At 36.2% G+C, this 142048-nt stretch overlaps 15 protein-coding genes, 1 non-coding gene and 1 pseudogene across 20 annotated transcripts; 5 read left to right on the forward strand and 12 right to left on the reverse strand.

Annotated features, from left to right (window-relative positions):
- The first annotated feature begins 11389 nt into the window (after positions 1–11389).
- LOC115994821 (serine/threonine-protein kinase STY17-like) lies at positions 11390–18277 on the forward strand. Of its 2 annotated transcripts, XM_031119098.1 has the most exons (16): positions 11390–11780; positions 12199–12313; positions 12498–12598; positions 12809–12928; positions 13616–13670; positions 13791–13901; positions 15116–15166; positions 15286–15461; positions 15547–15654; positions 16083–16156; positions 16390–16565; positions 16840–16935; positions 17270–17350; positions 17506–17559; positions 17650–17784; positions 17892–18277. In XM_031119098.1, exons 1-16 carry the CDS (start codon positions 11584–11586, stop codon positions 17961–17963), a joined length of 1722 nt encoding a protein of 573 aa, XP_030974958.1. In that variant the 5' UTR covers positions 11390–11583; the 3' UTR covers positions 17964–18277. The 2 variants fall into 2 exon arrangements, with proteins under 2 accessions (XP_030974958.1, XP_030974959.1); XM_031119099.1 differs by lacking the exons at positions 17506–17559; positions 17650–17784; positions 17892–18277 and having other exon boundaries at positions 11408–11780; positions 17248–17339.
- A 644-nt stretch (positions 18278–18921) lies between these two features.
- Positions 18922–22697, reverse strand: LOC115950478 (abnormal spindle-like microcephaly-associated protein homolog). Its single transcript, XM_031067671.1, has 9 exons — positions 22461–22697; positions 22058–22348; positions 21636–21944; positions 21249–21557; positions 20852–21160; positions 20343–20756; positions 19747–20247; positions 19337–19660; positions 18922–19209 (listed from the first exon to the last, which is right to left on the reverse strand). The coding sequence occupies exons 1-9, from the start codon at positions 22695–22697 to the stop codon at positions 19039–19041; spliced, it is 2865 nt and encodes a 954-aa protein (XP_030923531.1). The 3' UTR covers positions 18922–19038.
- A 2329-nt stretch (positions 22698–25026) lies between these two features.
- LOC115993841 (thiosulfate sulfurtransferase 16, chloroplastic) lies at positions 25027–27776 on the reverse strand. Its single transcript, XM_031117815.1, has 7 exons — positions 27479–27776; positions 27290–27367; positions 27049–27159; positions 26724–26797; positions 26430–26500; positions 26243–26296; positions 25027–25269 (listed from the first exon to the last, which is right to left on the reverse strand). The coding sequence occupies exons 1-7, from the start codon at positions 27562–27564 to the stop codon at positions 25195–25197; spliced, it is 549 nt and encodes a 182-aa protein (XP_030973675.1). The 5' UTR covers positions 27565–27776; the 3' UTR covers positions 25027–25194.
- Positions 27777–30195: 2419 nt separating this feature from the next.
- Positions 30196–35191, forward strand: LOC115993553 (thiol-disulfide oxidoreductase LTO1). The gene is made up of 6 exons (XM_031117494.1): positions 30196–30648; positions 31644–31900; positions 31996–32108; positions 33252–33399; positions 34501–34638; positions 34890–35191. Exons 1-6 carry the CDS (start codon positions 30267–30269, stop codon positions 34950–34952), a joined length of 1101 nt encoding a protein of 366 aa, XP_030973354.1. The 5' UTR covers positions 30196–30266; the 3' UTR covers positions 34953–35191.
- Positions 35192–41718: 6527 nt separating this feature from the next.
- Positions 41719–41869, reverse strand: LOC115951102. Its single transcript, XR_004083229.1, has one exon. It is a non-coding gene; the product is annotated as a U4 spliceosomal RNA (small nuclear RNA).
- Positions 41870–46101: 4232 nt separating this feature from the next.
- On the forward strand, positions 46102–47668 carry LOC115995038 (ganglioside-induced differentiation-associated protein 2). The gene is made up of 3 exons (XM_031119447.1): positions 46102–46554; positions 46683–46947; positions 47216–47668. Exons 1-3 carry the CDS (start codon positions 46407–46409, stop codon positions 47442–47444), a joined length of 642 nt encoding a protein of 213 aa, XP_030975307.1. The 5' UTR covers positions 46102–46406; the 3' UTR covers positions 47445–47668.
- Positions 47669–54088: 6420 nt separating this feature from the next.
- On the forward strand, positions 54089–58336 carry LOC115994639 (UPF0548 protein At2g17695-like). 2 transcript variants are annotated; one of them, XM_031118849.1, is made up of 6 exons: positions 54089–54201; positions 55566–55626; positions 55725–55901; positions 55985–56183; positions 57117–57166; positions 58116–58336. In XM_031118849.1, exons 2-6 carry the CDS (start codon positions 55568–55570, stop codon positions 58252–58254), a joined length of 624 nt encoding a protein of 207 aa, XP_030974709.1. In that variant the 5' UTR covers positions 54089–54201; positions 55566–55567; the 3' UTR covers positions 58255–58336. The 2 variants fall into 2 exon arrangements, with proteins under 2 accessions (XP_030974709.1, XP_030974710.1); XM_031118850.1 differs by having other exon boundaries at positions 57117–57169; positions 58114–58230.
- A 2157-nt stretch (positions 58337–60493) lies between these two features.
- Positions 60494–61851, reverse strand: LOC115994636 (putative F-box protein At1g65770). The gene has a single exon (XM_031118845.1). The coding sequence runs from the start codon at positions 61825–61827 to the stop codon at positions 60703–60705; it is 1125 nt and encodes a 374-aa protein (XP_030974705.1). The 5' UTR covers positions 61828–61851; the 3' UTR covers positions 60494–60702.
- Positions 61852–63198: 1347 nt separating this feature from the next.
- Positions 63199–66581, forward strand: LOC115994637 (UPF0548 protein At2g17695-like). Of its 3 annotated transcripts, XM_031118848.1 has the most exons (6): positions 63199–63317; positions 64749–64809; positions 64909–65085; positions 65169–65367; positions 65557–65573; positions 66289–66362. In XM_031118848.1, the coding sequence occupies exons 2-6, from the start codon at positions 64751–64753 to the stop codon at positions 66317–66319; spliced, it is 483 nt and encodes a 160-aa protein (XP_030974708.1). In that variant the 5' UTR covers positions 63199–63317; positions 64749–64750; the 3' UTR covers positions 66320–66362. The 3 variants fall into 3 exon arrangements, with proteins under 3 accessions (XP_030974708.1, XP_030974706.1, XP_030974707.1); XM_031118846.1 differs by lacking the exon at positions 65557–65573 and having other exon boundaries at positions 66289–66581; XM_031118847.1 differs by lacking the exon at positions 65557–65573 and having other exon boundaries at positions 63199–63314; positions 64747–64809; positions 66289–66581.
- Positions 66582–68391: 1810 nt separating this feature from the next.
- On the reverse strand, positions 68392–69923 carry LOC115994635 (putative F-box protein At1g65770). The gene has a single exon (XM_031118844.1). It carries the CDS (start codon positions 69841–69843, stop codon positions 68710–68712), a length of 1134 nt encoding a protein of 377 aa, XP_030974704.1. The 5' UTR covers positions 69844–69923; the 3' UTR covers positions 68392–68709.
- An 8574-nt stretch (positions 69924–78497) lies between these two features.
- LOC115993584 (putative F-box protein At1g65770) lies at positions 78498–79862 on the reverse strand. Its single transcript, XM_031117522.1, has one exon. It carries the CDS (start codon positions 79860–79862, stop codon positions 78738–78740), a length of 1125 nt encoding a protein of 374 aa, XP_030973382.1. The 3' UTR covers positions 78498–78737.
- A 17726-nt stretch (positions 79863–97588) lies between these two features.
- On the reverse strand, positions 97589–99077 carry LOC115993995 (putative F-box protein At1g65770). The gene has a single exon (XM_031117998.1). It carries the CDS (start codon positions 99012–99014, stop codon positions 97818–97820), a length of 1197 nt encoding a protein of 398 aa, XP_030973858.1. The 5' UTR covers positions 99015–99077; the 3' UTR covers positions 97589–97817.
- A 2087-nt stretch (positions 99078–101164) lies between these two features.
- Positions 101165–102529, reverse strand: LOC115949630 (annotated as a pseudogene).
- A 1484-nt stretch (positions 102530–104013) lies between these two features.
- Positions 104014–105517, reverse strand: LOC115995237 (putative F-box protein At1g65770). The gene has a single exon (XM_031119723.1). It carries the CDS (start codon positions 105462–105464, stop codon positions 104235–104237), a length of 1230 nt encoding a protein of 409 aa, XP_030975583.1. The 5' UTR covers positions 105465–105517; the 3' UTR covers positions 104014–104234.
- Positions 105518–116542: 11025 nt separating this feature from the next.
- LOC115993759 (F-box protein At4g35733-like) lies at positions 116543–119347 on the reverse strand. Its single transcript, XM_031117734.1, has 2 exons — positions 118162–119347; positions 116543–116777 (listed from the first exon to the last, which is right to left on the reverse strand). Exons 1-2 carry the CDS (start codon positions 119235–119237, stop codon positions 116543–116545), a joined length of 1311 nt encoding a protein of 436 aa, XP_030973594.1. The 5' UTR covers positions 119238–119347.
- Positions 119348–123686: 4339 nt separating this feature from the next.
- Positions 123687–124942, reverse strand: LOC115995252 (F-box protein At4g35733-like). Its single transcript, XM_031119755.1, has one exon. The coding sequence runs from the start codon at positions 124877–124879 to the stop codon at positions 123779–123781; it is 1101 nt and encodes a 366-aa protein (XP_030975615.1). The 5' UTR covers positions 124880–124942; the 3' UTR covers positions 123687–123778.
- A 1789-nt stretch (positions 124943–126731) lies between these two features.
- On the reverse strand, positions 126732–128064 carry LOC115995224 (F-box protein At4g35733-like). The gene has a single exon (XM_031119708.1). It carries the CDS (start codon positions 128025–128027, stop codon positions 126921–126923), a length of 1107 nt encoding a protein of 368 aa, XP_030975568.1. The 5' UTR covers positions 128028–128064; the 3' UTR covers positions 126732–126920.
- Positions 128065–142048: the final 13984 nt, after the last annotated feature.

The raw sequence follows: 142048 nt of genomic DNA on the forward strand, positions 1-142048 counted from the left end.
AGTTTTTGGTCAAACTGATTGACTGATTTTTAAATTTTTTTTTTTTTTTTTTTTTTTTTTTGGAAGTGAATTTTGGAAGTGATGGGGCAATGCTATGAAATTTTATAAGAGTGTATCTAATTGTGAACAACTATGGATATAAATATACACACATTGCATTATAAGAACTAAATGAAATAGATTTAGCTTACAATTAGAACTTTTAAGCATTACTTTGAAGAGGAAAGCCTTTTTTTAAAATAAAAAATATAAGTGGCATTCTTCATGTAATGATTTTTAAGTTTATGCACAACTCATGTGCCCACGTGGGATTGAATCATCCACTGATTTGTATTGGGCTTTATGTACTTCAAATTTATTTGGAGGAATTCATAGTGAAATCAACGGTTAGCAATTATCTAATTTCTATTTATAAAATCAAAATTGTATTTTTATATTTGCTAGTTACAATTTGATGAAGTTTATTCCATTTTTTTAATTTATTGTTGTTGTAGGTTCTTCAACTATGTCTGGAGATTGTACACTTCAATCAATTCTTGATGATGGGGAGCCTAATGAAGAGGATGGGAGTTGTGTCACAATTGTGGGGATTAGACATTTTGTATTAATTTAGTAGCCTTTTTAATTTCTTAGACTTGTTGGATTAATTTGTTGGTTTGTAATTATTCTAAGCCTTTTGTAATTTCTTAGCCTTTTTAATTTCTTAGCCTTTTTAATTTCTTAGACATTTTGTAGAGGATAAGACATTTTGTCATTTCTAAGCCTTTTAGACATTTTGTGATTTGACTGCCATGTAACGTGGCCTAAATGCCAAATTTTGGCATTTGGATGGGAGTTGTGTCACAATTGTGGGGATTAGACATTTTGTATTAATTTAGTAGCCTTTTTAATTTCTTAGACTTGTTGGATTTTTTTTTGTTGGTTTGTAATTATTCTAAGCCTTTTTAGCCTTTTGTAATCTCTTAGCCTTTTTAATTTGTTGGTTTATGGAGGATAAGACATTTTGTAGAGGATAAGACATTTTGTAATTTCTAAGCCTTTTAGACATTTTGTGATTAGGCTGCCATGTAACATGGCCTAAATGCCAAATTTTGGCATTTGGGCCATGTTATATGGCTTGAATGGGCTTGAATCTAGGCAAAAAATCTTAATGGGCTTCGAAAAAAAAAAATATTTTTGGTTGGGCCAAATTTGGGCCCAAGCGGTTAAACGGGCCCGCAGGGCTCGAGAAAAAAATCCGTTTAATAATCGGGCCGGATCCGGGTCACGGAACCTGGCCCGTTGCCATTCCTAAATCAGAGAATTGAGTGATGGAAATAAAAACTAAAAACAAATCCAAACAAACCCTTCTGATGTGGGACCTACCAATTTTGAGTGATAGGTGATGAAAACATAGTGATAAGTGATAGAAAACAACAAATCCAAACAACCCCTTATTGTTATTTAAATATTAAAAATTGTAATTTAAATAGTAGTGCCAAACAACCCCTAAGAAGTTGATTTATATATTTGCATAGATAGTACTGTTTCGTTAGTTGGAAAGACTATTTTAGCAGTCTCCCAGTGGAACTTAGCCGAAACGAGGGGATGCCCTCATTGGGAACTGGACACCAAGTCCCTGTAAAAACTGATGTATGTCCCCAGTCCCCACAACTCAAGGAAGAGAGGTCTGTTCATTACAAAAATTCTATATTTGTTCGCACAAAAATCTTAGGAACTTACTTTTGGAGTGTCTTCTTGTTGATTTGAAGCTGATAATGCAGGTTGTTACAATCTTGCAAGTTTGGATCCACATAGTTGGAATCTCGTTAATAAAATTAGTAATTTGGACAAAAGTATAGTGTTATTTATTGGTTTGGTATAGCTAATATTAATTTTCATTCAAAAATAGTAATTTGGACAAAAGTGCAGTGTAATTTATATATATATTTTTCATATAATTATGAAGTGTTATTTTTTTGGTTTAACCATTTCATTCTGTCCATGAGATACCTCATAAATCTCATGCAGTGTGATAGATGAAATTTATGATTTCCAAGTTTACAGCACATCCTTAAAATTTATTAAACTCAACATTCTGATATCACGGCAAAAATATAAAGTGATTGATTGAATATATTCATGAGTTACATCAGAAATCCCTGGTATTGATGGATGAAACTTAAAATCGATCTCTGAGTTTATGACATCTTCCTTCAACTTCAAGTTTATTAAACTCAACACTAAGATGTCACCAAAAACATATAAGTGATTGATTGAACATATAATAGAACACTAAATGAGACATGTATCTATTAACTTTTATTTCATTCAATGATTCAAGTCCTGACTTGTAAGTTCCAACTTCCAACCACGTATATACATCACCATTGGATGAGGCTCAGGACCACGTTCTTTTTGTTACTCATAATCAAAAAGCATTTGATAATTTTGGATAAGGTTTCTCAAAATAAAAAGATAATTTTGGATAAGATCGTATTACTCATCATTTTCAAGAGTTTATTAATGAACTGAAGGAACAGCCAAAAAAAAAAAGGTACTCCTACGTAGCAAATTGACAGTGACTACTTGTAAGTGGTTTCATATACAAAGATGAACTAGCTGAATTCTAAACAACTCAGATAAGCAGCTTTGCTTATTTATTAGTATGACTTATTTTTTAGTTTTTTAAAAATTAAATAATTTAATAAACTTTTACATTTAACTGAACTAATAAAGTCTCTGATAGTTAAATAAGAGATATGGGGTTTAATTCCCGTCTACACTAAAAATCTATTGGTGTCTTGGTCTGATTATAAAGAGTCATCATCAGGAGTGGACCCCATAAATTAAAACCCTCTAAAAAAAATATTCAGTTTGAAATTGTTATACATCCAGCCCTTCAATTGTTAAAGTTTACTGTCATCAAATAAGAGATATGAGATTTTGTTCTTATCTATACAAAAAACTAATTGATATCTTGGTTTTATAATAATGGAAAATCATTAGGAGCAGATGTTATAGATTAAAACTTTTTCTCAAAAAAAAATTATTTCGTAAATGTGAAAAAAGTAATCAATTTTTTTTTACAGTTTTTTATATTTCATATGAAAATAGTGTCAAAAATTTCTTAAAATAATTTATTAACAATTGCTCTAAAGGCACATGTTAGCACGACCCTTCTTTTTTTATGATTAGTAAGAAGCCAAGGAATGTTTGTCTACTATAACTAAAACTAGAACAAGAAGAAAAAAAGATATATATATATATATATATATATGTATGTATTCCTAAGAATGTAGGTTCTCATGTAAGATGTAAGTAACATTGACATGAAAGATAAAGAGAATTATTGAGCAAACTAGTGCCTGGAATCTAAATTATTAAATACTAGTACATCAATACATCACAAGGAGACAATTTTAGGGTTTCAATTCAGCTAGGGTGTTGTATAACGATTAACGAGACAAAAAGACAACAAAATGTTGTACAATGATTGCTTACGATTGTAACCAAGTGATGACAATTGTACACTTCAAAGTTTTCAACCCACTTGCATGGTGGTAATGGCACTACCTATATTGATAAATTGATAATGGCTACATTGACTAGTGTGTGAACTATGAAATCAATTATTGTGATGGCTTGTCTCTAATTGATGGCTTTTTAGAAATTCCACATTTCTCATTCTTTTTTTTTTCCCTCTCTATTCACTAATAGTAATAAGGAAAAATTACACTTTATTACCCTAAACTATGCCTTAGATTATACTTTGCTCTCTAAACTATTCGAATGCATAGTTTACACCCTAAACTATGACCATTGTTACACTTTACACCCCGACGTTAGTTTTACAGTTAAGTTTGACAAAAATATGAAGCATTTGACTTGCATGTGTGTGTTGCTTAAGTGACACAAATTTAAATGACCAAAAAACCCCTTTCCCAATCAATTAAAAACAAAAAATTCCTTCTTCTCTTATGAAACCTCCTTCGAAAGAGAACAAATCTGTAGGTACATGCAGTGGGCTCAAGCAATTATAGCAAGCTATGATAGGGGCTCCATGTGCTATGGGTCAAAATTGTCACTTAGCCAAATGTTGTTTCTCTCTTAAATACTTCTTCACCTTATGACCTTTATGCCTCTGTTCTACAAACTTTGTTTCACGACTACATATGGGGAACTTAAGAGTCCACATACCATTGGGGACTAAAAGGACAATAGCAATGGACCCTACATGACCCTTTATTATGGTGAAGCATTACCACTCTTGGGGACAGACGTTGTGTCGCAGTGGTGAAGTAGTGGAGGTGCTGAAGATGATTTTGATTTGGGAATTTAGGGTTACACACTTTTGATTTGGGGAGAGGGATGATACCCACGAGAGTAAAAGCTGAAAAAAAAATGAAGTTTTTGTTTTTAATTAATTGGAAAAATGGAGATTTTTGTCTTTTAAGTTTGTGCCACTTAAGCAATACACACATGCAAGTCATATGTTTCATATTACCGTTAAACTTAACTGTAAAACTAATGTCGGGATACAAAATGTAACAAGAGTCATAGTTTAGGGTGTAAACTGTGCATTCGAATAGTTTAGGGTACAAAGTGTAATCTGAGGCATAGTTTAGAGTAGTAAAGTGTAATTTCCCCTAGTAATAAATCAATTTTTCTACCATTCTCTTTGTACTTTGTAGATTTTAAAAAATTACATACAATACAAAAAGAAGCTTATTTAAAACAGAGAGTGCAAAGTTATTGTAAAACTATTGAACTTTATATCCCTAACAAAACTTTTGGTATGAATATATTATGCTAATTATACTTTTGTTATAAAAGGAATTCTTAACTTGAAAGCATTTGGTTTGTTACTTAATTGCATAATATTTATTAGGAGAATCATGATTTGTTGTACATGTAACAATCAAATTATTTATATATATATAAAAATAGAAGCATTTTGTTACCTAATGAATTCTTATCGTGGAATCATTTGACAATTTAATTATATTTAAAAATAATTATTTATTGTGTAGTGTTCATTGACATTTTGAAAGATATTTTGTGAAATATTATTTTACTTCAAATTTTTAATTGGATATTTAATATGTTAAAATTTTCTTGCTTTGGTTTAAAAGAGATTTTTTCAAAAATTTCAAAGAATTATGTTTTTTATTTTGTTTTTCTATTCACTAATAAATCAATATTTCTATTTTCTATTTGTAATTTGAGATTAGAGAAAATGCCAGTTGATCACCAATAGGCGCTGTGATAAAGCCCGTCGCTCTTCTGCGTTTGTGCATACAATAAAAAATAAAAATCATTTCAAACGAATAGTGAAGTTATGGGTAACTATTATATTCTAAAGGGAACAAGACTTTTGGAATGAATACAAATCCTTTTGTTATAAATTTAAAAGGAATTCTTTACGTGGAAACATTTTTACCATGGGATTTATTAGCATGGAAACATTTGACATTACAAGTCTACAAGACTACAACTACAAGACTACAACTACTTAATTTTTCTATTAATTATTATGTTTTGTTTGAAATTTTGAATGGGAGATTTTGAAATTATATTTTACTTAAAATTTTAGTTGGATTTTTTTTTTTTTTTTTTTTGAGGAAAAGTAGTTGGATATTATAAAAGGATAATTACAGTAAACCCACCTGTAGTTAGGCCCGTTTTCACTTTGCCTACCCGTGGTTTAAAACTTTATACTTTGCCCACCTGAACTTCAATCTGTTACCCATTTGTTACCCACCTCTCCCTTTGCTGTTAGAAAAATATATTTTTAAGGAAAAACAAACATAACAAAGATCAAAAAGTTAGGGTTTTTTATTGCTTAGGAACTTCTATGAGAACAAATTTTCTTAATGCAAAATGAATTTTTAACCAAGCCCCATGTTAAACAAAAGATATATCGAAGCAAATAACAACAAAAACAACAAGGGCAAAGACAATGTTGTCAAAACTAGCCTTCCCTGGTTTCTCAATCCCATAATCTTCACCATCACTCCCAGACCCGGAAGTCAAACTTGAATTCAAATTCAAATCTGCACCACTTTCCCCAAACCCCACTTCCTTCCAATCCTATCCAACAACCCACACCCTCAACGATGCAATCGGCCTCTCCTCCACCAACGACGCAATAGCCCCAACACCACCAACCCGACCCCAATAAACGCAAAGTTCCAAAGCATATCCAAAACCAAAACCGACTTTGAGTACGCCCAGTCGCTTTGCCTCTCCTCCAACTACTTCGCTGCGTTCTCCCTTACTCGAACCGATGGCTCCTGGAGTGGCGCCGCGCAGAGGCGACGGCGTGCGCATGATGCTCGACCCACAAGCGAATTTACCCAATTTCTTTGAAGATTTTTCTGGGTATTTTTTGCTTTTGGGTTCTAAGGTTATTCTTTTATGGGATTTACTCATGGGCTGCTGTGGTTTTGGTGTGTTCTTATTGTTAAGAACTCACCAAAGATAGTGCTTGTGATAAAGACTAAATTGAATCTGCTCTTGAACACTTCAATACTTTCTCCCTTTGGGAGCTCTGTGCACGTGTTGGTCATTAGCTTGTGGGTTTTGAGTATATGGGTGCTGTTTTGATAAAAAGGAGGTTGTTTTTTAGGCAAAGAAACAAGTAAGAGTACAGATCCAAACCAATACATGTTTGAATAACCCATTCGACAAATCCAAACAACTAAGAGTACCTCCACTTTGTTCTTCTTTTTTTTTTTTTAGAAGGAACACAAACAGACAACACACACACACAGAGAATGGGGACAAAGGCATAATATCACACAACTTACCCACTACAAAAGTCGGTAACTCTTGTAATGTATATGAAGGCTTTATACCTGTTTTTGAACTCACTCTTAGGCGATGTGGGACTACCCACGTTTTTTTTAGAAGTTCTTAAGAAATAAAAAACCCTAACTTTTTGATCTTTGTTATGTTTGTTTTTCCCTAAAAATATGTTTTTCTAATGGCAAAGGGAAAGGTGGGTAATGGATGGGTAACGGATTGAAGTTCAGGTGGGCAAAGTGTAAAGTTTTAAATCACGGGTAGGCAAAGTGAAAACGGGCCTAACCACGGGTGGGTTTACTGTAATTATCCCTATTATAAATGTTCATTTTCCTTACTTTAATTAACAATAGAGTTATTCAAGAAGTAGGCAAAATTTTGAATTCAATCCCAAGTTACAAACATGGATAAATATGTCCTTATTGGACTTTTTTTTGGTTGATACATTATTTTTGTACATTTTGATTTTTCATACAATTTTCTATTATGTTTTACTATCACTAGTATCATCGTTGTCATCATTGTCATTGCGTTACTTTTCACACTATCACTAGAATCATTGATATCATTCTTGTCACTGCGTTACTGTTATCCTTGTTAGTAAACTACTTTTCACATTATCATTAGTGAAGGAGCTAGAAATTTTCTTCAAGAGGGGTCATGCTAACTATATATAAAAAAATTAAATCCAAAGAATAACATGATTTAACACATATTATTTTCTTACATTTAACAAAGTATTTTGTTTCTAAAAAAAAGTATTTACATTGTTTCTCAAAAAAAAAAAAAAATTATTTACATTAAGTATTGTGGGGACCAGTTAATTAGAAAGTATTATTAAAGCAGTATTAATTGGGCCTATGGCCCAATCCGAGGATGTTAGACCATCCGAGGAGGCCCAAATAAAGGTCATAAGGGGAATGAAATGGAGAGAGGAGTAGAAATAATTTGAGATAGGGCCCAATAACCGTCCGAGGACAAAAACCTTCTCGATAACATGTGTCTGAGGTGAATCTGAGTGCCTTATCATTGCGGACTTGCTTCGGGGTTACGTCACAACTAAGGGTAGGACATTGGACCAGGGATAAGAATAAAAAGGTAGACAAATATCTCCAAAGGCTGCTACCTCCGCATTAATTGCCTCTCAACTAACTCTCTGACCATATTAATGTAGAAGTGATGCCTGAACAGTGATCAAGCAGCCTTACAGCTACTAGTTGATGGTTCTAGGAAGTGTTGGATGGGACAGGAAAGAATCCACCGAATCTAACCTACACGTGTGTAGTAAGGATGACACCAAGATTGTAGTATATAACATGGAAGAATGCACTGAGAGAAGGGATTGGAACTCTTGTACAATTTTTGTTTTGAAGAAAACCATATGAAACAAATAACTTAGTTTGTTCCGAGGATAAATTTGCTAATCTTATATGTGTTAAACTGTCTTGAATCATTAAGTCTAATCGTTTTTCTTCTAGAATAAATCTAGTTCTTCTATCCACGCTCTACAAATTTATTGTTTGGGCTGTTAGCGTTTGAGCCCAATCTGGTTTTGGGACCAATCCAATTTCAATCCTTACAAATATATATATAACATTAATAAAAATTAAAGGATTCTTATGCGGACATTCATTGCATAGTCTCAGGTCTACATTCTGTGCTTATTACTTGTGTACACCGTGATGCAAATAGTGTTGCACACTCTCTAGCCCGACATGCTAGAAACATAGATGATGAAATTGTTTGGATGGAGGACTCCCCTCCACCTGCACTAGAAGCATTGTACTTGGATTCTTGTTAATTCAATCAATATATTAGTGTTTCGGTTTCAAAAAAAAAAAAAAAAAAACCATAAAGTCCACATTTATGGTTTCTTCTAAAAAGAAAAAAAAAATTTGTATGTGTCTCTAATTTTCTAAAGACATTAAAAATAAGGTTTTTATTAAAAAAATATTTACTTTTATATTTCTAGGATATCTCCTAAATATTATTTGCTTCAATGAGCTAATATGGTATAAGAGTAATTAAAGGAAAAATAAAGTGAATTAATAATTAAAATCCTTTTATTTTTATGATATACATTAAATACATTTTGAATCGATGAGTTATGTATATAGTATAAGACTAAATTTAGATAACAAAGATGATTTACTAGTCAAATTAGGGAGCATTTTTGTCATTACATTACTTTTCATACTGTCACTAATATCATTGTTGTCATCCTTATCATTGCGTTATTTCATCCTTGTTACTATTTTACTTTTTAAACTGTCTCCGATATTATTGTTGTCATCCTTGTCACTACATTACTTTTCACACTGTCTCCAACACCACCACCTGTTTGTTATTATCACCACCATTCTTCACCATTGTAACTTCTATCCATTATTGTAACATGATACCATACCATGGCTGTATCATATCAACATCATCACCAAATCATTTTTCATCCTAGTAAGATTATAACTTTATAATGATATATATTACATTATTTCATACCATCTTGTATTTCTTTTCACACCATCACTATTATCATTGTCTAGCCACAAAGATTGGGACACACACCACTTTATATATAAGTGTGAAAGAGTCAATTTCATGGATAAATATGTCATTATTGAATAGCTTCTTCTTTTTTTTTTTTGATACATCATTATTCGACATTTTTGTTTCATAAATCTCCCGTTATTTTTCTCATTTATTGTCATCCTTATTACTGCATTACTTTTCACACTATTATCAGTATCATTATTATCATCACTGACTTTGTAGCCACTTCCAATAATGTCCCTTGTTGTGGATACTGTCATTTCCAAAAGTTCACATAAAAATTCAAGGATGATATTTATAAAAAGAGATTATTTTAGGAGTTATTTTTAGAAATATTTTATTGGGAGAATGATAAAATAATAAATGTTGTTGACAGCTTTTTATATTTATCATGAAAGTGATGTCAAAATTTTCTTATTATGGTCTATTAACAATTGCCCTAAAAACATCCTTTAACATGACCTTTATAAAAATCCCGATATAATTTCTTAAATTTAGGGTCTGTTTGGGATCCACTTATTTTGCTGAAATTGAAAAAAAATTTACTGAAAATATTATAGATAAAGGTAAAAGTTAGCTGAAATAGTATAGTGGAACTTATAAATAGTACAAAAAAATGTAATGGGCCTATGAATAGTAGCAAAAATAAGCTAAATAGTGTAGTTGGCAAAATTAATCATGCCAAACGGACACTTAGTAATAAAATTACGGGGGAATGATAGATTACCCACTTGTGGTTTACCTCAAATTTAACTTACCCACTCATAGTTTCATTTTTGACACTTTACCCATCTGTACTTCACTTCGTTACTACTCCGTAACCCACCTCCATTTTAGACGTTACTCTAAAACATTTTTTTATCAAAAACAAAACTCAAAACAGATCAAACACTCCTCTCTCTCACCATATCAAAAATAAAAACCCAGTCTTACTTTGGAGTACAACGCAATCAAAAACCCAGAAAAAAATATTTAAAAAAAAAAAAAAAACAACAAAATTAATAAACCCGACCTCGAACCAACAACCAATATTCAAACAAGTTAAGTTTCAAACCCATCACTAGAATCTGCATAAGAACCTAGCAATCAATCCCCATACAACCTGATTTTACATAGACACCAACACTAACACACACACACACACACACCATCAAAGTACAAACCATAAATCTATCAAAATACAACCCCAAAACCCAAGTCAAAATACAAACATCAACACACCCACACACATCCAAACCCACGGATCCATTAGTAACCATGCCTCAAATCCCATTTTTCAAACCCCAACAACCAAAAGATACCCAATCCCTAAATCAAATAAACAAAGAAGGAGAAAAATATAGCAGAAAATAGAAAAAGAAAACAGTAAGAGAAACAAAAAGAGAAACGACAACCACCTTCAGTGGTGGCACCGTCGATGGTGGATGTCCTACTCGGTCATGGCACATCTCAGACTAAACCTCAAACACATTGTCCTCCTCCTCAATAATATAAGTACAAAACTAAATGAAATTTATATGAAATAGACAAATATATAAGTTCCGATGGTGGTTGTGATGGCCCCAGATGGTTCTTAGTCTATTATCTGAAACTCTCTGCCTTGTAGCATCTAGGATCTTAATTTGGTGAGCACGCATGGATGGGAGTGTGTTTTGGGAGAGAGGAGTGTTTGATTTGTTTTGGGTTTTGTTTTTGATAAAAAAATGTGTTAGAATAACGTCTAAAAGAGAGGTGGGTTACGAAGGAATAATGGAGTGAAGCACAGGTGGGTAAAGTGTCAAAAATAAAACTACGGATAAGTAAATTAAATTCGGACAAAACCACGTATGTGGGTAATCCGTAATTCCCCTAAAATTACAAGCTGAAACAGTCCTTGGGAAAATTTGGAAAGACAAAGAAAAACAACAGGCGGGTGTCTTGGGTTTTGGCTGTTTATCCAATGAGAAAGCAGTAATATTCTTTGATGAGTCACCATCCAGTTGGACCCCGGTGATGACGTGGCAAGCTGTGAGAAATCGATCAAGCTCAAAAGAATCTCTCTGAAAAAAAAAAAAAGCAGCAGCAGCGCTAGTTTAGTGAGAGAGAGTCTGATCCTTCATTATTCATTTTGTCTTCTTCTTTTCTATAGTCTATAGTACACACTATAGCTATATTAGCTAGTGACTCACCTACTCTAATCTAAATTCTACTGACAATAATTATGCTTTATCCAATACTATTCTCTCAATTCTGTGAATTCTCTCTCTAATGGCGATGGAGGAAGACAACGAGAGCTGTGGTAGTCGACCTGTGCAGTCACCGCAACGACAGTCTTGGCAGCAGAAGCAGAAGTTGGAGGTGTACAACGAGGTGCTTAGTCGAATCCAGGATTTGAATTGCGAGGAGGCTAATCTTCTCGGCTTCGATGATCAGCTATGGCTTCACTTCAATCGTTTTCCTTCTCGGTCTCTTCCTCTCTTGCCCTAGCTTTTTGTTTTTTTGACTTTTGTTTTTGTTTTTGTTTCGCTAATTGATTCGTTATGTAACTGTGAATTAAGATTCTAGCCATTCATTTATTTAGCTATGGATTTCGTGTGTCTGTTTGTTTGTTTATCATTAATTGGAGAAAGAGAGAAAAAGAATAGGAAATCAGATAGCCAAACAGTGTTTTTTTTAATTAATTTTTTTTTTTTTTTTTTCATTTGATATATATATAAAATTCAGTGAAACCTTTTTGGTTACTACAGTAATTGTTGGTGTTTGGACATGTGAATTTACGTTGCTTAGTTTTATGTGTTTTAGTTTGTAAATTGAAAAGGTTGCAAATGTATTGTGTCTCTGTGTCTAACGTGTTCGAGGTATATCTGATTGTTGCGGGTGTAGATATGCGTTGGATGTGAATGTGGAGAGGGCAGAGGATGTGCTGACTCATAAGAGATTACTGCAATTGGCAGAAGATCCTGCTAATCGACCCGCATTTGATGTTCGCCTAGTTCAGGTAAACATGTTTGCATTTACTAGACTGTCTTTTTTCGGCTTTATTTTTTTTAATGAATAAACCGGAATGTGACTGGAAACATGACATTCATGATTCATAGGTGGTCTATCCTTAAAAACTTGATTGGTTTGGAGCAGATGATATATGCCCGATTGCTATTTTATGAATCTTTACTTTGATGCAGGTTCACCCTATTGCAAATGGCAATCTTGTTGATTCTGTTAATTTGGATTCTTCATTGAAAGAAGATGCTCAAAGTTCTTTTCATAATGGAAACAGACTGACGTATGACTCATTACATATTTTTAGCTGTATAATCGTGTTCCCCAGTCTTGTTCTCCGCTCAATAATGCATACATGATTTATTTTTGGGTTGTTCTTCCTCATCTTTAAGTACTTGTTATCTAATTTGTGATGTTTATTAAATTATGTTTTCATATCTCTCTCACTATGTGCGCGTGTGCGTGCGCGTGTGTGGGTGTGTAAATCCCCCAGGAGCCATCCGCCACCTACCTTTGGTTCATCTCCCAACCTTGAAGCACCTGCCATTCAAGGCAATAAAGATAATGTTGAGGATGCGGACAGTGCCATGAATGTGACACCATACTTGTCTCGGTAAGAAATGGATGATTTTGATACTATGTAGAGCAGTTAGTAATACAGTGTAGATGATGCAAAGTTGCTTCCACATCCCCCTTCTCCCCCCTCTTTCATCACGTTGTTAAGGAATTTAGTTAGTTAAATTATTACTATTATTATTTCTTAACTTCTTAAACAAAATAACATTGTGATCTATTCAATTAAGCTCAAAATCTTACATGTACATGAAACATGACTTCTGCTAATGCATGTGTGTGTGTGTGTGCGCGTGTGCATGTAAGAGAGAGAAAGAGAATCAGTGGCAACGAGATATACTCAAAATTCCATAGGATCACCGATCATGAAAAGAATTTTCTTTGTGAATTCCTTTGTTGAGAAGCATCAAAGTACAACTTTTTGTAGCTTACTGGTGTCTCTTTTACTATGTTATGAATGCAAAGGTGGTAACGCTCTCTCTTGTGGCCAGTTGTTATTTGTAATATATTGTTCTCCATCATAAAAATTGGCTGTTAGAATTTTCTACTATTTTGTTGGATTTATTTTTATTTCACTTCTTTTGGAGTACTTCTTGTATTCATAAGGCAATCTATTCTAGCTAAACAGTTTGATGCTACATACCACTTTTTACGAATCAATTAATTTTAGTTTGTGCCTTTGTGTTCATTTCTACACAGTTTTAATCCACAGTTGTTAACCTCGTAGGCCTACGCATGAGATCACATTTTCAACAACTGACAAGCCCAAAACCCTAAACCAGGTACTTAATCCATGTGCATGGAATTTACCATCACGCGTTTTGATATTATTGCTAGATGAAATGATTGCATGGAATTCTCTCTCTCCACCAATTTATCGATAATGTTGATTACTATGCCAGTTAACATCATTACTCTCTGAGATTGGACTGAACATTATAGAAGCTCATGCTTTTTCTACCGGGGATGGATTCTCTCTGGATGTCTTTGTTGTTGATGGTTGGCCTTGTGAGGTATGATCTTGTATTTGTGAGCATAACTAATCTGATTTACATGTGTCTTGGTGATCTGGTAAACATGATTAGTACCATATATCAGAAATATTGATATCTTGATTTACTTTAATGATAATTTCTCCCTTTCATTGTTGAAATTTTTGCTTGTGGAAATCTCATGTCTACATAGCTTGTTCCTCTGTTTTGCTGAGTAACATGTAATTGCTAATCTTTGGAACTTCATCTGTTAACTAAAGCTTTTTACATGGCATCTAATGAGGTTTTTTTTTTTTTTTTTTTTCTTTACTTTATTATTTTAGTTGACAAATGTAAGAAATCTAAGTATTTGTTGAATCATTATCTTTAGATTTTCTTTTTGGCTTTAGGGTCAAGATAATTGGACTCTGAAAACTATTTTTGGGCTGATAATTGCTGTGAAAGATAGATTTAATTAGGGCTTAGATAAGGGTGCACAAAAATCTGTAAAATTCCCTTTTAAGTTGATCTCAATAGCTTCTTCATTTGTTCCCATTATTCAATCTTTATCCATCATACTTTTCTTCTTTTCTTTCTTTTTTTTTCTTTTTTTCTTGCTAATATTTGTATATATTTATAATTGATTCTTGCATTTCTTAGGATTTCATGACTTTCAAAAAATTTCCATATGTTTCTTATATAGTTGTACTTTATTTATTGCTGCATCAAGCATTTTGCTTTCTTACTCAAACTTTATAATTTTCTTATTTGGTGCCAAACAAAAAGACATGTAAGTTTAACATAATACTTTTAGGGGAACTTGGAAAAGGCACTATTCAAAGAATTGGAATATAAGATCACAGTGGTACTAATAGATGGCTTCAGATCTGCTGACCTTGAGGGATTTTCTTTCTAAGATTTTTTTTTTTTTGGGGGGGGGGGAGTGGATTTGGTTAGTATTTTACATAATTTCATTGGGAATCAAAATCATCTTCTGCTTGTTCTCTTGTACATGATTGTTGAAATGTTTTTCATATTACATATCTTATTCCTTTGTTTCCAATTTTTTGGACTTATGTAATGTATTACATTGACAAAGATACTTCTTCTTTTGATTGAATTTGATTCGTTCTATTTCTAAGACATCCAGGTTGGAATACATTTTTAACGCTTTGAAAGATGATGGACAAATTAACTTTCTTTTTATCTTGCTCCATCACTATAATGCTTGATATATTGCAATGTGTAACATTTAGGAAACCGAGGAGCTTAAAAGTGCATTGAAAAAAGAAATTTTAAAGTCTAAGGTAATTCCCATCTTCACTACTTTTTTTAGTTTCCCATTTTGGAATAGATACCAGTCAATGTGTGGAACCATTCTACATAATTTAGTTCATGTGCTAACCCTTCACACAATACTCTGCAGGAGCAATATTGGTCCAAAGAGCATTCGGGTTATGCTATAGGTGGGCATAACGAGAGAACGCTTGAAAAGTTGTCTAATTGCGTAGAAATACCGACTGATGGAACTGATGTCTGGGAAATTGATGCCAGGCAATTGAAAATGGGAAACAAAGTTGGATCCGGGTCATTTGGAGATCTGTAAGTTGTCTTTCTGAAAACTATTTTTGATTTTATATAGGTTTCAGCTGATTGTTTTTTTCCCTCTCTTTAAACAATTCTTCAGGTATAAAGGCACATATTTTAGTCAGGAAGTGGCTATCAAAATCCTCAAACCTGAGCATGTCAATGCAGAGATGCTGAGAGAGTTTTCCCAGGAAGTTTATATAATGAGGTTGGTTTGAATACCTTCTCATAATTTTTAGTGGCACCTCATGCCCTTTTCAAATACTGACCTCTAAGCTTTATGCTGTTGTCAATGCATCCTTTAAGACCTGTATGTGTGTGTGTGTGTGTGCGCGCGTGCGCGCGTGACCAACACTTTGATACTGAAAGAATTGCACTTTCCCTTATGGAGATTACCCTTTTTAGTCTTATAATGTGGAGAAAACAAAAATGCCATTTCCAAATGAGATGGTCTGATATTTAAATGCCACATTGGGGCCTCACCTTTGGATCTTGCTATATTCTATCAGTGTGGTTCCATCTCAGTGGATGGTATTTGACTTGTCTTTCTATTTTTGAGGTAGTTTCTGGTCTCTGCTTGCATCTTTCTTTTGGAAGTTTCCTCCTTTTCTTGTAATGACTTATCTTAGTTTGCAGGAAAGTCCGTCACAAGAATGTCGTGCAATTCATAGGTGCATGTACACAGCCTCCAAACCTATGCATTGTGACTGGTAAATCCACGAGAATCTTTAAGATCTATGAATGTATAATCAAGGCTCTCATTTTTTATCTTCTAGAGCTCATGATTGACAGTGTTAATAGGCGCTCTCTTTCTCTTGATGAAATTGACACACAAAACCTCCTCTTCTTCTATAAAATGTATCAAGTATTTCTTATTAATATTTGTAAGATGACTTGGCTTACTGATTTCAATTTTTTATTCTTAATGTTTGTGTTTTATCAGAATTCATGTCTAGAGGGAGTGTATACGACTTTCTGCATAAACATAGGGGTGTATTTAAGCTTCCATCTCTGCTCAAAGTAGCAATTGATGTTTCCAAGGGAATGAATTATTTGCACCAAAACAATATAATCCACAGGGACCTCAAGACTGCCAATCTTCTGATGGATGAAAACGAAGTAAGAGTATTTTATAAATCTGCACATGGTTGATTTTGTCTGTCAATTAACATTTTTTATTCTTTTGTGTTTATAGAATCTACTTTTGAAGCATATCTTATTTGGTTGTGATACTCCATTATTGCCCCCCCACCTCTCCCTTTATCCTTTGTGATATTTTGTCATTCTAGTAAATGCCATCTGTATTCCTGGGTTTTCTTTCAAATCGTAGAATGATAAATTGTAGCAATATGCTCGGTTTATTTGTCCTAAAATCCTAGACCTTTCTGAACAGATCGTTAAGGTTGCTGATTTTGGGGTTGCCAGAGTGCAGACTCAATCTGGAGTGATGACAGCTGAAACTGGAACATACCGTTGGATGGCTCCTGAGGTATGGATCTTTTCAGATTCAGGCATCAACTTACTTTCTTCTTCTTATTCTTGACATTACCACAAAATGCAACATAAATCTGGATACTCTGCTGCTTTTTGTTTTTTTGGAAAGGGTTCTTTTTTGCTTATTTCTCAACCTACTGAAATTATATTGCAATTGCAACCAACAATAGTTTCCATGTGCTAGAATATGTTCACAGCCATATCATTTTTGCTTAACCCCTATGATGAGATCATTCTGTCTTTGATAATCTAGTTCTATCTGTAGCTTACATTATTCATAAGTGCATTTCCTAGCATTTTCTTACAGTGATATTTATGAGTGAGTGAAGGTTATTGAACATAAAGCATATGATCACAAGGCAGATGTTTTCAGTTTTGGAATAGTACTTTGGGAGCTTCTAACTGGAGAAGTAAGTCTTCCTTGCCTTTTGAATGAAAAAGGACGCCCCTTTTTTTATTAACCAAAGGAACTTTTTATAATAATGACTTCCTTTCTCGATTCTTTACATTAACTTATGATGGCATAAATGCTCTCACTATAACCATATTTATGTTGTATTGCCAGCTCCCGTATTCCCTCTTAACCCCATTACAAGCAGCAGTCGGTGTGGTGCAAAAGGTATTTGTTGTTTACATTTCCAACATGAGGTATACCATAAACAATTTTGTTATGTAGGTGATAAGTCTCTTTAACTGACATGGCTATCAGGGTATACGGCCTACAATCCCGAAAAACACTTACCCTAGACTTGCTGAACTGCTTGAGAAGTGCTGGCAGCAAGACGCAGCTCAAAGACCTAACTTCTCTGAAATCATAGAAATCCTTCAGCAGATAGCTGATGAGGTAACATAAAGCGTTATATGTCTTTAAAATTGATGATACCAACAACAACAAAATAAAAACAAAAACTGGTCTTATGAAACCATTCTAAGTATGATGTGTTGAAGCAGGTTCGGAATGAAGGATGCGAGGATAAATCATCTGGTGGCCTTTTTTCAGCATTCAGAAAGGGCCATCATTGAAAGAGCAAGATGAGTAAAGATCTTTAATGCGCTACACATGATCTTACTGTATCGGTCTTTTTCAATCATATGTACAATTTGCAATGTATAGTATTTTGACCGAGAATTCAACCTTGTTTTTTGTCCCGTAAATTAGCAGTTTATTGTTCCTTGTATTCCCTTTTGTTCTTCTTCGATCTTCTCCCTCTTCATTCACCCAGCTGTTCTGTTGTACATGCCTTTGAATGTTTGCAGGCAAAATGCATTATTTGGTCCTTGACTTTTAGGATCAATCCATTTTGATCCTCAAAAAATAATGGGTGGGATCGTGCGAATTATTTTTGAATAAATTAATAAACCATATTTAAGAATCAATTGTCAATTCAAGTTTTTAACATGATGAATTAATCTTAGCAATTTTATAGTCAAACAAGGACTAAACTGACAAGAATAATTTGTTGAAGGACCAAAAAGTTGATGAGCAAAAGGTGCTTTATGCCATGTCCGCAGGGGGAAAAAAAAAGTTGGAAAATTGGCCAACCTGTTTGTATCAACCTTGTGGCAGCACCTTTGTCAAGCTAATTTTTGATTTTTTTTTACTGTAAATACCTATAAATGATTTCAACTTGCTGTTGAATGGTTACTACAAGATGGTGACATCTTAACGTATTTAAAAACCACTTACGGCACAAGCAATTTTTAATCGTTTGCATTGTTCAACTAACATTCTACTGGGAAATGTCAAGAGTCTTGTAGGTTAGTAGAGGATAAGCTCTGTTTGAATCAAGAGTCTTGTAGTTAAGTGGAGGATAAGCTCTGTTTTAACCGCTCCCTCTTGTAAGCAAAAAATAAAATAAAATAAATAAACACTGACCAGCTAGTAGATGAAAAGCTATGTAGAAATTATTATTAATTGAATACTTGGGAAAAAAATAACAAGAGACCCAAGGTGTAAAACATCGTTTGCGACAGTGGACTTTACAAAATATCAAGCACATATAGGGATTCTATGCGTTAAACTAATAAAGCTTCGGTGCCTCAATAATAGTTATGATCATGAGTAAGGTTTGGGTCCAGTGTTCCAATGTATTAGCCATCACAACACCTCATCACTGTTAAGGAGCTGCCGTGCCCGAACTCTAACCTGCAATTGAGCAAGTGCGTGCATGCAATGCAGGGCTATACGTGCCTGTTTCCTCACACATACCCCACGAACCACTGCTTGCAGCTTCACCAGGCTCTTGAGTGCTCGAAATGCCTGTCGTGCCTATAAAATTTTGAAATCAACAAAAACCCTTAAGAGTCGGATCATTACAAATTTTCATGCTAAACCGTTTATTAACAATGCATTACTGTTATTAGCAAATGTTTTTGTTACGGGTTGGATGAAGTACAAGATGGCCCCTGAAAGATGTTTGGATCTTGATGGCTGCAATATCTTCTTTGGTTAAATCTTTCTTCTTGGATAACTGTATTGAGCAAGCTGCACCATTGGCGTTTTCAAAATTGATTGTTTCTTCTGGTACAATAGCTTCGTCGGTGGAGCTTCTTGCACAAGTGTTGGTATGCGATAAAATGATATCCCTATGTGGTGTTTTGCGAAACTTTCTCCGAACTATGTTGAACAAATTTTGGGACGTCTGTGCTGTTCTACGCGAGTTTTCCTTCTTTCTAGAGCTTGGTACCAAGCTCTTAAGTGACAAAAATCCTCGTCTTGCCTGCCAAATATCATTTTTGGTTTACATGCCAAGTCATTATTAATAAATAAAATGTCTAAAGGAAAAGTAGAGGTTGGATAATGTACCCGATGGCCTCGAAAAATTGCTTGGATCTTGACGGCTGCAACATTTTCTTTGGTTAAATCTTTCCTTTGGGATGATGGTGCTGACGAAACTGCACCATTGAGATCTTTAAAATTGGTGATTTCTTGGGATAATGGTGTTGATGAAGCTACATCTTTGGGATCTTCAAAATGGGTGCTTTCTTTTTTAACAATTGTTGCACCACTAGAATTTTCAAAATTGGTGCTTTCTTGGGATGGTGGTGCTGATGAAGCTGCACTCGTGCTTTCATTTTTAACAATTGGTGCACCACTGGTATCTTCAAAGTTAGAACTCTCTTTCTTAACAATTGCTTCTTCTGTGAAATTGCTTGGACTAGTGGTAGCATGGGGAGAAATTGTCTCTCTATGAGATCTCTTGCGAACCCTTCTTTGGACTATGTTGAAGCAATTTTGGGGTTTTCCTATTCTCTTCTTTTTTGAGCTTGTTACAACCCTCTCACGTGCTCCAAATATTTGTCTTACCTGTTCAAAAAAAAAAAACATTGTTGGTTTATATGCCAAATCATTATCAATAAATAAAATGTCTAGAAGAAAATGCAATGGGTTGGATAATGTACACGATGGCCTCGAAAATTTGCTTGGATCTTGATGGCTGCAATATCTTCTTTGTTAAAATCTTTCCTTTGGGATGATGGTACTAATGAAGCTACACCACTGTGATCTTCAAAATTGGTGATTTCTTGGGATGTTGGTGTTGATGAAGTTGCACCATTGGTATATTCAGAGTTAGTGCATTCTTTTTTAACAATGGCTACGCTGCTAGGATCTTCAAAATTGGTGGTTGCTTTTTCAACAATTGCTTCTTCAGTGGAATTGTTCTGACCAGTATTGGTACGGAGAGAAATGGTATCTCTATGAGATCTTTTGTGTAACCTTCTTTGAACTATCTTTAAGAATTTTTCGGGTTTTCCCATTCTCTTCTCTTTGGAGCTTGTTACATTGCTCTCACGTGCTTGAAATCTCTGCCTTGCCTATTCAAACAACACCCTTGGTTTATAATAAACACCAAGCTATTATCAATAAACAAAATGTCTAAAGAGAAAATGAAATGGATTGAATAACATACATGATGGCCTCGAAAAATTGCTTGGATCTTGATAGCTGCAACATCTTCTTTGGTTAAGTCTTTCCTTTGGGATGGTTGTGCTGATGAAGCTGCACCACTAGGATCTTCAAAAGTGACGGATTCTGTTTTAACAATCGCTTTTTCAATGGAATTTGTTGGACTAGTGTTGACATGGGAAGAAATTGCATCTCTTTGAGATCTTTTGCGAAACCTTCTTTGCACTATGTTGAAGTAATTTTGAGGTTTTCTTACTCTTTCCTTTTCTGAGCTCGTTACAATGCTCTCACTTGCTTGTAATATTTGTCTTGCCTGTTCAAAGAAAATCATTGTTTTATGTGGCAAGTTATCATCAAGAAATAAAATGTCTAAAAAATATACCAGGGGTTGAACAACATACACGATGACGTCGAAAAATTGCTTGGATCTTGATGGCTGCAATATCTTCTTTAGTTAAATCGTTCCTTTGGAATGATGGTATTGATGAAGTTGCACCATTGAGATCTTCAAAATTAGTTGCTTCTTTTTCAACAATTGCTTCTTCCATAGAACCACTTGGACTGGTGTTGGCATGAGGAGAAATTTTATCTTTATGAGATCTTTTGTGCAACCTTATTTGGACTATGTTGAAGCAATTTTGGTGTTTTCCCATTTCTTTCTTTTTGGAACTTGTTGCAATGTTCTCAAGTGCTCGAAATGTTTGTCTTACCTGTTCAAAAATCATTGTCAGTCCTAATCATTATCACCAAATAAAATGTTAAAAAATGCAATGAGTTGGATAACATACACGATGGCCTTGAAAAGTTGCTTGGATCTTGATGGCTGCAACATCTTCTTTGGTTGAATCTTTCATTTGGGGTGATGATGAAGATGAAGCTGCACTATTGGGGTCTTCAAACTTGATAGTTTCTTCCTGATCATTTGATTTTTCAGTGGAATTGTTTGGACTAGTATGGGTTTGGGGAGAAGTAATATCTCTTTGTGATCTTTTACGAAACTTTCTTTGGACTCTGCTGAAATACTTTTGTGACATTCCGGTTTCCTTCTTTTTTGAGCTCTTTACAATGTTCTCACGTGCTCTAAGTGATTTTCTTGCCTGTTTAAGTTTAAAATCATACAAATCCAAATAAATATCACCATTAGTTTATATTCAAAATAATTTCAAGAAAAAAATTTTTGGAACGAAATATAATGGAATAGATTAAGTACAAGATGGCCCCTGGAAAATGATTGGATCTTGATTGCAGCAATGTCTTCTTTGGTTAAATCTTTCTTTTGGAATAATTGTGTTGATGAAGCTGAACTATTGGGCTCTTCAGAAATATAGGTGGTTTCTTCTATAACATTTATTCCTTCAATGGATCCACTTGGACTAGTGTTGGTTTGAGATGATTTGCCAAACTTTAATTGGACCATTTTGAAGCAATTTTTGGGCATTCCCATTCTATTTTTTCCTAACCTTTTTACCTTGGTCTTAGGTGCTCGAAATGCCTTTCTTGCCTGTTGAAATTTGAGATCATCAAAACCCAAATAACACAGTTAGTTCACAAGCCAATTCATCTATTAAAAAAATTATAAATAAATAAAAAACATGTAATGTTGAAAAAAGTACAAGATAGCCTCGAAAAAAAGATTGAATTTTGATGGCTTTAACATCTTCTTTGGTTAAATCCTTCTTTTGTGATGATGAAGGTGTTGGTGAAGCTATAATATCTTCTTCAAAGTTGGCTGTTTCTTCTCTAACAATGGCTTCTTCACTAGAACTTGTATTGGAAAGATTGGTATCTGTGTGAGATGATTTGTGGAACTTTTTTTGGACCATGTTGAAGAGGTTTTTGGATATGGCCATTGTTGTTGTATCTGTCTTCTTATTCTTTGTTGGTTGAGCTTGTTTGGTTTAATATCTTCTTCATTCTAAACGTTAAGAAGAGGTCACTTGGAGGTAGGCAAAGTGCGCAGCATGTTTGCTTTGTGAGTGAGAGTGAGAAAGTGGCTTTTGTTGCATAATATCTGTCACACACCTGAGAACGTGGCAGGATGAATTTCTTTGCAACACGTTGATGTTGTATGCTGAGTTTGTACTTTGAAGCTTTCAACTTCAAGGCCTAGCCAGCTGATGTTTGCAACTGGGACAACAGCAGAAGATTCTTAGAAGGAATTAAAAAAAAAAAGGTTTAATAAGCTGAAATGTTGTTCCATGAAGATTGTGGAAGATTCTTGGTGCTTTGAAATAAAAAAAAGTGAGACAAAAAATTTGTATTCAAACTTATAACTAGGGTGGTAATGAGAAGTAGCAAAGCTGTCTTTTCCTTCCCTATTCCCAGCTAAGCTTCTTGTAACTTTCAAGAAAAATTACAATTTATCTCATAAATTGTCTCTACCATAATTTAGTCCACAAACTTTCAATTTGACTTTACCAAATTTGTTTACAAACATTCAATTGTTATACTTGACTTCCTAAGATTTCAATTGAAATAAAATTTGTAGGGTTCTTTACTAAAAATAAAACCCTTAACAATTCATTTTAACCAAACACAAGTTAAAATGTAAGAATTGCAACGATTTGTGGGACTAAATTCTAATTATAGACCAAACTTTAAGGGTCAAAGAGAAATAGTCATAGCCTAAAGGCTTTATTAAGTTATTATTATTATAGTACTGGGATTTACAAACCTTATATTGCATTTGGCCAACTTGTATATAGTATTTGCAATCGTTAAAACTAAAACAAAACAAACTTATATATGACAGCGTAGGCATATATTGTATTTAGAACGGGACGGGGGAGAAGAATAATATTAAAGAAACTAATTTTTGTTTACAACTTATTAAGGTGATAAGTTGTAATTGGAATAACAAAAATATATCATTGGCACCATTTTTATTACACACTCATCATACCAAATCATGTCAATGAAAAGAATTGACTTTTAGAATGATTAGGGACAAAGTAGCCTAAATCGCAACTACTTACCACAATATTAAAATTGCCAATTTTGTTTAGTAATGCCAGTTTGTTCATCTATTTATATAATATCTAAAAGTTGAAGTTTAGTATTTATTATTGCTACGTTTTTATTTAGCCATATCACTAAAGCATTTTGATCTACTTTGGTCCATTTAATCCACTTTTGGGTCCAATTCAATCTATTTCTGTCCATTTGGCCTATTTCAGTTCATTTTGGTACATTGTGCTCCATTTCGGTCTAATTGGTCCAGTTTGGTTCAATTTGAACCATTTTTGTAAGGAGCACTAGAAACAAATTCTAACCACACATTACATTATTTACAAAATATCATGTCATATATAATAATTGAATATAAAATGTGTTAAGTTTTCTTGGGAAAAAAATCTTGCAACATTTAAAATATTTCAAATACAAAATATAAATAGCTAAATTTAGAAAATCTAATATATTGTATTATACTTTATTTAAAAGGAATCACATCATTTTAAAAAGAGTATGAAACTAACACTTATAAATCTCATTTACTATTTTTTTTTTACTTAAAAAAAAAAAAACAAATTATCAATTTTTTTCATGCATCGAGCGGGTCTACCATTAGTTCTCTATAAAACTCGACCTCTCACTTTAACAAGTTTGTTTAGTAATGCCTCCGCTGGAAGACATTATGGAAAAAGTCTTCTTATTAATGCGACATTTATCCCCGTAACGACTCTTCATTTCGACTTTACAAGTTCCTTTTCTTAATTGGAAGTTTTTATATGCCGAGTAGAGAAGCTATTGATCCTAGAGCATGGTAAATTGAAAAGCAAAATTTATCTCAACCGGACAAGGGACAACTAATTGTAAAGCTATGAACTTTAAAGATTTACTTGAAAGGGTTTTGTAGTTCAACTAGCAGCTTTTGGTATTTCAACCGAAACGTTTAGAGTTCAAAATTTCAAGCGAAATGGAGAGTCCATTTGTCACCTAAACAATTGTTGGAATACGTCGATGTCACTTTTTAAGTGTCCTTAAAGCATAAGAAAAAGAGGTTGAGGATTGGTAGTCATAACCTAGTTATAAGCATAAAGCAATGAGCTAGTTGTTCATAACTGCAAATGTAAATTAAAAATTGGTTTGGCTTGAGGATCATCTTCAATGAAAGATCTAACGGTTTAATCAAAGTGCAAGCAGGGATCAAATTCATTTGGCATATTTTGTGTTGCTATAGATCATACATGGACTTTCTTTTTCATTATAATTTTTTTTTAATACTGTACACACATTGTTTTTGCCAGGGTCTCCTTTTAAATGACACTGGTAATTATTTTATTGTACATCACCATTAATCTTCCTAAGATTTATTATATCAGTAGGTGAGGATTCTATGAGCAAGCTTCACAATTCTGTTGGAAGTCCATTCTGTGTCCAGGCAGCATATCCACCAGCAATGTCAGTGATGCCAGTAAAACCCTGCAGTATAGGGTAAAGTTCTTATCAGCTTTGTTTAATTCTTTGAGCACAAGGATTTGTGGAATGAAAGCCATTCAGATGCATTTTTCAAAGACAATGCATCATTTTGAACTATCAATATGGTCAAAACTAACATATAAATTTTATGCTTGTTCATGTGAGAGACTCTTAGCACAAGCCAAAAGCAATAAATGGTGCATCTGCTAAATTCTTGCATCAAAGCTCACCTTGAATCCTTGACACTTGAAGACCTCATTCACAAAACCAATTTACTAATACAAGAAACAATACAAAATCAATGCCTTGGGCAGTAGTTGTGATCTAGGAATTCCCTTCAGAGTTGTGCAAGACAGACTACCCGCAACAGGTCCTCAAGTTTTCATATCCTTATAGTATGATTCCTAGATCACAACTACTGCCCAAGTGGGATTTCTTCACAATAAAGAAATGCAAGAACCCCAATCTTTTAAGCCCAAAATTGATACCAGTTTAATAATTAGGAAATCAATATGGAAATTTTTCAAGATAATCCTCAAATGGTCAGCAACCAAAACTGAACAGCCAGTTCCAATAAACTTTTACATATTTTATTTATGGAAGATAATATACAATAGAACTAGTTACAAAATGACAAACTGTTTTTCATGCTCTGTATACTCCATTAGCTGGTCGAGTTGACAGACTCTTTTAAGAATTCATTCTGCAACTTTAGAAGATAATAAGACAAATATTTGCCACTTTATGTTAAAAGAGAAGGAGATATTAAACAAACCAATAGTTCAATAAGTTATTCACAAACAACTTAGTTTTTATCTACAAGAAATGCCTTTGGCCGAAAGCTTCTAAAATTACTAGGTAAGATATAACCAACTTGCTAGTTAACAATGATGCTCAACCATAATATTTTCCTTATTTTAAAATCAAATAACCATAAATAATTGCTTAAGAATCAATTCAAGCTTGATGTGCTTACTGCAGCTAATAGTTCAGTGGCAGCCATAAGCGACCTTTTCCCAAGCTGGCAACCCTGTAAAGCAAGGACATTTCTTAAGCACATGAGAAGGGCTGCAATAAACAAATTAATGAAAACAATGGATAATTATTAATTTTGGACTTGTAGCTAGGCAAATAAAGGAAGTTCTAGGACAAGGGAAACTAACCACAATAATTTCATCATATTTCCCAAAGTGTGATAATACTTCTGCCTGAAAGTTGGGGTTCTTTACCATCCCTACATTGACAAACAAAATTACCTAAGAACCATTTGGAAGAAGAAGAAAATGCACAATAGGTGTAAAAGAAAGGAAAGTAAATGTTAGAAAAATATAATAATGGTTAAATGATTAAATTCATCGGTTCGTAACACAACATACTTAATCGATTACACAAGAAGGACATGAAAATTTGTTCAAGTCCATAAATAAATTGGCAAAGTCAATGAACGATAAAAGAACCTGATCCAACTCTGTACATGTAAGGGACGTTAATAGCCCCAGAGGCATGCCCTGCACTGAACTCTTCAGGAGTCCTACATACACAATAAAACCACCAAGGCACAGATTAATTAACATTCACCAAGTTCCTTTCTTGTCCTATTAAGGCTCTCTCTCATTTCCATTTGAAATTGATCAATTTCAAATCTAAAAATGTATCTGGTGTCGTGTTATTTAAAATTTTAAATGACGTGACATTATGTATACTTTGAAATTAAGAGCATCCTATTCCTTAACCAAGACAAATTTGCTTCTGAAAATGAAAACACTTGGAAAAAAACACTACCTGACATCCAAATACCGGTGTCCAGCTTGAAGTAACTCGTGGGCCACACGGACTGGCACTGAAGTTGGAACTCCGGTGGCCTCTAAATTTCCTCTCTGAGCAGCCTTTGGACTTTTGAGTTCCACATGACCAACAAAGACAAATTAATTTTGATCATCATGAAATGAAATCATCAAAACTTAGAAGTTCTAAAAGAAAAAACATGGGCTTGTGTAATTGCCTATAATATTCATATACGTACCTGAAGTTGGAAATCAAATTTTGCTTGTTGTAGCAAATGCTACGTCTCTTTGTATTTGTTTTTGGTGACAATATACACCTACAAGTAATGGATATATAATCGTATCAAATTATTGAAACAGAGAGAGAGAGAGAGAGAGACAAACAAATAGCAGGGACCAACAACAATGGAATGTAAAATAAAAGTAACCTTTGATTGAGGTTCAAGGGGCAATGAACTGGTGGAAGTAAGGATCCAGTGAAGCAAGCAGAGGAAACAAACGACTTCACCGCCATTTTCTTAATAATTCTTCGTATATTTTTGGGTTTTCTTTATCCTTTGCTATCTGGGATTTGCGCGTGACTGTGTGTAAGGTAGGTATCTAAGGATGGTTATGGTGGTTAAGGTGTTATTTTATAGTTGATAGTATTGACAGGGATGGGCATGCATGGCTGCCACGCCATCATTTGCAGTAGTTTGTGATCCACTGATCCCTTTTCTGATTTCTGATAATCCAAACAAAATGGGCAAAAAGAAATACCAGCTCCAATTTGTTCGAGAATAATTTATTTAGCATTTTGCTTAAAAAAAAAATTTGTTAAAATATATTTATAATTTGAAAAAAATTAAAAATATAGAAAATATGGAAAAAAGAAAAGTAAAATTTTAAAAAATAGTATATAAAAATTAAAAGCTAAAATTTATGCCAAATAGACTCTCAGAGCCTTCCCAAAAAAAAATGTGTCACCAATTATTTATTTTAAAAAAATAAATTTATATTTATTAATTATTAAACCCATCAATTATATATATATATATATATATATATATTAATTTGATAAATATAGATTTATTAATTTTTTTTTAATTTCCAACCCAATTTCATTACTGGTTATATTAAATTGTAAGCTTTATATTACCATATATGTTATTATAAAAAACTTACATATTGGTGTAATAAAAATAAAATTTGTATTACATAAACATCATAATAAATAAATATATACTTGATTTTTTTTTTTTTTTTGAAGTAGGTGACACTTTAGATCTAAAGGTTTTTAAGGAGAAGTTCCAAAAAAAAAAAAAAGTTTTTAAGGAGAAAAAATTGAAATATCCTACCATCACGCAATCCGAAAAAGGAATCAAAATTTGTGGTGTCCATGTCACATTGTCATGTTGATGGTGGCATTTGGCACACAAACATTTGCTTGGATAAGTTTGAACCGTGAAAGACACTTAGACGCCAGGGTTTTTATCTTCTTAGTATTATCCAGTCTCTACTACACGTTTCTCTATGTACGGTTGACTCCATTACACGTGGCATCCACAAAGCCGACCCCCCTTCTCTGTCAAGGCATCAATGGATCAATGATTAACACTATGAGGTTAGGAGATGAGGGACCTGATATGGGATCTTGTCAACATTAAGGGAAATTTATTCGTGTTTTGGTAGGATAGTAAAAGTCTAAAAGAGCAATAATAATTGAATGACCATCACAAACTCTAATAAGAATAATAAGATAGTAAATTTCATATTTTTTTCAATAGTGAACCTTGCCAATTAGGTTCGGTGGATAATAAAAATGATATTAATAGGAATGTTCATGTAAAAGTAATAATATGTTAATTATAGTGATTTTTTTTTTTTTTTTCTGTTTTCTTGTCGATGAATAGAAAATTTTATTGACAAAACACAAATATACAGAGACTAAGCAGCAAATACAACATGGAGTTGCTCTAAATTAATTACATCCATAAAAGGGCTAGAAGCATAATTTGAACAAAATAACTAGACAAATTTTTCCTAAGGCACTAGGAAGCTAGAACATGGGCTACTTTGTTTGATTCTCTTGGACTCGACCTAAAAGGGTCTGGTTTATATCCAGTGGCCAGTACCACTAGACACGTTGGATACGCGACACGTGTCCTCTGGACTCGACCTAAAAGGGTCTGGTTTATATCCAGTGATCAGTACCACTAGACACATTGGATACGCGACACGTGTCCAAGAGGACACGTGTCGCGTATCCAACGCGTCCAATGGCCACTGGCCACTGGACAGAAGCTGAGTCTGACCTAAAAACAAATTGTTAGCCATAGGATGCCCAAAAAAGAGTATTGGCATATATGTTTGAGATTCTCCAAAGCACAACATAAGTAGGGCCTTTAAGAGTTTCAATGCAAGTTTTGGCATCACTCTCAACCACTACATTCTCAAAACCAAGTTCAACTACTAAATGAATCGTCAAATTTATGGCCTCAGCCTCTGCTTGGAGAAGGAGAAAATCAAAACCCCTCTCCAATCTCTAGCCACAATAGCAATAAAAGAATGGTCTAGCCCCACTGCTACATCACAATTTATCTTTACAGCTCTTTGCTCTAGCCTATTTCAGAAAGAAACAATTGGTCTAGGAGGTACTAGGGAGACATTAGTGAGAACAAAAAAGGTGTTCATTAAATTTTTTCAGGATTATTTGAAGATTTTTGTCTGAGAAAAAAAATCTTCAAATTTGCTACTCTAAACAGTGATCGGTTTTAGAGTAGCAAATTTGATATAAAGTTTGTTCAAGTATTCAAAATCACAGTGTGTACAAGCAGTACAACAAGACATTTGGGAGTATAAAGCTTGGGAGTCCACAGCCTAGTGAAGTTCATTGCAGTATCAATATGCCCCAATAAACTTTGTTATCCAAGTATCAGTAAGAAAATACTTTACGTATTGATGGATACAGTACAGGACGAAATTGACAATCTTCATTGGTAGGAAATACTTGGCCATTTTGATCCAAAAGAGAGCGCAATTTGTAAATTTGGATCAATCTCCCTGAAACAGTCGAGCCCAAGTAAGCTTGGGCCAACAATGGGCTTTTACTTACATTGTAATTTTAGACTTGGGCCTATCCCTTCCAAAAAAAAAAAATGAGAAATTAAGCTAGCGATTACTGAGCGAGCTAAGCTAGCGACTTCTCGTGAACTCAAAGAAGTGTGGAGCTTGATAATGGCGAGCTTGGTGAGCTTCTCGTCTCCTTCTTCGTTCGTGTCTCGCTCTCGTTACGATTATTTCTCGCAAAGCCAAGGCAGAATTGATTTTCTCAAGAATGGTTGGTGTCACGGTCCGAGTCCGAGTCCGAGACCACTGTTCGTTTCCGTGAATTGCTTATCTCCGGGACCGGGTCAAGATTCTGAATCTGAACCGGAAACGACGGCGTCTGTGATTGCTACCAATTGGACTGACAAATTGTGTGCGGGGCTCGGAGGGTTAGGGTTTGTAGAGACGACGTACTTGACGTACCTCAAGCTCACCAATTCCGATGCCTTTTGCCCTATCGGAGGTGGCAGTTGCGGCGACATTCTCAACAGTGAATACGCCGTCGTTTTTGGTATTCATTCTAAACCGTTTCAGTTAATTATTAGTGTGCAATAAAATACTTTGTTTTTTTATTTCTAAATTAAGAAGTACTTTGTAATAGAAATTTGTTAAACATGAGCTTCTTTATTATTATTATAATTTAAAGCAAGTTTTAATGCTTTCTTGCCAATAGGGAAAGGAATTTAGTGTAATTGATTATAGCATATTGACTTTGTTTACCTTTTTCTGTTCTCTGATCATTACTCTAGAGCTTGTGAATTATCTCTATTTAGAGCTGAATTGAGCTGAGTATTTAATTTTATTTTGAACACGAGCCAAGCTCGTCTTCATCGCTAAACTAGATTATATATATTCAAGCTTGGTTCATTTTATTGTCGTACAAGCTTGAGTTTGTTCACGAGCTAGTTAATTAACTCATTCCTTTCCCATGTAATAGTGAACAACAGGACTTAAAAAATTTATCTTTTCACAAATTTATGCTAACAATTAATAACCAAATTATAATATTTGAGTTAATAAGATAGAATTGATTTCTTTTATGAACTTATAAAAATTAGATTCATCATTCTTGTACACAAGCTTACACCATCTAATCTCAGGTCTATTGAAGTACCTTTTATACATGTATAAAAATTAACTTATAATGTTATATGTATTAAAATCGTTCCTTATATTTATGAGCTTGTTCATGAAAGCTTGGCTTGTTTGCTAGATATACTAAAACATAAACAAGTTTTTCTACAAGTTGCGTTTGAGCTGTTTATGAACAGATCAATTCATTTATAGAACTATCTCGATTATTAAATATATTCTAGTTCTTTGCTTCTTCTTTTTCTGTTTTTCCTTTTTTTCTTGTGTGTGTGTGTGTGTGTACTTCCAGTCATAGCAATTTCATTTTGTACAATGCAGAAATGTTTTATTTGACTGGAATATTGCTATACGAAATACATTGCAGGTTATGTGTTTGACAGAGGGTTTCAATTTCAATGCTTTTGCATTTGCCAGGTGTTCCTCTTCCACTTATAGGGATGGTTGCATACGGGTTAGTTGCATCACTGGGTCTACAGTTGAGTAGAAAGAACTTGCCCTTTGGAATGGATGAACCTACGGGTCGTTTGATTATACTTGGAAGTACTACCTCCATGGCGGCTGCCAGTGCATATTTTTTGTACATTCTTGGAACAAAATTTTCAGGAGCATCATGCTCATACTGTCTAATGTCAGCTTTGTTGTCGTTCAGCTTATTTTTCATCAGTTTAAGGGTGAGCTTTTTGTTTTCTTTTCTATCCCTCGGTTGCTGAAATTGCTGTAATTGGTTCTTAAGTATAATAAGATGTTTCTGGGGGTTGTTTTGTAGGATTTTGGGTTGGAAGAGATACAAAAAGTGGTTGGTTTACAGCTATGTATAGCTAGCTTGGTATTTGTTACCCTAAACACGTCATACAGTACTTCTCAACCTATTTCTTCAAGGTAATGGTTTCTATTTACAGATTATTACCGCATCTTTGTTTCTTACATGAGCATGTTCTGTTGGCTTCATTTTCTTTTCTGTTTCCGTCTTTTCTTTTTCCTTTTTTCTCTTAATAAAACACCATTGCAACCAAGTGCTATTGGAGCTATAATGGAGTTTTTTTTTTTGTACTTATTTGGAAATGCTATGTGAAGATTTAGCGAAGTGGCAGCTTCTATTTGTTTATCTCCTCTTTTTTCCCTTGTCGCTGCACGAGATGTCAAGAAGCCTAGTTTTGATTTAAGACACATGGCAAGTACATTCACTTAGATAGACTTCTATTTCCAAAATGGAAAGATCCCCCCCCCCCCTCCTCCTTCCTTTAATTTCAACAGAGATTGCGCTGCAAAAATCGTGTTCTATTACTATACTAATTACAATCAAAGCTTTTCTTCGGTACAGATATAGAAGTTCTATTTTTGTTGTCGAAAATTTAAAAATTTCCTCATTCTGTCCTTCCATCCACCTCCGTTGAGTTTTTTTGTCAGTGTCTCTAATGAAATTCATATTTTAGGGACAAAAATAGAACCTCAGCCTAGATTATATTTCAAGGGAAAAAAAAACAGTTTCCTAAAATTTCGTCAAGGTTCTATTTTTGCCCTTTTATCTGACATGCTGGCAAAAATCTTAAGGAGAGTAAATAGAAGGAAAAAATGTAAAACATTTTTAATTTTCAAGGATGGAAACAATTTTTTTTATATATATATATTTAAAGGATAAAAAGAGAACTTGGCCTGTATTTGAAGGATGAAAAGAATATTTTAACCTTTATTTTATGAGGCACATGTGTAATTCTAGTTAAAGCAATGATTTTATTTTTTTAAAGGTCTCATCATTGGAAATCTAGAGTGAATACTTTTTTTTGGTAATTGATATTTGATAAGATACATGGGCAACTGGTGGATCTTGAACCTATGGCCTCAATCTCCACATTGATCTTACAAGAAATCTAACTCACTTGGTTAGATAATTGACTATTATCAATTTCAATGAATTAATATGCTTTGTCCATCTTTTCTTTTTCTTTTCTCTTTTTTTTTTCCACAAGGAATTACGTATCTTAATCTTTTTTCTCTTTTCCTGTTTCATGTCTATCTCAACAGCTTGGCTGAAATTGACCTCCCATACTTTACAACAGAGATCACAACAACTTCAAGTCCTTTTGCTGTTTCTCTTGCAAAGCATCTGAACTCCATAGGAGCTAAAATGTATGGGGCTTTCTGGTGTTCACATTGTTTAGAACAAAAACAGGTACATTTACCTTTACAGGTTTTTTATTTTTTATTCTTGGAGGCAGGAAGGGGCTTTGTTCAAGTTGAAACATAGAACTTGGTGTAGGATAATGTTTATAAATAGGAAGGTTTCCTCTTCAGCCTCTCTATTAAGTATTCCAAAATTTTGAAAGGATTTCTCAAGAGATGCAATGTAGATGATTAGTGTTGGTTTTAAGAGTCCAAAAAGGACTGCTGATATTTTTGACAAGTCCTCATAGTGGCTACATGAACCTTTGCAGTCCGCACATGCAACATTAACTGCTATTGAGAAAATATTACTTAAAATATTTGTTGAAATTTTCATTTGGATATATGTAATCCACTGGGCATCTTTGAAATCCTTGCTTGATTATGATCTCTTCAAATTTCATATTGTAACATTGTAAAATTGTTTATTCAAGCAGAGAGAACCAAAAAAAGTAGAGGAAGACAAAAAATATCATTAATATAAGTTAAAAAATAAAAAATGACATGCTAATTAAGGAAGTAAACAGCAAGTATGACTTTGGATGGCATAAAATAATGAAAAATAGTACATGTGGTAGACCTTGACTAGTTTGTTGAGGATCATAGCCAACCCCAAATTTTGGAACTAATGCTTGCTTGGTGGTTGGTGGTGTTGTAACGTTGTAAAATTAAGAACCAAGCAGCTAATTTTCTGGAGTCTGTAAATTTGCATTGGTTGAGTACCTAGATTTACACAGCATCAGCGTGATTGATGCATGTTTATTCCATCATGACATTCATTTTCCCTCTCCTACCAACCATCCTTGGTGCTGGATACTGTTCCATCAAGATGGCTTTCCTTGCTTGAGTGAACTACATTGAGCTCAAGTACCACCATTTGAGTAAGGGTAGCTGATTGGAGTTCAGTTTAGATTAATGACAGATTAGCAGATTTAGGGTTTTATGATTATTTTAAGGAAGAACTTGGAATAAAACGTTTACAGAAAAGGTATCCAAATTGTCTTCCCCCAGTCAGTTCAACATGCCTTTTCATTTCATAGAAATAGTTTATCATCCTGACCTCCTACTTTAATTATGATATGCCACTTATATTTCTGTGTCTTTTGTACAGATGTTTGGGCTTGAGGCGGCGAAGCTGTTGGACTATGTGGAGTGCTTCCCTGATGGATATAGGAAAGGAACAAAAATGGCCAAGGCATGTACAGATGCTAAAATTGAAGGTTTCCCAATGTGGGTGATTAATGGTCAGGTAAGGAAGCCTTTTTTTCCCCTCTGGTAATTAATTCATATGGCCTTAGCAAGAGAATTGATATTAATAATGAAGAAAGCAGGCAGTAATTCCCTTTAGTTGTCATTTTTCAATTACAAATGATGCTATAGGTTCTCAGCATTCCAAAGCTCTTTCTCTTGAATAGGCGCAAGAATACAAGGATTCATGTGCCATAAAATTACCTCTCTCTTAAATTTCATTTTCTCAGCAAAACAGATACTTCTTTGTAGGTTTTGAGTGGCGAACAAGAATTGTCAGAGCTGGCGCGGGTTTCCGAGTTCAAGTATAATTAATTTAGTCAGCTCACTTAGATCAACGTATTTTTGTAGTATTGTAGCACATGTACAGCTTATAGATGACATCCCCGTCACTCATTGATTACAACCTTTGGGTCTCTTGTAACTGTTGTTTCTTGCAAATTCTGTACAAAAAGAAGCAACGAGAGGTATAGATGTCTGAGAACACATCCTTAATTCACAACATTTTGGGGACTTTTGTTAATGAAAATGGCCTAAAAAAGGTGATTAATTTATGTGTATATTTCCTTTTGGTTTCTCTACTGCTTTTGAAATCCTAGAACATCTTCAATCAATAGGCTCTCTCTGATGGAACAAATTTAATTTCCGGCCAAAATTCTTGGCCAGTAAGACCTAGGGGCATTATGGAACAAATTTTAATCGAGTTTATTTTTTCCCGCAAAAGATTTTTTCAGTTGCTTCGAGGACCTCTAAATATGGTATCTACAAGTATTCGTGCAAAAACGCCAAAATTGTACCCTGTTCAAAATTCCTAGCTAGTAGGACCTAGGAGCATTTTAGAAAAAAATTTAATAGATATTTTTTATCTTCTTTCAGAAGATATTACCAACAGTTTCTTGGACCTCTAAATATTCTACCTACAAGTTTTCGTACAAAAACGACAAAATTGAAATCCGGTCAATATTTGTGGCCAGTAGGACCTCAGGGCATTCTGGAACAAATTTTAATCATGTTTTTTTTTTTTTTTTTTCTTGCCAAAGATTTTTCCAATTGTGTCTTGGACCATTAAATAAGGTATCTACAAGTTTTCGTGCAAAATCGCCAAAATCGTATTTTGGTCAAAAATTTTGGCCAATAGGACCTAGGGGCATTTTCGAATGAAATTTAAAAAAGTTTTTTTTTAACAAAAGATATTACCAACTGTTTCTTGGACCTCTTCTATGTACAAGTTTTCATGCAAAAACGACAAAATTATATTCCGGTCAAAATTCATGGCCAGTAAGATCTAGGGGTATTATGGAATAAATTTTAATTGAGTTTATTTTTTGTTGCAAATAATTTTTCCAGTTTTTTCTTGGACCTCTAAATATGGTATTTAAAGTTTTCGGGCAAAAAAGCCGAAATTGTACTCTGTTCAAAATTATTCGCCTGTAGGACCTAGGGGCATTTTTGAAAAAAATTTAACAGAGTTTTATTATTTTCTTTCAGAAGATTTTACCAAATGTTTCTTGGACCTCTAAATATGTTACCTAAAAGTTTTCATGCAAAGATGCCGAAATTTAAAATCGTACAAATTTTGTGGCCCGTAGGACCTAGGGACATTTTCAAACAAATTTTACTCGAGTTTATTTTTCTTGCAATAATTTTTTTCAATTGTGTCTCGGATCTCTAAATATCGTATCTACAAGTTTTCGTGCAAAATCACCAAAATTGTATTCTAGTCAAAATTCTTGGCCAGAAGAACCTAGGGGCATTTTCGAATGAAATTTAATAGAGGTTCTTTTTTTTTCTTACAAAAGATATTACCAACTGTTTCTTGGACCTATAAATATTCTACCAATAAGTTTTCGTGCAAAAACAACGAAATTATATTCCAGTCAAAATTCATGGCCAGTAGGACCTAGGGGCATTATGGAACAAATTTTAATCGAGTTTATTTTTTCTTGCAAATAATTTTTCCAATTATTTCACGGACCTCTAAATATGGTATTTATAAGTTTTCGTGCAAAAACACCAAAATTGTACTCTGTTCAAAATTATTAGCCAGTAGAACTTAGGGGCATTTTCGAAAAAATTTTAATAGAGTTTTATTATTTTCTTTCAAAAGATTTTACCAAATGTTTCTTGGACCTCTAAGTATGTTACCTAAAAGTTTTTGTACAAAGATGCCGAAATTTTATTTCGTACAAATTTTGTGGCCCATAGGACCTAGGGACGTTTTCGAACAAATTTTACTCGTGTTTTTTTTTTTTCTTGCAAAATTTTTTTTCAATTGTGTCTTGGACCTCTAAATATCGTATGTACAAGTTTTCGTGCAAAATCGCCAAAATTGTATTCTGGTCAAAATTCTTGCCCAGTAGAACCTATCGGCATTTTCGAATGAAATTTAACAGAGGTTTTTTTTTTTTTTTTTTTTTTTCTTACAAAAGATATTACCAACTGGTTCTTGGACCTCTAAATATTCTATCTACAAGTTTTCGTGCAAAAATGACGAAATTATATTCTGGTCAAAATTCATGGCCAATAGGACCTCGGGGTATTATGGAACAAATTTTAATCGAGTTTATTTTTTCTTGCAAAATATTTTTCCAGTTGCTTCTCGGACCTCTAAATATGGTATCTACAAGTTTTCATGCAAAAACGCCTAAATTGTACTTTGTTCAAAATTCTTAGCTAGTAGGACCTGGGGGCATTTTAGAAAAAAATTTTACAGATTTTTTTTTTTCTTTCAGAAGATTTTACCAAATATTCCTTGGACCTCTAAATATGTTACTTACAAGTTTTCATGCAAAGATGCTTAAATTTTATTTCGTACAAATTTTGTGGCCAGTAGGACCTATGGACATTTTTGATCAAATTTCAACCAGTTTTTTTTTTTTTTTTCTTGCAAAAGATTTTTCCAATTGTGTCTTGGACCTCTAAATATGGTATCTGCAAGTTTTCATGCAAAATCGCCAAAATTGTATTCTAGTCAAAATTTCATTTTCGAATGAAATTTAACAGATTTTTTTTTCTTACAAAAGATATTACCAACTGTTTCTTGGACCTATAAATATTCTACCTACAAGTTTTCGTGCAAAAACAACGAAATTATATTCCAATCAAAATTCATGGCTAGTAGGACCTAGGGGCATTATGGAACAAATTTTAATCAAGTTTATTTTTTCTTGCAAATAATTTTTCCAGTTGTTTCTTGGATCTCTAAATATGGTATCTACAAGTTTTCGTGCAAAAATTCCAAAATTGTACTTTGTTCAAAATTATTAGCCAGTAGGACCTTGGGGCATTTTCAAAAAAAAAATAACAAAGTTTTATTATTTTCTTTCAGAAGATTTTACCAAATGTTTCTTAGACGTCTAAATATGTTACCTACAAGTTTTCATGCAAAGATGCCAAAATTTTATTTCGTACAAATTTTTAGGCCCGTAGGACCTAGGGACATCTTTGAACAAATTTTACTCGTGTGTTTTTTTTTCTTGCAAAATTTTTTTCCAATTGTGTCTTGGACCTCTAAATATCGTATCTACAAGTTTTCGTGCAAAATTGCCAAAATCGTATTCTGGTCAAAATTCTTGACCAGAAGGACCTAGGGGCATTTTCGAATGAAATTTAACAAAGGTTTTTTTTTTTTTTTCTTAGAAAAGATATTACCAACTATTTCTTGGACCTCTAAATATTCTACCTATAAGCTTTCATGCAAAAACGACAAAATTATATTTCGGTCAAAATTCATGACCAGTAGGACCTAGGGGCAATATGAAACAAATTTTAATAGAGTTTTTTTTTTGCAAAAGATTTTTCCCTTTGCTCATTTAACCCTTAGGGCCATCAAACCATGCTTTTTAACTTGCTCTTATAACTTCGGTCCATTTCCAAAATCAGAAGCAAGAGAGCAATGGTGGCTCTAGGATATATTTTTAAGGGGGTCAATAAGAAGATGCATTTTGGGTAAAAAATGAATTTTTCAGTCTACATGATTTCTTTATTACAAAGTGCTATATTTACAAAATTTTCATAACTATTTTCTAACAATTTTAGGTGATAATTTGTTATTAGTTTTAATTTAAACTCAATATTGAAATTACTTTTTTTCCATCAATAACAACTAGTAACACCTGTTACTTAAGATTTGTTGTGAAAGAATTATGAATATAGCATTTCTCATATAAGATAAACTATAAGTTTAATTTATATTGTTTATTAATACGATTTTTTTTTATAATAGTTTATGTGAGCGTTTGTTTTGGGCTGAAAGTGTTTCATGTTTTCCACTTTTTTTTTCCCCTGCGTGTGAACAATAACCTCACATGAGTTCACTGTGCAGGGGACAAAAATTACTGTTTATTCACTGTTCTTTACTGTTCACAATACTGTTCACGTACTAAAAATTATTAAAAATGGATCACATGGTACTATTCACACATTTAAAAATTATTTTGCTACAGTGTTTTCAATTTTCAATTTCAGCAACAATAAGTTCAATCCAAATGGACCCTATTAATATAATAAAGATACTAATTATTGTTACTAAATTTAAATCTTGAAAATCATTTATTATTTTTAAATACTATAAACATATGAATTGTTGTTGTTACGTAAACTCCAAGAGAGATCTAAATACAATAAACTTTTATGTATTAGTTTATTTCAAAATTTTAAGATCTAAATGATTTAAAAAAAAAATTAAAATAAATAAATTTATACTTTTGTTGTTAGACTTACTGTTTCTCTCATATTTTAGGAAAAATTGGTTTGATATTGAGTTTTTTAAGGCCAAAATATTGTCTAGATAATCATAATCAAGTTCATTTCAACTAGGCTTTAAAAAAATTTAGCTCTAGGGGGTTCAAAATTTTATTTTAAGAGGGTTGAAAAATAAATTAAAAAATTATATATAAATTTTTTCTTTTTCTGGCCAGCTCAGGGGGTTCAAATTTTAGCTCTAGGGGGTTCAAAATTTTATTTTAAGAGGGCTGAAAAATAAATTAAAAAATTATATATAAATTTTTTCTTTTTCTGGCCAGCTCAGGGGGTTCATTTGAACCCCCTGAACTGTTCCTAGAGCCGCCCATGAGAGAGAGAGAGAACGCATCGTTACAAACAGCAAGATATTTTGAAGATAAAAAATATATGTGTATATATTTTTATATAACAGTAAGATAAAGTCTGTCTTCTGGATTTGGGAAAAATTTAATAAATAAAAAATCGAAGTTCCCTATCAAAGATCAGATGGCAGAAGAGGAAGATGGAAAAGTAGATATATAGAGAAAACAATCAAGCTGAACAAAAACAAAACTCACCCACCTGTCAGAATATTAGGAAACAAACAAATATAATCCAAAAAACGATAATAATAAGTGAGATAATTCCTTAATTTCTTGAAATATAAAACAACACCTGAGATAAAATAAATTCCCAAAATTATTGACTACCCAGATATCTCATGCACAAAAATTCTAAATGGGCTTTTTTTTTTTTTTTTTTTTTTGGTCTCTCATAATTATTATTAGTGTTATTGTTTTTAACTACAAAACAATCGTAGCAAGAAAGTAATTAGGAAATGGCAGCATAATATTAGAAGATTAACTCTATGATCAAAAACAGTTGAGAAATAAAAAATTTCTAACTTTCCAGACACTGATACACAGATATAACATATATACCAAAAAATAAATCAAAGCAAATAGGTTAGTGGAAAAACTGACCTGAGAGTAGTAACAGGTGGATCACGAGAATTAGTGTTGGAAGTTCGGATTCAATTGACGACTCGCTTGCCCAAGCTTAGAGCGACCCCTCGGCTATTCGAATTGGCTGCCATACAATGATGCACTGACAAAGGCAAAAGCAGTACTGAGATTCTGTGAGAGAGAGAGAGAGAGTTGGTTACCCGTCGGAGGCGGCGAGAGAGGAAGCAAGCACGAGAGAGAGAGAGAGAGAACCACAAAGGGCTTGCCGAGCAAGGAAGTACAGAGGAAATGATTTTATTATATAAACTTAGCAACATGACAGCTATCAGAAGCCAGGCTTATGATTTTATATGATTTTATTATATAAAACTAAAGCAACATAACAGCTATCAGAAGGCAGGCTTATGATTTTATATGATTTTATTATATAAAACTAAAGCCACATGACAGCTATCTCAGAAGGCAGGCTTGCCGCGCAAGTAAGGAAAGAGGAAATGATTTTATTGATGAAATGATTTTATTACATAAAACTAAAGCCACATGACAACTGTCTCAGAAGGCAGGCTTGCCACGCAAGTTCTCTTAGAGGAAAGAATTTTATTATATAAAACTAAACCAATGTACAAATTGATGACAACTATCTCAGAAGGCAGGCTTGCCGTGCAAGTTCTCTTAGAGGAAATAATTTTATTATATAAAACTAAACCAACGTACAAATTGATGACAACTATCTTACTAATGTTACAACTACAGCAGTGGCGATTCTAAAAAAAAAATTTAAGTTGTTCCTTCACAAGCATAAATTACACAATTTAATAAAAAAAAATTTATATATTGACAACAACAATAATAAAAAAATACGCAAATACATAAAAATATTGAGGGAAATTTCACATTTACTTCTTATGCTATAATGACAAATCCGTTTCAAGTAGGTTGTTGATCACAAGCATTAATCTTTTCATTCTAGGTTTCACTTCCAAATGCTGGGTGGAAATAGATAATAGAGACAATTCAATCATATAAAAATTGTCAAATGTATTTATTCTTATACGTATTACATTAGTTTTAAAATTCCAATCTCCAGGTAACTGATTAAAAGCCAGAACATCTTCATTCTAGGAAAAACCGGATTCAATACACAATAGGCTCTCTCTGAGGGTTGCAATAAGTTAGTGCCACTCTATTCTTAAAAAATGAACTTCATCTTAGGTAAATATTTTTGGCTATGTTATTTGTTTTACGTTCATTGAAAAGCTTTACTGCAATTAAATATGAGCTTGTGGACCTGAAATGGAGTATAACCTCAATTTTATCCAGATATACAGGTCCAAATATATAGGCCCATGCAACTAGGGCCTCTTAAATGGTAAAAATTGAACTAAGAATTTTAGGGCTTTACCCCGGAGGGAGCCCTTCCAGAAATTCTCGAAGGCCTGAGCTGAACCCAGGCCTAAGAGGGGGTTTGGAAATAGTTTTCAACCAGCAATAGACGCGCCTCGGTTAGAACCTCACTAGCTGCGTCATTGCCCCAAGCGCAAAGATACTCTCAGTGTTTCCTAAGCTTTGGTTTTATATCCAACTCGACCTCCCGTTATTTTCTTCGCTTTCGGTGTGGGACTTCGACTCAACATCAAAGCGGTTGCTGTTTAAAAGTCCCCACTAATTCTCTCATCTTTTGATTATTCATCGTCAAGCGAATAGTTCCAAGTTCCAATGTTACTGATCGTGTATGCCTTATATGATTCCCAGCCAATCAATGAACCAGATTGGTGCCCAAATTTGAATTGTCTTCGCACACTTGAGCATGAGCTTTTTCTAGGCTTCGTCGCTCCCATCACTGTAGTGATGGACTTTTCATGGGCATTAAAATTACAAAAACCAACGGATTTATTTGATTTTTACATGCCTTGACCCACAATAAAATGTGAGTAGTTCTCATATCCCATTATTATTTCATGTATTTTCCCAATTATAATATTTGGTTTTTATAATCATGTGAAACTTTCAATTTTTGAAAAGGAAAATATATATATTCAATACATGAGATACTTTCTTCTCATATCTAATTGTTAAAAAACTATTCTAAGATTAAAATAACACTACCGCAAAATATATTACAGCTTTCTAGGCAATAATTTGCAAATTAAAGCATTAGACATATATATACTAGTCATGATAGTTTGCCAACCAATATGAATGGTAAACAATTTGCAAAAAAGCATTAGACATATATAGACTAGTCATGATAGTTTGCCAACCAATATAAATTGTAAACAATAGAGCGTATTGTAATGTTGATCTAACTTTAAATTTATGAAAATAAGAACATGGCCTAGCAATATATGGATGGTATTTGACTCGTTGTGTGCATAGGATATCAAGAACGCGGTATCCAAATAAAATACTCAATTACCTACCAACAAGCAACAAACTGAGGCCTGATTGCATGAAGACAAATAAGCAATAAGCAATGAGGCTTCCTGTTTTGGAGTGAAAGTGAAGACACAAGCGGAGTGCGGAATTGCCCATGTCCTAGCAATTACTCGGAAATGGACAAGGAGGATCACAGGCCTTTAGTTTCTCTTTTGTTGGTGATAGTGAGTGACAAAATAAATTCACAATCTTCTAATGACATGTTGTAATTACGGGTGTGCAAAATATCCACTTAACCCGCCAATCCACCCGACCCACACCCGACTGGCCTTCCTCGTGCCGGTCATTAAGTTAGGCGGTTTGGGTTGGGCGGGTTAGACCCCCAAAATTGCTTATTGGATTGGGTTATGAATTAAAAAATTGTCCACCCGCTACAACCTGACCCGCCCACTTAATTATACATACATAAATATATATATATTAGTTCAAATTGTTAAGTATTTAAAATTAATCAATTCACCTAATAAATTTTTACAACTAATCAATAATCAATTCCCTAAGGCTCCGTTTGGGAGTTCATAAAGGAATGAAATGGAATGAAATGATCATAAGGGGATGGAAATGAATGGAATGGAATGAAATGTATTTAAGTAAGTGAAAGGAGTGAAAAAAAAATGGAATTGAATGAAATTAAGTAACCTTGATTGTATGTTTTAAAATAAAGAAATGGAAAGGAATGAAAATGAATGGAATGTAAGTAATCTTGTTTGGGAGCAACATAGAGGAAATGGAATAGAATCATTTTATGAAAATATTACTCCCTCCATCCCATTTTTTTTTTTGTCCTCTATTTCATTTTGAGATGTCCCAAAATATTGTCCTGTTTCCAAAAATAAAGGTCATTCCTATTATACCCCTATTAATTTACTAATTCAATTTTTTGATAAATTTTTTTAAGAGTAATTTTGGAAACTTATACATTTTTAAAAGGTAGACAAGACAATAAATAATATTCTCTTAAAAAGTTTGACTTGTCAACAGGAAAAAAAAGTGGGACGGAGAGAGTTCTATTAGACCTCTATTTTAAAATAAAGAGTTGAATATACAAAGGTATTTTGGGAATTTTAGTGAAAAAATCATTAAATCTAATTCTGTTCCCTCCTATTCCTCCCAATTTCGAGGAGAATGAAAATTTAAGGTTTTAAAGAAATAGAAAAGAATGGGTGTTCCTTTCTACCGATTCTATTCTCTCCTACTCAAACTCTCAATCAAGGGAATGGATTTTTCATTCTCTCCATTAAAATTCTCAAACAAGGGAAGGGAAGAATATTGTAAAATGATTATTTTCATTCCTTTCCATTCTATTCAATTTCCTCCTTCCCAAACGAAACCTAAATAGAACTAGCCTTCAAAACATTCTTTAAACAAAATCTAAAAAGTCAACATCGAAACCCTAAACACCTCTACCTACCACCCATCCCATTTACTTCAACTTTACACTTTGTGGCCCTAAGTCTCACTTTTTCTTCTCACCTTTCACTTTTGGCTTTCACCTTTAGCCCGTCTTTCCCTTCGACTTTTTTTTTTAAACCTTTTTGTAGTCTATTTCTTATCATTTCAATTATTTACTGACAATCACAAATGTACGTAATTGCCTTATTGTCTTATACTATTTAAATATTTTTTGTCTTTTTATTTCGGTTTATGTCATTTGATCCGTTTATATATTATAAAATGTGATATAATATTACAAGTAAAGCCATTCTGGCAAGCTGGTTCATTGTATATTCAAGTAGTTCATTGCATATTCAAGTTAAATATGTTATATATTACATAAGAATACAGTTCATCTAATTCTGTCTTTATCTATTTTTTTTTTTTTTTAATCCTTAATGTCACTTTAGAAATGTTAAAACTTTGAGTTTGTTGATTTAATTTTCCTAAGTTGTAAGGCCGTTCAAGTAGTTCATTGCATATTCAAGTTAAATATGTTATATATTACATAAGTAAAGCCTTCTTAGTTTAGGCATTTTTTGAACTCACAACCTTTAAATAATATCAAATAGCATGAGTGGTACACTTATCCTTAGGCATTTTTTGAACTATGTAGTAGTGGTACACTCATCTTTAGGCCAAAGGCTTATAAAGCATGAGTGGGAGGTATCTCTTCCTGATGTGGGATTGGGTAAAACCTTAAGGATTAAAACTCAACGCCATTTCCAAATATGACAATTTCTTCTTAAGGTCAGAGATTCGTCCATCCCACATTCTTAATTTAGCCAAATATTTTGTAAATGTAAATTTATTTTTTTGCCTATAGAGAAGGCAATATAACTGCTCATCTTTTAGTGCAGTGAGCTGCTTTTTTGTCTTGGACTGGACTAGCTCCCATCCCTATAGTCTCAAATTGTCCTAGTTTTAGATAGAGATGAACTCAAGTCTAATTCTCCTGGTTGTTGTCTATTTTTGCTTGGTCAATAAAGCATTTATTCATATTTTTTTTTTTTTGGATAACTACCTTAAAAGTTAAAAACTGAAATATTAAATCAAATCGTATATTTATATTTATTTAGGATTTGTTTGGTATCCATTTATTTTATTGAAATTGAAAATTTTTTACTGAAAGTACTGTAGATAAAGGTAAAAGTTAGTTGAAATAGTATCGTGACACCTATAAATAATACTAAAAAGTGCAGTGAAACCTATAAATAATAACAAAAATAAATTAAATAATAAAATAAGTTGATAAAATTAATTATGTTAACCAACACTTAATAATGAATTTAAATGTTTATCAAAAAAAAATAATGAGTTTAATGGGCTGTTTGATAAACATGTTTAAATATATATTTTTAATTTTTAAACAATATTATATATATTTTTATATACTTTTTCACTTATACATGTTTTTAAATAACAAAACACATATTTTCCCATACTTATACCGAACATCCCTGAATAGTTGGAATTATTATTCATTTGACTCCTGAGTAAAAGTGGCCTTTTGTAAACTTGGGCCCATACGAAGCAACCTCAAATTATTGCAGTAGACAAACGGAGAAATATGTTCCCAATTTTAACCAAAAGGGTCCCTCGTGATTATTCTGACACGACCTGACTTCCCGAGTGACTCACAGACACAGTAAAGTAAAAGTCATTGTTGTAAATATTGAAGATCCAACGGCCTGGATAAGTTCTGATCCAATAACTCCAAGTGGGACCCAAAACACGTCACTAGCTGTAGCAAAGGCAAAGGCAAAGCAAAGCACGGCGTTCGAATCGGACTATTCAATCAATCTACGAGTCTTTTTGAGTCTGAAAAAGAAATATGCTTTCATGCTTAAAGAATATTCCTTCTCTTTCTTTCTTTATGACCAAAGACCATTAACTTGTTTCTCTCCGATTTTCTCAAACCCTTGTCCTTCACCTATCCATCCATCTCTACCCACATCCCATAATTACGCTTGTCCTCGCATGTATTATTGATTCTTTATTAACACACATACATGCTCTTTTTTTCTCTCTCTCTCTCCATGTTTCGTAACAGTTTCATCATATAAACTAAAAATGGTGGGACTCTCGTGAAACAAACTACCAAAAGAAACTGCCTCCACCAACCCTCTTTTTTATAGAGTTCGAAACTCATCAAATACTCGTACAGATAAAATAATATACCTTTTTTTGTTTTAAATTAAGGAAAAAAAATATGTGTGCTCAGGCTCAGGCTCAGGCAGCTGACAGTTCCCAATACGAGGAGCAAGAACAAGTTATCGATAAGGTCGAGGTTTTCAAGATCAAAGGCAGAAACAAACGTGGCCACAAGATCCTTCGTATCATCGGAAAATCTTTCCCTGGTAAATAACGTTAACGTTATTTTTTAATATTGTCTATATTTGTTTGTGTTTGTGTTTGTGTTTTTTTTATTTTTTTATTTTAATTGTTTATTTATTAAATGTTTGTTTTGGTTTTTGTTTATTTATAGGTCGGTGTGCGAGTGTGGAAACGGTGAAGAAGTATTTGGAGGAGAAGGTGTATCCGAAATTGGAGAAGAAGCCATTTTCGGTGGTGTACGTGCACACCGGAGTTCAAAGGAGCGAGAATTTTCCGGGAATCTCAGCCCTACGATCAATCTACGATGGGATTCCGATGGAGGTGAAAGACAATCTACAGACTGTGTATTTTGTGCATCCAGACCTTCAAGCTAGGCTCTTCTTCGCCACCTTTGGTCGCTTTCTCTTCACCGGCGGGTAATAATAAACTACAATATTATTTTAACTTATCAATTAATTTTTGGTATAAATAAGATTTTAACACTTAGATTTCTTATTCAATAAGCTAACTATTTTTTTAAAAAAATCACAACTTTGGGATAACATTGTTTTCTTTTTTCACATAGACACGTTAATAGCCAGATACCATCTAATCTAATCGCAATAGATTAGCATATTAGATTAATAATAATAAGTGGTGGGTGGTGCATGTAATCGATGTGTATTTGTTTTGTGTGTGAGTTAGGTTGTACGGCAAGCTAAAGTACGTGGCGAGGCTTGATTTGTTGTGGGAGCATGTGAGGAGGAACGAGATAGAGATCCCAGAGTATGTGAATGATCATGATGAAGATTTGGAGTACCGTCCGATGATGGATTATGGGTTGGAGAGCGATCATCCGAGGGTGTATGGTATTGGTGGTGCACCCGCGGTCGATTCACCTGTGTCAATGTACTCTATGAGGTGTATCTCATAAGATATGATAAATTTACTACAACATGGGTGCCTCTTCTTTAATGTGAATGTGTGAGCGTAAGTGTGAGTGTGAATGTGAACGATAAAGATAGATAGATAGACTTTTCTTTCTCTGTTTGGTTTTGGCTATTATGGGCCTGGTTTTGTAAATATGGTGACTAGGGTGGTCAAATTTGTCTGGCACTAAACAAGAAATTTAAGATCTTAATTGATTTTGTTTCTCAATTTTTTCAATGGCTCGATAAGATAAGATTGGCAGCTAATTTCGATATAGAAGCAATCTTATCGTATCGTATTCCTGTTAATTAGCTTGATCCAAGTTAGATCAAAATTTTTGCTAACAGGATAAGATGAGCTTTGGCAACTAATTTCAATTTTGAAACAATCTTATCCTTGGCAACTATCGAATTAATAAAATAAACCCCTCTTGGGCCATTCTTGGTCCCTATTAGGCCCATTATACTGAATAAAATGGGCCATGCTATCTGTCTTCTGATCTTGGTCAGTAAATAAAGTTCAGAAGAATGCTAACTTCGCAGGCCACAAGCCTTGCTAGTTGGTCTCTCAGGTCAGGACTCTTTTGGGCCAACCGAAGTTTCTCCCCTAATCGTTCAAGATAGAACTATTTCTCATGCATGCAATTGATTGAACTCACACACATGTAAGGGCCACATATTACCATTGGATACGGGAGATAATTCTTCCAAACCACCCATTGCTAAAACTTTGTACTAGAAGTGTCTGGGTTCTATATGTTAGAACACAAAAAATTTGGTAAAACTTTTCACATCTGTCAATATGAGAGATTATTAGTGATAAGTAAAAAACATAATGTTAGTAGTAGCCAGTAGGTTCAGATGGGAATCAATAAAAATTTGCTAATTTAATTGCTGCGAAAAATTTTTGTGCAGATAGTATTGCTCTAGAGGGAATGGTTTGTTGTCATTCTAAAAATTCTATTGGTATAATAGACTTCATAATTTCTTTCATCATTGTTGGAAGTACATTGTGATTAGTGTATAATAAAAATGATGTTAATTGTGGTTTTCATATAGAAGTGATGTTGCATCAATTATAATCTACCACCTCAACAAGTTGTTAAAAATTTGTAAATTTGGTTGTGTTTTAGGTTCCTAGCATTGCTGGTTGCCATTAGTCCTATTGTTATTATCATTGTTTTTAATAAAATATCATTTGTTTGGAAGAGGAGACTTTATTAATTGAGTTGATCAAAGTTGCTCAAGTTCCCAACATTACATCTATATTGACATCTTATTCACTCATCTTTCAAAATAGTATATCACATTAATTAAATTTATAATGATATCCATCATTCACGTGAGAAGAGACTAGAGAGATTATCACGTTATTGTATTTCCATAATACCTAATAATAATTTGACTAAGGAGATGGTAATGGTTGTAAACAATATCACTCTCACATGGAATAAATTCCAAGCATATGAAGTTCCTTATGTGAGGGGAATATTATATGCAACTGTTAATTAAAATAGTAAATCATGACTTAAACCTTAATCATAGAAGAAGCCGGGGGGGTCAAGTCACCAAAAAATTAAAATTAAAAATACAAATACTTATATTGTAGGGACACGATTTTTAACGACCCAAGGATGTCATTGGGCTCGTATATAAAGGGCCCGAACAATATGATTTGTAGAGAGTGGGTTTGGAAAGACTGGACCTTGGTCGCTGGGCAACGGTTTAGTCAGGATTTTCATGGAAGCCCATACGAAGGTGGGTTTGGCTTGTAGGGCTAAGCCTTACACGGATGAGGTTTGAAAAGTTTATCTCCTCGGACTTGGTCCGAGGAGCGTCTCATCCTTGCCATTCTTCTTTTTTATGGGTTCGTTCCCCCCCCCCCCTCCCTCTAGTTCCTGGGGAGAAGACCTCTTTGTCAATGCAGCGAGCTTCCCTTTTATACTAGTATTTCCTTCCCATTTTTCACCTACGTGTCCGTTTCTCCTTGCTTGGGGTGGTTACTCGTCTTGTCAATCCTTACGTCAGAGTGGTTGGGAAAAGTTGGATAGCATGATATGAGTATAGGTTTGTCAGGCGATGGGCTCCACATTAAGGTGCTGACAGCCTTCTCTCTTGTGCTGCTCCTGTACTGAATCTGTCCTTTTCTTCGGGCGTTTTTGTGAGATGTCGGTCATAAAGTCGTCCACGGCCACATCCTTGGGCCTTCAAGGAGTTTTTATTGTGTGTCCCTGACAGTAGGGCTCCTCGGCCTGGGCTTTGGGCCCTTAAATGTGAAGTGGGCCGGGATTCCAAATTTCAGGCCCCACAATAGCCCCTCAAAATCCTGCTTCCCGGCTTTTTAGTTGGGAAGGAGGGTTTTGGTGATGCTGAGCCCCCCTCGTGACTTGCTCAAATCCTGTACTCTATTAATATTTATGCTTTTCCATTTACATAGGAGTCGTGTCAAAACAAGGGACGCTCCTTTATTTCTCATTCACGTGGAGTCTTTTGATATTTCGGTACTCGAGGCGCGCCTTCACGAGGATCTTCAGATCCTACGGTTGAGGACGAGGTTGGAAATTGAGCCAAGTCTGCCTTGTCCGTAGCGTTCCTTGGAAATTTACGCAAATTAAATGCCACCGGTTTGCTCCGTGTATAAATAGGGTAGGGGGTCACTCCCCTTACACATGAACTCTCCTGTTCCCTTCAGAATCATACTTCTTCTTCCATATCCACGATCTCCATTTCTAGTGCCCTTTTGCCTCAAAGTAAGATGTTTGAGGCGTGGATGGGGATGAAAGGTCTTCGCACGCTTCAGAGGCACCGAATCCTCAAGGTGATATGGTACGGACAAGGATGGCATAGATTCAAGCCAGTCCCCCGTTTTGACAGGGGGAAGATGGTACTTCTCCCTCATTCAGTCAAAATCCGAAGCAGGTTCTGGTCATGCCAGATTTTCGGTATGTCAGAAGAAGGAATTTCCGCCATCAGCGCCGTCTGCCTTGTTGCAGGCAAATTTTCGCGGGGGCTCCTCAACTTCCGGCTCCCTGCACCTTTTCTTCAATGGTGCAGGCCTCAAGTTGGGTTCCCTGCACCTTTTTTTCAGCGGCGCTAGCTCGAAGCCAGGTGCTCTCTGCACCTTTTCTTCAACGGTGCAGGTCCCACGTTGGGTTCTTTGGCTGCCTAAGTTACGGGCATGTAAAAGTATTGAGGAATGGTTTCCTTAATCAGCATCTTGGAACAGCAGCCAACCTCTCCTCTGTGCTTCTCCTTCGGCTTTATCTTCATTCTCTTGTATTTTTTCTTTTTACTTACGTAGTTAGCTTTAGTGTAAGCTTATTTCAGCTTTTCATTGTACACTGTACTATTTCTTTGTCTTAATAAAAGATGAGTTTATTTCTTTCTAAATACTTTTCTTTTCGGCAACAACTACTTTGTGCATGAATATTAAATATAAGCTTGCCTTTAATGATACTTGGAGCAGAAAAATGCCTTAACACAGATTCCTACTAGTTTAAACTTACTGACATTATCAAGTATAGCAATGGTAATTCTCAATAAATTAAACTCTTGAAACTAACCGGAATAACGGCCGAGCGCTGTGCGATGCATGCAAAACAAATGCCCGAGAACGATGAACTCCCAATAATTCGTCCGAGAGGGTAGCCGAGCAGTGAGGGACTTTTATTGTGTTTTTGATAACATATTGCTCTATATTGCATCAATCCCTTTAGTATTGAGGATCCGAGAGTAGGCTGGGGAATCCGTGCAGTTTAGGGACTAACCCAACTGTTCACGAGGAGTTCCCCTCGGATGGATTCTAAAGTTCATGTAACGTAGTTTTTCTTTTAAGTAGTTGGTTTCCCCACAGGCTTGAGTCCGAGGACCATGCAAGGCCTTGGTTCTGTCCAAAACTTGTGATTTTTCTTGTGTACTTGGTTTCCCCATAGGCTTGAGTCCGAGGACCATGCAAGGCCTTGGTTTTGTCCAAAACTTGTAATTTTTCACTTGTACTTGGTTTCCCCATAGGCTTGAGTCCGAGGACCATGCAAGGCCTTGGTTCTGTCCAAAACTTGTGATTTTTCTCTTGTACTTGGTTTCCCCATAGGCTTGAGTCCGAGGACCATGCAAGGCCTTGGTTCTGTCCAAAACTTGTAATTTTTCACTTGTACTTGGTTTCCCCATAGGCTTGAGTCCGAGGACCATGCAAGACCTTGGTTCTGTCCAAAACTTGTGATTTTTCTCTTGTGCTTGGTTTCCCCATAGGCTTGAGTCCGAGGACCATGCAAGGCCTTGGTTCTGTCCAAAACTTGTGATTTTTCTCTTGTGCTTGGTTTCCCCATAGGCTTGAGTCCGAGGACCATGCAAGGCCTTGGTTCTGTCCAAAACTTGTGATTTTTCTCTTGTGCTTGGTTTCCCCATAGGCTTGAGTCCGAGGACCATGCAAGGCCTTGGTTCTGTCCAAAACTTGTGATTTTTCCCTTGTACTTGGTTTCCCCATAGGCTTGAGTCCGAGGACCATGCAAGGCCTTGGTTCTGTCCAAAACTTGTGATTTTTCTCTTGTACTTGGTTTCCCCATAGGCTTGAGTCCGAGGACGATGCAAGGCCTTAGTTCTGTCCAAAACTTGTAATTTTTCACTTGTACTTGGTTTCCCCATAGGCTTGAGTCCGAGGACCATGCAAGGCCTTGGTTCTGTCCAAAACTTGTAATTTTTCACTTGTACTTGGTTTCCCCATAGGCTTGAGTCCGAGGACCATGCAAGGCCTTGGTTCTGTCCAAAACTTGTGATTTTTCTCTTGTACTTGGTTTCCCCATAGGCTTGAGTCCCAGGACCATGCAAGGCCTTGGTTCTGTCCAAAACTTGTAATTTTTCACTTGTACTTGGTTTCCCCATAGGCTTGAGTCCGAGGACCATGCAAGGCCTTGGTTCTGTCCAAAACTTGTGATTTTTCTCTTGTACTTGGTTTCCCCATAGGCTTGAGTCCGAGGACCATGCAAGGCCTTGGTTCTGTCCAAGATTTGTAGTTTTTCTTCTTTTAAGTACCTATTTATTTTTTGACCATAAGCCCCTATACCAGGGCGGGGAGAGTTGGCTTGAGGCCAGATGCCCTTAGAGATGCCCGCGCCCTTGGCACTACAAGGCGTAGCTCCTAGTAGAAGTTTATGTCGGAGCAACAACTGTACGTCGCCGGAGACGGAGGAAAACCCCATGGACCTCTGCTTGCTAGAGAGTTGACTCCACCGCCACCTGCGCCAACGTGCAAGCCTTCCCACAGACGGCGCCAATTGTAGGGACACGATTTTTAACGACCCAAGGATGTCATTGGGCTCGTATATAAAGGGCCCGAACAATATGATTTGTAGAGAGTGGGTTTGGAAAGACTGGACCTTGGTCGCTGGGCAACGGTTTAGTCAGGATTTTCATGGAAGCCCATACGAAGGTGGGTTTGGCTTGTAGGGCTAAGCCTTACACGGATGAGGTTTGAAAAGTTTATCTCCTCGGACTTGGTCCGAGGAGCGTCTCATCCTTGCCATTCTTCTTTTTTATGGGTTCGTTCCCCCCCTCCCTCTAGTTCCTAGGGAGAAGACCTCTTTGTCAATGCAGCGAGCTTCCCTTTTATACTAGTATTTCCTTCCCATTTTTCACCTACGTGTCCGTTTCTCCTTGCTTGGGGTGGTTACTCGTCTTGTCAATCCTTACGTCAGAGTGGTTGGGAAAAGCTGGATAGCATGATATGAGTATGAGTTTGTCAGGCGATGGGCTCCACATTAAGGTGCTGGCAACCTTCTCCCTTGTGCTGCTCCTGTACTGAATCTGTCCTTTTCTTCGGGCGTTTTTGTGAGATGTCGGTCATAAAGTCGTCCTCGGCCACATTCTTGGGCCTTCAAGGAGCTTTTATTGTGTGTCCCTGACAGCAGGGCTCCTCGGCCTGGGCTTTGGGCCCTTAAATGTGAAGTGGGCCGGGATTCCAAATTTCAGGCCCCACATATATACTTTTATTTTGTTCCCTTCCAATCATACTTATATTATTGTAATTTGATTTTTTCCTTTTTTATATAATATATATTTATAATGTATTTATGGGCTATATACTTTTTTTATATCATAATAATCACAACACTTTTAACTCTTTATATGTCAAAAATTAGAAAGAAAGTGTTTTATATTTTATTGTTAAATAAAGTTCAAAACCTACAAAAATACAATGAAGGTAAAGGAAAGAAAAATTAATATAAAGAAGACAAGGAGAAAAAAAAAATTGTTCTTTAAGTGATATATACAAAATGTTTAAAAGAAATAAATTATTAATTAATAAAGAGTTTGAGATTCTACTTTTTATATATATAAACTGGTCGATAGTTAATAAGAGGCTGTTTGATACTAGTGCTTAAACAACAGTTTCTAAGTAACTATAAGGTCCATAACACTTCTAACACGAATTTCTATAACACTTAAATACGTTGCCCTAACTGTATAGAATTTGACTTGTGTCCAATGACCAATTGTTACTGGACACATTACGGTGCAAATACGTGTCCACTCCAGTTGTCACTAGACACGTTAAGAAACGGCCAAGTGTCTAGTGACAACTGGAGTGAATACGTGTCTGCATTGTAGCGTTTCCAGGGACACAAGCTCCACCCAACTGTCTAAAGTTATAATTTCAGAGCTCAAAGTCTCACTCTCACAGTCAAGTAAAAACGGAAATCCGTACGCCACTGTCGTCTCGTCGCGACAAAACCGAAACCCAACCTTGAGCTTCTTCCAACGGAAAAGGTAAATACTTTGAGCGATTTTTTTGTATTGTTTCATTTTGTAGTTTATAATTTCAAAATCAAACTCATTCAATCCCTATTGGTTGTAATTCTAATGCACAATTATCTTCCATTTTCGTCTTTTTGAAAACTCGAGCTGCATTCACACCTTTCTCCTGTTTCGCCTTTTTTTTTTTTTTCCTTCAAAAAGTTAATATTTGAATTATTTCATCTTTGCAAGTCTGCCATTTTGTTGATTCATTTAGTGAAAGAGAATGATTTTTCATGTTAATTTGTTAATTAAGCTCTGAAATTTGCAATAGGATTATGTCCAGTTATATGATTTTTGACAAAATGGAATAACGGAAAAGAAAAATACACGTGTCTGACCCGGACTAATTTGTTGAGAATCTATAGCCTACCCCAAAAATTTGGAAAGAAAGGCGGAGAAAAATGCATATGAACTATGCCATTAGTCTGTTGCAATTCATAGCGGACCCTATAGTTTTGGGACTAATGCTTTGTTGTTATTGTTGATGATAATTAAGCGCTTTTTTAACTACTCCACTTTGTAAATTCAAGATTTGTTTAATTTCCTAATGCTGCAATTCTTATGGTTACATTTGGATGTGAGGATGTAAAATCAAGAGATTTGAGTAGCAACTTTCAGTCAAAATTGTTTGATATGAAATTCACTAGTATATGATTGTTTTGAGAATTTTTTTTTTGGATGAATGAGATTTACCGAGCTACTGAGGGGGAAAACTTTTTAAGTGCCAAGAAAGAAATTCCCCAAAGTCAGCAGCAAACTCTTCTATTCAACATAGAATTACAATGCTTTCTTCAGAACTAATTCTCCCTTGGTGAATTACTGCATTCCTTTGCTGCCAAATATGATAAACAGCAGACCGTAAAGCTATTCTGCATATTATAGACATGAGGCTTTTTTCCTTTCAATTGAGCCCGTCCCCAAGCTATAATCTCATCTCAATGGGACTTAGGATACTTGACAAGGTATCAACATGTTATTGTTCCAGATCCCTTTGGGAAAAAGGGCATTCAATTATTCAAAGAAGAGATCTGCTTGCTAATCTGCACCTGCATATGGGACGGTGAGAGCATCAGCACCGAAGCCCCACTGCAACTGAAACTATAATGTTCTAGATTGTTTTGAGTTATAGTTTAAACTTTCAAATCAATCATGGTATGAATTTGAAATAACATCATGCCCTTTCAAACCTGCATTTAGTCAATGAATTTCATTAATACAAAAAACTTGTACTTTTTCATATAATTATTACATGGTATATGGGCCATATAATTATTATTTGTTCAACATGTGGCACTTCATAATTATCATCTGATGATTATCGATATATTTGACAGAGATGGTTTTCTTGTGCTGGGCTCGTCCATCTCCTCAAGAACAGAAGGCCTGCATCAACAAGTATGAGAACTTCAATTTGACTAAAGTCTTGTGTCAATGAAATGAAATCTTTGTTGTTAGGTTTTCTAATCTAAACTGATGTCTGATGTTATCAATAGGTCAGGTGCATTCAACTATGACGCTAAATTCAGAGGAGCTACTGCTAAGCCTCTGTCTTGCCTCCAAGAAGATAAAGAGCTCTCAAAAGATGGTTTCTTACTGAACCATGCGCGTGTGTTAGTTGGATCCAGTCTTGAGACTTTTGAAAAGGGTAAAAGCGCTCTACAAACTTGGAGGTGCGTGGATATTTTTATATTTTTAGAGGTAGAAAATTTTAATTAGGGAAATCCAAATTCCAAGATTAATATGATTATTACAGGCATTTTGGATTGGATTGGGCATTTGTTGATTCTAAAACTCCAATTCAGAATGGAGTCAAGTTCTGTGTTTGTCTCAAGGAGTTTCTCCCATGGATGATGATGCCACTTCAGGTTGTGTATGTAAATGACAAGAGAAAGGCTAACAAGGCCATGGTGTCATTTGGTTTTGGAAGCGGTACCCTTCAAGGTCACCTACTGGTTTGTGCCTTTTCATATATTACTCATATTTTATAGCTATGAACCTTTAAGGTTGTTTCCATAAATTTCTTTTTCCATATTTTTTAGAAATAGAGATCAGAATTTAGGTTGGAAGGAATGGGTTTAACAATGGCTGTGACTGGATGACTTAAGCTTTATTATCCTAATAATATTTTCATAAGAGTTGCCTGTGGTCCTTGGATCAGGTGGCCCCTTTTTCCAAGTAGTTTATCTCTCTCTCTCTCTCTCTCTTGTTTGCTCACTGTTTGTTTTAATGTTTGGCTCTTTGGAAGATTTGTTCTATATCTAAGACGTGACTTATCATCGTGTCTGTGGAGGTCTAACCATTTATCCATCCATTTTTGGCTCTGATGCTCCAAAACATCAACCATTTTCTATTTGTGTGTTGGACTGCCGAACACTTCCTTGCAACTTCTTTAAAATAGAATCATTTGTTATTATATGTTAGACCATAGCATAACCAAGTTGGCATGGTATATATGTGATAGTTTGGTCGAAAGCTCCTGCACTTGCTTTGGTGTATGTTATCTTGCAAATTCAAGCTCTTGCAATTGCATGGCATATATAAATGTGAAAGTTTTGTCCGAAAATCCATAACTTCCATTGTCTCTGCATCATCTGGACATGCTAATGAAGTAACCTGATGCAGTTGATCTATTATATGTGGGAGTTTTTCTATTCATACTACATGGCATATCCTAAGAGCCGGTCAATTTTTATTTTCATTTTTTAAAGTCCTGAGATTAGATTTTTTTTTTTCTTTTTCTTCAATAAAGTCTCTGTTTTAAATTCTTGCATGTGATTTTTCAACTTGTTTAACACTTCTATTAATTTTTGCTGTGTTAAACTTGCTTGAATTTGATGAACCCTTGCTGACAGTAATATGTGTCGTGGAATTCTGGTGGATTGCAGGCTGGGGAAGAACGTTTTTCCATTGAGTTAGATGAGAACAACCAAGTGTGGTATGAGAGAAAAATAGGTAACTAACATTAATTTTCCAACTATCTAGTTAATAGGTTCAGTTTTGAAAGTAATTTTTTTTCTAACATCTCGAGCCTCAAAGAGTCGATTTAGGGCCTATAAATCGAGTTTTTGAGACTCGATTTTCATGTATTGATCATGTCTGATGTGGATTTTTTTCCATGTAGAGCCTACCTGGAAATCGAGTCTTAGAGACTCGATTTCTAACTCAAAAAAATTTAAAAAAACTTGAAGTCTCGTAGATAACCCAAAATACCAAAAAACAAATTTAAGAATCAATCCCAAAGGCTCAGATCAGAGCTTAGAGGCAAATCAGAGGGAGAGAAAGAGCTGGGTCGCGCGAGCCCAGGCAGCGCCATCCCAAAGGCTTAGATCAGAGCTTAGAGGCAGAGAAAGAGCTGGGTCTCGCGAGCCCAGGCTGCGCGCTGCCTGGGTCGCGCGAGCCCAGGTTGCGCGCTGCCTGGGTCGCGCGAGCCCAGGGGAGACCCAGGCGCTGGGTCTCGCGAGCCCAGGCGAGACCCAGGCCTGCCTGGGTCTCTCCTGGGCTCGCGCGACCTAGGCGCCGCTCTGCCTGGGCTCGCGCGACCCAGGCAGCGCGCGACCCACTTCGATCTGAAGCCGATCTCTCTTTCTGTTTCTGGTTTTTTTTTTTTCTCTGCTTTCTTCCTTGATGTTCTGGTTCCTCACTGATTTGGTTTTATATATGACCCTTAGAAATCGAGTCTTAGAGACTCGATTTCTGTCTACCCACGTGGAAAACTATGCCACGTCGGAAGAAATTAGAGCATAGAAATCGAGTGTTTGATGCTCGAGTTATTGCCCAAAATCGAGTTTAAAAGACTCAAGATGCTAGAAAAAAAATTAGTTTTGAAACCTTAACTACAAACTAGATAGTTAGGAAATTATGCCTAATTTCCCATTTCGTCCGTGGTATGAAATACTTTCCTTCTCAAAACCTGCCCACTTTTTGTCATTTATTGGGTATCCATATGTAATGCTAAGGCAAAGGTATTTTGCTCATCAATCTACCAATGCAGTTCTGAAACATATGACTGCTTCACAATCCTAATGTAAAAGCAAATGTAAATGAAAACTTGTCTTACAAAGACTTCATGTATTCTTCACTTATATTATTCTAGCAAACTATGCCATATTGCTGTGTTAATGCATCAAGATGATTGTTGATAACCCACTTTACATCCCTTAATTTTCGTAAAAATTATTTGAAGAGAATCATTTTAACATGACAACTTCATTATGAAAACCCTAGCAAACTGTATTTTGTTGTGGTCAAATATAGACTACAAGGCTTATGAACCTTAAGAAAAATACCATTTTCCTCAAAACAGGACTATAATTTAGGTGAAGCTTAAAACTGTTTCGGCAGGTGGGAAATAAAAGGAAAACTGAAAAATGAAGGGAAAAGAAAAGGACCTAAAGCATATGAACTTGAAAAATGATAAACAAGAGAAGAAATTTGGTACTCTAGCAAACAAATCAGGGATATTCTTTGCATTATATTTTGTCCAATCAAACTGATTACACAAGTAGACATGCCCACCCCATCTTCAAAAGTGTTTCTACATCATGATTATTGTGGAATTATGGTAAGGAGTAAGGATTAATCATGCTGACAACTTTTAGTGCTTCTACACAAAGCTCTTAGACTTGTTGGGAGGTTCTTTGGAGATGTTTGCATAACTGGATGATAGGAAGATGAGATGTGGAAGTTAATTGGGCAGTCATATGGGCTGAGGGGGAATAGTTTGAGAGGTGTATCACAAAACTTGCTTGGGCTGTTACTATCATATTTGGAGAGCAAAGGATGAAATAGGCCAGGGGGTTGTTGGAGTGAAAAGGGAATCTGTAAAGCATTAGATGCAGGATGTTGCTGCACAAGAAAAAAAGTAAGAGTTTCATCCAAAATAAAGTTTTGTGTTGCCTTTGGAGATTGAATTTCCCCTGTTTTAGGATGTATTTGCTGTTTGTGGGTTTCTTTTGTTGCTACTTTCTTCTTCTTCTTTGATTTGGGTCTGAAATATAGCTCTTGGTTGTTTGGGTTGACCTGTACTGTTCGCCTTTTGTCTGAATAAAATTTTCTCATTCATCAAAATGAAAAAAAGACTTGAGAGGTTCTCAGAAGCACAGGAGGATTCAAAATGTTCTTAAAGCTTAATCTTTTATCAGACTCTTGCATCTTATGTATTTCAAACAATATCAAGCCCTTGCGTTTGGCCTGCTAGAGGAGCCCTACTGGCTTACCATGTTTGGAGCATGGTTCAGCATCTAGGCCTGAGCATTTATGTGAGCAATATATGCCATTAACAATGCCAGTTATAAATTTACAGAACAGGTATATATTTTTTTTGCCCAACAAATTCAGCCATTTATTTCTCACTCAATACCCTAGACCTGATAAAATTGGGTTCCTTCAAAACATTTTGTTTGTTATTAGATTCTGCATTTTTAATTTTAGAAGACATACAAGAGCTTGAGGCTCGTTTGGTTTGGCCATGACTCAATTTTCATAACTCAATACTCATAACTCAAACTCAAAACCCATAACTCATAACCCAAACCTCACTTTATCTCAAAAACTTTAAAATTATTGTTTGGTCACATAACTCAGTCACATAACTCACTTTTTGCCACCATAACTCATATTTCAGAAAATGAAAACACCAAAATTCTGTTTTCAGTTTCCATCATCCATCACTCAAATTTTTGAGTTTTGAGTGATGGAAACAACGCCCAAAAACCAAGTTAAACAAGATTTTTTCGGTGGGACCCACGTGTTTTGGAAACTCAGTGATGAAAACTGAGTGATATCACTCAAAATCATGGTAATCCAAACAAGAAGATGGTCAAATTGTAAAAGGATCCTCCAATTATAACCTCTCCAATTATCACCACTCAAGAAAAGATATGCTTATCTACTCTTCAATTTAGTATTTTATACAAATTATTTTAATCCTCCCATTGTACCATACACATGATCCTCCTGACCAATACAATTAAGCCATTGTTAGTTTCAGTGACAATGGACTTCATAAAATTGGCAATTGATAAGTAATAACTTCTTTTTATTGGTTGGGAGAACCACATAAGTATAACCATACTCATATTGTAATGAATAATTTCTCCAGTCGTCATATATATCTTAAACATTTAGACCACTAATTTGCTGAATCAGTTGGACTACCAAAAACATGAACAAATAAATAAAAAGGCTAGGCCATGAGTAGATTTGTGAGAAAGTTCTATTTCTACACAAGCTTTAATATTTTACAGCCTGCTCAACATCTCCATTGAAATCAAATTTTCAATCAACATGGATTATCAAATAACAAGAATCAGCCACTGTGTCGGGCTGAAACCTGATTAACATCACAATCAATAAACAAAGTGACACAGGAGACATCACAAATAAAGCTAAATTCATAAAAGACAAACCAACATAGAGCAGTTCAAGGGCACTACTATAATTAATTTAAAAAGACATCCATCAAGTAAAAATTTACCTAAACTCAACATTTAGATGAGGATTTGAGTTGAGCCAAGATGGGGGAAGCTGAAATAGATGACTCCAGTCTTGGAAATCTACAATCTCGCCAGTCTTCTGATCGAAGACACCATTGTCATCTTCATAAGTGAAGTAAATGCAATTCCCTATACATCCAGAGAATTCTGTAGCTGAAACAGAGAAGGAACTGTCTTTACCCAAAAAAAAAACTCGATCACCCAAATTCTCGACCGTAACCCAACGACCGCACTCTTGGTCCAGCTTATAAACATCGAAAGTAAATGTCTTAGGACAAACACGGTATTCACGGAGATGGTGGTCAAACCTCCTCTCTGTATCAAAGAACCTATCAACAACGTAGAGCTCTCCACGTGACTCCACCAAATGCTTCTGCTTTCCAAAACTCTCAAGTGGAGGCGAAACGTAAATATCTATCAGCTTCATTGATGAATCAATCCATGAAACTATTCCCCACTCATCAACAACATAGGGTTTTCCCTTGTATACAATAATGTCATCATAGTGACAGAGATCATCCACAAGGGTCCAATTTCTATCAAAATATTTCACATACCCCAATTTTCCTTCATTATATAAAGCGAAAATCACAGTGTCTTTAACAGAACTATTCCATACAGAGTCAGGAAACAACACTAGTTTATTCACACCAACAATAGGCATGCCACTACTATAAGATAGAAGTTCATATCCTTTGCTTACCTGGACAACTTGATAATCCAATAAGTTAAACCCTTTCGGAAAAGGAAACCTGAAATGGAGATTTGAAAGTGGATTTAAAAGAAATTTAAAACCATATTCAACCTCTTCCACCTTGACCAACCAGCTCTTTGATGAACATGTTGAAGGGTTTGGATTAACATCATCAAGTAGCTTGAAACGATAGAAGGTTCTGCGAGAGACAAAGGCTATGCGAGCAGATCCGGCGGAAGGAAGGGGGAGAGGAAAAGGAGGCAATATACGTGGTGAAGGGATAGAGGATCGCCATGAAGCACAGACGCTGCGAAATCTTACAACATCGTTGCTATCTTGGTTGGCTTCTGCGATTGAACGCAAGAGTTCAATTGGAAGAGCAGACCAGTCGACACGTCTCTTACCCATATTTTCGTTGCTTGACTTATAGAGAGTGACATTGCAAGATAGAGAAAGAAGACCCAAACCAACTTCTTTTTTTTGGGGGCAAAAGTCCAAACCAACACAAGCAAAAATTCTGTGTTTTGGGAACTACCCAAACTGACCCTCTTTTTTTTTGTTAATTAACGTACTTTTAGTAAAATTAAGAAATTAAAATAATAAAGGTAAATTTCACAAACTTACCTGAGGTCGGTGGTAATACCTAAACAATTTAAAACTTACCGATTTGATCCTCAAAAGACCATTTTGTCGCCAAGTTTCATTGTCTCTTCTTTCTCTCTCCTATCTCGTTAGAGTTCTCTCTCTAACCGGTGAAACCGATGAGTTTTGGTCACCGGAAATACCACCCAGCAAAAGACTTCCCGATTCCCAATGCAGGTTTGAGTCGTTTGACGCTATCAGTGCTGTTTAACGGACTCTCGTCTCGCCCCTCTCAGATCGGAACCCACGCGGTGGTGATGGTGCTTCGATATGGATCTTGCCAACAACAGACTCTCTCATCCACTTTGTGGCAGCGTCGTTGATCGTGGCATGGCTTTTGGATTTCGGATTTGGGTAGTCTTTCTTCAGGAAGACGACGAAGCCGATGGTGTGTTTTTTTAGTTTTCATTTTGTTGGTTTTTTTTTTTTTTTGGGTTTCTATTGGTTTGAAGGGGATATTTTTCTGTGATTTTTGCTGGTGTGTTTTTGGTCGTGTCTCGCAAGGCAGAGCCTAGATGGAGCACTCTTGACAGATATCTAAAATGAAGTCTTTTGATCGGCTTCAAATATTTGCTGGCAAGGTGTATTTTAAGGCAAGGGCTGGAGGCCGGTGTATTTTAAAATGGATAACACTTGTTTTTTGTCTTCTTCAAATATCTGAAGCAGAGAGAGAAGAGAGAGTTATACCTTTTGCATATACAAGTAGTATACTGTTTCTTTCAAAAATCTTCTCCCTTCTTTCTTTCCGTACGTGTAATAATACTTAGTTTTCACCCAAAAAAAAAAAAAAAAACAGAGAAGAGAGAGGTTTGTTGGTGTTGGCACACACATTTAAACATTTGTTTTCCATTTTTAAACAGTATTCACATTCCCACATACCTTTTTATCTATATTTGTTTAAAAAAAAATAAATACGGTTATTTAAACATACTTACCAAAAGACGCTTCACTTTTGAGAGTGAGAGACGAGAGAGAACAGAGAGTTTGTATGTTTAGGTGTTTAGGGGCAAAGTTGTCTTTTGAATACTAAATAGGTGGGTTTTAAAATGTTTTGGGCCCCTCCCAATCATACTAAATTGTAATTCAATTTTTTTAATGTATTTCTGGGCTATATTTATAAAGTTATATAACTTAAGAGTTCATAGTCTTACTCACAGTCACCGCTTCACCGAAAGTAAAAATGGAAATACATACGCTAGTGTCGTCTCGTCGCAACAAAACTGAAACCCAACCTTGAGCTTCTTCGAACAGAGAAGGTAAAAACTGTAGGCAATTTTGTTGTTGTTTCATTTTTGTAGTTAATAATGTCTTAATCAAACTCAGTCAATCCCTATTAGTTGTAATTCTAACGCACAATTATCTTCCTCTTCAAATTCGAGCTGCCTTCACACCTTTCTCCAGTTTCGCTTTATTTATTTATTTATTAAAAGTTAATATTTGAATTATTTCATCGTTGCAAGTCTGCCATTTTGTTGGTTCGTTTAGTGAAAGAGAATGATTTTCATGTAATTTGTTAAATTAAGTCCTGAAAACCAGCAGGGATTTTATTTATCTATTAGTTTTTGCAATGAATAGGATTATGTCCAGTGATATGATTTTTGACAAAATAGAATAACGGAAAAGAATACACATATCTGACCCTGACTAATTTGTTGAGAATTCATAGCCGACCCCAAAAATTTGGAACTAAAGCTTGGTTGTAGTTGTAGAAAGGTGGAGAAGAATGAATACATATGAACTATGCCATTAGTCTGTTGCAATTCATACTGGGCCCTATAGTTTTGGGACGAAGGCTTTTTTGTTGTTGATTACGTAGAGCGCTGTTTTTTTTAACTACTCCACCCTATTGCAATTCTTATGGTTGCATTTGGATGTGAGGATGAAAAAAATCAAGAGGTTTGAGTAGCAACTTTCAGTCCAAATAGTTTGATATGAAATTTACTAATATATGATTGTTTTGAGATTTTTGTTTTGGATGAACGAGCAAAACCTTTACCGAGCTACTGAGGGGAAGAGCTTTTTAAGTACAGAGAAAAGAAATTCCCCAAATACAGCAAACTGTTCTATTCAACATAAAAATAGAATTACAATAACTTCCACTAGTCTTAACTCTACTCTTAACTTCGCATCTTATCATTCTCTCAATGCCTTCCTCAGAACTAATTTTCCCTTGGTGAATTACTGCATTACTTTGCTGCTAAATATGATAAACAGCAGACTGTAAAGCTATTCTGCATATCATAGATATGAGTATTTTTTCCTTTCGATTGAGCCTGTCCCCAAGCTATAATGTTGTCTCAATGGGACTTGGGATACTTGACAAGGTATAACACATGTTATTGTTCCAGATCCCTTTGGGAAAAAGGGCATTCAAAGAAGAGCTCTGCTTGCTAATCTGAACCTGCATATGGGACAGTGAGCATCAGCACCGAAGCCCCACTGCAACTGAAATTATAACGTTCTAGATTGTTTTGAGTTATAGTTTAAACTTTCAAATCACTCGTGGTATGAATTTGAAATAACATCATGCCCTTTCAAACCTGCATTTAGTCAATGAATTTCATTAATACAAAAAAATTGTACCTTTTCATATAATTATTACATGGTATATGGGCCATATAATTATTATTTGTTCAACATGTGGCACTTCATAATTATCATCTGATGATTATCGATATATTTGACAGAGATGGTTTTCTTGTGCTGGGCTCGTCCATCTCCTCAAGAACAGAAGGCCTGCATCAACAAGTATGAGAACTTCAATTTGACTAAAGTCTTGTGTCAATGAAATGAAATCTTTATTGTTAGATTTTCTAATCTAAACTGATGTCCGATGTTTATCATTAGGTCAGGTGCATTCAACTATGAGGCTAAATTCAGAGGAGCTACTGCTAAGCCCCTGTCTTGCCTCCAAGAAGATAAAGAGCTCTCAAAAGATGGTTTCTTACTGAACCATGCACGTGTGTTAGTTGGCTCCGGTCTTGAGACTTTTGAAAAGGGTAAAAGCGCTCTACAAACTTGGAGGTGCGTGGATATTTTTATATTTTTAGAGGTAGAAAATTTTAATTAGGGAAATCCAAATTCTAAGATTAATATGATTATTACAGGCATTTTGGATTGGATTGGGCATTTGTTGATTCTAAAACTCCAATTCAGAATGGAGTCAAGTTCTGTGTTTGTCTCAAGGAGTTTCTCCCATGGATGATGATGCCACTGCAGGTTGTGTATGTAAATGACAAGAGAAAGGCTAACAAGGCCATGATGTCATTTGGTTTTGGAAGCGGTACCCTTCAAGGTCACCTACTGGTTTGTGCCTTTTCATATATTACTCATATTTTATAGCTATAAGCCTTTAAGGTTGTTTCCATATTTTTAGAAATAGAGATCAGAATTTAGGTTGGAAGGAATGGTTTTAACAATGGCTGTGACTGGATGACTTGAGCTTTATTTTCCTAATAATATTTTCATAAGAGTTGTCTGTGGTCCTTGGATCAGGTGGCCCCTTTTTCCAGGTAGTTTCTCTCTCTCTCTCTCTTGTTTGCTCCCTATTTGTTTTAATGTTTGGCTCTTTGGAAGATTTGTTCTATATCTAAGAGGTGACTTATCATCGTGTCTGTGGAGATCTAATCATTTATCTATCCATTTTTGGCTCTGATGCCCCAAAACATCAACCATTTTCTATTTGTGTGTTGGACTGCCGAACAATTCCTTGCAACTTCTTTAAAGTAGAATTATTTGTTATTATATGTTAGACCATAGCATAACCAAGTTGGCATGGTATATATCATATATGTGATAGTTTGGTCGAAAGCTCCTGCACTTGCTTTGCTGTATGTTATCTTGCAAATTCAAGCTTTTGCAATTGCATGGCATATATAAATGTGATAGTTTTGTCCGAAAATCCATAACTTCGATTGTCTCTGCACCATCTGGACATGCTAATGAAGTAACCTGCTGCAGTTGATCTATTATATGTGGGAGTTTTTCTATTCATATTATGTGGCATATCCTAAGAGATGGTCAATTTTTATTTTCATTTTCATTTTTTAAAGTCCTGAGATTAGATTTTTTTTTTCATTTCTTCAATAAAGTCTCTGTTTTAAATTCTTGCATGTGATTTTTCACCTTGTTTAACACTTCTATTAATTTTTGTTGTGTTAAACCTGCCTGAATTTGATGAACCCTTGCTGAAAGTAATATGTGTCGTGGAATTTTGGAGGATTGCAGGCTGGGGAAGAACGTTTTTCCATTGAGTTAGACGAGAACAACCAAGTGTGGTATGAAATAATTTCCTTCTCAAAACCTGCCCACTTTTTGTCATTTATTGGGTATCCATATGTAATGCTAAGGCAAAAGTATTTTGCTCATCAATCTACCCATGCAGTTCTGAAACATATGACTGCTTCACAATCCTAATGTAAAAGCAAATGTAAATGAAAACTTGTCTTACAAAGACTTCATGTATTCTTCACTTATATTATTCTAGCAAACTATGCCATTTTGCTGTGTTAATGCATCAAGATGATTGTTGATAACCCACTTTACATCCCTTAATTTTTGTAAAAATTATTTGAAGAGAATCATTTTAACATGTAAAACTTCATTATGAAAACACTAGCAAACTGTATTTTATTGTGGTCAAATATAGACTACAAGGCTTAAGAACCTAAAGAAAAATACCATTTTCCTCAAAACAGGACTATAATTTAGGTGAAGCTTAAAACTGTTTTGGCAGGTGGGAAATAAAAGGAAACAGAAAAATGAAGGGAAAAGAAAAGGAAGGTATAGCTTATGCTACATTCTGTAAACAACAGCATACAGGACCTAAAGCATATCAACTTGAAAAATGATAAATAAAAGAAGAAATTTGTTACTCTAGCAAACAAATCAGGGATATTCTTTGCACTATATTTTGTCCAATCAAACTGATTACGCAAGTAGACATGCCCACCCCATCTTCAAAAGTGTTTCTACATCATGATTATTGTGGAATTATGGTAAGGAGTAGGATTAATCATTTTGACAACTCTTAGTGCTTCTACACAAAGCTCTTAGACTTGTTGGGAGGTTCTTTGGAGATGTTTGCATAACTGGATGATAGGAAGATGAGATGTGGAAGTTAATTGGGCAGTCATATGGGCTGAGGGGGAATAGTTTGAGAGGTGTATCACAAAACTTGCTTGGGCTGTTACTATCATATTTGGAGAGCAAAGGATGAAATAGGCCATGGGGGTTGTTGGAGTGAAAAGGGAATCTGTAAAGCATTAGATGCAGGACGTTGCTGCACAATAAAAAAAGTAAGAGTTCCGTCCAAAATAAAGTTTTGTGTTGCCTTTGGAGATTGAATTTCCCCTGTTTTAGGATGTATTTGCTGTTTGTTGGGGTGGGAGTTAAAGCTGTGGGTTTCTTTTGTTGCTACTTTATTTTTCTTCTTTGATTTGGGTCTGAAATATAGCTCTTGGTTGTTTGGGTTGATCTGTACTGTTCGCCTTTTGTCTGAATAAAATTTTCTCTTTCACCAAAATGAAAAAAAGACTTTAGAGGTTCTCAGAAGCACTGGAGGATTCAAAATGTTCTTAAAGCTTAATCTTTTATCAGACTCTTGCATCTTATGTATTTCAAACAATATCAAGCCTTTGCGTTTGCCCTGCTAGAGGAGCCCTACTGGCTTACCATGTTTGGAGCATGGTTCAGCATCTAAGCCTGAGCATTTGGGTGAGCAACATATGCCATTAACAATGCCAGTTATCAATTTATAGAACAGCTATATTTTTTTTTTTGTTGCTAACAAATTCAGCCATTTATTTCTCACTCAATACCCTAGACCAGATAAAATTGGGTTCCTTCAAAACATTTTGTTTGTTATTAGATTCTGCATTTTTTATTTTAGAAGACATACAAGAGCTTCAGCCTTGCAGTTCCATAATTCATCAATTTGAACTTTGAACTTCTCCTGGAAAGACAGTTTGCCAAGAAGATGGTCAAATTGTAAAAGGATCCCCCAATTATAACCTCTCCAATTATCACCACTGAAGAAAAAAGATATGCTTATCTGCTCTTCAATTTAGTATTTATGCAAAATATTTTAATTCTCCCATTGTACCATACGCATGATCCTCCTAACCAATACAATTAAGCCACTGTGAGTTTCAGTGACAATGGATTTCATAAATTGATAAGTAATAAGTTCTTCTATTTTTGTTGGGAGAACCACATAAGTATAACCATACTCCTATTGTAATGAACAATTTCTCCAGTCCGTCATATATATCTTGAACATTTCCACCACAAATTGGCTGGATCTGTTAGACTACCAAAAACATGAACAAATAAATAAAAAGGCTAGGCCATGAATAGATTTGTGAGAAAGTTCAATTTCTGCACAAGTTCTAATATTTTACAGCCTGCTCAACATCTCCATTGAAATCAAATTTTCAATCAACATGGATTATCAAATGACAAGAATCAACCACTGTGTCAGGCTGAAACCTGATTAATATCACAATCAATAAACAAAGTGACACAGGAGACATCACAAATAAAGCTAAATTCATTAAAGACACACCAACATAGAGCAGTTCAAGGGCACTACTATCTCATGCTAAATTAATTTAAAAAGACACCCACCAAGTAAAAATTTACTTAAACTCAACATTTAGATGAAGATTTTGAGCTGAGCCAAGATGGGGGAGGCCAAATTAGATGACACCGGTCTTGGAAATCTACAATTCTGCCAATCTTCTGATTCTCAAAGTAGAAGACACCAATGTCATTTTCATCAGTGAAGTAAACGCAATTCCCTTTACATCCAGAGAATTCTGTAGCTGAAACAGAGAAGGAACTGTCTTTACCCAAAAAAAAAACTTGATCACCCAAATTCTTGACCATAACCCAACGACCCCACTCCTGGTCCAGCTTATAAACTTCGATATTAACTGTCTTAGGACAAAGACGGTATCTACGGAGATCGTGGTCAAACCTCCTCTCTCTATCAAAGAACCTATCAACAACGTAGAGCTCTCCACATGACTCCACCAGATGCTTCTGGTTTCCCAAACCACAAAGTGGAGGCGAAAATTGTATCAGCTTCATTGATGAATCAATCCATGAAACTGTTCCCAATCTATCAACAACATAGGATTGTCCCTTGTATACAGTAATGTCATCATAATAAAAGTTGTGATCATCTACAAAGGTCCAATTCTCGTCTCCATATTTCACATACCCCAACTTTCCTTCATGAAATAACCCGAAAATCAATTTGTCTTCAACACAACTAGTCCACGCAGAGTTAGGAAACAACACAAGTTTATTCACACCAGCAATATTCATGCCACTACTCTTTTGAAGTTTATATGCTTTGCCTACCTCGACAACTCGAAAATCCAATAAGTTAATCACTTTTGGAAAGTAGTCTGGGAGAAACCTGATATGGAGGCTTGAAAGTGGATTCAAAAGACGCACTCGACCAGGTTCAAACTCTTCCACCTTGACCAACCAGCTCTTTGATGAACATGTTGAAAGGTTTGGATTATCATCGGGTGGCTCGAGACGGTAGATGGTACTTTGAGAGAGAAAGGATTGGCCTCCAGCTGAGTTGATGGGGTAAGGAAAAGGGAGAAGCAAAGGAGAAGATATCCCACGTAGTGGAGGGATAGAGGATCTCCATGAAGCACAGACGCTGCGAAATCTTACAACATCGATGCGAGCTTGGACGGTTTTTCCGATTAAAGGCAAGAGTTCCATTGGAAGAGCAGACCAGTCGACCTCTCTCTCACCCATATTTTCGTTGCTTGACTTAGAGAATGACTTTGCAGGCAAAAAGAGAAAAAAGATCAAAAGCAACCTTATCTCTATACATAAAAAGCGCGAATGCGCTAAAGCTACAGTAACAAAAACAGTAATTTGGTTTGTTCAATCATGGCGGCGAAAGTCTTTCGCCGACTCTTTTCTCTTTTTATTTATTTATTTATTTTTTTAATATTTATAGAGCTGAGTTAATACAATAAATTGTCATAATATTTTTCACAATTGTTGAGGTGTTAATTTCTTATAGATCAAAATAAAAAATTATATTAGAATCAACCACAACTAAAAATAAAGGTATTGTGAAAAAAGAAGTGCTACATTTACAATATTTTTTACAACACTTTCATAACAAAAGTGTGAAGGCGTAAAGCTATAGTAGTAGCTACATTTAAAAAAAAAAAAAAAATATATATATATATATATATATAGCTGTTAGTTAACACAACAAATTGTCACAATATTTTTCACAATTTTTGAGATGTTAATTTTTTATGGGTCAAAATAAAATATCATACTAGAACTAATCACAACTAAAAATAAAGGTATTGTTATTGTAGGGGCAAAGGCCCAAGATCATACAATGGGCCTTAAGCCCCGTATGGGAAGATTGACTGTGTCCGAGGAGAAGACGTGGGTGCCAAAAAAGCTCCCGACCCAGTTCTTGTGGGCCTGAAGATGTTTAGAAGGCAGCCCGAGGAGAAATGTCTCTTCGGACGTAACAAACATGGCTCAAACATGCACCCTGCCTGTTAGAAGGACCCACCCCAACGGGCATTAGTAACAAGGATGAGTCCCACTGGTCCGTAGGAAGGAAGAAAGCGTAGGGTGTCCAAAGAGAGGCTACAGTTGCAGCATTAAATGCATTGTAGTTACTTTTCTAACCGCATTAATGTGGAGAGGACCTGTGAACAATTCTGTCTTGACTATCACAACTCACGGAAAGGTGGGGGGGGTATTCGATGGGACTGGTACTCAAGTGAGGGTCCAGATGATCAATAAGTGTAAGGCCCTGATAACTTCAAGAAGACTATATAAGAAAGGGGAGTTCCCATGAAAAGGGGAGGGAGAAAAAAGGAAACTAGAACAGAAGAACAGTGTAAGAACCATAGTCTTTGAACAAGGACCCGTATTCGTTCCTTGCGTCTCCTCGGACTAAGAATCTATGGACGTGAAGCGGCTTTTTTCTTACTGTCAATCGTTTTATGGCCCAACTTTAGATAGAATACATTTTGTTTAGGGCCTAGTTCTATAGCCCACTCTCTATAAATTCATTGTCTCGGGGTTTTTTGGACCAGAACCCCATACCAGTTGGGCCTGGACTCTAAATTGTGACCCTACAGTTATACTGATACAACAAATTTCACAATTATTGAGGTGTCGCTTTCTTATAAATTGAAATAAAATAAGAAAATATAAGATTGTGACCAACCACAATTAAAAATAAATATTTTGTGAAAATGTTGTAACACTTGTTGTGTGAATGTGTAAAAGTTATTGTAGTAACTTTGATACTTTTTGATTTATTCAGTATGTACTGTTCATCACAACTTGTCATCTAGAATTTTAAAATCAGTAACAACTTATCATGGGTCCATTTTAAAATCGGTAACAACTTGTCATGGGTCCATTTTAAATTCAGTAACAACTTGTCATCTAGAATTTTTTATGAAAATATTATAGAGATAACATTTCTATAAAATAAATAATAATATATCAAACTGAAACTTACCATGACTGAAAATAAAGGTATTGTGAAAATATTATGACATTTTGTTATGTTCCTGTACTTTTTTTTGGTTTAATCAAATTTGGTGAGTAAATATTCACTGTTTCACACATAATTTTCTTTTGTTGGTTTTTTGTTTGTTGTTTTTGTTGAGGACCAAAATTTCATAAGAAAGTCCATTCCATGAATAGTTAGGAAAGATCATGGGCCTTAACAAAAGAAGGCCCAATTCACGAAGTTAAGAAGGACTACGAAGGACTAAAATCCCAAAAAGAAGAAAAAAGAAAGAAATAATAATAATAATAAAGAAAAAAAGAAGATGATCTCGGTCAGAGGACATGTAGCAAGGATCTCGGTCAGACCAGAGGACATGCAGCATGGATCTCAGTCAAGTTAGAGGATATGCAGTAAGAAGAATCAACATCAAGACCCTATGTATGTTCAGATGTATGCAAAAAGCCATTAAAAATCCAACAAAAACTAGGTATTATCTTTGTAACCCATGGTCCAAGCCTGTGGGATCCTGAGTGGATAGTAAGGGAGGAATGGTTTGGTTGGTAGGGGAGTGATTTCTAATGAAAGGAGGATCCCAAAGGTTTCCATTGGTTCATATGTTTTCTTGGAATGCATGAACCAATGGAAAACTCAGTTCCCCCCATGTGTATGACACCTCCCCACAATTTCCTTTTAATTGTCACTTTCACCTAAAGCTATGACAGTACATTGAGTAGCCCACCCATTCCTTTAACTTTCCAAGAAGAAATCTCTTATTTATAGCTAAAGCCAAATGCCCATTTTGAGTTATAATTGCCTAAATAAGCTAAATCTCTGCCCAATGCACCTTTTCAGGTTCCAAAAGACATGGTTTTACCCAGTAGACCAAGGATGTCCTCGCCCGGGGTACTAGAGGATGTCCATTATAAAAGGAACACTAAGGCATAGTAGAAGGGGAGAGAAAAATGGGGATTTAGAGGGATAGTTCAGAGGTTCGAAAGATATATTCTTAGAGCTTTAATAGCCCAGCAAGGAAGAGAAAGAAAGAAACAAAATAAGAGAGCTAAGGTGAAGGAATTTGTCCCATATCCTTGAGATCATTCAAAATATCACTTAGCTTCCAAAGAAACATATGTCAAAACATGCATATATCAGATATCACTCTCTCCCACAAAAATCCTTCTCACTTAACTATCTTGGAAGGCAATGCCCAAGCAAAGCCACTTGGACTTGAGTTCCAAATCTCACAAGTCTTGTGCAAAAGTATTAAGTCTGTGAAAATTGGAGTCAGGATCCTCGTGGCTGAATCATTCTCATGAAATTCATTTACATATATGTATATGTATTAAAATGTATATCCTAATCTAAGAAACTAACAATTATTTGAAGATATGTGTATTGTATAGTGTGTTCTTATGTAAGACCTATAGAGGTAAAGGAAAAGACAAAACTTCATTGCATAATAAGCATGGAAAAAGATCGTATAGTTTAGTGAATCAGCATTTTGGGTTCTTACAGGCCTAGTATGTCTGGGGTACCATGACAGTACGTCCAGGGTACCACGACAGTATGTCCGGGGTACCAAGTGAAAGAACTCTTTTAAATGTTTACACAATAAAAGATAAGTTTTAAATATTCTATTTCAATCTCTTTCTCATTATGAATATTATGAATGATTAGTTTACTTATTTGTAAGAGTAAAGGGTCGTTTTATGACGCTAAAGCACTTGTAATGGTATTTTATTACTTAGGAGGAATCGTATTTTCGTCTTATGGAGTTTTATGTGACTTGCGCACAACTTGGCTTGTAATCAGTCCCATTTAGCTATGGCAAACCAAACCCAGTCCACCAAAACAAAAGGTAAAGGGCCTAGGATCCTTGTTTCTACTTGGGCCTGTGTGCTAAGAAAAAAGCACCTACACAGTTTTTTTAATGCATAGTTTAAAGTGGTTGTTCCAGTTAAAAATCAATAACAATTTACCATCTAAGATTTATTGTAAAAATATTGTAGATGTAGCATTACTCTAAAATAAAATTAGAAAAATATCATACCAAGGCCCACCATAGCTAAAATAAAGGTATTGAGAAAATATCGTGACATTTATTGTATTCTTGACCTTTTTTTTTTTTTTAGCCAATTTGTTGAGCCAAAATTCATAATTTTACGGAAAATTTTCTTGGGTTTTTTAACACATTGTTTAAAATTAAAATCACATAGTTCTACCAACAAAAAAAAGAAAAAATTATAGAAAAAAACACTTTCTCCCTTTATGTTTGGGGTAGTTTCATCCCCCAACTTTAAAATTGAATAATTTCCTCTTTTATATTTTGTAGACAAGCATATAGTCCTTGTTGTTATTCTCTTAGTTAAATTCTAACAAAATCTTATGATTCCTAGAATATTTCATTGTGCAATATCTAAAATGCCTCACAAAATTTTAATATCCCAAAAATTTTCTTCGTATATTTTGAGTTTTGTGTGTTAGTCATACTTAGAAAGTTGAAATAGTGATTTATGGTATTCTATTTGTTACCTAGAGAACAATAATTTATTAAAGGTTTAAATCTTCTAGATTTATAATTTTATCTAATAAAAACTTCAATGACATATGTCTTTTGTTATTTTGTTATTTTTTTTATTTGTTTTCTTTCTTAAAAAGGTTTTACATTAAAAATTAAGTAAGTTAAACATCGTAGTTAGGCTCATAAAATAAAATGATAAAGAACGAAGTATGAATGACAATATTTTTTTTTTTTTTTTGAGAATGTAAATAACAAAATATTCATTGCAAATGGTTGTAAGTATTTAATTTGATGAAGAGTTTCAATTGTAGCATATGTCATCATTAATTGTGAAAATTTAAATATTGTGACAATGTTTTATTAAAACTTAGTTGTTTATTGTTGGAAGATGACAACATTTGTTATCATTCTCAATAGAAATTTTTTGTAAGTAGATACTATTTTTAGTAAATAGGTTTTAAGAAATTATCATACTAAATAGATAACCATATGTTAAATAAATATTCTAAATTTAAATACGTGATGTGATACTACTTAAAAAAAAAAAATTATATCTAAAATTTTCTCACTCAAGGGACAGCACATGCCTTGCACGTGCAACCCTTACTAGTATATATAAAAAGAGCCAATTGGTACAGCGCTACAGTACTTATGCTATAGTTCTTCGGTTTATTCAGTTCCCACTTTCTCCATTGTTACACACTGGCATCTCATTAATGTGGCGTTTGGTACGAGGAATCCACATTACTCCTAGCATCCAGATTCCTAGGAATGTGATTTCTTACAATTTGAATGCCTAGGAATGTAGTTATTCCCGTGTTTGGTTTCATTGGGAATCTCTTAAGATTTCTAAGAATATGAGATGATAATATTTGGTTTATTCCCAAGAATTTTAAATGAAAAAAAAAATGCTACATCCACAACATTTTTATAACAAATCTTAAGTAGTAAATTGTTATTCTAATTTAAACTTACCAATGAAATTATTTTTTTACCCACCAATAACAAACTGTAACAACTTACTACTTATGATTTGTAATGAAAATGTTGTGAATATAGCATTCTTTTATGAAAATGTTAATGTTAAGACATCTTGTTATTGTCACAATATTTTTACAACTATTGAGGTGTCAATTTTTTACAAGTCAAAGTAAAATATAACAAAGTTATAAAGGTATTATGAAAATGTTGTGCCATTCTTTGTGTTTCTAGAATTTTTTTTTTATTAGTCAATTTTTGTTGAGCCAAAATTCATTGTTTCACATACAATTTTCTGGGGTTGATTTTTTTTTTCTTTTCTTTATGCACCATTTTAAGTAAAACACATATAGTTTTTGATTTAGCCAATTTGTTGAGCCAAAATTCATAGTTTTACGGATAGTTTTTTTGGGTTGACTTTTTTTTAACACATTGTTTAAAGTGAAAAACACATAGTTTTACCAACAAAAAATAATTATGGAAAAAAAATTAATTTCCCCCTTTATGTTTGAGGTAGTTTCATCCTCCAACTTTAAAGTTGAATAATTTCCTCCTTTATATCTTGTAGACAAGTATATAGTCCCTATTGTTACTCTCTTAGATAAACCCTAACAAAATATTATGATTCCAAAAATATTTCATTGTGTAATATCTAAAATATCTCACTAAATTTTAATATCTCAAAAAATTTCTTCATATATTTTAAGTATGTGTTAGTCATACTTAGAAAGTAAAAATTGTGATGTATGGTATTCTATTTATTACCTAGAGAACACTAATTTATTAGTGGTTTAAATCTTCTAAATTTATAATTTCATCTAATAGAAACTTCAATGACATATGTCTTTTGTTATTTTGTTATTTTTTTATTTGTTTTCTTTCTTAAAAAGGTGTTCATTAAAAATTAAGTAAGCTAAGTATCGTAATTAGACTCAAAAAATAAAATGATAAAGAAGGAAGTATGAATAACAAAATATTCATTAACCACCGCACACCCTTGGTGTGATGGTTACTCCACAACTATAAGTGCTTGTACGGTGTGTGGGGTAAGGGTTAGGATTCAAATCTCCAAGAGGGAACTTCACACACATATATACTTAGATTAGACTAGAGTAATATCTCTATCTTGTATAAAATAAAAAAACAAAATATTCTTTGCAAATGGTAGTAGGCATTTAATTTGTTGAAGAGTTTGAATTGTAGCATATATCGTAATTTATTGCAAAAATTTAAATATTGTGACAATGTTTTATCAAAACTTAGTTCTTTGTTGTTGGAAGATGACAACATTTTTTATCATTCTTAGTAGAATTTTTTTGTGAGTAAATACTGTCTTTAGTAAATAGGTTCTAAGAAATGAAAATATATTTTGTATCAAATGATACCACGTCATCCATATCAAAATTCAATAAACGAGAGACAGGTGTGTAAAAATAACAACCCACTAACACGTCTTTCAATTATTAGTGGGTTAGTTATTTTTGGCTGACATGTTTCACACTTATTGAATTTTAATATTGCTGACATGGTATCATACCAAATACTTTCTCCTAAGAAATTATCATACTAAATAAATAGTTATATGTTAAAAAACTATTTTAAATTTAAATACATGGTTTGATACTACTTCAAAAAAAAAAAAAATAATAATAATAATATCTTAAATTTTCTCACTCATGGGGCAGCACATTGCACGTGCAACCCTTACCAGTATTTTCTAAATAACAAAATGGTACTTATATCTTAATCTATGGATTGGGCTGTGATGCAACGTTCATACTGTATCCTTAATTTTGATGGGCAAGATTTTTATTTTTTTCATCTTGGTGCTTATGTTTTCTTGTGGACACGGTCTTTTGAGATTTGGAGTTGTATAAATGAAATGAGTTAAGCTGAATATTAAAAGTTTAGAATTGGTTTATTTAGTTTTATTTCAAACATGAGCCAAATTCAAATTAATCACTAAGCTAGATTATATGTCTAAGTTTGGTTCATTTTTTTGTTGTTGAATAAATTCAAAATTGTTCGCAAGTTATTTAATTAATTTATTATTTTCCCATATATAGTAAACACTGCTATTAAAATAGAATCTCAAATTTTTTTTTTGAAGAGAATAGAATCTCACAATTTAAGTGTACTTTTGTATATTTATACGTATAAACATATAATCTTATATGGGTACAAAAATTTGACAGCTTTTTAAATTCTTAATAAAAAGTTTCCTAAAATGGTTTACTAACATATACTCTAAGGGTATACGTTAGTAAAACCCATTTTATATATACTAAAATTAAGTCACATACTTTTTGATGAATAAATCAAGTCTCGTACTAGTAATCTTATCTTATGAATATGTTATTATTTTTTAGCTTAGCTCGTTGAATAAATAAACAAACAAAATTTTAGAAATAGATTTGTTTTATTGATTCCTGCATAGGCTTAGTGGCTTCTAAAGTACCGTGAGGAAGATAACTTCCAATATCCTACCATTTCCATATTTTATATCAAACTGAACCCCTCTTTGTGGGTTCATCATGCGAGAGTGTAGCACCAAATATTTACTAGTCCCATTTCAACCAAAGGTCTTTCTCTTATGAGCTTTGCCTATAGAAAGAAGAATGTGCAAACAATGGGCTTAAAAATTGTTTGGGGCATGTGTTTATAACTTGCTGAAAATATGAAATGAACCCACCCTGTCCATCCTAATGTCCTTAACCAAAATTTATGGGTAGGACTAATTTCAATTTCACTATTAGGTCAAGATCTCACCCGTTCTCACAATCAGATTGTGATTGAAATATGTTCTTCATGATCTATTTCCTTCTTTTGGTTTGATGATACGCAAATGGTTAGGTATTAATGAAAGAGAGGAGGTACCAAAGCCTGATTTTATTATTAGCATGGTTTGGCAAGCCATTAAAAACAAAATTTAGACAGATGGCAGCTATAAGGTCTACAAAACCATGCTATGCCCATTCCATGTACCATAGCAGTCCAATTATCCACTCAAGAAAAGATCTACTGATGTGCTCTTCAATTTAGTATTTTATACAGTTTTTTCAAACAAAATACTTTAATCCTCCTATTGTACCATACACATGATCCTCATAACCAATACAATTAAACCATTGTGAGTCTCAACGACAATGGACTTCTTAAAATTGGTAATTGATAAGTAATAACTTCTTTTTTATTGGTTAGGAGAACCACATAAGTATAACCATACTCCTATTGTAATGAACAATTTCTCCAGTCCATCATATATATCTTGAACATCTCCACCACTAATTTGCTGGATCAGTTGGACTACCAAAAACATGAACAAATAAATAAAAAAGGCTAGGCCATGAGTAGATTTGTGAGAAAGTTCAGTTTCTTCACAAGCTTTAATATTTTACAGTATGCTCAACATCTCCATTGATATCAAATTTTCAATTCACATGGACTATCAAATGACAAGAATCAACCACTATGTCAGGCTGATTCCTGATTAAAACCACAATCGATAAACAAAGTGACACAGGATACATCACAAGTTAAGCTGAATTCATAAAAGACACACCAACATAGAGCAGTTCAAGGGCACTACTATCCCATGCTAGATTAATTTAAAAAGACTACGACCATGTAAAAACTAACTTAAACTCAACATTTAGATGAAGATTTTGAGCTGAGCCAAGATGGAGGAGGCCAAAATGGATGACACTGGGCTTCGTAATCTAGAATCTTGTCAATTTTCTGATTCTCTAAGTAGAAGGCACCGATGTTTTTTCCATCAGTGAAGTAAATGCAATTCCCTTTACATCCAGAGAATTCTGTAGCTGAAACAGAGAAGGAACAGTCATTACCCAAAATAAAAACTTGATCACCCAAATTCTTGACCATAACCCAACGACCCCACTCTCGGTCCAGCTTATAAACTCCAATATGAACTGTCTTAGGACAAACAAGGTATCTACGGAGATCGTGTCTATCAAAGAACCTATCAACAACATAGAGTTCTCCACATGACTCCACCAAATGCTTATGGTCTCCCAAAGCACAAAGTGGAAGTGGAGGCGAAAATCGTATCAGCTTCATTGATGAATCAATCCATGAAACTGTTCCCAATCTATCAACAACATAGGGTTGTCCCTTGTATACAGTAATGTCATCATAGTAAAAGTTGCGATGATCTACTAAGGTCCAATTCTTGTCTCCATATTTCACGTACCCCAACTTTCCTTCATGAAATAACCCGAAAATCAATTTATCTTCAACACAACTAGTCCACGCAGAGTTAGGAAACAACACAACTTTATTCACACCAGCAATATTCATGCCACTACTATGTTGAAGTTTATATGCTTTGGCTACCTCGACAACTCGAAAATCCAATAAGTTAATCACTTTTTTAAAAGAGCCTGTGACAAACCTGATATGGAGGCTTGAAAGTAGATTCAAAAGACGTACTCGACCAGGTTCAGACTCTTCCACGTTGACCAACCAGCTCTTTGATGAACATGTTGAAAGGTTTGGATTATCATTGAGTGGCTCGAGACGGTAGATGGTACTTTGAGAGAGAGAGGATTGGCCTCCAGCTGAGTTGATGGCGAAAGGAAAAGGAAGAAGCAAAGGAGGAGATATCCCACGCAGTGGAGGGATAATGGATCTCCATGAAGCATAGACGCTGCGAAATCTTACAACATCGATGCGAGCTTGGGCGGTTTTTCCGATTGAAGGCAAGAGTTCCTTTGGAAGAGCAGACCAGTCGACCTCTCTCTCACCCATATTTTCGTTGCTTGACTTAGAGGGTAAATTCTCGCTAACCTTGTACTCACAGCTAATAAGAATAAAGAGATTAAGGGTCTGTTTGGATAGAACTTATTTTGCTGAAACTGAAAACTGAAAACACTGTAGCAAAATAATTTTTAAATGTGTGAATAGTATCGTGGGACCCATTTTTAATGAAAAAGTTGCTGAAAAGTGAAGTTTGTGGGTCCGTGAACAGTAAATAGGACCCACTGGTGTGCATTTCACGGCTTATTTTGTTGTGAACAGTATCTGAGTTTGATGAAAAGTGTACAGTGAATAGGTTGAAAAGTCAAAAACAACGGCAGAAAAAAAAAAAAAAAAAAAAAAAAAAAAAAAAAAAAAAAAAAAAAAAAAAAAAAAAAAAACGCAGAATATAAGTTGAATCCAAACTCTGCCTAAATTAGGTCAGAAGTGGGCGTTCAAGTAGCCATTCCTGCCCGAAACATGTAAGATTAAAAAGCTGACATCATTTAAATAGTACAGCTTATCACCCATAACTTTTCCGTTAGCCAGCTGCTTTTAATAATTCTTTCACCAGTTTCAAAAGTTTTCGGGCGCACCTTAATTTCAAATTTCAAATTTCAATTCACTTGCTTGTTTTTGATATTTCATTTCTCCTTTTCAATTTCAAAAGTTTTCGGGCGCACCTTAATTTCAAATTTCAAATTTCAAATTTCAAATTTCAATTCACCTGCTTGTTTCTGATATTTCATTTCCCCTTTTCAACTTAAAAATGAAATGTGTAAATGCGGTCTTACATTTTGGATCATTTTTTGATTTGATTTCTAAATTGATTTTACTCTTAGGTCCATCCTTAATTTTTTAAAATCGTTTTTAAAATGGCCCCTACCATCAATCCAGTAACAGAGAAATCTGAGGTGGCAAACGGAGTATATAGATGGCATGTTAGATGCTGATGTGGCTAATAAAATAACATTAATAAATACCTAGTCAGCATAATAATTTTAAAAAAATTAAACTGAAAAAATTCAAAATCAAAAACAGAAAAAGAAAAAACTTTTTCATAATTTGAGTTATCTATAGTTGAAATTATAAGTCGGATCTGGGTTTTTTTCTTTTCCATTTTCTCGTGGATTCCAATTCCTGTTTGTATTTCTTTTCTTCTTCGCCAGGTACATCCCATTTCCCAAACTTTCTTTCTTTCGTTTCTTGGTTTTCTTGGTTTTTGTTTTCGTTGACCCAACTTTAACTATTGCAATTCTTATTCCGGATCTGGGTTTTTTTTCTTTTCCATTTTCTCGTGGATCCCAATTCTTGTTTGTATTTCAACTCCAATAACTTAGATTATTCGACTTTTTCGAGGTTGAGAGAAAAAATGCTTTGTTTTGTTTGTTAGTGAGCCGTTTGGACTTTGGAGGTTTCAAAAGTTTGGTACTATTTAGTATTTACTTATAAAAGTCTGAGATCTGGTCGTTGTTTTCAAATTGTATCTAATTAATAGTGTTTCGTTTGAGCTAAGGTTGTTGGATTCTATATTGGGTTTTGTTAACACACGTTGTGTGTTTCGCTTGTTGAATAAAAAACTAGGATCTGGGTTGGTTATAGTTTAAGGTTAGGTGCACTTTCTTTCCCATTTGTGGGTTTATGGGTTTGATTTCTTAGATTTATTGGGTTTGATTTACTGGATGTTTATGAGTTTGATTTCTTAGATTTATTGGGTGGTTTCTGAGTTTGATTTCTTGGATTTATTAGGTTTGATTTACTGGATGTTTATGGGTTTGATTTCTTGGATTTATTGGTTTTGATTTAGGGAAGAACATGAAGCATGAAGTTCATGTCCTAGGGAAGAAGAAGAACAATGTTCTTCTGAAAAAGTTTTTTCTTTTTTTGTTTTTGATTTTGAATTTTTTCAATTTAATTTTTAAAATTTTTTTATTAATTAAAATGTTGACTTGTCATTAAAATGCTGACATGGATGCTGACGTAGTATTTATTAATGTTATTTTATTGGCCACATCAGCATCTAATATGCCACCTATGCACTCCGTTTGCCACCTTAGATTTTTCTGTTACTAGGTTGACGGTAGGGACCATTTTAAAAACGATTTTTAAAAATCAAGGACTGACCTAGGAGTAAAATCAGTTTAAGGACCAAATCGAGAAATAGCCCAAAATGTAGGTACCAAAAGTGCATTTATGCCAAAATGAAAATCACTTTCTTGTAACTCTCTCCCAGCCGACACAGCCATGGTCTCACTGGTTTTTTCACCTTCTTGTAGCTTATTTCATTTTTTTGTTTATCACTGAAAACTTAGAAATTCGTCTCTCATGTTTTGTGTTTAATTTTGTAGATCATCAGCATGCACGGGTTCAAGAAAATCCACAAGGTTCAAAAGGTGACAATGAAATCGCACTCTCTAATATCTCTTTCTTTCTCTCTTTCTAAGTTACTGAACTTATTTATTAGTGTTAGCCTTTGTTTGATTGCCGAGAAATTGGATGTGAAATCAATTGTAAATGTCTTAATTAACCACTGTTTCCATTGCTGTACAAATTTTTTTTCTCCTTTCAAAAGCTCAAAAAGTGTGTTACACTCTTACTCAATTAAGTGTTGTTTTATGTTTCTGTCTATAGTTCTCTGAATCATCGATGAAGTTCTTAGCCTCTGTTCAGTTCCAGAGAAAATAGAAGGAAAAACTTGATGCCAAATTTAAGTTGTAATCACTATTTTCATGGAATCATAAGTGCTTAAAGGTGATTTTGGAAGGAGCGTTAGCCGTATGGCCCTGAACATAACTTTAAGCCTGAACACATGACCCTCTGTTTGTAGTAGGTGGGAACAGGGAAAAAGCTTGGGAGTTGTTTATTTCTATTCATGATGTATCCTCGGGAACAAGCTCAGCTAGCTTGGGACCTTTCAAAGTTTTTTTTTTTTTTTTTTTTTTTTTTTTTGTGTGTGTTAATAAAACATGGAATCAAAACAGTCTTTATTATGATTGTTGCGTCAAAGTATACATGTTTATCTTCCTATTCTAATCGATCAACCCTCATAGATATCTTGCTTAGCCTGGCTAGGTACTTTTTAGAATGCCTGTCAACATTACTCAAGGTTGAGATTGTATACTTCTCCGCATCAGAGAATGATTTTGCAGGCAAAAAGAGAGAGAAGATCAATGAACACGGTTTCTGAGAGGTAGAGTTGTATAAATGAAATGAGTTAAGGTGAATATTCAAAGTTTAGAATTGATTAATTTAGTATCTCTAGGGAAAGCTGCTGCCTCCATATTAAATGCACTGAAGCTAACTCTCTAGCCGCATTAATGTGGAGGTGATACCTGAACAGTGTGTTTCAGCCTTATAGCTACTACATGGAGACTGATGGAAGATGCAGATGGGATAAGTATCAACACCAACCTTCTGATATACACGTGTGAAGTGGGAATGAGAAGGGAGGATGATATAAAAGGAGAAAGAGGAAACAAGAGGGGGGGGGGATCGAAAATTGTAAGAAGAAACATTGTAGCATTTAGGAACCAAACTTGTAACCCAATTTGAGAACAATATACAAGAATAGTGCACCTCGAACCTTGCCGAGGACTATTTTTCTTCAATACAACCCTATTTCTTTTCATTCTTTTTTCATTTGGATCCATTTTTATGTTTGTTTGATCAACTAAAGCCCAGTATCCAAACCCATTCTCTACAAATTCATTGTTGTGGGCTTTTTGGGCCTACGTCCATCCATATTGTGGGCTAGGAGTTCAAATCTGGTCCTTACAATTGGCGCCATCTGTGAGAAATACTGGTGCTTTAGTGATTTGAACTTTCAAAGATGGTAGGTTCAGGTCCACACCAGGCAGAATCTATGGGGTCTCAGCATTGAGATCACTTCTGTGATCTTGAATAGCAAAAGGACCGAGAGGGAAGTGTGTATACTACCTATACTAAGAGAAGCCAAGCTCGTGGTAAAAGCCATGTTTCTCAAGAGGAGAATGCCAGAAACATGCAGAAGGAGATTGATCATTTGAAAAGAAGCTTACGCCATGAACGACGGAAGCGAGCTCCTTCCAACTCTGACTACTCTTCTGATGATGAAAAAGAAGAAGACTAGAGACAGAGGTCAAGAACTCCAATGAATCTTTCTCATACAATAAAGATTACCGCCATGAGCGTAGAAACAGTTTTCATCCTCGAGGGGTCTAGTGAATGATGCCCTGAGTAAAGCACTTAACAAAATTTCTAGATCACCCTTCACACACTGGATTGAGGAGGGGAAACTCCCTCGGCGGTTTACTCAACCCATTTTCACCTTGTATAACAGCAGGACGGATCTTGTTGAACATGTTAGCCACTTTAATCAAAAGATGGTTGTACACTCTAAGAATGAAGTCTTGATGTGCAAGGTTTTCCCATCCAGTTTGGGGCCTGTGGTGATGAGGTGGTTTGATGGGTTGAAGGCAGGTTTCATCGATTCTTTTAAGGAACTCATCTGAACGTTTGGGTCCCGTTTTATCACATGCAACTGAGCTCCTCGCCCTTTGGCTTCCTTGCTATCTCTGTCCATGAGAGAAGGAGAAACTCTGAAAACATACTCGGATAGGTATTGGGAGATGTTCAACGAGATAGATGGTGATTTTGAAGACGTAGCCGTCATCACTTTCAAGCTCGGCCTACCTGTCGAGCACGGCCTAAAAAAGTCTTTGACGAGGAAACCTGTTACTAGTATATGTCAACTCATGGATCAGATTGATAAGTATAAAAGAGTTGAGGAAGATCACTAGCATGACAAGGGGAAGGGCAAGGTTATCCCTCAGGAGAGGAGGGATTTTAGGTCGGACCACTATAATAATAATAGACCCCGAAGAGACTTTGCCGGACAATCTGGGCCTGCAGACCCTCAAGTGGTAAATGCCGTGTTCCGAGAATCGATGCATTAGGTTTTAGAGAAGATCAAGAACGAGTCGTATTTCAAATGGCCGAACAAGATGAGTGGAGATCCTTTAAGGCACACCAAAGCCTCCATTGCCAGTTCCACCAAGATCGGGGACATACCACCGAAGATTGCCGAACTTTGTGGAACCATCTGGAGTAACTGGTCAAGGAGGAGAAGTTGCAACAATTTTTGTATCAACCCAACGGACGAGAGGACCAATTAAGATCAAGGGCTTAGAGGAATGCCTCTTCAAGGCCTCCGTTAGGTACAATCAATGTCATTTTTGCTGCGCTTAGGAGGACCGGTTCTCAGCCTACTAGGGTGATGTCTGTGGCCAGCTCACCGGCCGAGGACCCCATTTTCGAGCCGAAGAGAGCTAGGTTGGAAATCCAACCTTCGTTGAGTTTTTCTAACGAAGACAAGATAGAGACTATCCAACCACATGATGACGCTTTAGTGGTTACCCTTAGAATATGGGGGGTATGAAGTGAAAAGAGTGATGGTGAACCAAGGCAGCTATGTGGAGATCATGTACCCTAACCTATATAAAGGACTAAATTTGAAACCTGAAGATCTCACAACCTACGATTCGCCTTTGGCTGGCTTTGATGGGAAGCTTGTTGCCCCGAAGGGCTAAATTAGGTTACCCATGTAGGCCGGCTCAGAAATGGTGGACGTGGACTTCGTAGTAGTAGATGCGTACTCCCCCTACATAGCCATTGTCGCCAAACCCTAGCTTCACACCTTGGGGGCTATCTCTTCAACCCTACATCAAAAGGTTAAGTATCTATCCAGAGACCGAGTTGAGGAGCTAGTAGGGAACCAATCAATGGCTAGGTAGTGCCTTGTGTCTGCAATTTTACATCAACCGACAGTTAAGTCCTTGGCCTTAGCTAAAGAGGACTTATAGCAGTCAAAGTCAAGGGAACTACCTGCGAAAGGGCTACCCGAGGAGGCTAAATGTGAAGATTTGGAGAAATTTACCCTAGGTAATGATCCAGAAAAGTTTTTTCAAATTGGAGCTCAGCTGCCACTTCAAGAGAAGGAGGAGTTGGTAAAGTTTCTCAAGAGGAATGTTGATGTATTCGCTTGGAGTGCCTACGAAGCTCCAGGGGTGGATCTAAGCTTCATTTGCCATCATTTGAATGTCAATCCATCCATCACCCTAAAGAAGCAACCGCCTCAGCGCTTATTCAAGGAATACTCTGATACTGTCAAGGATGAGACGAAGAAGCTTAAGCAGGCTGGTGCTATTAAAGAGGTCTTCTTCCTTGAGTGGCTAGCCAACACAGTAGTGGTAAAGAAGAAGGCTGGGAAGTGGCGCATATGTGTAGATTTTACGGACTTGAACAAAGCTTGCCCAAAGGACCCTTTCCCTATGCCTTGGATTGACTAGTTGGTGGACGCGACTGTGGGTCATCATCAAATGAGCTTTTTCGATGCCTTTTAAGGGTACCATCAGATCCCTCTAGCTCTGGACGATCAAGAGAAGATAGCTTTTGTCACTTCTACTGGAAATTATCATTATAAAGTGATGTCCTTTGGTTTGAAAAATGCAGGGGCTACCTATTAGAGGATGATGACCAGGATGTTTGAGCCTCAGTTAGGAAAGAACATCGAAATTTACATTGATGATATGGTAGTAAAGAGTAAGGTGGAGTCCGATCATGTTGGTGATCTCGAAAATATTTTTGATATCTTGAGGAGATACAAGCTACGGCTTAATGCCTCAAAGTGTTCTTTTGGTGTCGGATTAGGGAAATTCTTGGGCTACATGGTCACGCACCGTGGAATTGAAGTCAGCCCAGACCAAATTAAGGCGATTAACAATCTGCATCCACCTCGGAATCCCAAGGAGGTTCAAAGGCTTATAGGGATGACTGCTGCTCTAAACCGATTCATCTCTCGGTAAGCAAACAGATGTAGGCCTTTCTTTTAGTTATTGAACAAGTGGAAGGGATTTGAATGGACCGACGAGTGTGTCCTAGCTTTCCAACAGTTGAAGGAGTATTTATCTCGGCCACCATTATGTCTAGACCCTAGGTGGATGAGGTTTTGTTTGCCTACATCGCAGTAGCCTCCCACATAGTGAGTTTGGTGCTAATACAGGACAATAGTGGCATATAGAGGCCAGTTTATTACATAAGCAAGTCCTACACAAGGCCGAGGTCCATTACTTATCGTTAGAAAGGGCCATTCTGGTCGTGGTGCATGCCACGCGTAAGCTTCCCCACTACTTTCAGTCACACACAGTCGTTGTCCTAACCCAACTCCCATTCAGATCTCTACTTCGGAGTGTTGATTATACAGGGAGAGTTGCGAAGTGGGGCACGATTCTAGGGGCTTTTGACATCAAATACATGCCTCGTACCTCTGTAAAGGGTCAGGTCCTGGCCGACCTAGTAGCCAAGTTTATTGAAACCCTAGTGGAAGAGAGGGTAGAGGAGCAGAACATGGATGGAAAATTGATTGGAGTGATCTCTGTACAAAAACCATTGCCCTGGAAGGTTTATGTGGATGGAGCAGCTAATCATAAAGGGTCTGGAGTGGGGCTGGTGGTGATATCCCCAGAGCGGCTCATAATTGAGAAATTCTTGAGATTAGGCATTTCAGCCACAAACAATGAGGCTAAATATGAAGCTCTGCTGGTAGGGATGACCATGGTTCAGAAGATGGGTGGCAAATCAGTAGAGGTCTTCTCTGATTTACGACTAGTGGTGGGTCAAGTGCAAAGAGAGTTGGAAGCCAGAGATTCCAGAATGCAGGAATACTTACGCTAGGTTAGACATTTACAGTCTGGGTTTGAGTCTTTTACTTTGTCACAAGTTCCTAAAAATAGAAATACGCATGCAGACTCTCTTGCCACATTGGCAATAGCCTCGACACAAAGTTTACCTTGGGTGATCCTTGTTGAAGATTTATGTCATCCTATTGAGGCAAAAAGAAATGTGGTTCAGGTTCATTAAATAAGGGCGGGTCCTAGCTGGATGGACCCTATTGTGCACTTTCTCAAGGAGGATGTCTTGCCCGAGGATAAGACCGAGGCAGATAAGGTGCGAAGGAAGGCTCTTCGGTTCTGGCTGTCTGAGGACCAGAAGTTATATAAGAGATCTTTTTTTGGCCCGTATCTGTTGTGTGTACACCCTGAAGTAGTTGAGCTAATCCTGTAGGAATTGCATGAAGGAATCTGTGGAAGCCATACGGGGGGCAGGTCTTTATCGCATAGGGCCCTTATACAAGGCTACTGGTGGCCGAAGATGCAGAAAGAGGCACAGGACTATGTAAAGGAATGTGACCAGTGCCAGAGGTTTGCTCCAAACATTCACTAACCTGGGGGAGTACTTAACCTTCTGTCTAGCCCTTGGCCTTTCGCTCAATGGGGCTTGGATATTATAGGCCATTTCCCTAAGGCAGTAGGGAATAAAAGGTATTTGCTAGTTGGCACAGGCTACTTCACCAAATGGGTCGAAACTGAATCACTTGCCAACATCAGGGATGTGGATGCTAAATGATTTATTTGGAAAAACATTGTCACTAGGTCTGGAGTCCCCCATACTTTTATTTCAGACAATGAACTCCAATTTGACAGTAAAGCCTTTAGGAGATACTGCTGCGATCTGGAAATAAAGAATAGATATTCCACCCCGGCATATCCACAGGGAAATGGGCAGGTTGAAGCTGTCAATAAAATTATAGTAAGTGGACTCAAAAAGAGGCTGGATGATGCAAAGGGGAAAAGGGTAGAAGACCTGTCACATGTCTTATGGACTTACTGGACTACACCTCGTAGGTCCACAGGAGAAACCCCCTTTCCTATAACTTATGGGGCCGAGGCTGTTATTCCTCTAGAAACTAGATTCCCCACATTGAGAACGAGTTCCTTTACTCCGGGTAGCAACGATGAGCTGTTGGAAATGAGCTTAGACTTAATTGAAGAGCGAAGGGAAAGCGCCATGGTTTAGTTGGCTTACTATCAAAACAAGCTCAAACAAGATTATGATACCAATGTGAAGCTCAGGCCACTAACAGTGGGAGACTTGGTCTTGAGAAAGGTTATAGGAACTGCCAAGAACCTAGCATGGGGGAAGTTGGGACCCAACTGAGAAGGGTCTTATCGTATAACATCAGTGGTTGGGATCAACGTGTTTTATCTTGAAGATTTAGAGGAAAAGGCTATACCTCGTCCCTAGAATGTAAATAACCTTAGGAGGTATTATTCTCGATAAAGACTTCTCTCATCCAATTTGGGTTTGTTATATTATGTGTCATGCGCTTTTCACCATCAGTTTAAGTATTAAACAAGACCTCAGCTATGCCTGGTTCCATAGACCATCTGCTTGGGGAAAATTAATACTTCTTGATAACCATTTAAGTATCAAACAGAACTTTGGTCATGCTTGGCTCTTCGGACCACATACCTTGGGGAAATTTATATCTTTCAATTAATTTTCTAAGTGTTAAATAGAATCTTAGCTATGCCTAGTTCCTCGGACCATCTGCTTTGAGAAAATTAACACATCATGACAACTATTTGATTGTTAAACAGAACCTTAGCTATGCCTGGTTCCTCGAACCATCTGCTTTGGGAAAAATAACACATCATGACAACTATTTGATTGTTAAATAGAACCTTAGCTATGCCTAGTTCCTCGGACTATTTGCTTTGGGAAAATTAACAGATAATGACAACTGTTTGATTGTTGAACAGAACCTTAGCTATGTCTGGTTCCTCGGACCATCTGCTTTGGGAAAATTAACACATCATGACAACTGTTTGATTGTTAAATAGAACCTTAGCTATGCCTGGTTCCTCGGACCATCTGCTTTGGGAAAATTAAAACATCATGACATTTATCTAAGTATCAAACAAAACCTTGGTCATGCCTGTCTTCTCAAACCACATGCTCAAGGTAAACGAACATTTCTCTCAAATTGCTTAGTATCATGGCAAAGCCTTGGTTATTAAAGGCTTCGACTCCAGTTGGGTTAATGGGGTAAGGAAAAGGGAGAGGCAAAGGAGATATCTCACGTAGTGGAGGGATAAAGGATCGCCATGAAGCACAGACGCTGCGAAATCTTACAGCATTGATGAGAGCTTGGACGGTTTTTTCGATTAAAGGTAAGAGTTCCATTGGAAGAGCAGACCACTCGACCTCTCTCTCACTCATATTTTCGTTGCTTGACTTAGAGAATGACTTTGCAGGCAGATAGAGAGTTAACACAACAACCAACGTTATATTTAGACATGACAAAACGGGCGGGTCGGTTTAGATTCGGGTTGGGTCAATCGAGTTGCGGGTCAAACGAGTCACAGGTCAAAAACGGGTCATTTTAAACGGGTTAAAAACGGGTTCAGGTCAATCAGGTTGCGGGTCGGGTCGGGTCAGGTTGACCCGTATTTTTAACATGAATTCTTTTAAAATATATTTTTATAAAGAAAACAACATGTATTTGTCATTTGGAAAGTTATGCAACTAATTACTTGATGTAAAATGCATTATTTTGAATTCACTACTTATATTAAGAATGAAATCAGTTAAACTCATTAATACTTGTGGGGGGTATAAAATCGAGAAGCCCATGTCAATGTCTGCGTTGGGCCCAAGGCCCGATTTGAGGAAGGCCCACCCCTTGGCCATGAGAAGGATCCTCCTCGGCCATGAGAAGGACCCTCCTCGGCCATAAATGTAGCCGAGGGCAAAAGGGAGCAACTTAGTCCTGGTGACGACATTCAGGGTCATTTCGCCGAACAGGAAAAGTACTAAAACGACAAAGAACAAGGGAAAGGCTGCCATTACTGCAATTAAGTACTCTGCACTTGACAGAGCCTTGCTTTTTAGCTTTTACAACCACCCCCAACCACTTTGGGTATGGGCTGATGGGACAAGTATTAGCCCTAAAAAGATGAACCTACACGTGGACGTTCGTGGGAAGGGAAAAAGCTAGTATAAAAGGAGGAAGAAGCAGTCCAAAAAAGGGGGAGGGAGGTCCAAGAACCGAAGCCACGCAAGCAGTGTCGAGGAGAAAGTCTTCTTGGATAAGTTCAGTTCACCTCTGTGCAATCATCTTGAACACCATGACTAATGACTGTCCGTTCACCAAGGCCTAGCCTTTTAGCCCACTCTCTACAAATTTATTGTTTAGGCCTTTAATGTTCCAACCCAATACGAATTTGGGGTCGTTACAAATTGAGTCCCTACAATTGCGCCGTCTGTGGGAAAGGCTTGTGCGTTGGCACAGGCGGCGGTTAGTCATGGTAGGATCAAGCCCCCTGTCAACAAGGGTCCCTCGAAAAAAATAGTTTTGGCAGTGGTGCAAGCTATGCGAAAGCCTCTCCATCATTTCCAGCGGCACGCGGTTGTCGCCCTAACCCAGCTCCCACTCAGGGCTACACTTCGAAGTGCCAGTGGCACGGGCAGTCCTAGGGGCTCCTAACATCAAGTCTAGGCCCCACACATTTGCCAAGGGGCTAATCCTCATGGGCCCAGTAGCCCGATTCACCGAACTCCCATAAGTGTTGAACATAACCAAGGTCTTGCATGGTCCTCAGACTCAAACCTATGAGGAAACCAACTACTTCAAGAAAAAAGTGCTAAATAGAACCAAGGTCTTGCATGGTCCTCGGACTCAAACCTATGGGGAAACTAGTCACTAGAAAATATAAGTGTTGGACAGAACCAAGGTATTGTATGGTCCTCGGACTCAAACCTATGGGGAAACCAACTACTTCAAGAAAAAAGTGCTAGACTGAATCAAGGTCTTGCATGGTCCTTGGACTCAAACCTATGGGGAAATTAGTCACTAGAAAATATAAGTGTTGGACAGAACTAAGGTATTGTATGGTCCTCAGACTCAAACCTATGTGAAAACCAGCTACTTCAAGAAAAAAGTGCTAGACAGAACCAAGGTCTTGCATGGTTCTCGGACTCAAACCTATGGGGAAACTAGTCACTAGAAAATAAAAGTGCTAGATAGAACCAATGTCTTGCATGGTCCTCGGACTCAAACCTATGGGGAAACTAGTCACTGGAAAATATAAGTGTTGGACAAAACCAAAGTATTGTATGGTCCTCGGACTCAAACCTACGAGAAACTAACTACATCAAGAAAGGCTTAAGTCCTAAACAGAATGGAAATCCGTGCAATCCTCGGACCCCTAGCTCTAAGGAAACTAACACAACCAAGTGTTTAGACCCGGTACATTCATACCTCGGTCCTCGGACCGGATGCCTAAAACAAGTTCAGGCTATGAATATCATCTGAAACGTGGCAAAGCACCCTAGTGCCCGGCGACCCCCTCGGATAGTTCATTTTAGGTTACACGTCCTCGGGTGATCACTTCGTACACAATACAGAACATTCAGCTGTTATCCCGGTTAGTCTCATATGGTTAACCTACTTGAAGTCGGCATTATTGTGCCCGTCAATTTTGATAAGTTCAAAGTGATAACTCTTTGCTAATAAGGGCATCGGCCCTAAGTACCATTCGAAAGAAAAGGACACTAGCACATCCATTCACAAAATAACTATTGCAGAAAAGAAAGAACACTCAAAATGGGGTAAAGTCATTTTTTATTAGACAAAGAAGTAGTATAGCATACAAAAAAGGGGCTTAGACAAGCCCATACCAGAAACTAACTACATAAACCAAAAAAAAAAAAAAAAGGATGCACGAGAACGATAGATCCTTTAATTTTGCTTCAGCAGCGACTAAACAGGTCTGGATGGCACCAGTGATGGAAGAGAAGAAGAAGCAGAGGCACCTGGTCCACAACCTTACTCTAGCAACGACTAAGCAAGTCTGGATGGCTCCAGTGATGGAAGAGAGGAAGAAGCGGGGATGCCAAATCTTCATACCAGCTCTAACAAAAATCTAGCGAGTATCATATTAGCAGCAATTGGGCGAGAACAGATGGTACCGGCGATGGGAAATCTCAGTGCTGTCGCACCAAAAATCCGGTGCGACCTCAACCTGCTTCGGATTTTGGCTAAAGGAAGAAGAGGCTCCTTTCCTGCCTTATCGAGGAGAAGAAAAACGAGTCTTTGTCTCCCTTGCCTTGACGGGCCATTTTGAATCTTAAAGATATCCAAGGCTTCTTACGAGGGTGTGGTCCCTTCACCCTCATCCTAGCCTTGACCATGTCACCCCCTAAGGCTCAGTCACACTAGTAATAGGGACTTTGGGCACAATTGGAGGGTTAGGAATTTGAAAAGCTTAAAGGGTTGTAAATAAAGGGAATGACCTCCCACCACGCTTCTTATATGGGGGGCAAGCCTGGTGGCATTTAATCTGTACAAATCTCCAAGAAAACCTACAAACGAGATAAATCCTGCTCAATTCCCAAAGCGGTCTTCAGCCATTGGATTTGCGTCGCCTCATAAAGCGACCTTAATGAAGGCGTGCCTCGTGTATCGAAACGGCAGGAACACGACATGGGTAAACCAAAAGAATGTCTCACAACCAGGAACGTGTCACAGGCAAATGAAGAGGCTCCAACATTGATGAAGGACAAGGCTTGGCAAGCCATGACATAGGCTCGATGTCACCAAAACCCTCCTCTCCATTCGAGGAGCCGGACAGCAGGATTTTGAGGGGCTATTGTGGGGGGTATAAAACCAAGAAGCCCATGTCAATGTCTGCACTGGGCCCAAGGCCCACCCCTTGGCCATGAGAAGGATCCTCCTCAGCCATGAGAAGGACCCTCCTATGTAGTCGAGGGCAAAAGGGAGCAACTTAGTCCTAGTGACGACATTCAGGGTTATTTCGCCGAACAGGAAAAGTACTAAAACGACAAAGAACAAGGGAAAGGCTGCCATTACTGCAACTAAGTACTCTGCACTTGACAGAGCCATACTTTTCAGCTTTTACAACCACCCCCAACCACTTTGGGTATGGGCTGATGGGACAAGTATTAGCCCTAAAAAGATGAACCTACACGTGGACATTCGTGGGAAGGGAAAAAGCTAGTATAAAAGGAGGAAGAAGCAGTCCAAAAAAGGGAGAGGGAGGTCCAAGAACCGAAGTCACGCAGGTCGTGCCAAGGAGAAAGTCTTCTTGGATAAGTTCAGTTCACCTCTGTGCAATTATCTTGAACACCATGACTAACGACTGTCCGTTCACCAAGGCCTAGCCTTTTAGCCCACTCTTTACAAATTTATTGTTTGAGCCTTTAACGTTCGAACCCAATACAAATTTGGGGTCGTTACAAATTGAGTCCCTACAATACTTTTTCAATAATTTTAAAATTATAAAAATCCTAACATTAATACAAAGATAAGTAAAACAAATACACAAGTTTTATTTATATACAATATCAACATTTCAAAATATAAAACAAAATTACAAATGACTTATTGGATAACCCATTTAATAAAGAATAAAAACATATAAGAAATTTACTATCTTCAAAATTAATTTTATAATCTATTAACAATTGTGGTTGACACTCTATTTCAATTGAGATATACATTAAAGTTTGATTGCTTACTTATTTATGCATGGTCTCTTTTATGAATATCATATCATTGTTAAGCAACATACACTAGGAAATATCATAATTTATTTTGAAAAGCCATTTATTTTGGACATAAATTGTTAAAAAAATAGGTTTAAGCATTCATAATTTATGCTAATTTGATATTTTGGCTTCATTATTTCCATACTTGTGAATATTTCTCACACATATCTACAATTTTAAATCTATGTTTTTAACTCTACTATAATTAGGTTATCTTGGCATGTACTTTACTATTTGATATTTAAAAATCTTTACTCATTACAGAATGCTCAACCATTTATCTTTCAATTAATTTACATATAGTTATGTAAATGTATCAATTGTTTCCTTAAAGCTCACAATAAACAATTAAACCAATATTGTCTTAATTTTACTATTTTTTTTACCTAAAATTAAAAAAAAAAAAAATGGTTCGGGTTCGGGTCGGGTCGGGTTGACCCGCAAAATACACCGGTCGGGTCACGGGTCAATCCGTTTTTGCTTCAGGTCAAAAAAATTGGGTTCGGGTCGGGTCGGGTTGGGTCAGGTCAAAAAATTCTGACTCGTTCTTCCATGTCTAGTTATATTCTCTATGAATGAATAACAAAATGGTATATCTTAATCTATGAAGGGTTTGTACTTTGTGTTATAATTTGCATACTATATCCTTAATTTTGATGGGCCGGATTTTCATTTTTTCATCTTGGGGTATATGTTTTCGTGTCAAACATATGGGACCAGATAGGAACAAAGTGGACTGAATAAGACCAAAGTGGACTGAATGAACCGAATAAAACCGAAGTGGGCCGAATAAGACCGAATGGACCAAATAAAACCAAAGTGGACCGAACGGACTGAATAGAACCAAAGTGGATTGAGTAGGACTGAATAAGGCCAAGGTGGAAAAATTGGACCGAATAAGACCGAAGTGGAGCGATTAGGACCAAGGTTGACCAAATAAGACTGAATAAGACCAAAATGGATAGAATGGACCAAACAAAACTGCATTGGACCGGATTTGACTGTATTAGACCAAAGTGGACCGAATAGGACCGAAGTGGATTGAATAGGACTGAATAAGACCAAAGTGGATTGAATAGACTGAATAGGTCGAGGTGGTCCGAGTAGGACCAAATAGGATCAATGTGGACCAAATAGGATCGAAGCGGACCAAAGTCAATTGAACAGGATTGAATAGAACCAAGGTGGACCAAATGGATCGAATATGACCAAAGTAAACTAGAAATTTTTATTATTATTATTATTTCTTTTTAATCAATATTAGGCTTTAGATACCCAAAGTATATTATTTTAGTAATATGTATTCCCTAAGAAATATAAAAAGTATTATCAAATGTTCAAATTTTATTGCATTTTTTTAACCTATGCCACTTTTTTTTTTTTTTTTTTTAATATATGTTTCATGCATGACTCTAATGAAATATGCATGATTTTTATTAATAAGTAAATTAGACCATAAAATAAAATGTAAAAAGTTAATCTATAGTGTACTTATTCAATATTTTGAAACCAATTGAAAAAGAACCACTCAACTTTGCCACTAGTCTTTTGTATTAAATTTTAGCTTTATAATTAATTTTTTAGAAAAAAACAAAAGATTTCTATCGACATAATTTTGTGAATTTCACAACTTTCATATGACAAAATATTTTGTCAACACTTCTAAATGCTTGAATCTACAAAACGTGCCCTTAAAAATTAGAGAGAATAAAGAGAGAGCTAGTAATAATCAATAATTGCATCAACCAATAAATAGCTTTAGTAAATTTTATTGGAAATATTCACTAACAAATCAGAAAGAAGTTCCATTAAAAGATTTTGGAAACAAAATTTTCCCCCCATGTTGAACTGAAATGGCTTTTCAATTTTCATACACATCTTAAGTGGGATATGGGAACTAGATGTGTTGTTTTGGTTCCAGTATAAGCTTAGTGTATCACCAAATATTTACTAGTCCCTTTCAACCTGGGTCTTTCTCTTATGAGATTTGCCCATTGAGAAAAGAATGAGCAAACAATGGGTTAAAATTTTTTGGGGCATGCGTTTAAAACTTCATTGTTTCCTGCTAAAAATATGAAATGAACCCACCCTATCCATCCTAATGTCCTTACATAAATTTATGGGTAGGACTAATTTCACATTCACAATTAGGTCAAGATCTCACCCGTTCTCACAATCAGATTGTAATTGAAATATGTTATGCATGATCTATTTCCTTCTTTTTGTTTGATGATATGCAAATGATTAAGTTAGAATAAAAGAGCTGAGGTACCAGAGCCTGAGTTTATAAATTGCAAGGTTTGGCAAGCCAAAAAACAAAATTAAACATAGATGGCAGCTATAAGGTCTACAAAACCATGCTTTGCCCATTCCATGTACCATAGCATTCCAATTCTGCATCAAGCCCCAAATATGTACAAGTATTAATGTAAAGACTCGAGAGAAATTCTGTTTAATTATTCAGCAACCGTAACTTACATTTATTCATGAAAAGAGGCACTCACTTCTTGCCTCAATAAATGGATTCTGTGTTTCCTTACTAATGGTGAGTGGTGACACATTCCCCTCTTGCACATTTGATACCCAAAACCCAATTTGGCCTTTTCCACCTACCTTATTACGTAACAGCAACACTCAACACACCGCATATAAATTTCAATGACAAACAAGCACTTCAAAAATTTGTCTGGACCTCTGCTACAATGGCAAGGCAAAAGGATACCAAATATTCTTCTGGCCAACATAAACAGATTCACACCCCTGACTATCTTGCAAATTGCAATGACCTGCTCATCAATTTGGTTACCAAACAGATGTAATAACTTTAAAGTACTTGTTCTAATTTGCTAAATTAGCTCCAATAGCTAAATACCCGTTTGGATAGCACGTTTACGTGTTTGTGTTTGTGTTTTTTTTTTTTTTTTGAAGTGCGTTTCTCAGTTTCTATGGCTGTGGTGGCTTTTCAATGGATCCGTACACTGTTTACAGGACTCACAAACATCTTTTTTCAACAAAACTTTCATTAAAAATAGGTCCCACAGTACTGTTTACATATTTAAAAATTATTTTGTTATAGTATTTTCAGTTTTAAGTTTTCAGCAAAATAAACAGTATTCAAACAAACCCTTAAAAATCATTTTAAGTTAAAACTCACTATCACAAAAGCACTACAGCTTGAAGTTCTATTTCTTACAGCAATCCCAATCGGGCTCTTAATCTAATTGACATTCCTCATATACCTACCCAATTCAGTAAATGAGTTGTACTTTCTGAAAATACTAGCTCATGGGTAGATCAAAGCAATATTCAACACATGATCAAGCTTATATCTATTTAACAAGGATTATTGAAGTTTGTGTTTGCGATCATACAAACCACCACAATGGGCTGCTATATGATTAAAACTTACAATCATCGAAAGTATCTGTTACAGCAAGCAAACAGGGGCACATAACAATGAAACCAAATACACCATTTGATTAAAAAGTTTCACAACATTAATTTCATACTTACATAGGCCTAAAGCAAATTTGGGAGAGGCCAAGATGGATAACTGTCCTCAAAATATGATAAATATCCAACGCTATTATCTTCCAAACTGAAAACTCGAGTTTCATATTGATCAGTGAAGTAAATGCAATTCCTTTTATACCCAGAAAGCTCTTTAGCCATAACCGAGAAACAACAACCATTACCCAAAACAAAAGCTCGATCGCCCAAGCTTTCCTTCAATTCCCATCGACCCCACTCTTCATCAAACCTATACACTTTGAAACCAATTGATTCGGCACAATCTTCACCACCCATATAAAACGCATCATTCTCTACCCTCCTCCTTTCCCTGTCAAGGTACCTATCAACAACATAGAGAGCTCCACAAGACTCCACCAGATGTTTCTGGCTACCCAACCCACAAAGCGGAGGCAAAAATTGAACCAACTTCAATGACGAATGATCGATCCATGAAACGATTCCCAAACTATTAATCACGTAGAATTGGCCCTTATACACAATGATATCATCATAATCAAAACTATTACGATCTACGAGGATCAATTCCTCGTCCCCAGATTTTGCAAAGCCTAACTTTCCGTCATTAAAGATAACAAAAGCGGCAGAGGCGTTTACATTAGTCCAAGGAGAATTGGGAAACATAACTACCTTATTCACTCCAAAAATAGAGATGTCACTGACACTGAGGACTTGTTCGATTTCATTAGTGGATGTGGATAATCCAACTCTAACTTGATATCTAAGAGTATATGCTTTAGTTAACTCTACGACTCGAAAGTCAAATAAGTTCAAAGTCTTATTGGGGTACCTGGTACGACGGTTGGAGATTGGATCAAATAAACGAAACTTGCCTCCTGAGTTTGAGTCTTGTTCGACTTTGATCAACCAAGACTTATTCGAAGAAGTCGAAGAGGGATTTAGCCTTTGTAGTCGATAGACAGTGCTTTGGCAGAGATAAGCCGGAGTTCGAATTGGAATTGGAGCTGGATAAGGGGAAGGGAATATGAGAGGGAATCGAGGAGAGTAGGTGTGAAAGAGAGGGATAGAAGAGCGCCACGTGTTGCAGACGCTGCGGAATCGAACAATATCGATGCGGGTGTCGAGGTTTTTGCCGATCGTTGGTAACAGTTCCTTGGGAAGTTCCGACCACTCCACTCTCTCTCCATCATCCATACCTTTGTTCTCTTTTTTGGATTTCTCCATATCTTTGTTCTTGGTTGACTAGACTTAAACCAGAGATCTTCATTCTATATTAAAAGACAAAGACCCAAGTGGCCAAGGAATTGATGAAAAAAAGAAAAAAAGAAAAGAAAAAAAAAAAGCCAACGTTTTCACAACTAAAGTGATGATGTGGAATGGACGGTAACCTTTAGGGTGCCACAAATATGTGGAATCATTGTATATTAAGGGTGCGCATTTTTTTTAAATTATATCAATTAGTTTTTTATGTGGGCAAGAATTAAATTTTAGATCTTTTATATAACTATTAAAAATTTTACTAGTTAAGCTAATTGGTACCCATTATTTTAAATTTTTTTTTTTGATAGGATACCCACCATTTTACAATTTATATTCAATTTTATATAAGGCGAAATATTTTATAAATAATGTGATGTGTGGTTAGAATTTGTTTCTAGTACTCATTCAAACAGTTCATTCTCTATATATTTTGAATGGTCTAAAAATGAAATATAATAAATTTATCACTTATATTAGAAAAAAAAAATACAAGACTTTAATGACATAAGAAAAATGTAATATTATTAGGAACCTACCAAAATTATGTTGAGAATGTAACATAATTGTCAATGAAGCAACTCCTCTTTCTACACAAACTTCTTCTTCCAAAACATCACCAAAGTGGACTGAATTGGACCTTGAATAGACCAAAATAGACCAAAGGGACTGGACTGGACTAAAGGATCAAATTGGACTGAAATGGACTTAAGTGGACTGAACTTGACCGAAGTGAATCGAATGAACTGAAATACTATATTGATGTGGCTCAATAAAAGAGTAGCAACAATATATACTACATTTTAACTTTTATGTATTATATATAGATAGCTAAGAGACTCTTGCATTTTATGTATTTCAAACAATATCAAGCCTTTTGCTTTTGCCCTACTGGAGGTGGCCTTATTGGATTAAGACAGGCTTTGTTTAGTTGGGGGATTAAAAAGTTAGGAATAAGAAAGATTTAGTTTTCTCATGTGTATTTGGTTGAGAAGAAAAATAAGAGATAAAAAATGTAATTTGTATAAATTTATTTTCATGTCCTTATAACCATTGTTTAAAAAATCGGATTGGACCAGAAAATTGAACCAGTTCAATCAAGAACGAAACCTAGAACAAGGTTGGCTAAAATTGGGAAAACAACAAAAAACCGACCAAACCGAGAAAGAACTCGTAAAACCTAGAAACTGGTCTCTTTTGTGGATATTTGACAGTTCATTTTTTTTTTTTTTGAACGAAAGGTAGAGACCGTTCATGTTTTTAAAACTATGCTTTATCACATAAAAAAATATTAATAGACTAAAACATTCTTGTAAGTAAATAATTATAATTATAAAATAAATAAATAAATAAACGCCACACACAAGTGGGACGACATGGCTCATTGTCTAGCCCCTAGGCGAGCAACAGATGCTATTAACAATGCCAATTCTTATCAGTTTATAGTACAACTAAATTTTCTTTTGGTCCAACAACTACAGCCATTTCTTACTCAATACCCAATACCAAACAATATCGGGTTCCTTTCAAAATATTTCGTTTGTTATTACACTCTGCATAATTAGTTTTAAAGCAGAAGAAGAACTTCAGTCTTTAGACATAGTTTTAAACCATTCCATAATTCATCAATTTCAACTTCTCCTAGAAAGAAAGCTTAGCCAAGACGATTGTGAAATTGCAAAAGGATCCCCAACGAAGAACGAACCTCTCCAATTATTGCCACTCAAGCAAAGGTCGGCTTATCTGCTCTATGATTTACGATTTTATACTGAGTCTTCAGTCCTATTGTGTTGAATAATTTCTCAGAGCCATTATATATATTGTTACATTTCCAGTCATTAAATATATCTTTACATTTCAACCACTACTTATGTAGATCATTTGGACTACCAAAAACATGAACAAATAAATAAAAAGGCTAGGCCTTGAGTATATTTGAGAGAATTTCAAATTCTGCACAAGACAAGCTTTAAGATACAGCAGCCCTGCTCAACTTCTCCATTGAAATCAGTTTTTCAATTAACATAGATGATTGAATAATTCTGAGACAAATTGATAATCAGCCACTATGACAGGCTGATACATGATTAAAATTAAAATCACTGAACAAAGTGACATAAGAGACATCACAAGTAAAGCTGAATTCATAAAAAGTCAACAACAACAACAACAACATCATAGAGTAGTTCAAGGGCACTAATATCCCATGCTAAATTAATTTAAAAACACAACCACCATGTAAATTTACTTACACTCAGCATTTAGATGAACGCAGATTTTGAGCTGAGCCAAGATGGGGGAGGACAAAATATAGGACACTGCTCTTTGTAATCTACAATCATGCAAATTCTCTGATTCTCTACGTAGAAGACACCAAGGTCATTTCCATCAGTGAAGTAAATGCTATTCCCTTTACATTCAGAGAATTCTCTTGCTGAAACAGAGAAGGAACAGTCATTACCCAAGATTAAAACTCGATCACCCAAGTTCTTGACCATAACCCAACAACCCCACTCTTGGTCCAGCTTATAAACTTTGAAAGTCAGTGTCTTAGGACAAACACTGTTACTAGGGAACAGATCAAAGTGCCATCTTCCCCCCTCTCTATCAAATTCAAAGTACCTATCAACAATATAGAGTTCTCCACATGACTCCACCAAATGCTTCTGGTTTCCCAAACCACAAAATGGAGGCGAAAATTGTATCAACTTCATTGATGAATTAATCCATGAAACTGTTCCCAATCTATCAACAACATAGGATTGTCCCTTGTATACAATAATGTCATCATAGTAAAGTTGTGATCATCTACAAGGGTCCATTTCTCATCTCCATGTTTCACATACCCCAACTTTCCTTCATTTAATAACGCGAAAATGACAGTGTCTTCAACACAACTAGTCCATGCAGAGTTAGGAAACAAAACTAGTTTATTCACACCAGCAATAGGCATGCCACTACTATATTGAAGTTCGTATGCTTTGCTTACCTCAACAACTCGAAAATCCAATAAGTTAATCACTTTTGGAAAAGGGTCTGGGAGAAACCTGATATGGAGGCTTGAAAGTGGATTTAAAAGACGTGTTCGACCAGGTTCAAACTCTTCCACCCTGACCAACCAGCTATTTGTTGAACATGTTGGAATCTTTGGATTATCATCATCATCGGGTAGCTTTAGACGGTAGATGGTACTTTGAGAGACAAAGGCTTGGTTTCTAGCTGATCTGACGGGGTAAGGAAGAGGGAGAGGCAAAGAAGGAGATACCTCACGTAGTGGAGGGATAGAGGATCGCCATGGAACACACATGCTGCGAAATCTTATAACATCGATGCGATCTTGGAGGGTTTTGCCGATTAAAAGCAAGAGTTCCATTGGAAGAGCAGACCACTCGACCTCTCTCTCATCCATATCTTCGTTAGTTGACTTAGAGAATGACTTTGCAAGATAGAGAGAAGACCAAAACCAACGGCAAATTGGTGTCTTAATTTCTTAATCTATGGATTGGGCCGTGATGCTTTTAGTCCTGGAGGGTCTGTAATTTGTGCTGCAATATTCATATTATACTTAAGCCACAAAGTGACTTAACTGGATATATACTTTATTAATTTTGAGGGGCTGTATTCCTTATTTTTCATCTTGGGGTATATGACTTCGTTCAGTATCAACACTGCAACCGATTAGTTTTTTGAGATGTAAAGTTATAAATGAGTCGAGCTCCATCAAGTACTAAAATTTAAAACACGAGCCAACAAATTCATTACTAAACTTCATTATATATTTAAGTTTGATTCATTTTTTTTGCCCAACAAATTCAAACTTGTTCACAAGTATGATTAACTCATTATGTCAGTCAGGAAAAAAAAAAAAAAAAAAAAAAAAACCCTCTTTGTGGGTTCATCGTTGGAGAGTGTATCACCAAATATTTACTAGCCCCTCCCATTGAGATAAGAATGGGCAAACAAAAGGCGTTGAAATTGTTTGGGGCATGCGTTTGTAACTTCATTGTTTCATGCTGAAAATTATCAAATGAACCCACTCTGTCCATCCTAATGTCCTTACCAAATTTTATGGGTAGGATTAAATTCACTTTCACTATTAGGTCAAGATCTCACCCATTCTCACAATCGGATTGTAATTAAAATCTATTGTTCTGCATGATCTAATTTCTTCTTATGCTTTGATGATATGCAAATGGCTAAATTATAATGAAAGAGAGGAGGTACCAGAGCCTAATTTTATAAATTGCATGGTTCGGCAAGCCATAAAACAAAATTGGACATAGATGGCAGCTGTATGGTCTACAAAACCATGCTTTGCCCATGCCATGTACCATAGCAATCCAATTCCACAACAAGCCCCAAATATGTACAAGTATTACTGTAAAGACTTCAAAGAAATTCTGTTTTTAAGTATTCAGCAAATCTAACTTACATTTATTCACAAAAGGAGGCACTCACTTACTGCCCCAATAAATGGATTCAGTTTTTCCTTACTAATGATGAGTGGTGACACATTGCCATCTTGTACATTTGATACCCAAAAGGGCCAAAACCCAAATTTGGCTTTTTTCCAGCTACCATATTAGGTAACAGTAACACTTAACACATAAATTTCAACGACAAACAAGCACTTCAAAATTTGTCTGGACCTCTGCAACAATGGAAAAGCAAAAAGATACCAAATATTCTGGCCATCATAAACTGATTCACACCCCTGACTACTTTGCCAATTACAAGGACTCGCTTATCAATTTGGTTACCAAACAGATGTAACAACTTTAGAGCACTTATTCTAATTTGCTAAATTAGCTCCAAAAGCTAAAATTTTGGAGCTATTCCTTGCAGCAATCCTAATCAGGCTCTTAATGTATACGACATTCCTCCATATATATACCCACCCAATTCAGTAAAGGAGTTGTGCTTTCTAATAAATAGTAAAATACTAGCTCATAAGTAGATCAAAGCATTATTCAACACACGATCAAGCTTTAATATATTTAACAAGGATGATTGAAGTTTGAGTTTGTGATCATACTAACCACCACAACAGGCTGCTAAATGACTAAAACTTACAATTATCAAATTAAAGTATTTGTTACAGCAAGCAAATAGGGGCACATAACAATGAAACCAAACACACCATTAGATTAAAAATTTTCACAACATTAATTTCATACTTACATAGGCCTAAAGCAAATTTGAGCGAAGCCAGGATGGATGGATATCCTGTAAATCTCGCAAATTTGAGCAAAGCCAGGATGGATGGATATCCTGTAAATCTCCAAAGCTACTATCTTCCAAGTTGAAAACATGAGTTTCATTTTGATTGTTGAAGTAAATGCAATTCCTTTTATAACCAGTAAACTCTTCAGCCGAAATCGACAAACAACAATCATTACCCAAAACAAAAGCTCGATCACCCAAGCTTTTCTCCAACTCCCATCGACCCCACTCTTCATTCAGCTTATACACTTTGAAATCAACCACTTTGGGACCATCAGAGTCTCTAAAATGCCGGTTGGTATGTTCTACCCTCCTCCTTTTTTTATTAAAGTATCTATCAACAACATAGAGAGCTCCACATGACTCCACCAAATGCTTCTGGCCACCCAACCCACATAGCGGAGGCAAAAATGGAACCAACTTCAACGACGAATTATCAATCCACGAAACGTTTCCCAATGTATCAATCACATAGAATTGGCCCTTATATACAATAATATCATCATACTCAACATTGTTATCATCTACAACGGTTAAACTCTTAGCCCCAGATTTTGCAAAGCCTAATGTTCCGGCACCAAAGATAACAAAAACGGCAGAGTCGTTTACATTAGTCCAAGGCGAATTGGGAAACATAACTACTTTAGTCACACGAAGAATAGAGCTGTCTCTGACACTAAGGACTTGTTCGATTTCATTAGTGGATGTGGTGGATCCAGCTCTAACTTTATATCTAAGCATATATGCTTTAGTTAACTCGATGACTCGGAAGTCTAATAAGTTTAAAGTCTTATTGGGGTACCTGCTAAGACGGTTGGAGATTGGATCAAAGACACACAACTTGCCTCCTGAGTTTGAGTATTGTTCGACTTTGACCAACCAAGCCTTATTCGAAGAAGTCGAGGGATTTAGTCTTTGTAGTCGATAGATAGTGCTTTCGCAGAGATAAGCCGGAGCTTGAGCTTGAGTTGACGAAGTAGGCGAGTATGGGTTAGGGAATTTGAGAGGGAATCGAGGAGATTTGTTGGAGGGAATAGAGGAGCGCCACGAGTTGCAGACACTGCGGAATCGAACAATATCGATTCGGGTGTCGAGGCTTTTGCCGATCGTTGGTAACAGTTCCTTGGGAAGATCCGACCACTCCACTCTCTCTTCACCCATATCTTTGTTCTTTGTTGACTTGCTCCGTGACATAACGCTGTAGCAACAGACAATGGTACCATCCACATTTCTATTTTATAAGACATGGACCCCAAGGGAAAGTCTTTGAGAAACTGTTGATGTGGCTTTGATCATAGGCATGATTCATGCCGCATGACCTCATTCTCATGGGTAAAGAAAGTTTGAGGGAATCTCTTCCATTTACAAAGTGATAATTTATAAAATTATAAAGTCATGTAACTAATTAAAAAAGTAATGTAACTAAAGTTATACATTAATAATCTCTTCAACTGCCATATAATGGATCATAGGAAGATTTTTAATATTGTTCATTGGCACTCACTACATGTTAATAATATTGTTTTTGCCTACTAGGCTACATTTTTTCTCTATTTTTTTTTTTTCCTTTTTTGGTAGAATTTATCTCTATTTCTGTTGTCTACATTATCCTTTCTCTATTGTATTCTACCATTCCTCCAAGTTTCCCTCTCTGATGTAGAGAAAAAGATACTACTTCCAAGTGTATGAAAAAACTTGGCCTCAAACATGTTTAGAACTATATTTTTTAGTTGGTAATTGAAAAGATCATCCATGTGTATAGCGTCGGCCCTTCCACTGGGCCAATTAGGCAATTGCCTAAGGCCCCCAAGTGAAAGGGGGACTCCAAAATTTTAGAAAAGAAGGGATAGTAGGGAAAAAAAAATTTTGGTTTCAGATGAATATAAAAAATCCGACACATCCTTTTGACCAAAAGACAAAATTTTTGTTATTCCCGGTTAAACAATGGTAGCACAAAAATTTTTTTTGGTCTAAATACAATCAATTATCCCAAAAATAACATCATTATCCTCTAGAAAAACCAAAATTCAATAAGATAAACTACAAATCCGATCTAAGAAATTAACCACAAAACAATTAATAATTAAAACAAATAAAAAACGTCAAATCCCTAAAATGTTTACCATTTCTCTTTCTCATTCTTGCTCAGCTTTTTTCTCTCAACTCTTGCTCTCCGCCTCTCTCATTCTTTCTCTCCACTGTTGCTGGCTGCTTGGCTCAAGCTTCCTCTGATCTAAATCATCCGATCGCATCTAATCTGAAAACTTTGAGGAGTGAGGATTGCCGAGCTTACTGCCTTTTTATTTTTTCGCTGCTGCGTGCGTTTTGATTCTGCAGAATGGGTTTTGACTTTTGAGGTATAACTTATAAGACTTGGCTTTCTCTAGTTTAGATTTGTTAAGACTGGGCTGTATATATTGAGTTATGGCTAGACATTTCATGTTTGGACCTTCAAGTTTTTTTTTTTTTTGGTTGTTGTTGTTGTTGTTGTAGGTGTAATAAGATTTGTTTTATGTTTTTGTGGGTGGGTCTTATTTATAAGACTTGTGTGGTCATCTTGGCATCTTCTTGGCTGGGCTGGGCTGTGCTTAATTTATTTATTTATTTAATTTTAATCGTGTTTATATATATATATATATATATTAGTTATTGGTAATATAATGAATAAATCTTTATCTATGCAGGTTGAGATTGTTAAAAACTTGTTATTATTTGGTGAAACTACAATAATACTTTTTATATAAATCAGGTTCTATTTCTCATTTGCTCTACACTTGAAAGTTATTTTTTTTATTTTAGTATTTATAAATATATTGTTTGATTAGAAATACCTACTAGAAAATATGCATCTAGATATGAAAAACTTAAAAAAAGAAAAAAAGAAGAAAAATTAATCAAGTCTAAAAAAAGATCAATGGATAAATTTGTTATTAGTAATAAACAAAATATAGCACAAAATTTAGATCAAAATATCACAAGTGACCAAGAAATTCACCAAAAAGAGTTAGAAGATAATGAAATGATACAATTGCAAGATAACAATGATGTTCAATTTTGCAATACAACAAATTTTGATAATGAATTTCAAAAGAATTTAGAAGAAAATGAAAATAATGATGAAAATGTCACAAATGAACAAGTTCACTATTATGATGTTCAACTAGAAGAAAATGAAAATAATAATGACATGTTGAATTATATTCCTTTAAATATTTGTAAGGACACGATTCTCTGGCGGCCCAATAAGGATGTTGGGCTCGCGCACGGAAGATCCCTCACAATATAATTTGTAGAGAGTGGGCTTAAAAAGCTAGCCACTGGTCGCGGGGCGATGTCCGATCCTGGTTTTAGAGGAATTCAGGTAGAAAAAGGTGTTGGGCCTAAACATTTAAGCCCTAAGACGTCGCACCATATGGGATGGGACTCCTCGGAGTTGATCCGAGGACCATTGAGGCCTGACCCCGGTTATCCAAAGACGGACTTTCTTCAGTGAAGTCCGGTGTTGTTGAGATGTTCTCTCCCATGTGATCCTCCTTTTTCGGAGGTGGGATGGGATCCTCCTTAGATTTACTTGCTTTCTTCTTTTATACTCGTCTGTGTTAATTGTCCTTCGTCCACGTGTAGGGTCAATCTTTACAAGACTGATATTTGTCCCATCAGTCTAATCCCAGAATTGTTGGGTATGGTTGATAAGGGTGCAGAGTACGGCTCTGTTATGTGTTGGGTCTTATCTGGAAGGGTAGTAAGGATAACTTCCCCAAGATATTTTGGATCTCCTTACAAATTCGTCCCTATACCAGTTTTACCCCTTTATTTCGGTGGGATTCAGGATCTGCCGAGGACCAAACTGTCCTCGGCTGCCTTCCAAAATTGTTTTGTGCTCTGTACTGTAGAGCTTGGGCCACAGCTCTCCTCGGACTGGGCCTTCAGATTTTCCAGGAGCAATCGGGCTTGGTCCTTAAATTATTGGGCCCCACAATAGCCCCTCAAAACCCTTCTATCCGACTTCCGGGTTGGAAGGGAGGGTTTTGGCAAACCCGGGCCCTTAATACGGTTTGTTTAGTTCAACCCCGCATTTATGTGAGCGGTTTTCCACCTGTCCAGGAGGTTAGCCGGTTTTCTAGGGATTCCGTTTAATTTGCTTGTGATCTACTCCTGCCGCTTGGCTGTCCCAGACGCGCCCTTAATGAATCCCCTTTACGAGGCTCATTTATGTCCGGCGGCTCATTTGATAAGGTGGGGAAGTGGAACGGACGCCTCTTTTTTCTTCAGATTCCTTTGGGAAACTTGAATGCATTTAATACCCTCCGTTCTGCCCTTCCTATAAGAAGGCAAGCAGGAGGCCATCACTTTCGTGCAGACTCCTCTCCTTCCCTCTGAGATCTGAAACCCGTAGCCTCCTTTAGCGCCTGCTTAGCCCGTTTGTTATACGCCATATCAGTACACGCCTACCATAACGAACGATGAAGGAACCATGCCCTTCCTCAAAACACCATGTTCCGATAAAGCTTGAAATGGCTCGATCGGGGCAAGGGTGGCGTAGACTTAAGATCTGTCCCGCCTCTCTTTCAGCCAAAATCCGAAGCAAGGGCTCGTCATGTCAAACTCTTGGCGTGACTGAGTCGAGAACACCCAATATCAGCACCACTCGGCTCCTCACGAGCGTACCTAACATGGCACCAGTGTGTTAGGAGTCAGGGTTGAGGCAGGGGCGAAGTGCTTCTGCTTCTCCCTTTCCTTGCTCACTGGTGCCCTCCTCCGTCTTCCTCTTATAGTCTTCCCAGCACCAGTTCCGCCTTGGTGCTGTCCTTCTCCCTCTTTTGCTCCTCTCTTTGTCTTTTCATTTCTCCCACTCTTCTTCTCCTCCTTCTCTTACTCATGTCCTCCATCTTCTTCATTGATTTCTTCCTTACTATTTCCTTCTTCTTCGTTCTCTTTTTTTTTTGAAGTGAGTTCTTCTTTTAGTATGAGCAACACTGAGGCAGAGATTGGAGAGACTTTGAAGACAAGTTCAAAAAGGCGCTTGATCGTTTGCTTATCTGTACTGTGGATGTTAGTATTGTTTCGGCAGCCCCTCTTTTGTATAGGCTTGTTGAAGCCTCTTTTTGTACATTGTAATAATTTTTCATATTAATAAAAGTTGTTTCTATTTCACTTTACATGTTCTGTCTCTTTGTTTTTATAAATTTGCAAGTGCTGCTCGGCTCAATAATACCGCATCTAAATCAATGACGACTAAGACCAAAATACTTAATAATAAAAAGATGTTGCCATAATCTTAATAGGAGTTCTTGGCACAATAGGGCAGACCAATAAAAAGTAGTACTTACCACCTTGGCTTGGGTCCGAGGACCATACAAGGCCTCGGTTATATCCAGAACTTATAATAATAATAATTTTTGTACTTGGTTTCCCCATAGGTTTGAGTCCGAGGACCATACAAGGCCTTGGTTCTGTCCAAAACTTGTAATAATAATAACTTTTCGTACTTGGTTTCCCCATAGGCTTGAGTCCGAGGACCATACAAGGCCTTGGTTCTGTCCAAAACTTTATGCCCTTCCCTTTTTCTCTTTGCACCTGTCTTTCCTCAGGTGTCTCATAAGTTGCCGAGCAGGAAGTTGTCCTCGGTAACGGTTATTCCTTGGTGTGGGCCATAGTCTGCGGGCTTCCATGCAGAACGGGCCTGGGCCGCGAATTTATTAGGCCCACAGATTTAGAGGCATTTCCGTAGTCTTTGGTCACGCGGTACTTTTTGGCGTCCCAGTATTCGAGGTGCATCTTCACGAGGCTCCTTTAATCTCAGGGTTGCAGACGGCATTGGAAATCGAGCCGGAGACATTTTGTCTGTAGCGTTCCTTGGGACGCTGCATGAATTAAATGCCATCACCTCATCTTTTAAATAAATAGGAGAGAAGGTTGCTTTACTTTCACACGAATTCTTCAGTCTCCCCTCTTAGTACATCATGTTTGAGGCGAGGATTGGGGCAAAGGAGCTCTCTCCGCCACGAAAGCGTCGTGTCTTCCTGCGACTCCAGATAGTGAGGTGCGGGCCAGGGAGGCGTAGACTCAAGAGAATATTTCAGTTCGAGAGAGGGGAAAGGATGTTTCTCCCTCTTTTAGTCAAAATCCGAAGCAGGTTCTGGTCATGCCAGATTTTTGGTATGCCCGAAGAAGGAATTTCCGCCATCAGCGCCGTCTGCCTTGTAGCAGGCAAATTTCTGCGGGGGCTTCCCAACTTCCGGTTCCCTGCATCTTTTCCGTAGATGGTGTTAGCCTGAGGTCAGGTTCTTTGGCTGCCTGAGTTATGGGCATGTAGAAGCGTCGAGGAATAGTTTCCTTAGACGACATCTTGGAACAGTAGCCAACCTCTCCTCTGAGATATCTCCTCGGCACCATCTTCACTCTTTTGTACTTTTCTTTTGCTTACGCAGTTAACTCTAATGTAAGCTGGTTTCAGCTTTTATTGTACACTGTACTGTTCTTTTGTCTTAATAAAAGATGTGTTTATTTCTTTATACATACTTTTTTTTTTTTGCAACTACCACTTTGGGTCTGAATATTAAGTCTAAGCCTGCCTTTAACAATATTCTGGACGGAAGAACACGAGATAGCTGTTGAGCGCTGCGTGATGCACGCTAGACGAATATCCGAGAGGGCAGCCGAGCAGCGATGGATTTGGATCGTGCCCTTGGGGTAACATACTGTGCCGTATCGTATTAGCCCCTTTGGCACTGGGGATCTGAGGGTAGACCGGGGAACCCGTGCAATTAAAGATTGACCCAACTGTTAACGAGAAGTTCTCTTCGGATGGATTTTGAGGTTTATATGCCATAGTAGTTTCTTTCTCTTTTTTTTTAGTTGGTTTCCCCATAGGCTTGAGTCCGTGGACCATGCGAGGCCTTGGTTCTGTCCAAAACTTGTGGTCTTTTTTATGTACTTGGTTTCCCCATAGGCTTGAGTCCGAGGACCATGCAAGGCCTTGGTTCTGTCCAAAACTTATGATCTTTTAATGTACTTGGTTTCCCCATAGGCTTGAGTCCGAGGACCATGCAAGGCCTTGGTTCTGTCCAAAACTTACGATCTTTTATGTACTTGGTTTCCCCATAGGCTTGAGTCCAATGCAAGGCCTTGGTTCTGTCCAAAACTTACGATCTTTTAATGTACTTGGGTTTCCCCATAGGCTTGAGTCCGAGACCATGCAAGGCCTTGGTTCTGTCCAAACTTACGATCTTTTAATGTACTTGGTTTCCCCATAGGCTTGAGTCCGAGGACCATGCAAGGCCTTGGTTCTGTCCAAACTTACGATCTTTTTGTACTGTGGTTCCCCATAGGCTTGAGTCCGAGGACCATGCAAGGCCTTGGTTCTGTCCAAAACTTAATGATCTTTTAATGTACTTGGTTCCCCATAGGCTTGAGTCCGAGGACCATGCAAGGCTTGGTTCTGTCCAAAACTTATGATTTTTTTAATGTACTTGGTGTTCCCATAGGCTTGAGTCCGAGGACCATGCAAGGCCTTGGTTCTGTCCAAACTTATGATCTTTTAATGTACTTGGTTTTCCCCATAGGCTTGAGTCCGAGGACCATGCAAGGCCTTGGTTCTGTCCAGAACTTATGATCTTTTTATGTACTTGGTTTCCCCATAGGCTTGAGTCCGAGGACCATGCAAGGCCTTGGTTCTGTCCAGAACTTAGGATCTTTTTATGTACTTGGTTTCCCCATAGGCTTGAGTCCGAGGACCATGCAAGGCCTTGGTTCTGTCCAAAACTTACGATCTTTTAATGTACTTGGTTTCCCCATAGGCTTGAGTCCGAGGACCATGCAAGGCCTTGGTTCTGTCCAAAACTTACGATCTTTTTAATGTACTTGGTTTCCCCATAGGCTTGAGTCCGAGGACCATGCAAGGCCTTGGTTCTGTCCAAAACTTATGATCTTTTTAATGTACTTGGTTTCCCTATAGGCTTGAGTCCGTGGACCATGCAAGGCCTTGGTTCTGTCCAAAACTTATGATCTTTTTAATGTACTTGGTTTCCCCATAGGCTTGAGTCCGAGGACCATGCAAGGCCTTGGTTCTGTCCAAAACTTATGATCTTTTTAATGTACTTGGTTTCCCCATAGGCTTGAGTCCGAGGACCATGCAAGGCCTTGGTTCTGTCCAAAACTTATGATCTTTTAATGTACTTGGTTTCCCCATAGGCTTGAGTCCGAGGACCATGCAAGGCCTTGGTTCTGTCCAAAACTTATGATCCTTTTATGTACTTGGTTTCCCCATAGGCTTGAGTCCGAGGACCATGCAAGGCCTTGGTTCTGTCCAAAACTTACGATCTTTTTATTTGTTTTATTTTTCAACCACCAGCCCCTACACCAAGGCGGGGACAGTTGGCCTGGGGCTGGAAGCCCCTAGAGATGCCCGCGCCCTTAGCACTGCGAGGCGTAGCCCCTAGCAGAAGTTTACGTCGGAGCAACAACTATATGTCGCCGGAGACGGAGGAGATCCCAGAAATTTCTGCTTGCCAATGAGTTGATTCCACCGCCACCTGCGCCAACGCGCAAGCTTTCCCACAGACGGTGCCAATTGTAAGGACACGATTCTCTGGCGGCCCAATAAGGATGTTGGGCTCGCGCACGGAAGATCCCTCACAATATAATTTGTAGAGAATGGGCTTAAAAAGCTAGCCGCTGGTCGCGGGGCGATGTCCGATCCTGGTTTTAGAGGAATTCAAGTAGAAAAAGGTGTTGGGCCTGAACATTTAAGCCCTAAGACGTCGCACCATATGGGATGGGACTTCTCGGAGTTGATCCGAGGACCATTGAGGCCTAACCCCGGTTATCCAAAGACGGACTTTCTTCAGTGAAGTCCGGTGTTGTTGAGATGTTCTCTCCCATGTGATCCTCCTTTTTCGGAGGTGGGATGGGATCCCCCTTAGATTTACTTGCTTTCTTCTTTTATACTCGTCTGTGTTAATTGTCCTTCATCCACGTGTAGGGTCAATCTTTACAAGACTGATATTTGTCCCATCAGTCTAATCCCAGAATTGTTGGGTATGGTTGATAAGGGTGCAGAGTACGGCTCTGTCATGTGTTGGGTCTTATCTGGAAGGGTAGTAAGGATAACTTTCCCAAGATATTTTGGATCTCCTTACAAATTCGTCCCTATACCAGTTTTACCCCTTTATTTCGGTGGGATTCAGGATCTGCCGAGGACCAAACTGTCCTCGGCTGTCTTCCAAAATTGTTTTGTGCTCTGTACTGTAGAGCTTGGGCCACAGCTCTCCTCGGACTGGGCCTTCGGATTTTCCAGGAGCAATCGGGCTTGGTCCTTAAATTATTGGGCCCCACAATATTTATGATCCAGGTAATTGGAAAAATATTGACACAAAATTAAGAGATTTATTAGTAGAAAGAGGTCCAATTAGAGACAATGATATAATTTTTCCTAAAGGTGATGACACTAGACATGTTTCTACTATTCATTACACTCAAATATTATCAAATGGGGAGAAGCATGACAGAAAATGGCTAGTGTATTCAAAAGATATGGACCAAGTATTTTGTTTTTGTTGCAAGTTGTTTGAATCTAAACGTATTGGCCAACTATGTAATGAAGAAATTCGAGATTGGAAAAATATTAGTTCTAAAATTAGAAACCATGAAACAACTAGATTTGAAAATGAGATTGTAAAAAATAAACCAATAGATTTTAAATGAAATATATTATAATATAAAAATATTAAATAAATATTAATTTAATTAATACATAAGTATAAAAAATGCCTCATTTTAGTTTTTGCCTTAAGTCCCAAAATGTCTAAGGCCAGTCCTGTATGTGTAACTATAGTCATATGACATTGGTGAATGAGTTATGTGACTCATTTAAATATTGATAATTGCAACGCAATGGATAGCTCTAAACTTTGTTTGTGCAAACTCCTCATCTCACACATCACATAAGCTCTTGCTGAATAAGTTGTTCCATTAGTGGTCTTAAATAAATAAATAAATAAATAAATATATATATATATATATATATATGTGTGTGTGTGTTTTTAATTTTTCACAATGGATATATGGAAAAATGAGTTTTTTTTTTTAAATAAATATTTTCCCTTTTATGATAATTACATATTCTCTTTGAGTATTCGTCAAAATTTCAGTTACTGCCCATCGAAAAAAAATTCAGTTACTGTGGTCCAACAATTCTCTTCTCGAAAAAATAGGAATGACAAACTCAGGTTTAGGACAAAAACTGCCTTTCTAAATCAAAATATTATTTTACATACCAAACCCTCGCATATGCTATCATATCCATTTTTCCTAAAATAATAATAATAAACCCATACAAAATCCGCTCATTTATCTTATCGTAAGCTAGTTTTTTTTTTTTTTTTTTTTGAGAAACCATAATCTAGTTAAATAGGTTGGATCTAGTCAATTTAGCTTAAAATTGAACGTCTAGAATACTCTTTTAAAAAAAAAAAAAAAATTAATATTAGTAAGCAATGGAAGAGCAGACTTGAGAGGGGCAAAATATATAACTAACATATATGTCTCCAGACAATTGTAAACATACATACACACATGTACATACATATATATATATATATATATTATACTGTGCACATTATATATAATACTTATGGCCAATCTATTTTTTTTTTTTAAATAACACTCGTGTGAATACTAAGCAATATTTTAATGTTATAAATCCACATAAATATAACATATACATTATATTGTGTATATTTGTTAAAGATTTTATAAAAACTATGTTGTAATTTTTTGCATTATCAAACTTCCACTTATAATTCTCATGTAATTATTTTTAGTTATTAAAGAAGCCTCAATAAAACTTACATTAATTTTTGTTAAGGTTATAAAATGATTTAATTATAAAATTTTTAAGGCATTGTAAACATTACTCATCATGTAAATGTCAGGCACCACTGGGTGCCTCAATACCATCAGTGTCCCAAAGCTCTTAAAAAGGTTCTCAACCATAAACTCGATACTGAACTTAGGTTTTGGGGGCCTCAGAACCAACCAAACCAAATTTAGTTAGTTCAGACATAGATTTTTAATCCAGACCCAACTCAAGCTGTAACACCAATAAATTCTTTTAAAGCGTATATACACAACACTTTTTCATTAAAACAAAAATATTATCCAATTTGGTGGTTTCCCTTGATTTAATACCCGATGACAAGGCTGCCAGAGGCCCAAGAGTAAAATAGTAAGTACACCACAACCACCTGCTAATAATTCAATGGATAATGATTACAAATCTTCATGTGTTATCCTAAAGAGTTATGCAATAAACAATATGGGACATCAATCAACAAAAATGCCAATTACACAGTGCAGGAATTAAAAAAGCTTTTTTCTGTTTCTGTTATAATTAACAGAAGATGAAGACCTTTTTCTGGCCATGAAGGAATTTGTTACTAACAAACACTCTGAACTAGTAAAAGCTGAAATACATGGATAGAGGATGGAGCAACTTTAGGCCATTTAAATATTTGCAATAATAATAAAAACAATACGTTGAAACTGATAAATGATGAAGGGCTAAAATGAACACATTTGAAATAGAGTCAAATATCCAACGCATGTTATTAAAGACTAAATTCATATGGTAACGGCTGAAAGAACACCACACACCACCCCCCCAAACACACACAAAAGAAGACCCTGTCCATGAGTCACTTAAGTAGTCCAATGCAACAAATATAAACAAATGAATATCCATTTTCACACAATTTATAGTTAGCATGAAGAGATATAGGAGATACTGTCTCATGGAGTTTAGCTTGACTTCAGCTAAGGGCGGAGAGGGGGGAGTACAGAGTACTAACTACTTAATTGTCTGACCAGCACAATTGAGTAAAAACTTTAAAAGAGATTCAAGTAAAATACTGCCTAGTCTCTTTCCCTCCTCAAATTACTCGGTCTCTGGACCATTCATAGGCACAGAATATAAAGTTGACAATAACAATCCCTACATACACACAGGGAACAACTTGGAACTACCAATAGATAAAAGCCAAAATACTAACAGCACCATAATTCCTAAAAGATTAATGGTTAAAACCAATAAAAACAATGACGCATAACAACAAAGGAGCTAAAACATTGATAGTCACAATAAAAACATTGATAGTCATAAAATTATTGTAAAAATTGTGTGCACATATCATTTCTTAAAAAAAAAAAAAAAAAAAAAGTGAAATGTGGCAATGGCATTGCCGAAATAGGAGGGAAAAAAAAAATTTCCCCTCCTATTTCGGCAATGCCATTGCCACGTTTGGTTTTCCTTGCGCGCACTCACACTTCGAGCATCCACTCGGGCAGCAGGTATAGGCAGAAGGAATTTCGGTGATGGTGTTGCCGAAAATCAAAAATTTCTCTCTCCTACTCTTTCTCTTTCTCTCTCCTACTTTTGTTGAATTTCGGCAATGGTATTGCCGAAATTCACTCTCTTTCCTCAGATTCCTAAATAAGTTGGAACAGTACCTATAACACAAATTAACTTCAAATTTAGCAATATTCAGCCAAAAGACTCCTAAAATGTTTGTAATAAAGTCAGAAATAGCAAACACATGTTATTAAAGACTACATTTACATGAAAACAGCTGAAAGAAACCCCCCCAAAAAAAAAACACCCACTCACACACAAAAGAAGACCCTTGTCAATTAGTCCCTTGAATAGTCCAATGCAAAACATATTTTTTTTTAAATTGCAAATCCATTTTCACGCAATTTATAATTAGCATGAGGAGATATAATTGGCTAACCATGTCAAGAAGCACTCACTTGCCAAACAACATGGTAAAACTCAACCACAATTGGCATATACTTGATTATGTAAGTTAGACACTTAATTAGAACTACAAAAAAATGTGATGTAATTAATAAAAGAATCAGCTAATAAGGATATCCAAGGAAATGATTTTTAAAAACATGTTTAAGTTATCATGAGCTTTCTAGTTTACTGGCATTGTCTGATTCACCCTATCAGGAGAATATGGATTTTAACCCCCTTCCTCACTTGTCAAATGCAATAAAAAAAGTGCATTTAATTATATTAAAATTAAAGCTATCTATAACAGAATCAAAATAAAGGGACGAACAAACGTATCTAGTGAACAAAGCTTCCATTATTTCAGGGTCTGTGAGAGGTTATTAATAGACCGTCTTACCCCTAAAATGGGGAAGATGATTCTCCAACTTGAACCCATGGCCACATTTTGGTAGAAGGTACTTGACATCACACCACCGCCCAAAGAACAAGTGTTATTCTTGAGCAAGTTGAGGGTGGCTAGCAAATTTTAGAATATCAAGGAAAGCTGAAAATGGAGAAGCAGTACCATCCTCCAAGTCAAACAACCCCGTGTCATAACCAGGATAATCATCCTTACCACCTTTGCTGAACAAATCTTCAATGACAAAACAAGCACTAGGCTTTGTGGAAAATAGTTTGACCAGAGTGACAATAAATATTTGAGTGGGGTAGTTTTTCTGCTTGTCTAGAACTGAAACGTGTGGGATGTTCAAGTATTAGGCAATGGCTACTAGCAATACATACACCCAATTCAATGAAAGATTATGACTTTCTACAAAATAATAGTTCATAATCATGCTTTAATCTTCCTTCCATTCAACATGGATGATAGAACTGAGTATGTAATCATACTAAACCACCAATAACTACTATAGGAAACATATGAGGAATTTTACAATAAAACCAAACACACCACACCAAAAGATAGTTCATAGGGTTCCATTCTAGTGAAAATACAAGTGAAGAAAAACGCTCCAACAGTAAGATTCATTAAAACTTATACAACATGAATGGTTTTAACAATTGCCAAATAATGGGTTAGAGGAATTTCCTTACAAAGCGGTTTGGATGTAAACTTTGTCCTCATTCAAATCTGCATTGGTGATGCTGTTATTCTCTAATTTGAAAACATGAATTTGATTTTGCTGAGTGAAGTAAATGCAATTCCCCTCATATCCGAAAAATTCTCTAGTTGGAACAGAAAGCGAACAATCACTACGCAGAATAAAAGCTCGATCACCCAAGCTTTCCTCCAAAACCCATTCACCCCATTCATTCTTCTTATACACTTTGAAACCAACCACACAGAAATAATGACGGCCTCTCCATTCCCTATCAAGATATCTATCAACAATATAGATTGTTCCATCCGACTCCACCAAATGCTTCTGTGTCTTCAGACAATCTGACCCACAAGGATTCCAGAATTTAACCAAATCCAATGTCGAATCATTGATTTTGATCCACCAAACTATTCCGAATCGATCAACCACATAGACTTGGCCCTCATACACAATAACATCATCGAATTCCATATCCTTTTCGCCTAAACAGGTCAAACTCTCATCCCCACATTTTGCGTGGCCTAATTTACCGTCACCATAGACAACAAAAACATGACAGTCGTTGAACATCACAACTTTATTAACACGCCCAATTGGAATGAGGCTTTGAATTTCAAGGGTATGAACCCTAGTTAATTCGATGGTACCATAGTCCAGTAAAACAAAGTTGTTGGGCAAAATATTGAGGGAATCGGATTCGGATTCGGATTCGTACCTTTCTCGATGTGGGTCTAAAAGATGCATTTTGCAATCTTCAACCTTGATCAACCATCCCTTCTCCGAAGAAGCTGAGGGAGTTAGACGATAGAAAATGGCTTCGTGGAGAAGGCATATGGTTTGCTGGTGAAGATGGTCAGCTTCATCATGCAATAGAGCTAGCCGTGGCGGAGGGAAAGGGTTGGGAAAATTGAGAGGGAAGCGAGGGATGAAGTCGGAGCAAGAAATAGCCGAGCGCCATGATTTACAGACACCGCGGAATCGGTGAATGTCGATGCGGGTGTCGAGGCCTTTGCCGATCGGTAGTAACAGTTCCGAGGGAAGTTCCGAGCATTCCACACTCTCACTCATGTCTAGCGTTTCTTGATTGACTTGACTTTTGCACAATGATTACTACTAAAGTAAGAAGATAGATATACGCATGGTTGTAAAAACTGGACAAAGAACCGTAAAAGGAAAGACTGATTGTCCATTTTTTTGGTTCCACTGAGGTAGAACCGATAGTTAAACCGGTGATGTGATAATTAATAATTAATAATTTTATAATTTCTATCAAAAAAATAATTTTATAATTAAAAAATAATATAATAATTTTATAATAATTAATAATATTTACTTTAAAAATTTTATATAATAAAAATTTCATCAGTATCATTAAAAACAAACTTATAATAAAAAATAAATAACAAATAATTACTCTAATATCTCACCTAACTCTATTGGCATTAAATTTTCTCCACCTACTCCCCACTTTCTTCTTCTTTTCCCATTCACTTTTTATTTTTTATTTTTTTTAGACAAACTTTTCCCATTCACTGAATCAGTACTTGATCATCAATTCAAATTTTTCTTGCATTAAATTTTCTCCACCGACCCTCACTTTCTCCTTTTCCCATTCAGTCAATCAGTACTTGCTTCAACACGAAATCCGAATCTAATTTTTCACTCTTCATTTCTTCTCCTCAACACGAAATCCGAATCTAATTTTACACATATTCCTCTATCTCTCTCTCTCTCTCTCTACCAAGCGAAGTTCAACCTCACTCCACAGCTAACATGTTCCCAAAATATCATTTCTTTTACAACAGATCAGCTTCTTCCCCAAATTTCATTTCTTTTACGAGAACTAAAGATGAGAAAAGAATAACGGGCTGTGTGGTTTTTATCTTTCCATCACCCATAATTCAAAATATTGTTTGGCTGTGTTTTTAATTTTTGTTTTCATCACTCAATTTTCTGATTTTTTAGTGATGTGTTATGGAAAAGGAAAACACATTTGAGGTATTTTCAATTTTCAAGACTCAGTTTTCAATAATATTTTTGTAATTAAACCCATAACTTTTGAAATTTCAACCGCAATATTTGACATTTTGGGTTTTTTTTTTTTTTGAGCAACGCAATCAGCAGCATATCTTGATTTTTTAGTTTTTTTTTTTTTTTGAAACAAAGTCACTGAGTGATGAGTGCCATACGGGTGGGGTTGGGAAAATTGGAGTATTTTAAGTAATGAGTGATGATAAAAGAAAAAAACCAAACAGCCCCTAAGTGTTCTTCAGTTCTTGTCCTGTGAAGCTCGTTCATCTACTCAAAATAATACCATAAGGCCAAGAGAAGGCTGAGGCAGAGGTGTGTGAGGGAAAAAGGTGACCACCAAATTCCAAAGCCGAACAGAGAAGACGAGAAAGAGTGAGAAAAAAAAAATTCAGAGAAAACGGAGGCTGAGAGTGTGAGAGAGGGCTGTGAGGGAAAGAAAAAGAGAGGATATGAGTTTTTAAAATTAATAAATAAAATTTCAATCTTACCCTTCATTTTATTTAAAAAGTCAATGTCATTCATTTCAACTAATAAGAGTAATTCTAAAAAATTATACAAGATAATAAATGATGTTATTTTTAAAAAGTTTAATTTTTAAAACAGGACCAATAGCTATGATTTATGTGGAGAGCTTAGTTTCATTCCCTAGTGGAAATCTGTCTTAGATTTTATTTATTTTTTTAATTTCTCCTTAGTGGTAATTTTAAAAAAAAATTTATGTGTGATTTAGAGCAGATGATATTGTATCTTATTAAGGACGATGTGTTTGTTAAATTCCAATTCTCTTTTCCTTTTCAGCCTCTGTAATTTGTGATGGACCAATAAATTGTGGATTTGTCATGCTTTGGAATTGTGATAGAATTTTGGGAGAGGTTGGGTTATTAATCTATGTAGAGCGAGAGCTGGTTAAGGGTTTTATAAGATTTTTCTGCAATAACATCTCAGCAATAGCTTGCTTTGGAGTCTATTTGTTTTAGGGAAATTCATAAAGGCAGAGAGGGTTCCTACCACTAGGTAATGTGACTAATTACGTTTCATATACTTTCATGGAAACCGTGGTTTGTATAAGTCAATAAATTTAAATAGAGAATGTTTCAAGAGGGTATCTGAACTTAGAATTTCAATCAGTTGTGAAAGCACCTGGATGGGTTGTCTGAACCTAAGTGATTGCTAGTTTTTGTGAAATTGTCTGTGATGTTGAGCTTTTTACTTACAAATTTAGATGGATAGACCACGTTCTAGTATTCATCATCTTCTTCTAGCCAAGCCACAGGTTTGTGTTCTGTTCAACCTTGTTTCCATGTACAGCTGTTCCATTACAGTTAAAATCAATTAATGGGCAGTAGTTGGAATTCTTTGTATATAGGCAGGATGAATTTTGTGGTTTGTACACTGTACCAAGCATTCTACCTCTTTTTTGACACAATTTGTTTCTTCTCCCTAATCCTCTTCATTAGGCCTTAACATGAGGCATTGAAACATTATTACAGTTTGGTGTTCTGTACTTTTCTTTCTCCAATGGATCCTATCCCAAGCACAAGCAGCCTCTTAGACAACGTTGTATTCTGGAATTTACTTTTACACTGGCCATCCTACTCCTATTTAACACAGAATGTCCTTAGCAGATTTCCAAGACAATCTCAAATCAGGGTCAAGTTTGACATTTGAATTGCAACCACCTTTTAGCTTCCTATTCCCATTTTTACAAACTCTCTCCCACATCCTGGCTTCCCATCTCTCTCTCTCTCCCGTTTACTTGCTTTTGACTTTGAACTTCTTTTATTGCAGGCTCCCTTTTCATCCTCTTACTCCAATTTCAAAACTCATTATTATATTCCCAAATTCCTACTTCCCCCACTTAACTTCATTTTAGATTGTCAATTCTTTTATGGTAGAGAATGTAACGGTTGACCCCTCTTGGTTATCCTACTCTTATTTGTTTCTTCAGCCTAAATAGTAAATAGTAATACAATTTTCATGACATAACTTCTTTTCTTCTTCTCAATCTCCATACTAGTAGTGGTAATTTTGATTTGCCTAATGCTTATTTTTAGACTTCCCATATATGATATATGCTCTCTGTTTTGCCAAAATTATTCATTGAAGAGAAATTTTATAGTAATGTTCTGTTAGATCCTGACTGATATTGGTTGGTTTAGAACAGTGAGGGTCCGTACCATTAGGTAATATGACAAATTGAGTTTCATATGAATATTGATGGAAATCATGGTCAATGCAGGTTGAATTTAAATAGAGTTATTTCAAGAGGGTATCTAACCTTGTTATAAGTTCTGTGGTCTCTTAGCACTTTGTTGTGAAAGCTTTGAAGCTCAGTAATTGCTAGTTTTTTTGTGAAATTGTGTGCGTAGTTGAACTTTTACTTAAAAATTTAGAACAATGGTTTTTCATGATATATTTAGTCTTCATCACATGACATACCATTTTCACGTTTTGTCGATAACTTTTTCCTTTCAGCCGAGGAAGAACTTTCAGCCCTTGAATCCTTGCATTAGCATATCAGTAAATGGTTCACTCTGTCAGAATTGAATTATGAGCACTCATGGTTGACATGTGCTTGCAAGCATGACTAGTAAATGCAAAGTCTTGGATTCCATGACCATATTTGATTTGATTTAATTTGGCAAGATTAACATTCTCAGACTTTTTGAATGTTGATTAAGGCTTTAAATCGTCAGGACATGAGGCTCTTCTGCTATATATGGATAGTTAAGTGTCTGTATTTTGAAATTTTTGAGTTTTGAGTGATGGAAACAAGAGTTAAAAATCAAGCCAAACAAGAATTTTTTTGTGAGACCCATGTGTTTTGAGAACTCAGTAATGGAAATTGAGTGATATGATCCAAAAACACCCTCATCCAAATAGGCTCGAAGAATCTTCAATGTGGGGGGTTTCCAAATTGGTTCGCGCTAAGACAAGCTATGATTTACGTGGAGAGCCTAGTTTCATTCACAGGTGCTAATGATTTTAAAACACATGTTTAAGTTATCAAGAGCTTTCTAGTTTATTGGCATTGTCTGATTCGCCCTATCAGGAGAATATGGATTTTAACCCCCTTCCTCACTTGTCGAATGCAATAAAAAAATGTTCATTTAATTATATTAAACTTAAAGCTATCTATAACATAATAAAATAAAGGGAAAAACAAATGTATCTAGTGAACAAAGCTTCCATTATTTCAGGGTCTATAAGAAGTAATTAATAGACCGTCTTACCCCCAAAATGAGAAAGATGATTCACCAACTTGGACCCATGGCCACATTCAGTAAAAGATTATGACTTTCTACAAAATAATAGTTCGTGATCATGCTTTAATCTTCCTTCTATTCAACATGGATGATGGAACTGAGTATGTAATCATACTAGACCACCAATAACTACTACAGGAAACATATGAGGAAGGAATTTTACAATAAAACCATACACACCACAAGATAGTTCATAGGGTTATTCTAGTGAAAATACAAGTGAAGAAAAACGCTCCAACAGTAAGATTCATTAAAACTTATACAACATGAATGGTTTTAACAATTGCCAAATAATGGGTTGGAGGAATTTCCTTACAAAGCGGTTTGGGTGTAAAGTTTCTCCCCATTCAAATCTGCATTGGTGATGCTGTTATTCTCTAATTTGAAAACATGAATTCGTTTTTGCTGAGTGAAGTAAATGCAATTCCCCTCGTATCCGAAAAATTCTCTAGTCGAAACAGAAAACGAACAATCACTACGCAGAACAAAAGCTCGATCACCCAAGCTTTCCTCCAAAACCCATTCACCCCATTCATTCTTCTTATACACTTTGAAACCAACCACACAGAAATAATGACGGCCTCTCCATTCCCTATCAAGATATCTATCAACAATATAGATTTTTCCATCCGACTCCACCAAATGTTTCTGTGTCTTCAGAGAATCTGACCCACAAGGATTCCAGAATTTAACCAAATCCAATGTCGAATCATTGATTTTGATCCACCAAACTATTCCGAATCGATCAACCACATAGACTTGGCCCTCATACACAAAAACATCATCGAATTCCCTATCCTTTTCACCTAAACAGGTCAAACTCTCATCCCCACATTTTGCGTGGCCTAATTTACCGTCACCATAGACAACAAGAATATGACAGTCGTTGAACATCACAACTTTATTAACACGCCCAATTGGAATGAGGCTTTGAATTTCAAGGGTATGAGCTCTAGTTAATTCGACGGTATCATAGTCCAGTAACACAAAGTAGTTTGGCAAAATATTGGGGGAATCGGATTCGGATTCGTACCTTTCTCGATGTGGGTCTAAAAGATGCATTTTGCAATCTTCGACCTTGATCAACCATCCCTTATCCGAAGAAGCTGAGGAAGTTAGACGATAGAAAATGGTTTCGTGGAGAAGGCATATGGTTTGCTGGTGAAGATGGTCAGCTTCATCATGCAATAGAGCTAGCCAGACAAGCCTTCGCCTTCGCCTCCGCCGTGGCGGAGGGAAAGGGTTGGGAAAATTGAGAGGGAAGCGAGGGATGAAGTCGGAGCAAGAAATAGCGGAGCGCCATGATTTACAGACACCGCGGAATCGGAGAATTTCGATGCGGGTGTCGAGGCCTTTGCCGATCGGTAGAAACAGTTCCGAGGGAAGTTCCGAGCATTCCACACTCTCACTCATGTCTTGCGTTTCTTGGTTGACTTGGCTTTTGCCGGATTTCGTGGCCAAATGGTTGTCGACCAGTGTAATTAAATAGCTCATAACGTGCACGTGTGTAATTCTCAAACCTTACACAATATAATATTGTATATAAGATGATATTTATTAATAAAATTGTTTGAATAAATATTAAAGACTTTAAGTTCATGTCTTAATTTGTAATTTGTAGAAACGTTAAAAATTTTTGTGAATTTTTAAATATTCCATTTGAGATCTCTAGATAAGATGACCACACAAAAATCATGCAAGACTCACTACAACCCAATCACTTTCACTCTTATATCTCCATTTGAATATACATTTTAGATATCTAATTGAATAAGAGTTCTATTTCAATTTGAGTTCTATTTCAGATATTTAGTTGAATAAAACTTTTATTTCAATTTGAGTTCTATTTCAAATATTTAGTTGAATAAGATTTAAATTAAGTTCTATTTCAATTTTGCTTCATTGATATCAGAGCTTTGAAGCAAGTCCATTTTTCCAGTGAAGCCGTGCAAATATTTTATTTTTTGAATCCAACTTCTTTTCATTTGGATATTTGCTTTACTCCACTCCATGAGCCTATGAAGGAAGAAAATCTCATTAGTGTTTTTTGTTGGAGTATTGCTACTATTGTGAAGAAGAAGTTTGTTAGAGAAAAGGTTGCATCGCGGTGGACAAGTAGATTTTGTGATTGGGTGGGACTCTTGCTATGTGGTGGAAGGCCATTGAAATTACTCTAGGATTCTTTTTTTCATTCAACTTGAAAGCTTGGCTGGGCTAAAAAGGGAGTGTTGGAGCAGACATCAGTACAGATTTGGTACACACCAATTTATTTTTTGGGTTCCTCCATCACGGTCAGCTTTCTAAACTAAAATCTTTCTAAACTAAAATCTTTTTAAAAATTTGAAAATCCATTTTCACGCAATTTATAATCAGCATGAGGAGATATAATTGGCTAACCATGTCAAGAAGCACTTACTTGCCAAACAACATGGTAGAACTCAACCACAATTGGCATATACTTGATTATGTAAGTTAGACACTTAATTAGAACTACAAAAAAATGTTATTTAGTTAATAAAAGAATCAGCTAATAAGGATATCCAAGGAAATTATTTTAAAACACATGTTTAGGTTATCAAGAGCTTTCTAATTTACTGGCATTGTTTGGTTTGCCCTATCAGGAGAATATGGATTTTAACCCCCTTCCTCACTTGTCAAATGCAGTAAAAAAATGTGCATTTAATTATATTAAACTTAAAGCTGTCTATAACAGAATTAAAATAAAAGGAAAAGCAAATGTATCTAGTGAACAAAGCTTCCATTATTTCAGGGTCTGTGAGAGGTTATTAATAGACTGTCTTTCCCCCAAAACGGGGAAGATGATTCTCCAACTTGGACCCATGGAACACGTATTATTCTTGAGCAAGTTGAGGGTGGCTAGAAAATCTTAGAATATCAAGGAAAACTGACAATGGAGAAGCAGTACCATCCTCCAAGTCAAACAACCCCGTGTCATAACCAGGAAAATCATCCTTACCATCTTTGCTGAACAAATCTTCAAAGAAAAAACAAGCACAGGCTTATGGAAAATAGTTTGACCAGAGTGACAAAAAATATTTGAGGGGGGTAGTTTTTCCGCTTGTCTAGAACTGAAACATGTGGGATGTTCAAGTATTAGGCAATGGCTACTAGCAATATATATACCCAATTCAGTAAAAGATTATGACTTTCTACAAAATAATAGTTCATAATCGTGCTTTAATCTTCCTTCTATTCAACATGGATGATAGAACTGAGTATGTAATCATACAAAACCACCAATAACTACTATAGGAAACATATGAGGAAGGAATTTTACAATAAAACCAAACACTCCACACAACAAGATAGTTCATAGGATTCCATTCTAGTGAAAATACAAGTGAAGAAAAACGCTCCAACAGTAAGATTCATTAAAACTTATACAACATGAATGGTTTTAACAATTGCCAAATAATGGGTTGGAGGAATTTCCTTACAAAGCGGTTTGGATGTAAACTTTGTCGTCATTCAAATCTGCATTGGTGATGCTGTCATTCTCTAATTTGAAAACATGAATTTGATTTTGCTGAGTGAAGTAAATGCAATTCCCCTCGTATCCAAAAAATTCTCCAGTTGAAACAGAAAGCGAACAATCACTACGCAGAATAAAAGCTCGATCACCCAAGCTTTCCTCCAAAACCCATTCATCCCATTCATTCTTCTTATACACTTTGAAACCAACCACACAGAAATAATGACGGCCTCTCCATTCCCTATCAAGGTATCTTTCAACAATATAGATTGTTCCATCCGACTCCACCAAATGTTTCTGTGTCTTCAGAGAATCTGACCCACAAGGATTCCAGAATTTAACCAAATCCAATGTCGAATCATTGATTTTGATCCACCAAACTATTCCGAATCGATCAACCACATAGACTTGGCCCTCATACACAATAACATCATCGAATTCCATATCCTTTTCACCTAAACAGGTCAAGCTCTCATCCCCACATTTTGCGTGACCTAATTTACCGTCACCATAGACAACAAAAACATGACAGTCGTTGAACATCACAACTTTATTAACACGCCCAATTGGAATGAGGCTTTGAATTTCAAGGGTATGAACTCTAGTTAATTCGACGGTACCATAGTCCAGTAAAACAAAGTTGTTGGGCAAAATATTGGGGGAATCGGATTCGGATTCGGATTCGTACCTTTCTCGATGTGGGTCTAAAAGATGCATTTCGCAATCTTCAACCTTGATCAACCATCCCTTATCCGAAGAAGCTGAGGGAGTTAGACGATAGAAAGTGGCTTCGTGGAGAAGACATATGGTTTGCTGGTGAAGATGGTCAGCTTCATCATGCAATAGAGCTAGCCAGACAAGCCTTCGCCTTCGCCTCCGCCGTGGCGGAGGGAAAGGGTTGGGAAAATTGAGAGGGAAGCGAGGGATGAAGTCGGAGCAAGAAATAGCCGACCGCCATGATTTACAGACACCGCGGAATCGGAGAATGTCGATGCGGGTGTCGAGGCCTTTGCCGATCGGTAGTAACAGTTCTGAGGGAAGTTCCGAGCATTCCACACTCCCACTCATGTCTTGCGTTTCTGGGTTGACTTTGAGTTTTGCACAATGCCAATGATTACTACTAAAGTGAGAAGATAGATATAGGCATGGATTTAAAAACCGGACAAAAAACCGTGAAAGAAAAGACTGGGGTCGAACGGATAGTTAAACCGGTGATGTAATAATTAATAATTAATAATTTTGTAATTAAAAAATAATATAATAATTTTATAGTAACTAATAATATTTACTTTAAAAAATTTATATCATAAAAGTTTAATAAGAATCATTAAAAACAAATTTATAATAAAGAATAAATAACTAAATAATTTCACTAATATCCCACCTAATTTCATTGGCGTTAAATTTTCTCCACCCACCCCCCACTTTTTTCTTCTTTTCCCATTCAGTGAATCGAGAAAGTATACCATATTTCGGTAATACCAACTCAATATGTATTTTGGTATTTTATACCCGATAAATAAGTGACAAATATTTCAAAAAATCACATTAGACTACTCTAATAAATTAATTACAATCTTCTATACTATCAGTAAGATAAATTAATCATTTATTGGAGTAGCCTGATGTGGTTTTTTAAAACAGGTGTCACTCATTTATTGGGTAGGAAATACCAAAACAGATACTGAGTTGGTATTACCGAAATATTGTATACTTTCTCCGGTGAATCAGTACTTGATCATCAATTAAATATTTGCTTGCATTAAATTTTCTCCACCGACCCCCATTTTCTTCTCCTTTTTCCATTCAGTGAATCAGTACTTGCTTCTACACAAAATCCGAATCTAATTATTCACTCTTCATTTCTTCTCCTCATTTAACACATTTTCCTCTACCTCTCTCTCTGCCAAGCAAAGTTCAACCTCACTCCATAGCTAGCATGTTCCCAAAATATCATTTCTTTTACAACAGATCAACTTCTTCCCCAAATTTCATTTCTTTTACAAGAACTAAAGATGAGAAAAGACTAAGGGACTGTTTGGTTTTTATGTTTCCATCACCCATAACTCAAAATAAGTGAGACCCACTCCAAGAAAGCTTGTTTAGCTGTGTTTCCAGTTTTTGTTTCCATCACTCAATTCTTTGGTTTTTGAGTAATGAGTTATGGAAACTGAAAACACATTTTAGGTGTTTTTAGTTTCCAACTCACAGTTTTCAATGGCATTTTTGTAATTAAACCCACAACTTTTGAAATTTCAGCCACAATGTTTGACTTTTTGGGTTTTTATTTTATTTTATGAAACAACGCAACTAGCCGCATATCTTGACTTTTTAGTCTTTTTTTTTTTTTGAAACAAAGTCACTGAGTGATAAGTGACAAACGGGTGAGGTTGGGGAAATTAAGGTATTTTAAGTGATGAGTAATAAGTGATAAGTAATGAGTTGTGAGTGATGACCAAAAAAAATACCAAATAGCCCTGAAGTGTTCTTCAGTTCTTGTCCTGTGAAGCTCATTCATCTGCTCAAAATAATTCTGTAAGGCCAAGAGAAAGGAGGCTGAGGTAGAGGCGTGTGAGGGAAAAAGGCGACCACCTAATTCCAAAGCCAAACAAAGAAGACAAGAAAGAGTGAGAGAAAAAAAATTCAGAGAAACCAAAGGCTGAGAGTGTGAAAGAGGGCTGTGAGGGAAAGAAACAGAGAGGATATGAGTTTTTAGGGTTAGGTTTCCCCAAAACAATATAGTTTTAGGTTGGGAAAAAGGTAAAAAATGGTGTAGTTTTCAGTCTCAACACAACCGGTCAATAACCGGCTCAACTGTACTGACTTCCAATTTCGATTTTTTAATATTCCCAATTTTTAATTATTTTCCGATTTTTAATCATAACCAGACCGGATTAGTGGCCGGTTCCTTGTTGAACTAGCCAGACCGACCAATTCGATCCGGTTTTTAAAACCATGGATATAGGCATTTAGGAATTAGGGTTTGCTAAAGGGGTTTCCAATTGGGGATAGTTAGAGCATCCACACCCCAAAATGCTACTTTACCATTTCAAAAAGTTACTTTATCAATTATACAATACCATTTTACAATACTCCAGAATCTCAACTTTTATTTTACAATACAACAAATTAAAATAATATTTTTACACAATAAAATAATATATCCCAAAATCACCATCGTTTACAATAAAACACATTATTTATTCTTTTTCTCTCATTCTTTTTGTTCAAGAACAACCACAAATTTACTGAAACCACCATCACCACAAGCCCACCACCACTGCACTACACACACTTGACACCACCACCACCAGCAACCCATAATCTACCATCAATACCCAAAAAAAAAAAAAAAAAAAAAAAGGATAGACTATAGCACCAATCCACCATCAACACAATCAACACCAAATGCAGCAATCCACAGTCCCCACCACTGTGAGCAAAACCCAAGCCCATAGCAAGTGAAACCCAGACCCACGGTGGCAAACCCACAACCACAATCAATAAACACCACCAACCACAAACCCAAAACAACAAACCCGTCCACCACTCCACCACTCACCACAAACCTATACCACCGAACCAACCAACCAACCACCACCACTGAAAATCTGAAGAACACCACCCTCTCCAACCATCAACACCACCAAAAAAAAAAAAAAAAAGCAACCCATGGTCCCCATAACCAGCGGCGGAAAACCCAAACCCAAACCCGCAACAAGCCTAAACCATCAAAACCCACCCATAGCAAACCTCATCAAAACCCACCTATAGCAAACCCCATCAAAACCCATTCCAAAAATCCAACACAATCAACACAAACCAACACAATCCCACTAAACAAATCCACATGAAAGACACCACGCCGCCACCACCCACCGGCCTAAAACCCAAATCCACAACTGCACCGATCCATGTCGCTGCTGTCAACCAAAGAGAGAGAAAGCAAGCCACATTGCCGCCGTCAGTCAAGTCGATCTGCAATGAGAAAGAGGATAAATAATGGGAGGGTGGCTCGCCGTGGTGTGGTGGCTATAGGTTTTGGGTCTAAAGAGAGAAGGAAAAGAGCAGAGAAATAACGAGAGAGAGAGAGAGAGAGAGAGAATTAAATAATAATATTTAAGTTTACTATTCAGCTACAGTGCAATTCTACCTTTAGAATTGCACTGTAGCACAATTGCAAATTTTTTTTGCAATAATTGGCTTTTACAAGTTTTGATGGAGTGGAGATTTTGGGCTTAAATGCTAAAATATGCTTACATTTGGCATTTGACATTTGTTATTTGGGCCGTGAATGCTCTTAGTAGTTAGTAGTTATTAGTTATTACATACTCCAGGAGTGTTGCTCTCTCTCTCACGACTGGTGGGCCATTACACTTATGCAATTGTAAGGTTGAAAAAACTTATTTTGCAAATATTGAAATTTTCTGAATGATTTTCCTAAGCTCATTTGAGAAATTCCCCCATAAAAAATATAGTGATGGACTTAATCTTGTAAGTGTAAATAATTTATGTGATACTAGTAGTGAATCCAAATTAGAACAAGTGAGTAACTAGTTGGATTGTAAATTTATTAGTTTGATGTATTTTGGATTTTGAGATTTAATCTAATCTTTCTAGTTTGATTTATTTTGATATTTGAGCCTTAATATATATAAAGTATTTTTGCACCATATGTCCTAAATTATTTATTTTTAGAAAATTTTATTTCTTAATTTTGGAGTCAAATGTAGGACCACATCATAAATATCCATCAAAGTGAGTTATTTGGTACAAAAATAAAAGAGTCTAGAATTAATGAACATAAAAAAAGAAAAAATAAAAGACAATTTACATTTTCCACTTAATAATATTCTTGCAAGACTTTTTAAAGAGTTAAAAAAAAAATATAAGAATGACTATCAATAATATTTAAATTATATATGTAAGAATTACATTATGCATCTTAATGTATATTTTTTAAATTTATTCATGCATATACATGGGGTTACAAGCTAGTTCGACTAATAAATAAATTACCTGCATGTAGGCTATTATAAGTTCACCATATAATGTCATTGTGATGTTGGCTAATAATATATATTGAAAAATAGTTTAACAATTTTTTGATTAATGATAAAGTTTAAATCTTTTTAATTGCTACATAATGAGTTGAAGGAAGATAGCTCCAAATTGGATTAGAGATAACTTTTTACTTTGTTTAATATCATTTAAATTCTTGTCTTTGCCATCACATTCAAAATTAAAGACTTAATTTATAAGAACAAATTAAAGTTTGGTTACAACTCTCACTAAAAAAATAATATGACTACATATTTTTCAAATTTAATCATAAAAATTATATATATATATTTTTTTATGTTTTCAACGCATATGTCAAATTTCATGTAAATTGGATAGAATTTATTATTCGACTAATAAATAAAAATTAATGAAAAATAAATAAATTACCCACATGCAAGCTATTATAAGTACACCATATAATGTCATGGTGATGTTGGCTAATAATATATATTGAGAAATAGTTTAGCAATTTTTTTGTTTAATGATAAAGTTTAGCTTCAAACTGGTTTAGATCTATTCCTTCCAATCCACTTGTGTGATTTATATAATATAAGATGTAGGGACACGATTCGTGGCGGACCGTAACGGTGTCGGGTTCGCATGTAAGAAGGCCCCAACAATATCATTTGTAGAGCGTGGGTTTGAAAGGCTAGGCCTTGATCGACAGGCGATGGGTTTTTCGTGGTATTCGTGCGTGTCTGAGTTATCTTCACCCATGGAGTCTTTCTCCTGGAGGTGGGCTGGGAGGCTCTGGTTTTTGGCCATTTTTCCCCAGCCTCCTCTTTAGGTTACTTATTTTTCCTTTTATATCTCCCTGCGTTCATTGTCCTTCGTCCACGTATAGGTTTAGCCTTTCCAAGACTGATACTTGTCCCATCAGCCCATACCCAAAGTCGTTGGGGGTGGTTGTAAAAGCCAAAAAAATGCGGCTCTGTCAGGTTCAGAGTATTGAATGGTAGTAAGGGCAGCTTTCCCTGGATATTTTAGATTTTTCTTCCTAGTTTTTCCCCTATATCGTTTTTACCCCTCTTTCTGGTGGGACTTTGTGTCTGCCGAGGACTGAACTGCCCTCGGCGGTGTTCATAGGCTATCTTGTCGAGCTTGGGCCATAGCCTTCCTCGGCTTGGGCCTTTGGATTCTCCCCGAGTAGATGGGCCTGGCCCATAAATCCTTTGGGCCCCACATAAGATTATTCTTATATATAATATAAACAAGTCGTATGTTCATTTAAAAAGTTACGTGACAAAAATTATACATAAATAATCTTTTTAATTGCTACATAATGAGTTGAAGGAAGATGGCTCCAAATTGGATTAGAGATAACTTTTTACTTTGTTTAATATCATTTAAATTCTTGTCTTTGCCATCACGTTCAAAATTAAAGACTTACAAAAATAAGAACAAATTAAAGTTTGGCTACAACTCTCACTAAAAAAATTAAAATGACTACATATTTTTAAAATTTAATCATTGAATTATATATATTTTTATGTTTTCAACACATATGTCAAATTTCATGTAAATTGGATATAACTTATTATTCAATCTATAAAATTATTTTTTAATTTAGGCATAATTTTAGACTACAAAAACTTGAAATTTAAACATTTGATTGATAACATAACTATTGATTTTTGATCTCTTATAAATTTTGTAAGCATGGAGAATATAAGATGAAAATGTAATCCAATGATAAATTTGTCAAAAGTCACATTCAATAAAGAGATATTAAGTGGAATTGTAATCTAAGGCTACAAGCCTACAACCAAGTTTATTACCAAACTTCATTTATCCAAAATATAATAGTTCTCAACCATTGCAATTTTCTTTTTCTTTTCTTTTTTTGGAAAAAAGTGGCCACTATTGTTTTGATAAAATATTTTAACAATGGTTTTTGTTCAAAGAGAAATTTAGTACTCCTAGAATCAAGTTTCTCATGGACAAATGATGGCATAAATTGGAATGGCAACGACCTAGTGTGGCTGAATAGATAGAATATATTAACTTCTTAATAAATATAAACACAAAGACTTCTCATAAAAAAAATTACTTTTTAACAATTTTTTTTTTTTGTTTTAATAAAATAAAAAGTAGAAAAAATTTCCCCAACTATTATATACGACATAAGATCTTATTGAGTAAGAGATTTAGGGTTTGAACCTACCTATACCAAAAATTAATTAATATCTTAGTTTGATGATAAAAACAATCAGAATGGGCTAAAAGCTATAGGTTGAAAATTGTGGGGCCCAAATGATTTACGGGCCAGGCCCATCTACCTGGGGAAAATCCGAAGGCCAAAGCCGAGGAGGGCTATGGTCCAAGCTCGACAAAATAGCCTGTGGGTATCGCCGAGGACTGCTCAGTCCTCGGCAGACCCCAAAGTCCCCCCCTGAAGGAAGGGTAAAAACGGTATAGGACCGAAATCAGGACGAAAGATCTAAAATATCCAGGGAAAGCTGCTCTCACTGCCATTCAATACTCTGAACCTGACAGAGCCGCAGTCTTAGGCTTTTACAACCACCCCCAACAACTTTGAATATGGGCTGATGGGACAAGTATCAATTTTGGAAAGGTTGACCCTATACGTGGGCGAAGGACAGTGGACGTAGGCGAGTATAAAAGGAAAAATAAGTAACCTAAAGAAGGGGTTGGGAAAAATGGCCAAAAACCAGAGCCTCCCAGCCCACCTCCAGGAGAAAGACTCCAGGGGTGTAGGAAAACTTAAACTGGTACGAACACCGCGAAAAACCCACCGCCTATCGATCAAGGCCTAGCCTTCCAAACCCACGCTCTACAAATGATGTTGTTAGGGGCCTTTTCACGTGCGAACCCGACACTGTTACGGTCCGTCACGAATCGCGTCCTTACAATTGGCGCCGTCTGTAGGAAGGCTTGTGTGTTGGTATAGGAAGTGGGTCGATAGAGTTTCTTCGTTATATCTAACCGTTGGTTATAGAGTTCTAGTACAAAGTTCTGTTACGGACTACGTTTCTTGACTAGGGGCTTGGTTGAGGAGCTAACTCCCTTAAAGCCAAGGTCCCCCGTAAAGAACAAACTAGGCACGTGGTAACGTTAACCGTATGGATAAACTCTAGGGGCTTGGCTGATGAGCTAACTCCCCTAGAGCCAAGACCCCGCACAAAGAGAAAACTAGGTTTTGGACAGAACCAAGGCATTGCATGGTCCACCGGACTCAAGCCTCTAGGGAAACCAACTACCTGGATGTGGAAAACTAGGTTTTGGACAGAACCAAGGCATTGCATAGTCCTCGGACTCAAGCCTCTGGGGAAACCAACTACCTGGATGTGGAAAACTAGGTTTTGGACAGAACCGAGGCATTGCATGGTCTACGGACTCAAGCCTCTGGGGAAACCGACTACCTGGATGTGGAAAACTAGGTTTTGGACAGAACCGAGGCATTGCATAGTCCTCGGACTCAAGCCTCTGGGGAAACCAACTACCTGGATGTGGAAAACTAGGTTTTGGACAGAACCAAGGCATTGCATGGTCCACCGGACTCAAGCCTCTGGGGAAACCAACTACCTGGATGTGGAAAACTAGGTTTTGGACAGAACCAAGGCATTGCATAACTCAAGGCCATGTGGAACCAAGGCATTGCATGGTCTACGGACTCAAGCCTCTGGGGAAACCAACTACCTGGATGTGGAAAACTAGGTTTTGGACAGAACCGAGGCATTGCATGGTCTACGGACTCAAGCCTCTGGGGAAACCAACTACCTGGATGTGGAAAACTAGGTTTTGGACAGAACCGAGGCATTGCATGGTCTACGGACTCAAGCCTCTGGGGAAACCAACTACCTGGATGTGGAAAACTAGGTTTTGGATAGAACCAAGGCATTGCATAGTCCTCGGACTCAAGCCTCTGGGGAAACCGACTACCTGGATGAGGAAAACTAGGTTTTGGACAGAACCAAGGCATTGCATAGTCCTCGGACTCAAGCCTCTGGGGAAACCAACTACCTGGATGGGGAACCAACTATTTAAAAAAAAAACTATGGCACATAAACCTCAAAATTCATCCGAAGAGAGCTTCGCGTTAACAGATGGGTTAATACCTTGATTGCGCGGATTCCTCGGTCCACCCTCTGATCCCCCAATATCAAAGGGGTTGATGCGATACGGCGTAACATATTATCCAGAAGCACAACCAAAGCCCCTCGCTACTCGGCTACCCTCTCGAACGAATTACTTAGAGTTTGTCGTACTCGGACATCGCTCTTGCATGCATCGCGTAGCACTCAGCCGTTATCCCGGTTAGTTCCAAGAGTTTAATTTATTTGATGACTAACCTTGTTATGTTTGATAATATTTGTAAGTCTAAACTAGTAGGAATCTGTGTTAAGGCCTTTCTCTGCCTAGAATATCATTAAGGGCAAACTCATATTTAATATTCATGCATAAAGTAGTAGTTACGGAGAAGAAAGATATGTATAGAGAAATAAACACATATTTTATTAAGACAAAGGAACAGTACAGTGTACAATGGAAAGCTGAAACAAAGCCTACATCGAAGCTAACTACGTAAGTAACGAAGAATACAAGAGAGTAAAGATAAAGCCGAGGAGGCAGTTCAGAGGAGAGGTTGGCTACTGCCTCGAGACCTTATCCCCCCTCCATGCTTTTGCACGCCCATAACTCAGGCAGCAAAAGAACCCAACTTGGGGCCTGCACCGGTACAGAAAAGGTGCAGGAAACCTGACCTCAGGCTAACACCATCTACAGAAAAGGTGCAGGGAGCCGGAAGTTGGGAAGCCCCCGTAAAAATTTGCCTGCTACAAGGCAGACGGCGTTGATGGCGGAAATTCTTTTTTCTGACATACCAAAAATCTGGCATGACCAGAACCTGCTTCGGATTTTGACTAAAAGAAGGAGGAATACCATCTTCCTCCTGTCAAGGCGGAGGACTGGCTTGAATCTGTGCCATCCTTGTCCATACCATATCACCTGGAGGATTCGGTGCCTCTGAAGCGCGCGGAGACCTTTCATCCCTATCCAAGCCTCAAACATCTTGCTTTGGGGCAGTGGCACTAGAAAGAGAGATCGCGGATATGGAAGAAATATAGTTCTGAAGGGAACGGGAGAGTTCATGTGCAAGTGAAGTGATCCCCTATCCCATTTATACCCAGAAGTAAACCGATGGCATTTAATTCGCGCAGCGTCCCAAGGAACGCTACAGACAAAATGTCTCTGGCTCGATTTCCAACGTCATCTGCAACCCTGAGGATAAAGGAGTCTCGAGAGGGTGCACCTCGAACACTGGGACGCCAAAAGGTACCGCGTGATCAAAGGTTGTGGAAACACCTCTTAATTTGTGGGCCCAGTAAATTCGCGGCCCAGGCCCGTTCAGCATATGGGCCCAGGGACAGAACCAAAGCCTTGTATGGTCCTCGGACCCAAGCCTATGGGGAAACCAAGTACAAAAAATTATAAAAATTACAAGTTTTGGACAGAACCAAGGTCCTGTATGGTCCTCGGACCCAAGCCTATGGGGAAACCAAGTACAAAAAATTATAAAAATTACAAGTTTTGGACAGAACCAAGGCCCTGTATGGTCCTCGGACCCAAGCCTATGGGGAAACCAAGTACAAAAAATTATAAAAATTACAAGTTTTGGACAGAACCAAGGCCCTGTATGGTCCTCGGACCCAAGCCTATAGGGAAACCAAGTACGAAAAATTATAAAAATTACAAGTTTTGGACAGAACCAAGGCCCTGTATGGTCCTCGGACCCAAGCCTATGGGGAAACCAAGTACGAAAAATTATAAAAATTACAAGTTTTGGACAGAACCAAGGCCCTGTATGGTCCTCGGACCCAAGCCAATGGGGAAACCAAATACTTGGATAAGAAAAGGTTTGAATCTCGTAAGATGGGTTACTTGATAAAAATGTCGGGTCACTTCATCCACGGCTTAAACACCATAAAAGGTTAAGGCCAATAAAGGTGTAAGAAAGGGGGTGGAAAGCCCCAGCACTTAGTCATATAAGAAGGCCGCTCGTTTGGTGGGTGCTATATCTTCAAATGGTTATTCCTTACATGACATCAAGCCTTCGTTTCTCTCCTCGGCTAGCATGGGGTAAGTATTACTCTTCACTGATCGGCCTTATTATGTCAAGCATTTCTATTAAAATTATGGCGACGTCTTTTTATTATCAAATCTTTTGGTCTTAGCCGTCATTGATTTAGATGCTATATTAATATGCCGAGCAGCGTTTGTAGATCCAAAAGAAAAAAAAAAGCATAGAGACAAAACATGCGAAATAAAATAACAACGATTTTTATTAATACGAAAAATTATTACAATGTACAAAGAAGGGCTCGAACGAGCCTATACAAAATGCGAACTACCTAAGCGATAGTTACATCCGTAGTACAGATAACTAAACTCCCAGGCGTCTTCTAAACTCGTTTTCAAAGTCTCTCCAATCTTTGCCTCGATACTGCTCATATTATGATAAGAACCTTCTTTGGGAAGAAATGGCGGAGAAGGAAATAGTAAGGAAGAAATCAATGAAGAAGATGGAGGAGATGAATGAAGAAGATGGAGGACATGAGTAAAGAAGGAGGAGAAGAAGAGAGAAGAGATGAAAAGAAAGAAAAAGGAGCAAAAGAGGGAGAAGTGAAAGCACCAGGATGGAACTGGTGCTGGGAAGACTAAGAAAGGGAGATGGAGAATAGCCCCAGTGAAGGAAGAGAGGAAGAAGTAGAGACGCTTAGTCCCTGCCTCGATCCTGACTCCCAACACATTGGAGCCATACTAGGTATGCTCATAGGAGAGCGGTTGGTACTGATGATGGGTGTTCTCGACTCAGTCACGCCGAAAGTTTGACGTGACGAGTCCCTGCTTCGGATTTTGACTGAAAGAAGGGTGAGGTTGATTTTGAGTCTTCGCCATCCCTGTCCCGATCGAGCCATAATGAGCTTTATTGGAACATGGCGTCTATGGGAGGGGTTTGGCTCCTGCATCACTCGTTGTTATGATAAAGTGTATCACGATTTAGTTTGTGGACCAGTGGGTAAAATGAACCCTCGAGGAGGCCAAATATTTCAAATCTCAGAAAGATGAGAAGGAATTCTTTACAAAAATAATAACCTCCGCATTTCCTTCTTATACTGAGGGTGGAGCGGGAGACATTTAATAGGTTCAGATATCCAAAGGAATCTGCCAACACGAACATGCCGGTTCCGTTTCTCCACCCCATCAAAACAAACCGCCGAATTAAAGCAGTCTCGTAAATAGTGGTCATTAAAAACACGTTTTGGGATACCCAAACGATAAGAGCGCATCAAGCGCGAAATCAAAAGGCTGCCTCATAAACCGGCGCGTTTCTTGGACAGATGAGGAGCCGCCAGCATTATTAAAAGGCCAAATTGATTGGGCCGTAGGAAGAGGTTTGGCATCACCAAAACCCCCTTTCCAACCAAGAGGTTGGACAGCCGGGTTTTGAGGGGCTATTGTGGGGCCCAAATGATTTACGAGCCAGGCCCATCTACCTGGGGAAAATCCGAAGGCCAAAGCCGAGGAGGGCTATGGCCCAAGCTCGACAAAATAGCCTGTGGGTATCGCCGAGGACGGCTCAGTCCTCGGCAGACCCCAAAGTCCCCCCCCTGAAGGAAGGGTAAAAACGGTATAGGACCGAAATCAGGACGAAAGATCTAAAATATCCAGGGAAAGCTGCTCTCACTGCTATTCAATGCTCTGAACCTGACAGAGCCGCAGTCTTAGGCTTTTACAACCACCCCCAACGACTTTGAATATGGGCTGATGGGACAAGTATCAATTTTGGAAAGGTTGACCCTATACGTGGGCGAAGGACAGTGGACGCAGGCGAGTATAAAAGGAAAAATAAGTAACCTAAAGAAGGGGTTGGGAAAAATGGCCAAAAACTAGAGCCTCCCAACCCACCTCCAGGAGAAAGACTTCAGGGGTGTAGGAAAATTTAAACTGGTACGAACACCGCGAAAAACCCACCGCCTATCGATCAAGGCCTAGCCTTCCAAACCCACGCTCTACAAATGATGTTGTTAGGGGCCTTTTCACGTGCGAACCCGACACTGTTACGGTCCGCCACGAATCGCGTCCTTACAAAAATCTATAGGAGTTGTAATAATAATTTTTTTTAAAAAAATCTCATGTTATGTTGGCTAAAAGTCCTTTGTTATGTTTCACTCCAATATTTTGTCCCAAAAACCTAACAATGAATAGTTTCCTCAATACATTTATTAAGCACTCTTCACTTAATATGCCAAATAAAAATCTTATTTTATTCACTCTCTAGTAACACAATGGATTAATATATATATATATATATATATATCTAAAAAGAGGGAAAATGATATTAAAATAGAATAGAAATAGAGTACTGAGAAGGCTGATATAATTATCTGTAAATACATACTCCCTCCGTCACAATTTATTGGTCCTCTATTCTATTTTGGGATGTCCCAAAATGAGAAAATTCTTAGGTACTTCTAGAATACATAAAAATGATACTCATTGTCTCATTCCTCTCATATTCATGATGGAGGTCCTCTTTGAATGTAAGAGGAGGAAGTACTATTCTCTATATTCTGGGAGTAACTTTCTTACTGCTTTAGGAGTACTTAAGAATTACTCCCTAAAATGAAGTCCACTTTTTAAAATTAATAAATAAAATTTCAATCTTACTTTTTACTTTATTTAAAAAGTCAATGTCAATTGTTCCAACTAATAAGAGTAATTCTAAAAAATTATACATGATAATAAATGATGTTATTTTTAAAAAGTTTAATTTTTAAAACAGGACCAACAACTATGATTTATGTGGAGAGCTTAGTTTCATTCCCCAGTGGAAATCTGTCTTAGATTTAATTTATTTTTTTTAATTTCTCCTTAGTGGTAATTTAGAAAAAAGTTATGTGTGATTTAGAGCAGATGATATTGTATCTTATTAAGGATGATGTGTTTGTTAAATTCCAATTCTCTTTTCCTTTTCAGCCTCTGTAATTTGTGATGGACTAGTAAATTGTGGATTTGTCATGCTTTGGAATTGTGATAGAATTTTGGGAGAGGTTGGGTTATTAATCTATGTGGAGCGAGAGCTGGTAAAGGGTTTTATTAGATTTTTCTGCAATAACATCTCAGCTATAGCTTGCTTTGGAGTCTATTTGTTTTAGGGAAATTCATAAAGACAGAGAGGGTTCCTACTACTAGGTAATATGACTAATTAAGTTTCATATACTTTGATGGAAACCGTGTTTTTGTATAAGTCGATAAATTTAAATAGAGAATGTTTCAATCAGTTGTGAAAGTACCTAGATGGATTGTCTGAACCTAAGTGATTGCTAGTTTTTGTGAAATTGTCTGCGATGTTGAGCTTTTTACTTAAAAATTTAGATGGATAGACCACGTTCTAGTATTCATCATCTTCTTCTAGCCAAGCCACAGGTTTGTGTTCTGTTCAACCATGTTTCCATGTACAGCTGTTCCATTACAGTTAAAATCAATTAATGGGCAGTAGTTGGAGTACTTTGTATATAGGCAGGATGAATTTTGTGGTTTGTACACTGTACCAAGCATTCTACCTCTTTTTTGACACAATTTGTTTCTTCTCCCTAATCCTCTTCATTAGGCCTTAACATGAGGCATTGAAACATTATTACAGTATGGTGTTCTGTTCTTTTCTTTCTCCAGTGAATCCTATCCCAAACACAAACAGCCTCTTAGACAACGTTGTATTCTGGAATTTACTTTTATACTGGCCATCCTACTCCTATTTGACAATGTATTATTATGTTATCTGAAGGCTGTACTTATAGTTAAGTTATTCTAGTTGCTCCTAAACTAAGCCAAAGCGTCCTCAGATGTCAATTGCCCAAAGCTCTGAGTATGACCTCTCCAAGTTCAACAACTATTCCTAAAAAATTATCTCAAGATTTGTAAAATCTTTCACTGGCCATTTTTCTTACACTAGTAGTAGTAATTTTGATTTGCCTGATTCTTATTTTTTTGACTTCCCATAT

The sequence above is a fragment of the Quercus lobata genome, chromosome 6, assembly GCF_001633185.2.
Source record: "Quercus lobata isolate SW786 chromosome 6, ValleyOak3.0 Primary Assembly, whole genome shotgun sequence".
Lineage (NCBI taxonomy): Eukaryota > Viridiplantae > Streptophyta > Magnoliopsida > Fagales > Fagaceae > Quercus > Quercus lobata.

What these genes read in the sequence shown, in the direction of transcription:
- LOC115994821 (XM_031119098.1), top strand. Translation starts at nt 11,584, where the DNA reads ATGGCGATGGAGGAAGACAACGAGAGCTGTGGTAGTCGACCTGTGCAG. An exon ending in TTGATGTTCGCCTAGTTCAG is followed by an intron (nt 12,314 to 12,497) that starts GTAAACATGTTT and finishes ACTTTGATGCAG; the next exon opens with GTTCACCCTATTGCAAATGG. An exon ending in AAGAAATTTTAAAGTCTAAG is followed by an intron (nt 15,167 to 15,285) that starts GTAATTCCCATC and finishes AATACTCTGCAG; the next exon opens with GAGCAATATTGGTCCAAAGA.
- LOC115950478 (XM_031067671.1), bottom strand. Translation starts at nt 22,697, where the DNA reads ATGGCCATATCCAAAAACCTCTTCAACATGGTCCAAAAAAAGTTCCAC. An exon ending in CATTTTCCAGGGGCCATCTT is followed by an intron (nt 21,945 to 22,057) that starts GTACTTAATCTA and finishes AAACTTAAACAG; the next exon opens with GCAAGAAAATCACTTAGAGC. An exon ending in CAACTTTTCAAGGCCATCGT is followed by an intron (nt 21,558 to 21,635) that starts GTATGTTATCCA and finishes ATTTTTGAACAG; the next exon opens with GTAAGACAAACATTTCGAGC.
- LOC115993841 (XM_031117815.1), bottom strand. Translation starts at nt 27,564, where the DNA reads ATGGCGGTGAAGTCGTTTGTTTCCTCTGCTTGCTTCACTGGATCCTTA. An exon ending in CCCTTGAACCTCAATCAAAG is followed by an intron (nt 27,368 to 27,478) that starts GTTACTTTTATT and finishes CATTACTTGTAG; the next exon opens with GTGTATATTGTCACCAAAAA. An exon ending in CACCGGTATTTGGATGTCAG is followed by an intron (nt 26,798 to 27,048) that starts GTAGTGTTTTTT and finishes TTGTGTATGTAG; the next exon opens with GACTCCTGAAGAGTTCAGTG.
- LOC115993553 (XM_031117494.1), top strand. Translation starts at nt 30,267, where the DNA reads ATGGCGAGCTTGGTGAGCTTCTCGTCTCCTTCTTCGTTCGTGTCTCGC. An exon ending in TATTTTTCATCAGTTTAAGG is followed by an intron (nt 31,901 to 31,995) that starts GTGAGCTTTTTG and finishes GTTGTTTTGTAG; the next exon opens with GATTTTGGGTTGGAAGAGAT. An exon ending in TGTGGGTGATTAATGGTCAG is followed by an intron (nt 34,639 to 34,889) that starts GTAAGGAAGCCT and finishes ACTTCTTTGTAG; the next exon opens with GTTTTGAGTGGCGAACAAGA.
- LOC115995038 (XM_031119447.1), top strand. Translation starts at nt 46,407, where the DNA reads ATGTGTGCTCAGGCTCAGGCTCAGGCAGCTGACAGTTCCCAATACGAG. An exon ending in CATCGGAAAATCTTTCCCTG is followed by an intron (nt 46,555 to 46,682) that starts GTAAATAACGTT and finishes GTTTATTTATAG; the next exon opens with GTCGGTGTGCGAGTGTGGAA. An exon ending in CGCTTTCTCTTCACCGGCGG is followed by an intron (nt 46,948 to 47,215) that starts GTAATAATAAAC and finishes TGTGTGAGTTAG; the next exon opens with GTTGTACGGCAAGCTAAAGT.
- LOC115994639 (XM_031118849.1), top strand. Translation starts at nt 55,568, where the DNA reads ATGGTTTTCTTGTGCTGGGCTCGTCCATCTCCTCAAGAACAGAAGGCC. An exon ending in CAGAAGGCCTGCATCAACAA is followed by an intron (nt 55,627 to 55,724) that starts GTATGAGAACTT and finishes TGTTATCAATAG; the next exon opens with GTCAGGTGCATTCAACTATG. An exon ending in CCCTTCAAGGTCACCTACTG is followed by an intron (nt 56,184 to 57,116) that starts GTTTGTGCCTTT and finishes GGTGGATTGCAG; the next exon opens with GCTGGGGAAGAACGTTTTTC.
- LOC115994636 (XM_031118845.1), bottom strand. Translation starts at nt 61,827, where the DNA reads ATGGGTAAGAGACGTGTCGACTGGTCTGCTCTTCCAATTGAACTCTTG.
- LOC115994637 (XM_031118846.1), top strand. Translation starts at nt 64,751, where the DNA reads ATGGTTTTCTTGTGCTGGGCTCGTCCATCTCCTCAAGAACAGAAGGCC. An exon ending in CAGAAGGCCTGCATCAACAA is followed by an intron (nt 64,810 to 64,908) that starts GTATGAGAACTT and finishes GTTTATCATTAG; the next exon opens with GTCAGGTGCATTCAACTATG. An exon ending in AGCGCTCTACAAACTTGGAG is followed by an intron (nt 65,086 to 65,168) that starts GTGCGTGGATAT and finishes TGATTATTACAG; the next exon opens with GCATTTTGGATTGGATTGGG.
- LOC115994635 (XM_031118844.1), bottom strand. Translation starts at nt 69,843, where the DNA reads ATGGGTGAGAGAGAGGTCGACTGGTCTGCTCTTCCAATGGAACTCTTG.
- LOC115993584 (XM_031117522.1), bottom strand. Translation starts at nt 79,862, where the DNA reads ATGGGTGAGAGAGAGGTCGACTGGTCTGCTCTTCCAAAGGAACTCTTG.
- LOC115993995 (XM_031117998.1), bottom strand. Translation starts at nt 99,014, where the DNA reads ATGGAGAAATCCAAAAAAGAGAACAAAGGTATGGATGATGGAGAGAGA.
- LOC115995237 (XM_031119723.1), bottom strand. Translation starts at nt 105,464, where the DNA reads ATGTCACGGAGCAAGTCAACAAAGAACAAAGATATGGGTGAAGAGAGA.
- LOC115993759 (XM_031117734.1), bottom strand. Translation starts at nt 119,237, where the DNA reads ATGAGTGAGAGTGTGGAATGCTCGGAACTTCCCTCGGAACTGTTACTA. An exon ending in GTTTACATCCAAACCGCTTT is followed by an intron (nt 116,778 to 118,161) that starts GTAAGGAAATTC and finishes TTTGTGTTATAG; the next exon opens with GTACTGTTCCAACTTATTTA.
- LOC115995252 (XM_031119755.1), bottom strand. Translation starts at nt 124,879, where the DNA reads ATGAGTGAGAGTGTGGAATGCTCGGAACTTCCCTCGGAACTGTTTCTA.
- LOC115995224 (XM_031119708.1), bottom strand. Translation starts at nt 128,027, where the DNA reads ATGAGTGGGAGTGTGGAATGCTCGGAACTTCCCTCAGAACTGTTACTA.